A 144,179-nucleotide genomic window follows, 5' to 3' on the forward strand; every position below is an offset into this window, starting at 1 on the left:
CAGAATTATAATTTTTGCCCCCAATCTGAAATAAAAGTCTAGGGACACAGAAACACAAATTTCATGAACGGGATACTCATATCAATTCTCTCGTTGTTGTTGTTATTGTTGTTGTTGTTGTTACTTCTCTCTTTAAGGCCCCGGGTTCTAGGAAAAGGTTGCTGGTGCCAGCTGGGACCAGCAAGCTGCTGGGGGGTGGAGGGCGGGGAGGAAGTGGTCTATATACTTGCCCACCATGGGGGTTGTACCATGGCCCCGTCCCGGCAGGCACTCTCATGCAAAGCTCTTGTGTAAATTCTCTTAATAGGAAAGAACTTTAAAAATAAAAATGTATGCTCACAGAAAATGGTTTTCATTTTATTAGGTCTCTCTTTATATCCTCCCACCAGTATGGAGTTGGGATACCCTATCAGTTATAGCACCAAGAGATAAAAGAACAGTGAATACCCATGGGGAGTCCCTTAAATTGTCTATTATCTATAGCCAGCTTAGCCTATTTTCTGCCACAAACGCAGCACTCAAAAAATAGTAGTCATTATGATTATTTTAAGCTTTTCATGGAAGGTGAAATGTATGCTCTTTCTTCATGGTGTGTTTGATAAAAGATGATAAACATCTCTAGTTGTTAATATGCCGCAGTAAAATTAAGCAATGGCAGAGCAACTTCATACAATGGAAAGTGTTAAGTAGTTACAGTACATTTAACTGAAAAATTGATCAAAAGCTTGCTTTATTTCTACTTATTTTATTTAAGGTAAGTATAATATCAAAGGAACTAGAGGTCTCATTTAATTCCTTCTCTGCCTCTTCAACTGTACTTTCAAACATTGCAGAAAGCTCTGATCTGGGTGTGCATGACCAGAGATTTGACAGATGCTTGCCTTTTCCAAGGTGAATCGCTTTTATTAAAACATATTGTGAATGGCATTTTACCCTCAAAACATGGCATTTTAGAGGTCAGGATAGTACTTCTCCAGCTAAAATAATATTAGAAAATGATTCTTACCAAATAATAAACACCTGGCATTGTATATAAAGAAAAAGGAAGTGAAATACTTTTCATGTCAAAGATTCAATTCTCTTTTTCTGTTTTATGATCAAAATCACTAAGCACCTTACACGTCCAATAAATGGAACAATACTTCATTGTCATGCTTCAGATTGCAAACCTTGTATCATTCTATTTCAAATCATCCCAAGCAGTTGCTGAACACATCATTACTTTCCCTTCCCTAAAGGGACATTGGAAACATTTTCATAATGAAGTGCATATTTTGAAAGAAGGTTATTATTTAATAAAGATAAAAAATCATCAGTTTAGGCTAAGCAAAAGAAATATAAATACAAAAGAAATAATGACGAATGGGAGTGCCTGGCTGGCTCAGTCACAGAGCATGCAATTCTTGATCATGGGTCATGAGTTCAAGCCCCACATTGGGCGTAAAGCCTACTTAAAAAAAATGAATGACAAATGAAAAATAAAGAGCTTTAGGTTAGTGATTGCACCTAAAAGTATCATTCTTTTATATAAATTAATTTGGTGTCAAATAAATCATAATTATTCATTTCAGAAAGATTTTCCCATATAACAAATATATTTGTGCATAAAAAATAAAAATGATAATTTTTATATAAAATCATTATCTTTCCCATATGCATGTACACACACCAACCTTTATTTTGAGATGTGTCTAATTCTCCGAGGTTGGGTGAATTGAATGGTAAGTAAGGGGAAAGAAGAGAAGAAAAAAAAGTATGGGAAACAGAAGAAATATAGTTTCTTTGCTGTAATTACTTTGCTGTAATTACACTAAAAAGGGGGAAAATGAAGCTCAGTAACCATAGTTGCTGCGCAGCAAACTTGGTAATGAATGTACATTTTACTCATCTCCTGTATGAATTCCAGAAACATTTATTGAGCATCTACTGCATATAGGTTACTGTCCTTTACACGGGCAACACGGATGAATGAGTAACACATGGCTCTTGACATCAAATGTTCATGGTCCAAAAGGACAGATAGACTTGCAACCACATAAATGTATTAAAATATATTAGAATAAAAAAAATATATTAGAATCAGAATATAAAAGTGAACATGGATTAACACCTGGAAAGCACAGGAAAATTCACTATTATCTCACCACATGGAGGAAGGAAAGGGGCGTCATAGACGACTGGGAGGATGCACTGGGATTTGAAGGAAGACTATAAATATGCAGACAGGGAATCTGAGAAGGGCATGTAGACCAGAAAGCCTGTTCCAGGGAAGAGACCTGTGATGTCTTGCACTATTGCTGGAACATGGAGCGCAAAGGGGTGAATGGTAGCACATGAGTCTGCAGTAAACCAGAATACAGACAGTCCTTGCTTGGAATGCAAGACATCCTGGGCTTTAGTCTTGGTAACACAGAGTCTTTAATTTGGTGAGAAGCATGTATACAAAACCTAATGTTGAAAGAGAAAGCAGTTTTGCAGATAATGCAACTATAAGGGAAAGGAGGTTTAGAGATATATTGATAAGTTAGTGAATATTATTTACTGAATGTTATTCTTGTATTTGATAACATCTCCAAGTCAAGAGTCTGAAGACTGGACCACTCTTAATCCCAAAATATGCCTGAGGCCAAGACCAAAGTGAACTCTGACTCCAGTCTTCCTAAAAAGCCATTTTTATTTTCTTTTAATCAGTGAGAGCAACGTTAAACGGTATATCGCCAACTGACTTCTCTCTCAATAAATGCTTTAAATATTAAGATACAAATAAACTGCATTTTCTACTGGGAGTTAATCTATGTTTTAAAAAAATTGTTTGGAATTTTTTATTTAAACCTCATATAATTGGTTAACATAAACACTTGTTTTTATTTTTCTGCTGCTCTAGGACAATGACTTTTGATTTCATCTCGTGCATTTTTTTAAATAAAATAAAATGTGTATTTTTTTCCTTCTGTTTGTTTTTTCAAGGCATGAGAAGTTTGTGTAATATTTATGCCTCAATTCAAAAGATAGTTATTGTCTGATTAATGACCACCATTGTGTTCGGCATGGAATAGCCAAGACGCAAGTTTCCTTTTTCTTGTTTTTTTTTTAATAAGGTTCTTCCATTTTTTTAAATGTTTATTTATTTTTGAGAGAGAGAGAGAGAGAGAGAGAGAAAACCTGACTGGGGAAGGGGCAGAGAGGGAGACACAGAATCCAAAGCTGGCTCTACACTAACAGCGCAAGGGGCTCAAACTCACTACCCATGATATCATGACCTGAGTAGAAGTCAGACGCTCACCCAACTGATCTACCCAGGCTCACCAAGAAGCAAGTTTTCAAATGCCCTTGGGGGAGACATATTCTTTGTCTTGGAAAAGAAGATAATGATAAGTGGGGGGAAACAAAAAACAAAAAAACAAACCCTAGGGAATAAGTGTCACACTACCTGGTTGTGATTAGTTTAACACTAATGGAGAACAGCATAGCATTAGTAACAATTGGTGTCATTCACCTTAAAAGGGGACTCAAAATAGAGGTGGCGTGAAAAAAGAGAGGATTTTTCAGTTTAATTCTTAAAATGATACATTATATTCCTTTTAAACAGTTAGCAATGAAGTTTCATCTCCCATGCCAATTTTAAATCACTGGTAGAAGCTGTCTTTGAGATATGGGGTAGGGTTCAAAGGTCACATTCATTCTCAGAAGGAACTAATTTAATGCTGTAATAGCAATTCTTCTAGAATGTGGGATAAAGGAGAGGTACACATGTACCATATAATTACTATCCCTGACAAACATGTACAACAACATCTTGTATTTAAAACAAAAACAAAAACAAAAACAAACAAAAAAAACCCCAGAAGAATCACATGCAAAGATGGGAGGCATTCATGAATGTACTGTGCCAGAGCTAGAGGGATGTTTGATGAAGTAACATTCACAATAAAAAAAAAAAAGTCTGTGCTAGTAATTGTGAGAAAATGAGGTCTACTCTCTTCTCTAACCCACTGTTTGCCAACCAATATATGTACTGGTTAACCTTTGTCCTTTACTCCGGTGATTTTGGCGTTATCACATCTTAGTTTTATTTATTCCATCAATGTTTTTAAACTAAGGGTGCATCATAAAATTAGCACTTATGGAGTGAGAAAAAAGTACACCCACTTCATATAATATTCTGGTGCCAGAGAAGGCAAGTGACAAATGGCTGAGTGGACTGGGCTGAAAGGATTGCAACATCAGTGAAATCGGTTACAGGATTAATTTGATGACAAGTCACCATTACAATCTCATCTTTTAGGTCCCTTTACTCTGCCTTCCATAGACACCTTCAACTAGCTTTCGAAACCACCTGCGGTCTATGAAAGGCCCCTATTACCCCTAGGCTTTTCCCACACTCACATTCTGCCTGCAGTGATTCATTGCTTATTCTATACCTCACCGTCAGTCTCCCTAAATTTCTACTGCTATTATGATTATTGGATAATTTAATTCGATTGAGGTACCACATTTTTGCAGAGTTTCCTTATCCTAACCTAACTGAATCAGGTACCTGTCTGCTCCCTTAATATATCATGTATTATAGATTTCTCACAGTTTTTCTTTCTTTTTTTTTTTTTTACACTTCTTTGTCTCTCGATGTCTGGCTTCCCAGTAGTAGGTGAGCTTCTTTATAGCAATAGCATTCTCTTCTGTTCTCACTGCTTCTAACAATGCCTGGCAAGCAGATGGTGACTGATTAATACATATTTGCTCAAAGCATAAACAGTAAATAATTTTAAAATTAATCACCCTCTTATTTCATTTATTGAAGGAATTGTTCTTTCATTGAACAACAAAAAAACTCATCTGGCTTTTCAACTTCCCCTAATTTATGACTTAACTAGCTCTGTGATTATGTCTTTATAGTTCTATAAATTTTTTGCTCAAGCTACAAAGTTATAGCAAATAGTGCTTGAACACAATTTCTCTAAGTCCAAAGAATAAATGCCCTAAATAGACAATTTTGAAGAGAGCATATAATATTCATCAGTTTTCTTGTTGGTGTCTACATCCAGTGCTATTTTCTTTCCCATGTAAATTATCATTTTGATTAAATTATTCATGTTTAAGTACTTATAAAATTAATGGAATTTGCCATGTGTTTTAAAGATACAATTTATTAATTATAAAATTCAGAAAAGAATGATCATTTATGGATATTTAAGGGGAAATCATTTTAAAAAGTGAAACAATTGAATGACCTTCACTACATTTTATGTCATGACCTCATAGAAATAAGAGAGACTTTAAATTTAATACATATCCTCGATTTTCCACTCTATAGGTGAGGAAAACAAAGCTCTGAGAGTGTAATTTGCCCAACATGAGATGACCCTTAGTAATAAAATGAGCACAGGCCCCCTGACTACTGACCTAGTGGTCTTTCCAGTTTACAATGACGTTTCAAAGTTTTGGGGGTTGTGGCATTTTCTGCTTTACCAGGTATCTTTTCTGAATTTCTCTCATCTGACCAATAAATTGAAGGGCATTCCCTCCTTTGGAGGCAGCCCACTGCTAAAGAGTGAAGAATCCATCTAAACTGCTAATTTAAAAAGTAAATGATATACATGGAAGACGAGAGAGAGAGAGAGAGAGACAGAGAGACTGACTTAATTTTGTACCTTCTCTTCATATAACAAGATCTGGAGAGAGGGGAAGTGAATCAGAATTGAAGATAGGCAGAACATTTTCAGAAATAATATACTCTTTGATCATTAACTTCTCAGAATGCAGAAGACTGCAAAGAAAGAAAAAGGAGTGTTCCTTATGAAGTTTGTGGATATTGGCAAACAGGAGAGAGAAATTCTGCTTCTCAACTCTAGGTGGGTGTCGGCATTTAGCAGGCACCATCCATGCCACCAGGCTGGGCAGAACCGTTCAAATGGTGATACAGTCCCTTGTTGCGTGAAGATTACTCCCCGCCATTCCTGAAGTACACGTGTGGCAGGGAAGAAGATGTTTCCGATATCATATGGCCTCAACTTGGGGGAGGGGTGTCGAGAGTGGTGGTTGGCAGGTTGCCAGATTCTGCAGCATGAGATCGTCTATGCACATTACAGGAAGACATTGCACATTACCAACCGAGGGCTAAAACAGAGGGGCAGCTGACTCAGAGCTGTTAATCGGCACTAAGGGAAATGAAGATTAAGTATATGCTGGAAGCAGCCCTGGTGTCAGACAGGGTCAGCCCAAAAAAAAGACATGAAGGGCCATATATATGATTCAATTTCATAAATATGTAGTCATTCTTCCTCATATGTCTGCTTTCAGAGAATTTAAAGTGTGACAGAGATGCAGCAAAAATATTTAAGGGCAGAAATTTAACCTGTACTTGGATTAGCATAATTTATTATGAATTTCACAAAACAAACAGAAAAACATTAGTTTCAGCGAAATCTTTCCGTGAAAACTCATGATGAAATCATCTGCTAAAATGTATAAGAGCATCCTGTCCCTTCTGAAATACATATGCTTGTAAAAAAATACATCTTAGTATTCAATTATGCAAAGTATGAATTAAAGAGGATCCAGTCTATGAGTACTGAGTTGGCTCACTAAACATTGTATAAACCTAAAACTGGTAGCACAGCAAAGTCAAGCCTTGTAGAAAAAAACAAATAATTAGTCATTTCAAAATCACAGACCTCAATATTTTGGCCTCATAGTGAAAAACAATTAGCTTTTCTATAATATTTAATTAAGTATGTATTATTATAAAAAATTAAATACAATTTAATGAAAGTTTAATTTAAAAGTTCACATTGTCACAAATCCAGAATTTGTGTTATTTGTGAAAATTTGAAAATGTATTAAAATAGGTTTTATTCTTGCATAATTCTAAAAGTGTCTTAAGAAATCTAATGCTGTTACATGGAACATTCTCCAAGATAGATCGCATACTGGGTCACAAAACAGCCCTCAATAAATATAAAAGAATTGAGATCATACCATGCACAATTTCAGACCACAATGTTATGAAACTTGAAATCAACACGGGAAAAACTTTGGAGAACCTCCAAATGTGTGGAGTTAAAGAGCATCCTATTAAAGAATGAATGAGTCAACCAGGCAATTAAAGAAGAAATTAAAAAAGGTATGAAAACAAACGAAAATGAAAATACCACAAGCCAAAACCTTTGGGATGCAGCAAAGACAGTTTTCAGAGGAAAATACATTGCCATCCAGGCCTATCTCAAGAAACAAACAAACAAAAAAAAATCCCAAATACAAAATCTAACAGCACACCTAAAGGAACTAGAAGCAAAACAGCAGAGACACCCCAAACCCAGCAGAAGAAGAGAAATAATAAATATCAGAGCAGAAATAAACAATATAGAATCAAAACACACACACACACACACACACACACACACACACACACAAACAAAAACAGTAGAACAGATCAATGAAACCAAGAGTTTTTTTTTCTTTTAAAAAATAAACAAAATTGATAAACTTCTAGCCAGGCTTCTCAAAAAGAAAAGGGAGATGACCCAAATAGATAAAATCATGAATGAAAATGGAATTATTACAACCAATCCCTCAGAAATACAAGCGATTATTAGGGAATACTATAAAAAAATTATATGCCAACAAACTAGACAACCTGGAAGAAATGGACAAATTCCTAAGCACCCACACACTTCCAAAACTCAAACAGGAAGAAGCAGAAAACTTGAACAGACCCATAACCAGCAAAGAAATTGAATCAGTTATCAAAAATCTCCCAACAAATAAGAGTCCGGGACCAGATGGATTCCCTGGGGAATTCTACCAGACATTTAAAGCAGAGATAATACCTATCCTTCTCAAGCTATTCCAAAAAATAGAAAGGGAAGGAAGACTTCTAGACTCATTCTATGAAGCCAACATTACTTGGACTCCCAAACCAGACAAAGACTCAGCAAAAAAAAGAAAACTACAGGCCAATATCCCTGATGAATATGGATGTAAAAATTCTCAACAAGATACTAGCAAATCGAATTCAACAGCATATAAAAAGAATTATTCACCACAATCAAGTGGGATTCATTCCAGAGCTGCAGGGCTGGTTCAATATTTGCAAACCAATCAATGTGATACATCACATCAATAAAAGATAAGATAAGAAACATATGATCCTGTGAAAGATGCAGAAAAAAAAATATTTGACAAAATACAGCAGCCTTTCTTAATAAAAACCCTGAGAAAATCAGGATAGAAGGAACATAGTTAAACATCATAACAGCCATTTATGAAAAGCCTACAGCTAATATCATCCTCAATGGGGAAAAACTGAGAGCTTTCTCCCTGAGGTCAAGAATATGACACGGATGTCCACTCTCACCACTGCTGCTTAACACAATGTTGGAAGTCCTAGCATCAGTAATCAGACAACAAAATAAAATCAAAGGCATCAAAATTGGCAAAGATGAAGTCAAGCTTTCACTTTTTGCAGATGTCGTGATACTATACATGGAAAACCCGATAGACTCCACCAAAAGTCTGCTAGAACTGATACATGAATTCAGCAAAGTTGCAGGATACAAAATTAATGTACAGAAATCAGCTGCATTCTTACACACCAATAATGAAGCAACAGAAGGAGAAATAAAGAAACTGATTCCATTCAAAATTGCACCAAGAATCATAAAATACCTAGAAATAAACCTAACCAAAGGTGTAAAAGATCTGTATGCTGAAAACTATAGAAAGCTTTTGAAGGAAATTGAAGAAGATACAAATAAATGGAAAGACATTCCATGCTCATGGATTGGAAGAATAAATATTGTTAAAATGTCAGTAATACCCAAAGCAATCTACATATTCAATGCAATCCCAATCAAAATTGCACCAGTATTCTTCTCAAAGCTAGAACAAGCAATCTTAAAATTTGTATGGAACCACAAAAGATCCCAAATAGCCAAAGTAATATTGAAGAAGAAAACCAAAGTGGGAGGCAACACAATCTGAGACTTTAGCCTCTACTTCAAAGCTGTAATCATCAAGACAGCATGGTATTGGCACAAAAACAGACACATAGACCAATGGAATAGAATAGAGACTCCAGAATTGGACCCACAAATGTATGGCCAACTAATCTTTGACAAAGCAGGAAAGAATATCCAATGGAAAAAAAGACAGTCTCTTCAGCAAATGGTGCTGGGAAAACTGGACAGCAACATGGACATGAATGAAACTAGACCACTTTCTTACACCATTCACAAAAATAAACTCAAAATGGACAAAGGACCTGAATGTGAGACAGGAAACCATCAAAACCCTAGAGGAGAAAGCAGGAAAAAACGTCTTTGACCTCAGCTGCAGCAGTTTCTTACTCAACATATCTCCAAAGGCAAGGGAATTAAAAGCAAAAATGAACTATTGGGACCTCAACAAGATAAAAAGCATCTGCACTGCAAAGGAAACAGCAAAACTAAAAGGCAACCAACGGAATGGGAAAAAATATTTGCAAATGACATATTGGATAAAGGGCTAGTATGCAAAATCTATGAAGAACTCACCAAACTCCACACCACCCCCCCCAAAAAAAAAACAAATAATCCAGTGAAGAAATGGGCAGAAGACAGTAATAGACACTTTTCTAAAGAAGACATCCAGATGGCCAATAGACACATGAAAAGATGCTCAATGGCACTCCTTGTCAGGGAAATACAAATCAAAACTACACGGAGATACCAACTTACGCTGGTCAGAGTGGCTAAAATTAACAAATCAAGAGACTATAGATACTGGCGAGGATGTGGAGAAATAGGAACTCTCTTGCATTGTTGGTGGGAATGCAAACTGGTGCAGCTGCTCTGGAAAACAGTGTGGAGGTTCCTCAAAAAATTAAAAATAGATCTACCCTACGACCCAGTAATAGCACTGCTAGGAATTTACCCAAGGGATACAACAATGATGATGCATAGGGGCACTTGTACGCCGATGTTCATAGCAGCACTTTCAACAATAGCCAAATTATGGAAAGAGCCTAAATGTCCATCACCTGATGAATGGATAAAGAACATGTGGTTCATGTATACAATGGAATATTACTTGGCAATGAGAAAGAATGAAATCTGGTCATTTGCAGCAACATGGATGAAACTGGAGGGTATTATGCTAAGTGAAATAAGTCAGGAAGAGAAAGACAGATACCATATGTTTTCACTCGTATGTGGATCCTGAGAAACTTAACAGAAGACCATGGGGGAGGGGAAGGGGGAAAAAAAGTTACAGAGAGGAAGGGAGGCAAAACATAAGAGACTTTTAAATACTGAGAACAGACTAAGGGTTGGTGGGGAATGGGGGAGGGGAGAAAATGGGTGATGAGCATTGATTGAGGAGGGTACCTGTTGGGATGAGCACTGGGTGTGGTATGGAAACCAATTTGACAATAAATTATATTTAATATATAAAAAATAAAAAAATAAATAAAAATAAATTAAAAAATTAATGCTGTTATATATAAAGGATTATAAAAGGCATTATTATACACTTTAGAAAATGACATTATCACATATTTTTATTAGCAATCATAAATTTTATAATTAAGTCATTGATCAAAATGATATACATAGCTCTAACTGTATCTACATATATTTATTCATCTATTTTTGTAGGTTCAAAATTATTACACAACGCCAGTATCTTTTTCTTGTATCACCTTGTTCCTTTCCCACATTATCTTATATTTTCTTTCTTTTTTAAAATTTTTTTAACGTTTATTTATTTTTGAGAGACAGAGTGTGAGCAGGGGAGGAGCAGAGAGAGAGGGAGACACAGAATCTGAAGCAAGCTCTAGGCTCTGAGCTGTCAGCACAGAGCCCGATGCGGGGCTTGAACCCACAGACCATGAGATTATGACCTGAGCTAAAATCAGAAACTCAAATCAACTGAGCCGCCAAGGTACCCCTCTTATATCTTTTTTTTTTTAATTCTTTTTTTCAACGTTTTATTTATTTTTGGGACAGAGAGAGACAGAGCATGAACGGGGGAGGGGCAGAGAGAGAGGGAGACACAGAATCGGAAACAGGCTCCAGGCTCTGAGCCATCAGCCCAGAGCCTGACGCGGGGCTCGAACTCACGGACCGCGAGATCGTGACCTGGCTGAAGTCGGACGCTTAACCGACTGCGCCACCCAGGCGCCCCCCCTCTTATATCTTATTTTTGTGAGTGGCATCTCCATCCACCCAATTTCTGAATTTGAAAATTCTGTATTTGTCTTTGAGTTCTTATTCCTGTACACTCCAACCGTTCCACTGGCATTCATACCATACAGGTTTTTAATTCTAAATTATTTCTTGAATCTAGCTTTTCTTCTCTTGATTTAATGAAGCTTTTTCCTTTTCTTTCTTGCTCACCTGGGCTGTTATAACACCACTGCAACTAGTCCCTGCTACTTGGTTCTTCCCATTCCAGTGTATCTTCTAATGTTTTCACTTTCCTCACGATGATTCTTTTACTTTCTGATAAAAACCTCTACCAAATGACTGCAAGATGAAGTCCAAACTTACTAGATGGACAAAGTACTGACAAATCTGGCCCCAAATTACTTTAGGACCTCCAACCACCTCTTTAGTTTCTATCAGTAATTCACCCAAAGTTTCGCTTTTAGGATATACACTTTATTGATGCTCTACATGTGCGTACTACATTAAGTGAAATTTCTGCTCATTCTTTAAATTCAAAATTAAACGCAAAATTTTCCTCAGAAATGAAGAAAAATTTTCCCCAGAGATGGAGAGATGATACTCTCTCTCTCCCATTCCCTACTTTATTCATATTAGTGTTTTACTCACCACAGTGTAATATTAATTTAAAGCTGCCATTTTCACTAGATTACTCTAAGATTAATGTCTATAAAAAAACATTCTACTTTTTATTTATTGGCAGCATGTAGCAAAGATCCTGGAGTTCAGCAGAGGCTAAATAGATTTCGTGAAAGAATGAGAGGTTTGTTCAAGTTAGGTATCCAAGTGAACAAAACTTGGGATAACTATGCATATTATACACACTTGTCTTTAGAACCATAAATAAAATAAATGGCAAGAACAACATCAAAATCATGATTTAAATTATTTTTTAGCGTTTTCTTATCTCATTTCAGGTAATGTATTATTGCAACTAACAAGAGCTCTAAAAGTGTTCATGTGAGATATAAATGGGGATAAAATTAGTTGAATCAAATCTCTCTATTCAGAAAATTAAAAAAAAATAAAGCAATTTTATATATGCACAGCTTAAATCATAATATTTCCTTATATTATGATAAATGTCCAACTTCACTTCTTCAGGCTTACACATCTGCTTGGTTCTGACGAGATTGCTTAGATTTTCTATTGATAACTAAAAGTAGCAGTATTGCAAGGTGGTCCTGCCTATTATTTACTGAAGATTTACTTTCAGCAGGATGTAAAGACTTCTTTTATCCAAAGATACGTCAATAAATGGACTATTTTATTAAACATTATGATTTTTCATTCTTTTTACTTTATTGTTAGATAAGACTTTGATTTGAGGTTGTTAGTCATAAATCAATGGTTTTAAGAGGTAAGTATTTTAAATATTTTTTCCTAATCTTTAAAAGACATAAATGTAGAAGTCCCTAAGATGCACAGTGTTCAGAATACTTTATGTTATTGTAACATTTTTTTATAAATTTTATTTACGAAAGCACTTAACAATAAAGTCTCTAAATGCTTGATTTTTTTCTTAGCACTATGTTAAAAAATTGTAGTGGTGTTTCTTAATATATTTCAAATTATCATAGTTCAGTTTAGCTTTATGTAGGTGTTTTTGGGCTGAATTATGTCCTCTCAAACTTATGTATTGAAGCTTAACCCCAAGTACCTAATTATGACTGTATTTGGAGATAGTGCCTTTAAGAAGTGAAAACAGTAAAATGAAGCCATTAGAGTGGCCCCTAATCCAGTATGATGAGTATCTTTATACAAAAAGTTGATTAGGACTCACAGAGAGACACCAAGGGTGATGATGTTGAGAGGCGGAAAGAGGGTGACCATCTGCCTGCCAAGGAGAAAGATTTCAGGAAAAACCAAGCCTGCTGACACCCTGATCTTGAACTTTCAGCCTCCAGAACTGTGAGAAAATAAGTTTCTGATGTTTAAGCCAACCAGCCTGTGGTATTTTGTTATGGCAGCCCTGGTAAACTAACACAATAGGGGTTTTGTTTTGTTTTGTTTTGTTTTGTTTTGTTTGAACTATGAGTTAGTACTCTTTACTCAAAGAATTTGTTTTCTTTGGAGATGGCACATAACTGCATAGACTTTATATCCAAACCATTGTAGGTAAGAATCCCAGCTCAGCTACTTAACAGTTGCCTGATCTACTAAAACTCACTGACCTTCAATAATCCCATTCATAAATGGGAACAAATGCATCTATCTCATAAAAAATACCTGAAAATTAAATGAGTTTAGTTAGATATTATAAACTAACTGAAATCATTAATTTAAATGGCCATTTAAAAAATTAATGTTTATATATTTTTGAGAAGGGGGCGAGGGGCAGAGAGAAAGAGGGAGACACAGAATCTAAAACAGGCTCCAGGCTTTGAGCTGTCAGCGCAGAGCCCAATTCAGGGCTGGAACTCGGGAAGGGTGCCATCATGACCTAAGCTGAAGCCGGATGCTTAACTGACTGAGCCCCCCAGGTGCCCCTAAATGACCATTTTTTAAATGGGAAAGACTTTGCTTACTTTTGGAAAACTTCTATTCTCCTTAACTAAAACATTTACTTGTCATTGTTCAGTTTTTTTTAAGAGACTCACCCTCTTTGTTTTATTATCTCTTGCTAATCTTCTTGAATAGCTCTCATTTATTCAATGCTATCTGTTTAAAACACTATGTTCTTGATTAATAATAATGAAAACATCCCAAACCTCACAGTAGAACATCAACAAAAAGTGCAACAAAAAGTGCAATTATACTGAAAACTTATGGATATTTAACGTTTATTTTTCATTATTAATAGGACTCACAGAAATGCAAAAATGTTAATCCCTTCATTTTATACCTGTGCTGTCCTATTTAAATCTAATTTAATTATATTAACTTAAATATTTAGTTTCTCAGTCACACCGGCCATTATTCATGCGCTTAATTGCTACATATGGCTAGTAGCTACTGTATTGATCAGTGAAGATATGGAACATCTCTACCATCTCAGTAAGTTTTCTAAGATTGTGCAGCTAGTTATTAACTATGAAAACCATATAAGTTCAAATCATTGGGTAAGGAAAAAAAGACGTTTAAATCCCCTTACTACTGTCCTTCATGCCCTATAAAGGCCTGAAAGTATTCATACAACAATACCTATGCTTAATTATAAAAACACGAAATATACAGTTTCTATATCAATAAATATTACAAAGTGAAGTTTTCTTTTTTTACCATAAGACTGGGAATATGTCAGTTAACTTGGCTTTATTTCTTTTTTGATAATCATGGAAATAGATAATTAAATGATATTTATTAAAACTCCCTCTGGCACTCAATATTTCAAAACAATATGCTTCTTATTACTGGATATCAAAGAAGAAGAAAAGAAATAGTTGAAAGATCACTTAAATTACTTTATCCTATTAAAATGTCTATTCATGGATATCAGGTTTCATTATGTTCTGCAGACCATAGGATTACAAAGATATTATAAAAATATCTCACGTAGTTCAAAGAAAATGAGAATTTATACTCAATAATCTGGAAGAATCATTGTTAAAAAGAAATGCTTTGCAATGCATTTAGTTGTTAACTGAATTGTTAACTTTGTTGTTAACTGATACCTAAAAAGTAAAAATCAAGCAAGAAGTGTTATCATAACTTCTTCCAAGGACTATTTAGCTCAAAAAATGTTTAGAAATTTTATTAGTTAATGTTATTATGAGGTAGCATAAATTCACTTTTTGTGATCTATCAGATTTTTTTGACTAATAGATTTTATTTATTGAGCAGTTTTAGGTTTACAGAAAAACTGAGCAGAAAGTACAGACAGAGTTCCCATATCCCCATCACTCTTGCATCTGGGTTTCCATTACTATTAACAACTTGAAGTAATGTGGTACATCAGTTATAAGTGATAAGCCAGTATGGATACATGATTGCTAGCTAAAGTCCCTAGTTTACATTAAGGCTCTCTCTTTGTGTTGTACCTTCTGCGGGTTTTAACAAATGTGGAATGACATGTGTCCACCATTACAATATCATACAAAATAGTTCATTGTCCTAAAAGTCTCCTGTACTCCACCTACTCATCCCTCCATCCTTCAGCCTAAAACCCTTGCAGACACTGATCTTTTTACTGTACCCATAATTTTTCCTTTTCCAGAATGTCATAAAGTTGGTCACACACAGTAGGTAGAGTTTTCAGGCTGGCTTATTTTACTTAGCAATATGTAAATTGTTCAGAAAAACGTGTGCGTGTGTGTGTGTGTGTGTGTGTGTGTGTGCGCGCGCGCGCGCGCAAAACCATTTCTTCCCCAAGTCTTGTTCATATCAATTAATTACATCGTCAATTGTCTAATTGCTCAAACAGTAATAGAGTGTTCATTTTTTTTAGAGTGTTCATTCTTGATTTCTCTCTTCCCATCTGTTATTCATCTACTGACATACAGTAAATCACCAACTTCAGCTAGCAGAAATTCTATATATCTCAGTTCTGTTCTGCTATCTATCTGCACGACCACCTCCTCCCAATCCAAACTATCACTGTTCCTCATGTGGACTAGTGAAATACTTCCTTTCTTCCAATCTTGCCTGTGCTTTCCTTCTAAATTGAATCTTCTAATACTGAGCAATATCCTATTAAAAATATAAATCGATTAAATTACCACCTTGACTAAATGCATTATAGAGTCCTCACTAAACTGAATAAAATACTCATTCTTTCAATGACCTATAGGGATTATCTATAGGTTCCAGACCATTGCTACTGTCCACACTCAAGCTTCACAGCTTCTGATCATTTCTAGAACACATCACATTTTCCCAGCTTTAGAAGTATATATTTTAAAAAATGGGCCCTTGATCCAAATGTGTCCTGTTCAGATAAGCAAAACCCAAAACAAAACCTATATCTCATAATACACATAACATCCTTTAACTCAACGATATTTCCTACATGATAAAATTCAGCAATCGTTCACAGTAAAACATATTTTATTTTACCTTCCAAGTCATTTTCTAAGGTGTATTATTAAAGAAGTTTTTCAAGGAAGTTTAAAGAGGTAAAATCTTGGGAAAAACATAATTTATTTTATACTATCAGCCACTAATGATACTTTAGTCTGTCAATGAAATAAAATTGTCTCATTTATTCTGGTATAAATTTCAGATCTGAGTGTGAACAAAAATAACAATTTTCAATGTCAGACAAAGTCCATGGAAAACAGAATAAATTACCTTTTCTTATCATTATTCTTATCATATATTTTCTGAAATGATTTTAAGTTTTCTGGAGATATTGTAAGCAGTAATGAATAAACTTCTGGGTGTGGTTTAAATGTAACAAAATATGCTTAAAAGTATTTTTTTAAATACTCATGAATTCTATGTTTTTCTTTAAGAAAAAAGTACACTTATCCAAATAATAGTACTAACAAACATTGCCCATATGCAGTAAATTATTGCATTTACATGCTTTCTCAACTGCCTAATCTCCACATAAATAATATACATATTGAATGATTATCTAAAACTTAGTCCTGCATAGGATTCACTATGGATGCTAAAATATTTTAATTATTATGTGGTAATAGTTGGTTATTATTAGCTGTTTATACAGCAGTTGAACATAATTAAACTTGTTTTTATTACATAGGTTAGATCTATGAAAACATAATGAGGCTTAGAACCATAGCATAATTTTTACAGAGTTAAACTGAGAAGTCATGTTTTTAAAGTTAATGTAGTTAATATAAACAATAACACAGGGTGGGGAGACAGAAGACACAACTAGGTAAGTCTATTTAGGCATAAAAAATAAAGGGATTAAAAAAAGTTTTGATCCTTATTTGCTGTATGATCTTAGGAAAAATATTTATCATCTTTAAGCTTTGGTTTGGACATCAGAAAAATGGGAAAAAATCTATCTCACTGGATGCTTTTAGATATTAATGAAGTAAATGTATGTAAAATGATTCATATATTAGTGAAATATGTACTGAACTGTCAATAAATGGTAGATATGGCATTGTTGTGAATAAATCAATATCATCATTTATTCTGGTGAATCTCCTAAGGTAGACATGATATTTTGCCCTACAGAGCAAAGATTGGTCCAACAGATGTGGTTTGGGACAATGGGACATTTTTCTAAGTCCTGAAAGGTTAAAAAATGTACTTTAAGAGACTCATTCGTTGCAATATATTCCCTTTGAAAGATTTACACATTCACACGTTAATCAGAATAATAAATAACATAAAAACATAGCCCCAGGTATCCGTAAGGAAATATATCACCTCGCTTGTACTCTCCTGGCCACTACGAACATCCAATCTAGGGAAAATCCCAGGCCTAGCACAGCTACAAAGAAAGCAATATGCTGACAGCAAAGAAGAATGGAAGAACAATGTGAAGATTTAGGATAAGAGATCAAAGCAACAAGAAAACACGTTTAATTGTGTGAAACTAATAAACTGCAAAATGTGAAGATAAATTTTATTGCTATTTATCAAAAAATATTATTTACTGGATCAAAATACAGTGGGGTTTTTTGGCAGTGTTTGATAGCTATGGAAGCCTTAAAGGATTTCACATGAGTGTAGGGAAATGTCATCACCTATATAGACTAAATGAATAATGGCTTAGAATAATGTAATAAACTGATCCCATGAGTATTTAGAGTCTGAAGGTGTAATTACAAGAAAATTAAATCATAAAATATTTGTTAAAATGTTAACCACAAAAGAACAAAATTCAAAATTCATGTAAAATTGTTGTGTTGTACTGATTTTTGAATCTATGTGAAAGTAAGGTTAATAGAGGTTTTTTTTTTCTTTTTAAAATTGTCTTTATTATTTCCATTAGTAAATATAAATTAATACAATTCAGGATGAAGAAAAAGAGAAACAAGCTTGTATAAAATATCAAACTCTATATATTTCTTCTCTAACTTTCAGGAAATATTTTCACTATTCATTTAAAATAGAACAACCAACATAATAAAGAATGAGTTTACCAAACACTATAATACTCTGTTCTCTCTACTATGAAAGAGACTTTGCCCTTGAATAGTTCTGAACCTTATAAATACACAGAGGATATAATATAATGATAAACATGTGGCTTATGGATCTAGACTTCCTATATTTAAATCCTGGCTGCCACTTACTGTGTGATCTTAGGCAAGCTGATTAACACATATATAAAGTGAGTCTGTTAATAGAACCTACCTCATAGGCTTGGCCAGAAAGTAAATGAGTTAATGTGTATAAATCATTTAGTATCTTGAACATAAAAGTGCAAGAGGTATTGGCCATTATTTTAAGTGTTTTGATTATGTCAGTGATATAATATTAAAAAGGGCTTTAGACACATTTCAGCAGAAATATGGATTTCTAAGGGAGTATTAATATGAAAATAGAGATATAATGAATCTAAGTGAATGCATTTAGAGACAACAGCATTCATACTCACAGAGACTCAGTGTTTTTGTTTTTCTAGTTAAAGACCTTAAGTTGAGATGTGATTTAAAATTGATTTTTGTTTGGAAGGACGTCCCAATCTCTATATGCATATAGATAATTATCCCATTGGACTAAAAGAACATATTTGGCTCAAGAGCTTTTGAATTGAGTTACTTTCCTATGCCTACTAAACATCTCATTAAAGCTTAATGGACCAACACATCTTCCAGAAACCTCTGAAATTGCAGTGCCTTCAAAAACTATTAGATTGCTTAAATGTTGCTATTTTCATTCTTATAACAGTTGTGGAATACGAAGGTGACAATGTTCCTAATCACCATGATCAGTTCCAGGTCATCTTACATTATAAATGGATTATTCTACCTAGGGTAAAAAATATTTACCTAGAGAAATGTACTGCATTGGACATTGAGTGAAATACTTCCGGCACTTTTCAAGAATATTTGAATTCTCAGTATAATAAATATTGCCAATAGGTTTTGACATTTATGATGTAAAAGATATAAATCCTACTTTCTATGAGTGTGCTCTATAAAATATTTTTGAAAGTCGAAACTCTCTAATTCTTATAACAATTATTCTTTAGGATGTGACACTCTTATCAAAGAAGTTTCAAAAAAGAGTAAACTTTTTTTTTTTTTTACCAAGATGACCTTAACATTCCCTTCAGCTTGATTAAATTTTAGACAGATTCCTTCCTGATTGTAGGCTCCTGCCTCCTATTTTATTTTTTAGTGTATTTGCTTTACAAAAAGCTCAACTGTAAATTCTTTATCTTTCCCTTTGAGACAAAAGTCTCCTCTTAGCAACCCAGGAAAGTCTTCCTAAGGACCTGGGAGCCATCTCTTTGAAATGTAAACATCAAGAAAGATGGTGGGGTCCCATCTCCTAGTCTCTGTTGGAGGCTAGATTAAAGTCTAACTTCCATAAGCAACCATTAACAAACACAGATAGTCCTACTATATTGACCATCCTCCTCCCTAATGTCCTCCAATAATTTTCCACCAGGTCCTTCCAGCATACCAGCATATAAAGACCCACCAGCCTTTTACTTCAACAGAGTGGGGTTCAATCTTTCTTCCTTATTGCAATAGTCTTAAATAAAGTAACCTTTGCCTCTCTAACTTGTCTCATACAATTTTTGATAGTTTGTTTGTTTATTTGGATATTTATTTTAAGTAACAGTCACTGATATCAAAGGTAATCAAATCTCAATATTGAACTAAAAGGATGTAACTTCACTATATTTCACTGAATTTTATGATGCAATTCTTATTTTTATAAGTTAATGAAACTTATGAAAGATGTCACCTAGGTCAAATTTTTTAAAGGGACACAGCTTATGACATTCTCCTTGCACAAAATTTCTTTTATAATTCAAATGAAAAGCTGTACACTTTGTAACACAACCTCAGTTTAATACAGAATAACTTAATGTTTATTTGGAAAGTAGCCCCAGTAGGAAAAACTGTAATATTTGAAGACTACATATCTAACACTAGTTAAACTTCTACCAACTTTCTGTTGTTTTCAAGTAAGGATACTTGGTTTAGAGAACAGAGAAGAAAATGTATTATTAGAGCAAAGATCACATGCACACATACAAAAAAACTAGAATCTCACACTCTGCTGTAAATTGATTTCTTATGTGTTACCTTTCATTACAAAGGGGGAAAATATGAACACCATTTTATTTTAGTCAGAGTCCATTCAGAAATACTGTCTGTTGGGGCGCCTGGGTGGCGCAGTCGGTTAAGCATCCGACTTCAGCCAGGTCACGATCTCGCGGTCCATGAGTTCGAGCCCCGTGTCAGGCTCTGGGCTGATGGCTCTGAGCCTGGAGCCTGTTTCCGATTCTGTGTCTCCCTCTCTCTCTGCCCCTCCCCCGTTCATGCTCTGTCTCTCTCTGTCCCAAAAATAAATAAACGTTGAAAAAAAAATTAAAAAAAAAGAAATACTGTCTGTCAAAAATGATAGATGCTTAAGAGAAATAGAAAACTAAAGAGCAATTAAGGATAAATGACACCTCATTGTCTTTGAAAGACATCTTTTCTGAAGAGTTAAGGAGCACAATACCTTGAAATTTTTATGTGGAGTAAAGCCAAGACTTACATATGAAATGTGCAACACTTGGCTAACCTTCTAAATATTGCTAATTATGTTGAATAATTGCAAGACGAAAGGAACAGTTGGATTTGCATGAATAGAGCTTGGAGTAGAGAGCAGCCCATTTAGAGAACAGCATAAGGAAGTTCCACATAGCAATTTGAGGCAGGGAAGACAAAATATTCATTCTTATGTCTCTTATATTGACTTGTTTCACTCTAGATTTATGCCATATTTATCATAATTGCCCATATATGTTTCATAGATGCTATTGCCTGTATATAAAGAAACAATTCTCTTTCACATTAGTCCCTTAGATAGGCATTTAAAAAATTAATGGGAAGTCATGCTTTGATAAGCATTAGTGAGATAAAATAGTATCAATTAGTCTCAACAGTTGAGTAAAGCAGGCACTCCTTGGCATGATTTATAGGTTTCACAAACCCTCAGTGACCAGACACAGCTTTCTCTACAGAACCGCCATCTTGAAGTTGTTGCCCATTTCTGACTATTATACTCATCACCAGAACAAATATCCAAGTTAGGGAACAAATGAAAGTCTTAACTAATAAACACTAGTTTCAAAATCACATTTGTTGCTTGATTAAAATTCAAATAGCCTTTTCTAAGAGCACTGATTAATTAATCAAATAAAATTGTCATTATATTGGAAGAAATAGAAGCTATGTTTGGGTACTTATGTCAATATGTCATAATGGGGAATGGGCAATAATACTCTCAGAGAATGGTTATAGCAGTCCTTAGCAGTGATACAACTGTGGGAATGTCAGCCAGATTAAGAAAGTTGAGGGGAAATCTTTGAACAGATTGAGAAAGAAGAGAGTTTGGGATTAGGATGAATTGGCTAACAAAGCTAGTCCAGATTCAAAGTAAGAAAAATATCCTTGCTCATTCCATATTTTTTATTTTTATTTTTTTACATTTATTTCTTTTTGAGAGACAGAGACAGAGCACAAGTGGGGGAGGGGCAGAGAGAGAAAGAGAGAATCCCAAGCAGGCTCCAGGCTCCGAGCTGTCAGCCCAGAGCCCTATGCAGGGCTTGAACTCACAAACCACGGTATCACGACCTGAGCGGAAGTAAGACGCCCAACCGACTGAGCCACCCAGGCGCCCCACATTCCAATTTTAATCCAGGTATTTATTTTCCTTCGATGTTTCTTTATAGCTAATTTTGCATTCATTCTCTTTGGTTGTCCCTCTTTTTCTGACTTACAAAAGAGCTTGAGGGAAATAGAACTTGTGCAGGAGGATTTCTTGTTATGAAGAATTAAAAGCACTTAAGATCATCAGAAACTTCTCAGAACCAAATGCTGTTAAGATATTGAGCCAGTAACAGTTGCTTCAACAAATGTGCATAAAATTTAATTTTAAAATTCATATCAACTCTCCCGGGTCTGAAAGATGGCACAGTAGGAGGACCCTAAGCTCTGCCCCTCCCATGGATACAACTAGGTAACACTCACATCAGTGTAAATACCCCAGAAAACATCCTGAAGACTGGCAGAACAAACTCTACAACTAAAGGTAGAGAAGAGGTCATATCTAAGATGGCAGAAAGGATGGACATGCAATGGGGAGCTAAAATACCCAGGAGCTATCTCCAGGAGGGAGGGAGCCATGGGCACAGAGAGGGGAAAGAAGTATACTCTAACATCAGGGAATCTGAACAGGGAAATGAATCCCCTAACACTTGGCTTTGAAAACTAGAAAGGTCAAAAATTAGAGGGTCATAAATTCTTACAAGAGGAACTTACAATTCTTACAAGTGGAACTTAAAGCCTGCAATTTTAAAAACTCAGCAGGCTTGGTTCTGGGAGAGCGTAGAGGGTGATAGGAAGCTGAGTCTCCACCCTTAAAGAGAGAACACAACAAACAATCCAGGGAGATACAGCATAAAAACAGCAGTTTGAAAAACATGTGGGGCATATAGGAGGGAGAATTATTTGTGAATCTCAGAGCATATCCCAGAGGGGCAGGTTTCCCTGAGGGACTTCTCCAGAAACAAAGGAGCTTAAAGATGCCATTTCCCTCCACTGCCACTCAGCATAAACACACTGCCACTTTCAGGAACAGCAGAGTGCCAACACTCACTATCTAACTAGCTTATACCATGCCCCATGCCTCCATACTTTGGTAGATGATTCTTTCCAGTTATACTTGTTTCATATACTTGTTTCATTTCTGGTGTTGCAGGCCCCTACCCCAAACCTTCCAACACTGAGTCTCCTGACCTGCCTTAATTGTAAGGCCTCAATCCTGGAGATGGCAGTGGTGGTGGCGGGTCCCACAAAAGACTTATGAGGACCTTGCTAAAACTGCACGCCCTGCTCTGGCCAGCCCAGTGGCAGCAGCAGCAGCATGTCCCCTCCAATATGCTTTTGGCTAGAGCCCATTCAAACCAGGGCCACAAGCCTGGAAGTGTGCAAGCAGCCCCAACAGGGCCAGCCCACTCCTGCCCATGGGATAAGGGATAATTACCACACACACCCATAAGGGATAACGCAGGGAAGGCACCCAGAAGTTTGGTGCTATTGCATCTCTGAAAAATGCTTGTTCTGACTCAACTCAAGCCTAAGGTAGCCCAAGATGGGTCCACTAATACTCCAGGGACCAAACACTGCCCACAGAAGGCAAAGAGAGCTACTGCGGACAACTGGACCAGAGGAAAAAGTGGCCAGGACACAACAGCAGAGTGCATGCAACACATATAGTAGACATCCTTGAAGAGCCAGGTTCTGGTAAACAATGGACACTGCACTGCAGGGCACTACAGGACTTCTTCTTTGATAAGGTCACTATTTTCAAGAACAGGACATATAGCTGACATTCCTAACACAGAGAAGCAAATGCAGGGGGGTAGACAAATGAGGAGAGAGAGAAATAAGTCCCAAGTGAAAGAACAGGACTAAACCACAACAAGAGACCTAAGTGAAATGGATATAAGTAATATGCCTATTAGAAAATTTAAAATGATGATCATAAAGATATTCACTGGACTTGAGAAAAGAGTGAAGGACATCAATGAGACCCTTAATAAAAAATGATAAGAAATGAGGAACACAATTAATTAAATAAAAGATACACTAGATAGAATAATAGCAAGCTACAGGAAGCAGAAGAATGAAATAGCAACCTGGAGGGTAGAGGAATGGAAAGTAATCACGACGATCAGGTAAAAGAAAAAAATCTGCAAAATGAGAATACACTCAGGGAACTCAGCAACTCCATCAAGAGTAACATTTGTATCCTAGAAGAATTCCTAGAAAGAGAAAAGAGAGAAAAATGGATCAAAAAATTGATTTGAAGAAATAATAGCTGCAAACTTCCCTAATCTGGGGAAGAAAACAAGCATCCAGTTCCAGGAGGCACAGAGATCCCCCAACAAAACGAACCCAGGAGGTGTGCATCAAGACATATAACAATTCAAATGACAAAAAGTAGGGATAAAGAGAAAGTTTTAAAACAGCAAGAGAAAAGAACAGAGTTATACACAACGGAAACCCCATTAGGTTATCAACTGATTTTTCAGCAAAATCTTTGCAGCTCAAAGGGAGTGGCATGATATATTCAAAGTGCTAAAAGAAAAAAAAAAATCTGCAGCCAAAAATACTGTATCCAGCAGGGCTATCATGCAGAATAGAAGGAGATATAAAGAGTTGCCCAGACAAACGAAAGGTACAGGAGTTCATAACCACTAAACCAGCCCTACAAGAAATGTTAAAGGGGATTCTTTGAATAGAAAGGAAAGAACATAGGTGAAACTAAGATGAGTAGGAAGCACAAAAAGCAGTAGAAATAAATATATATGTAAAAATCAGTCAAGTGATTCACAAAATAAAATGATATAAAGTATAATACCATATACCTAAAATGTGGGAAGGACAGGAGTAAAGAATGGGTTCAAACTTAAGTGACCATCAACACTAATATAGACTGCTTCATGCAGAAAATGTTATATGCAATCCTAATAGTAACCACAAATCAAAAACCAGTAATAGATATGCAAATGATGGAGAAAGGAATCCCAGTATATCACTAAAGAAAGCCAGCAAACCATGAGAGAAGAGAGAAGAAAAGATCAGAGAAGAACTACAAAAACAACCAGAAAACAAATGAATGGCAATAAATACATACTTATCAATAATTACTTTGAATGTAAATGGACTAAGTGCTGCAATCAAAACACTAGGGTGAAGGAATGGATAGAAAAACAAGACAAAGGGGTGCCTGGGAGGCCAGATGGTTAAGTATCCAACTAGTGATTTTGGCTCAGGTCGAGATCTCAGGGTCATAGGATTGAGCCCCACTTCAGGCTCTGTGCTGACAACGCATAGCCTGCTTGGAATTCTCTTTCTCCCTCTCTCTCTCTGCCCCTCCCCCAGCTCATGCACTCTCTCTCAAAATAAATAAATAAACATAAAAAAAAAATTAAAGAAAGAAAAACAAGACCCACCTATATGCTGCTTATAAAAGACTCTTTTCAAACCTAAAATACAGATTGAAAGTTAAGGGATAGAGAAATATTTATCATGCAAATATATGTCCAAAGAAAGCCAGGGAAGCAATACTTCTATCAGACAAAATAGACTTTAAAACAAAGACTTTAACAAGAGACAAAGAAGGATACAATATACTCATAAAGAGGGGTATCCAACAAAAAGATATTACAAGTTTAAATATTTATTAACCCAACATGAGAGCTCCTAAATACATAAAACAGTTAATAACAAACATTTAAAAAACTGTTAACAGTACAATAATACCAGGGAATTTTATACCCCACTTTCATCAATAGAAAGATCATCTTAACAGAAAATCAACAAGAAAACTGGCTTTGAATGACACATTGGACCAACCTTAAACAGCAGAATACACATTCTTTTCAAGTGCACATGGAATATGCTTTGGAAGAGATCACATGTTAGGTCACCAAACAAGTCTCAACAGGTTCAAAAAGATTGAAGTCTTTTCTGAGCACAACACTATGAAAATCAGCTACAACAAAAATCTGTAATACATTGAAGTTAAATAACATACTACTAAGCAATGAATGGGTCAATCAAGAAATCAAAGAAGAAATCCAAAATTGCATGGAAAGAAATGAAAATGAAAACACAATGGCCCCAAATCTATTAGATACAGCAAAAGCAGTTCTAAGAGGGGATTTATAGCAATAGACGCCTACCTCAAGAAGCAAGAAAAATCTCAAATAAACAACCTAACCTTATACTTAAAGGAGCTAGAAAAAGAAGAACAAACAAGACCCAAAACTAGAAGAAGTAAGGAAATATTGGAGCAGAAATAAATAATACAGAAACTAAAAAACAAACAAAAAAACAACAAACAATAGAACAGATCAAGGAAAACCAGGAGCTGGTTCTTTAGAAAGATCAACAAAAAGGGATGCCTGAGTGTCTCAGTTAAGCGTCCGACTTCGGTTCATGTCGCAGTCTGTGTGAGTATGAGCCTTGTGTCAGGCTCTGTGCTGACAGTTCAGGGCCTGAAGCCTGCTTCACATTCCCCATCTGCTTCTCTCTCTGCCCCTCCCCTGCTCACGCTCTCTGTAACTCTCACAGTACACATAAAAAAAGATCAACAAAAGTGATAAACCATTAGCAAGATTTATTGAGAGAGAGAAAGATTTTGAGGAGAGATAAGATGCAGATAAATAAAATCAGAAAAGAAAGAGGAGAAGCAACAACCATCTCCACATAAATACAAAGGATTGAAGAGAATATTATGAAAAACTAATGCCAACAAATTGGACAACCTAGAAGAAATGAATAAATTACTAAAAATGTATAACCTACCCAAAATGAAGCAGGGAGAGATTGAAAATTTGAATAGACTGATTACCAGCAATGAAATTGAATTAGTAATCAAAAAATTCCCATCAAGGGCTGCCTGGTTGGCTTAGATGGTAAAGCATCTGACTCTTGATTTTGGTTCAGGTCATGATCTCACAGTTTGTGGGAATGAACCACGCATCAGGCTCTGTGCTGATAGCATGGAGCCTCCTTGGGATTCTCTCTCTCCTTTTCTCTCTGTCCTTCCCCTTCTCATAAGTGTCTCCCCCTCTCTCTTTCTCTTTTGCTCTCAAAATAAATAACTAAACTTAAAAAAAAAAACCTCACAGAAAACAAAAGTCCAAGGCCAGATGGTGTCACGGGTGAATTTTACAAAACATTTAAGGACTTAATACCTATTCTTCTCAAACTATTCCAAAAAATAGAAGAGGAATAAAAACTTCCAAATTCATTCTATGAATCCGGCATTAACTTGAGACTAAAATACAAAGATACCACTAAAAAAGAGAATTACATGCCGATATCTCTGATAAACATACATGTAAACATTCTCAACAAAATATTAGCAAACTGAATCTAACAACACACTAAAATATCATTCACTGTGACCAATTGGGATTTGTTCCCAGGATACAAGTGTGGTTCAATATTTTCAAATCAAACAACATGATAAATCACATCAATAAGAGAAAGGATAAAATCATAGAATCATTTCAATAGATGCATAAAAAAAGCATTTGGCAAAGCACAACATCCATTCAGGCAAATAAGCCTCAAAAAGTAGGTTTAGAGAGGAAGTACCCTTATATGAAAAACCCATAGCTAACAACATACCAATGGGGAAAAACTGACAGATTTTCCCCTAAGGTCAGGAGTAAGACAAGGATGTTCACTCTCACCACTTTTATTCCACAAAGTACTGGAAGTCCTAGTCACAGCAATCACACAAGAAAAAGAATTACAACGCATCCAAATTAGTAAAGGCGGATGTAAAACATTCACTATTTGCAGATGACATTACAGTATATGTAGAAAACCTAAAAACTCTATAAAAAACTACTAGTACTGATAGATGAATTCAGTTAATTTGCAGGATACAAAATCAATATACCGCTATCCATTGCATTTCTACATGTTAATAATGAAGCATCAGAAAAGGAAATTAATTCCATTTACAACTGTACCCAAAATAATAAGATACCTAGGCATAAGCTTAACTCAAGAAGTGAAAGAACTGCACTCTTAAAACTATAAAGCACTGATGAAAAAAATTGAAAATGACAAAAACAAATGGAAAGACATTCCATCCTCATGGATTGGAAGAAAAAATTTTGTTAAAATGTCTATACTACCCAATGCAATCTACTCATTTAATGCAATCTCAATCAAAGTACCGATAGCATTTTTCACAGAACTAGAACAAACAATCCAAAAATGTTTATGAATCTGCAAAAGACCCTGAATAACCAAAGCAATCTTGAAAAAAAAAAAACTGGAGGTATGACAGTTCTAGACCTCAAGTTACATTATAAAGCTCTAGCAAATAAAACAGTATGGTACTGTCACAACTATAGACACATAGATCAATGGAATAGAATAGAGAACCCAGAAATAAATCTATAATTTTATGGTCCACTAATCTTTGACAGAGTAGGCAAGAATATGCAATGGCAAAAAGACAGTCTTTTCAACAAATGGTGCTGGGAAAACTGGACAGCTACATGCAAAAAAAATGGAACTGGGCCAATTTCTTATACCACACACATAAATAAACTCAAAATTATTAAGAACTTAAATATGAGGTTTGAACCCATAAAAATCTTAGAAGAGAGCATAGGCAGTAATATCTCTGACATTGGCAGTAACAACATCTTTCTATATTATGTCTCTGATGCAAGGGAAATGAAAGCAAAAGTAAACTATTGGGACTACATCAAAATAAAAAGTTTCTGCTTTTTAAAAGACAACCTACAAAATGGGAGATGATATTTGTAAATGACATATCTGATAAAGACTTGGTTTCCAACATATATAAAGAACTTAAACAACTCAATACCAAAAAAAAAAAAAAAAAAAAAAAAACTACACACACATAAAACAAATAATCTAATTATAAATGGGCAGAAGGCACAAACAGCCATTTCTCTAAAGAAGACACCAGATGGCCAAGAGAAACATGAAAAGATGCTCAATATAACTCATCTTCAGGGAAATACAAATCAAAACCACAATGAAATACCACCTTATACCTGTCAGAATGCTAAAAACTAAAAACACAAGAAACAACAGATATTGTTGTGGAGGAGGTGGAGAAAAGGGAACCCTAGTGCATTCTTGGCGGAAATGCAAACTGTTGCAGCTGCTTGGGAAGACTCTATGAAGATTCCTTAAGAAACTTAAAATAATAGAACTGCCCTTTGATCCAGTAATTGCATTAGTGAGTATTTACTCAAAGAATACAAAAATGTAAATTCAAAGGGATATGTGCACCCCTATGTTTATTGCAGCATTATTTACAATAGCCAAGATATGGACACAAGTGTCCTTTGATACACGAATGGATAAAGATGATATGGAATCTACATATAATGGAATGTCATGCAGCCATAAAACGAGTGAAATCTTGCCATTTGTGACAACGTGGGCAGATCTAGAGTATAAAGCTAAGTTAAATGAGCCAGTCAGAGAAAAACAAATACCATATGATTTCATTCATACGTGGAGTTTAAGAAACAAAAGAAATGTTAAAAGGAAAAAAAAAAGGTAGACAAACCAAAAGAATAGACTCTTAAATATGCAGAACAAATTGTTACCACAGGGGAGGTCAGTGGGGGGGATGGGTTAAATAGGTGAAGAGGATTGGAGTACTCTTATCTTGATGAGCACTGAGTAATGAATAGAATTACTGAATCACTATTTTGTACACCTGAAACTAAGGTAACACTGTATGTTAACTACACTGGAATAAAAATTAAAAAAAAAATTCTATCAACTCATCACAATAAATACAGATAATATCATACTGGCAGGATGGGTCAGATACATTCACTAATTTACAAATCTCTATTCTTGTTTTTCATATATTTTTCTCTTCTCTTTACACATTCTCTTTTTCTCAACTTACATTTTAGGGTTATAAAAATGTAAAGATAAAACAATATCATCTATCATAACAGATGTCTGAAACTAGAACTCTGGACCAATTGGTGAGGGACAGCCAGTTGTAAATTGGCAAACCTTCAGGAAAAGCATAGAAATAAAAAGCTTTAGTAGGAAATTCAAAAACACTCTTCTATAATGCCCATCATCACATTTTCCTCCAGTCTTGTTCAGTAATACTGACAGTGTGACTAGTTTTGAATAAATTGTAAGAGGAAACTTAGCATAACTTTGAGCAGAGAGCCAACTTAAACCAAACGGTCCTTGTTGAAAATCTTCAGTAGCTACTTTATTCAGTTACTAAACTGACAGATAGTATCTCTGAGGTTACGACTGTCTGTCTTCAAGGGGAGATTTGAAAGATAGTAAAGGAAATCAAGTGAATTTAATATTAAAACTATTTAATGTGTATAACTGAATATGAAAAAATTGCCTGAATTCATAGATTGAAGGAACAACTGAAGGAAATGGTTAGGTCTAGACATAGAGATCTATTGATCTACATGTAAATGCACATATCAAGGGGGGATTTCTTAATAATTTCTATATATAAAGAGATATGTTAGCACAATATGCCATGGGGAATGAAGAGAGTGTCTAATATTGGTAATACATCTAGAGCATGGCAGTTTTTCCTCAAAGTCTTTTTCAAGGTTTTATAGAAAACATTTTATTATTAAAGTGACAAAAGACTGAATAAAAGACCTTTATAATATCCAAGTCAACATTTCATAATATTTCAAAGAGAAAGGTTTTTGACATTGCTCACGGAGATGGACACTCTATCCGTGGGATGGCTAGATCTATTGCCATGCCCCTTCCACTGGTTAGTCCACAGCCCCTACCTGAGAAAGTATCTCAAAGAAATATGTCCTTGCCCTTTGCCACAAATGATTGAATCAAGGCTCCATTATCTTATTCTTGTGTACCAAGCCATAGTCTGTGTAGTGGTTAATGGTGTAGAAAGAAATTTTCAATTAGTGGTTTAGAGTCTTTCCATCAATCATAAACTTTCAGGACTTAGAAGACATTTGGAGAGAATCATGTCACTTTGTTAACAGCAAGTAAATAGTACTGAATTAATTTATAGAAATTGGCCATCTGCCACCATACTTAGTGAGACACCTACATATATGAATAACCAAAAATGATGAATCACCAGAAACTTTGGGACAGAAACGTACCTACCTAAGAGGATGGTTGTTTATATTGTAATCACTTATAAATTAAAAAAAAATATATATATATATATATATATATGATGCTAATTCCCACCATCAGAGATAATAGGATTATTGACTTGGCCATTATGCTTTTTATAATCTCCTTAATTTATTCTTATGTGGAAGGCTTATTACTATCTAGAAAAATTTAGATCATACTCACATAGAATAACGTAAATGGATAAAAATGCCTCTATGATATTATTTTTGAAAGATGTTGTCCTTTTAGGGACTTAATAAGACTGTAATATATAACTTGACATCTTACTGGATGTATTCATTAGCCATAGACCAAATTTGTAATTGGTTTCATTGTGAATATTGTACAATGTCTCAGTTACCCTGCTTTTAAAAGCATGTGATGTTTATTTATTTTTGAGAGAGACAGAGACAGAGCTTGAGCTAAGGAGGGGCAGAGAGAGAGAGGGATACAGAATCTGAAGCAGGCTCCAGTCCCTGAGCTGTCAGCACAGAGTCCAACGTGGGGCTTGAACTCATAATACATGAGATCATGACCTGAGCTGAAGCTGGATACTTAACCGACTGAGCCACCCAGGCACCCCTCAATTACCCCAGTTTTTAAAAAACCATTCATTACGCTTCTCGAACTTAAAAAAAATTTACTAAGCAATTTAGATTAATTTCTAAAACATTTTTTTAAACGTTTATTTATTTTTGAGACAGAGAGAGACAGAGCATGAACGGGGGAGAGGCAGAGAGAGAGGGAGACACAGAACCAGAAGCAGGCTCCAGGCTCTGAGCCATCAGCCCAGAGCCTGACGCGGGGCTCGAACTCTCGGACCGCGAGATCGTGCCCTGAGCTGAAGTTGGACGCTTAACGACTGAGCCACCCAGGCGCCCCTAAAACATCTTTGATAGAAGTTACATTTTCATCAGTTTCTGACAACATAATTTTTAGGAGACAATTGAAAAAGAATAATTTATGTTGTATTTATTTTCTAATAGCAGGCACAAAGAGATGTTTACTAAACTACAGATAGAAAAAAAACATACTTTACTATTTTCAGTTATTATTGTATGATGATATTATTAAATAATGTAATATTATCAATATTAATTTTCACTGAAAAGAAATAACATGTATTTGAAGCTACTTTTATGATTAACAAATATTGTTGAACTCCGTCAGTACTAAGCCAAATGTTTAAACCTTCTTTATGATATGACATCTTTTTCCATTTTATTTTTTCAACCGGTTGTTTTAAAGTTTATAAATACCAGTTACTTTACATACAGTGCAATATTAGTTTCAGGTGTACAATATAGTGATTCAACACTTCAATACAACATCCGGTACTCAACACAACAAGTTTACTTCTTACATTTTACCACCTATTTAGCCCATCCCCCCACTCGCCTCCCCTCTGGTAACCATGGGTTTATTCTCTATAGTTAAGAGTCTATTGCTTGGTTTGCCTCTCTCTCTCTCTCCTCTCCCCCCTCCACGCCTTTACTCATTTGGTTTCTTAAATTCTACATGTGAGTGAAATCAGATGATATTTGTCTTTCTCTGACTTACTTTGCCTAGCATAATACTCTCCAGCTCCATCCATGTCATGAATGAAGGTCCTAATGGGAAGCAAAGTCATTCCTCCATGTTACAGATCAATCCAATTAACCCAAAGCATTTGTAAGTCTAGATAATTTTAAATAGAAATATTAGTAAGCGCTCTGGACACAACTAGATGAGCACCAAATATCTTGATCATTAATATCAAGAACAATAATATGGTAAGAAAAAAAATAGTATTTAACATTAACTTTGTGCACCCATGCAAAAAGTGATGTACATTCCTGAGAAATAATGAGGTGAAACAGTAGGAATTTTACAATACCTATTACAATAGATTGTCCAAAGTATGAACTCAATAAGTATTTATTAACTGGTTCAATAAATTAATAAAATATAGAAGAATATTAAATGATGTAAGGAAAATATGTGGCTTTAAAACACTTCTCTCAGGGAGCCTGGGTGGCTCATTCAGTTAAGCATCTGACTCTTGATATCAGCTCAGGTAATGATCTCACGGTTCTTGAGATGGAGCTCTGTGTCAGGCTCTGTGCTGACAGTGTGGGGCCTGCTTGGGATTCTCTCTCTCCCTCTCTCTCTATCCCTTCCCCTCTTGTGATCTCTCTCTCTCTCTTTCTCTTTCAAAATAAATAAACTTAAAGCCCCCAAAGCAAAACTACAAAAACAAAAGAAAACCACTTATCTGGAATATTATGTAAGTATCCATTCAATCTTTATTCAAAGCATCCAATATATTTTCTGAAATGATCATTCTCCTATACTTTAAAAAAAATCTAGATTGAAAACACATTTTCAGAAATATAATTTTCTATATGTCTTAGGTCGGGCTGCTATAACAAAGTAACACAGTCTTGGGGGTTGGAAACAACAGAAATATATTCCTCACATTTCTGGAGGCTGGTCCTGGAGTAGGGTGCCAGCATGGCCAAGTTCTGGTGAGGGTGTTCCTCTGGGGCACAGATTGCATTCTCCTGGTTAAATCCTCAGGTGGCAGAAAGAGGGTGAAAAAGTTCTCTGGGGCTCCTTTTTAAAGGGCACTAATCCTATTTATAATTTTTACTACCATTATTTCAAAGTTGTCATATATGCTAGAAAGAAAATAATTACTGTCTCACTTATAATTCTCACATTTATTTTGACAAAAGAAAAGTTGAAAGATACCCTATAGGACTAAATGAACAAGGAGAAATTTTGTTACATATGATAAATAATGTTTCCAACTTTTTGATAAATCAGAAAGTGTAATACAGCTTTTATTAGTTCCAAATAGGCATATTTAATAAATATTAAAATTTATTATTCTCTCATAAAAATAGTGTTACTCCTACAAAATTTAGAGGGGAATATTCTAGATAGAGAATAATTCTGACTTTAACTTCTCACCAGGGGCGGCACCTGAGATAAAAGATTCCAGGCAGCGGTTTATTTTAGGAAGTGATCCTAAGGAAGTGAAAGAGAGAGAAACGAGAGACTTGGAAAAGTGATAAAGAGGAGGCTAAAAAGCCAGTCTAAGCTTGTGCTGTTGGGCTGCTTACTTATGTGGTCCCCTGCACCTCAATTCTGTTGGCTACTCTCAGGGAGCATTGCAGAATGAATCGCGGACTTAGGTCCGTGAAACAGGGAAAGGTGACAATATACACTCAGACTCTTCATTCTCACTGATGAAGGGTGGTCTCAGGTTTTGTTAACCCCTGTTGCAGTTTGGTGCCCCAATCGAATGACTGAGCTGATTCCTAGAAGAGTCCCATTCATGGTCCCAGAGAAGCCCTGGGGCGGAAAACAAGAGATGTAGAGTTGAGACCAGGTGAAATGCACACAGATTACATCCAAGGCAGATGATTGCTACGCAGTGAGGAAGAACTAGGGTTAATTGAAGGCAAAGAGGATGTGTGACAGAGGGTAGATATATCTGCTACCGAATGTAAATATTTTTTTAGGCTATCGTAATCGTTTTTTTTTGTCTCTCCCACAGTTAAAAAAAATAACCAAAGTTTATGTATAATGTTATGTCTGATCAATTCTTTTGAAAATTTTGATTATTTTCACACGATTTTATGCACAAATGTATGTGAATTAAATTTTACTCTTTCATTTGAGGTTCAAAGTTTCATGAGACATGCTCCATTTTTCTTGGTTGGTGGGTTATGTTTTTACCAGATTTATCAACCATGGAAAACCTGAGGGTTTCTTTAAATACAAGAATACAAAGATCATTCTGAATTGTGTATTTGCAATTATGAGGTTCTTTTTTCCAGCTGTCATTTATATTTCTCTCTTCGTGGGTTGGATACATTTACACCTATTTGCGTTGTTCATGAAATGAGATTCACGAAGCTAAAATTTTGAATGGGTGGAATTATTTTGGGGTCATACCCCTCTACCTGAGACTGACAAAATGAAGGCCATCCTCCAGACTGAGGCAGTCTTCAGTTTCCCGGTTTCCAACCTGTACCATGGTTTTTGGTTACTTCCTGCTCAGTGTTTCATCATGTATCAAAGCTTAACAGAGCCAACTACTCAGCGATTTGTTCTCACCCAAAGATGTATGATTCTTTGCATAAACCTTGTTAATGTTCCATGACTGAAGTAGATCATGGATACTGTTTGTAATCTGTTGTTGTGTATTTGTTCCCTACAAGAGCCCCCTGTCTGTACTCCTTTCTACTTGCTAATGGTTTTAATGTTGATAATAATATTTGGCCTATTTCTTTCCATGCAGACTAATCCTGGTTGATGTCTTTATTTTACATGTATAGCAAACACAAAAGTATGATTTAAAACTGCCCTAACTAAGAAGAGGTGTGATCATTTAAACAAAGGAACCAGCCCTTATGCTATGGCTGGTACACCTGCTTGTCAGTAAAGATAAGCTCCAGCTGCAAGCTCAGCACACAATCAACATCCTCCAGGACTTTCTGTTTCTTTCTTTCTCTCTTTGTTTGTTACCACAATAGTCATCATAGAATAATAGCTTTGTGCCTCAACAATGCTGCAGAGAAACAAAATCAGAGGCTGCTCTTCTGTTCCTGTGACAGAATATGTATCAATCGTCTCGCTCACTGATGATTACAGTCAATTTTGTTTGTTTGTTTGTTTTTCTCAATTATATAGATATCACAGAGACAGAGCAATATAGTAGTTTAGATCATAGACCACTTTGGCTCAACAACACTTTCACTTTCTGGCTGTGTGACCACAGGCATGCTTTTGTAAAACTATGTTCCTTAGCTTGTCTTCTGTTAAATGTGCATAAAAGTTTTTCTTATGCATAGAATTCTGAAAAGTAAATTAATGCATGAAATATTCTTTAAAAAGTTACGCAAGTATTAAATGCAATATAAGAGTAATTATTGTTATTTGAAACTTGAAGTCTCTCTTCTAAATGTGTCCTCCTCCCAAACATGTAATTTTTCAGTGATCACTCTGAGCACAGGATGACAATCCAATCCACTTCTAAAATCTAGACAGAAAGAAGAACTAACTGTGAGTCATAGTTAGCATGGGGATAAAGAGTAAAAGTTACTGAGTATCCAAAATTAAAGGCATGGAGGAGAGGATACATCATTGCCATTTTCTTCTGAGATAACTTCCCCCAAACCTTTATCCTTTACTTAAAGTAAGTGATTATAGATGCTAATCACATCTACAAAATAACATCACAGCAGCATCTAGATTAGCGCATGACTGAAGAAATGGGAGTACGGCCTGGCCAGGTTGACACATAAGACAGACTATCACAAGTCTCTTAAGCATTATATATTTTAACAGATTTCATTTTATTGATACATATATCCTATTATTATGAAAACAATTATATATATATATATATGTCATATGCAAAGTCATTAGATTGAGAAAACAAGTATAGTAGTAAAGCATATAATTTAAGTAACTGATTAGGCAATATCATAAAGCTCATCTAAAATTTGATTTGTATTTCTCAGTGTAAATATCTTAGAGGCCTGAAAAATTTGCAAATGATGTAATGATATTGATGGAACTGCCCAGAAGCTTACTACCAAAAATTCAACATGTATGAAAACAAAAATTTTGAAATTGCATTAAATGTAAGTAAGCCTAAATGAGAAACAAAACTGCTTTATGAAATGTTGCAGTAATATTGGAATGAACATATATATATATACACACACACATATGTACATATATATGTGTATATGTATATATGTATGTGTATATGTATATATGTACATATATGTGTGTGTGTATATATATATATATAATTTTTAAATGTTTATTTTTGAGAGAGACAGACACAGAGCACAGAGAGAGAGGGAGACAGAATTCAAAGCAGGTTCCAGGCTTTGAGCTGTCAGCACAGAGCCTGACATGGGCCTCAAACTCATGAACTGTGAGATCACAACGTGAGTAGAAGACGGACACTCAGCTGACTGAGCCACTTAGGTGCCCCTGAACTTAGTATACTTTTAAAAGATTTCACAACAAATAGCCAAAGGAAGAATGCCTTACAAATTGGTAAGGCTAGGTTTAAGACCAAAAAGGTAAGGAGGTAAGGATAAGATTTTAAGCAATTGAGAGTAATTCAATTACGGATTAAGAATGATGAAGAAGATTGTTAAATAAAAAATGTTTACAACAGCTTGATAAATCTATAGATATTAGGGACTGTACTCAGTCAAGAACACAGACTAGATTCTCTGAAGTCAACTGCTTAGAAAACATTCTGTGAAGAAATGCCAAAATTGTGAGGGAAAAAAATGGTCAAATACCTACATAAATTCTTGGAAACAAATATGGTTTTATAGCAACACTTCATAAATGTATGTAGTAGTGAGTCCTAACTCTAATCCTAACCTTTGCACTAATTATTTCTAGGATACTGTTAAGAGAGGAAATTGTAAAGGATGTGTCAAGAGTTTGCTCTAAAAATAACAACATTCAAGTTATACTTTTTTTTTAATCACAGAAAGGCTCTTGTATGCGAATATTTTTCAATTGACCCAAATTCTGAGTATCAGTTTATCTGCATGGAAAATCTGTTAGCACTCTGATCTCTATAGTCCTGTTTGTTTGGGGTGTTTTAGGAGAAAATGGAGTCAGAGTGGCCCCTTAGGTCTTTTAATGACTCTTTGTTGCACAAAGTTTTCTTAAATAATTATGAACTAAAATAACAAAACTAAATTTATTTTTACACCTAATCCAATAATTTATAGCAGTATTGTACAGTATTTATGAGCTCCAAGAAGCACTTTTTTATGTAATTCAGTGGGTCACATTATTTTCATTGGGCATTCCTATATCAATGCACAAACTTAGTTCGTACCACCTGAAATTTAGTAACACTTCTTCATACTATTAGTAATCATTCTAACATTCCTTAGTGGCTTATAATACTCCTTTATTATAGGTACCATATTCTTACATATTTTAATCTACACTGGAATTTATTTGATAAATACAGTAAGTATACCCAATATCTATGGTTTCGCTTTCCACTGTTTCAGGCACTCTTGGTCAGCCATAGTCTGGAAGGACAAAATCTTCTTTCTGATGTATTGGTCAGGTCAACATTAGCCTATGGTATGTCACACTGGGGGTCTTAGAATATATCCCCCACAGATATGTGAGAGGTACTTACTATGTCACAAAATAAGTGATGGTAAAACTTTTCATCATATTTCATTACATTGTTTCAATATTTATAGTGACCTATATAAAGATCCCACCCAGTGACTGACCCACTGGCAATGCTCTGCTTCTCAACCTCTTTCCTTTTCATTAGTCTGGCATTATACTGATGATGAACTTGGCATCATTTAAAGTGTATGAGCCTCAAGGCTAATATTTATCTTAAAGGCTGTCTTCTACTTAAAAGGCTTTCATCTACTTTGAAACTGTAACAGCATCTCCTTAATTTCAATATGATAGTTCATGTAACCTGTGTCTATACCTCTTGAGAAGGGCCATTTGAAATCTTTGAAGAAAACACAATGCCTGACTTTTCTACAAAACAGTGAACACGAAACCACTTAGGAACTGTAACATTCTCACTTACCATTAATGCCTACTTTTTTTATTCTGAGGTTAGAAATGGTGGAAGTGTTTCCTCAAATGATGATAACTATAAACAATCTTCCGGACACAACGTGAAGATATTTAATAGCCTCTGAAGCTGTGCCAAGGTGAGTGAAAGTTATCATTACTACTCTCAACCTCTGTTTTCATGTATCTTCCCTTCCCAGGCATCCAGAACTCTTATTCATTCTTTGGAGTTCCTCTCTCAGATTAAAGGCTGATTTTTGCTTCATTAGGCTATCTCCTCCTCTAAAACATCTCCAATTCCCCTTCTCAAATCACACATGATATAGGGCTCATTCTCTTAGGATTTTCTGAAAAATTACTCCACATCAAATAAGTGGTTGATAATGATACAACATGCTGTTCCTTGGAGGAAGCATTTACTATCTAATCAAGGACTTCTGGAATGAGCATGATGAACTCAAAGGCATAGAATGTCAAGGATAGGACTGAGGATGCTGAGGCCAGCTGGCTTATTCTGCTTCTACATGAGAACTGCACCAAATCAGAGACTCTGATACCCAGGGATTGAACAACTTGAACATGAGCTATCTCATTTTGGAAAAACCAGAGAAAGGAGGAACACATTCTGAGACATCGATGGAGCACAATATTGGGATTGAAAAATGTCAGGGCATTTAGATGCAGGCACATCTCAGCCAACAAAGTAGATAGAGGTTTAATAATGGGTGAAATAAGAAGCAGAGATTGGATATAATTGGAACTTTCTTCTCATTAGTTATTCCTTACTTTCCCTCTCTCTCTAGCCCTCATACAAATGCTTCTTTGTAATCGGGGACACATATTATTAAGTTGAATGTCAGCAGAGGAAGTGTTAAGGGGTACATGTGTCAGTATGAAAATGTTAATAGCACCTCATGCCCTGGACTATTTGTGGTCTAAAGTACATGCGGTTCTATTAGAGAATAACTTGTATATGATTTGCGCTCTGAGTTCTTGTTCACAATTCAGTTCTAAACTAGGAATGGTATTTGAGGAGTCTTTTAAGAGAGAAGTTTTATGTTATTTCCACAGGAGTTTAGCATTTCAAATATTTTAGTTTTTCCATTGATTAGTATCTGAAAAAAATCAAATATACGTACAGTAGCTTTCAGACTGTTGTTTTGTGTTTTGCACATCTAGAGTCCTAGAGATCAAATTCATGTTAACTGACAACTTCCTGGGGAAAAATATATGCTATCGGCTTAACAATATCTACTCTAGAAACATTGTGTTATATGGTTTAACACCATCTACGTTAGAAACATTATGTTCTATATGCCTGGCAAAGAAGATTCAATGATTACTTAAAGAAATTAAGCACTGGATTATTTTTAAAATTGTGCTTGATAAAGCTCTGAATCTGTGTGGAGATATTTACGAGATTGAAAAACTAGCTGTTGAAGAAGATGAGCCATTAGGAGACTCGAGATGGCCACAGGAAACAATTTGGCAAGGAAGGAAATAGTGTTCCTCATTGGATTTTGGATTAACGGTCATTTAATTGATCCATTTGAAAAATATGCATCCTCTGTTACTACTGAAACTATTAATGTGTTTTGAAATGCATGTGGGAAGATAAGTTTCAGTAAGCCCTCATGGTAACTTATTCTACATAAAAAATATTTTTGTTTAAGAAAAAGTTGTATACAGGGAATGATGATTTTTTTTATTTCTCTTTGAATTCACTTATCTTACCCCAAACATCCCCCTTAGTAGACACACACACACACACACACACACACACACACACACACACGTTTATAGGGAGGGCATAGGCATTTGTGATATTTTTTGTAACCTATTTGGTAGCAATAGAAAATATTAGTGGCTTTTTGGGCCATGGAACCAAGGTAAAATAGCATGTATTCTGCATGATTAGAGGTGATCTTCTCTATAATTTGGGCTAAAGAAACAGCTAAATTGCTTGACAGAATATCAAGGGTTAACAAGCACACATATTTTCCTCCTTCTTTTCAGAATACAAGACCCCACTAGGAAAGAATTTCTCAAGTATTCTTTTTCACCCAATCACAAAGAAAAGTACATTTTTTGTTCTTTAGTTGTTTCATCTATTTCCTTGTTAAGGTTTTGTTTCTCTTGCATTTCAGCTATTACAGTCAGACTTTTTTTTTCAACAGGATAAGTAACACAGCATCATGCCTGTATTGATATGAACTATAAGAAAGCTGATCAGCATGACAAATATTTCATACCCATTTTGATGGCAAATAAAAAAATAGAAATCTCTTTTGATGTATTTTGCTGAGGGATTAATTTTGTGATCTTAGTCTGTGTGATGGCTTCCCAGAATTTTAAGCAGGATGGTGTACAAATGAAGTAATAGGTAGAGAGAATCATATAATTTGTCTTTTCAATAGGGACACTTTCAGTAATGAAAAGGGCACAAAAAATAATTATCAGGTGTCAACTGATCTATAAAAGGCAGGCACCCAGACCGCCTTGGAAGAATCAAGAGTAATGATAAAATACTATGTAGTAAGATTCACAGAATTCTCCCAGATTTCCTTAAGCACACTTCAAGATATTGAACAAACAGCAGTATAACCATTCAAAATCACTGAAAAATAAAGGTGGGATTATTTTATTTAAGAAGTCAAAATTATAATGAATATACATTATTAGCATACAAGTTGTCTAACTTACAATTACTAATGTGTTTTTTAGATTAATATATCAGATTGGAAAGGTGACACTTTTGAAAGCTCAAGAAATCTGCCTTCGAAGTCAAGTGTGAAATATGGGGGGGGGGGTTGCATGGCATTGGCGCATGGGAGATAGAGAACACATTATTCTCAAGTGATGGTGGAAGCTGGTTAACCCAGCTGCCTGGGTGACTGGGTTGGTTCTCAGACTCATGAATTCTTAAAAGGGAATGTATAACTTGGACAAAGAAACAGGCCCACACAAATATCCATCATCTCACAGATTTCAGAAGTAAAAGACAATAAGAATTTTAGAGTTGGAAAGGTTACTAGAGATAACTTACTTAAAATTGCTAATTTTGCAGATAAAGTTACTGAGACTTACTGAAAGTGAGAGATTTGGCCAAGGTTAAACAATTTTAAGAAGTTTTATTATTGTCTTCTTAGATGAAAAGGAATTTTAAAAAGTATTCCCCATTCAATTATGAGATAATAGGAGTATAATAGAAATGAGAACAAATATGAGTAAGAAAGAGTGTTCCTAAAGGATTTTTATAGCTTAATGAAAATTTGCAGATTTAGAAGAATAAGACACCCATTGATTACTTGTCATTTGAATTGTTAGGACAAGAATTAACTACTTTTATTATTTTTACCATTTTGATATTCAGAAGTAACAGAATTTAGTACCTAAAACATTCTTAGAAATTTAGTAGAGCTTTTTACAGCTTTGACCTTTCAATATTTCACATTAGGATTGGTTGGCAATTCTTTATATCCCCACAGGTTACCAAGGCCATAAAAAGAGAAGGGAATTGAATAACTAGTGAATTAGACACATTATATGAAAAGGCCAAAGAAGTCTATGGCTCTGTAATTTATAATATGCATAAGATATCAAAACATCTGGATAAGATATGTACTGTGTGGGAAGGTAGGGGAATGTTTCCAATCCTTGTTAATAACAGATTTCAAACTCCCAGAATTCAACCGCAAAATAGTAGGTTTATTCCTATAATCTAGTATTAGAACCCAAGGTGTGTGCTGCTCAGGGCATAGCTGTTAATAGTTCTATCTCTTAGGTTTCAGAGAAGACAGTTCTGATGAATGCTGCCTTGTAAAGACTGTTCAGTACCAGTGACAGAAGCTGACTTGAGGTGACATAAGGCAGGAGGGACTGTACTGGAGTATATGTTAACTCTGATTTATTCTGGTTAAAGGCAGTAATTTCTCACATATAACCCCCCGCCCAAAATAATAACTTACTATATTAATCATCTGCCCCTTCATTTATATCCCTGGCTCACTCTGTCAGAGTGAAAGGACAGTATGGAATATTTAAAAATTTTTGCTTATATGGAACTATTTCGCTAACTTCTTAGTAGGTGACTTGACGTTAAGGTATTCACATGGCTTAGGTATTTGAGTCATATTTGTAAAGCAAATGTTTACCTAAGAGCACAAAATAAAATAGAAATATCAATACAATATTTAGCTAATAAAATTGATATAGCTTTATATGTAACCCAATTTTTGCACTCTTTCTATGTTGAGAAAAACAGAAAACTACTAACCACTTTCAATTTTAAAACAGAAATTCTCTCTTAGATCATATATTCTGATAGTGGAAAGAATTATAACATAGTATAACATAGTACCTGTACAACTAGACATACAAATGTATTTGTAAAATATTCTCCAGATGAAAATATTAAGTTACTTGAGAGTAAAGTATAAAATATTAATTTATGCAATAATTATTCAATGATATACATATACTGACAGTCTACTTTTGAGGGTCAGCTATTAAAAATTGGGGTGCTATCTTAATACCAATGATAAGGCATTGGAAATTTTGTGTTAACAAATGCAATGCAAAGCTTTATGGATATATAACTGAATATGTATCCCACATATATAGAATATATACATCTATGAAAATCTGCATATCTATAAAATAGATATGGTATATTTATTGCACTATACATAATTATTAATGTCAAATATATGCTAAAGGATGTTGGCCTTATTCTCTTATGGACATTTAGGTTAAATAGCAAATTTGAAAGATTTTATACAATAAGTTATACATGTCATTTATGTTTGTTCTCAAGTGCATGATTGCATTAGATATTGACATAATTCCAATAAAAGCTGGCCTAGAAAATAATTTTATAATCTAAGGCATATTAGAAGAGTAATAGGAACAGTTATTTCTAAAACATATGAAAACATCATAGAGTGTTTTTATAAGGAAAATGAAGAAGTAGAGCCATCACACCCCCAGCCACACACACACACACACACACACACACACACACACACACACAGGGACACTCAGTGTATTATATACACTGCACGTGCTGGATTCATCACTCACATAACAAATAACTTTTATATGTAAATGTACCACTTAGTGCTGTCATTCTTTAAAGCTCTTGAAATACAGTTTTAGAACCATGCTTTTATTTTGTTGTGTGTTTATATATGGACACATGCATACACACACACACACACACACACACACACACACAATTGTCTCACTGAATTGAAATTCCCCACTTATACAGAAGTGTACTGTTAACTCCTCAAAGGCAGAAACTGTCTTTTGTCTCTGTATCCCTATCACCTAACACGGCTAACACAGCACATGCACACACAAGGAAACTGAATGTTGCAGATTTATAAATAATGAATTCATGACAGAAAACCTGATTTTTAAATGGGTTTTGTTTACCTCTGATTATAGAGCTTTTATTTCTCTTCATAATATTTCTCTAAACCTCACTGTTGAGGATTACAACTCTGAGTTCTTAGATTTTTCATCTCTGAGACATTTGTTCTTCAACAACAACAAAAAAACCCTAAAACTGTAATTTAAATGTTAAAAACCTCAAATATGACTTGATAAGTTTAATTTAGAAAAAAAAATGAAAGCAATGTCTGTTTCCTTCAATGTACATATCTGAATTAAGTTGCATTTAAATAAGTTTTCACATTCTAAAGAAAATATTCTATTTGTAGATTTTGAATGCAAAATATAAAAGACTTCACATCCAGAAAATAGGCCTTTGGGATCTAAACTCATTATCATCAAAGTGTGAAGTTCTAATTGTATTACCTTTAATAATATATCTTCTACATAGATATTACTCAATGTCTGCAAATTGAGGAAGTGGGAAATGGAGAGGTTATAATGCACGGGAGATTTATGCTAAGAAGATTCTGAGTTGTCACGATTAAAAATTTTCTACCCATTATGTGAATCCTATTGATCATTTCAGGAAGCAGAAAAGTGTGTTGTTCATTGATTTTCTTTGGCTACTGAATGCATTAGGCCTGACACATTTGATGGGTAGGCAAGTTTTCAAAGGAAGCTCAGTTAAGCTAATCTTAGTTCAGAGGAATATACACAATGGAATAAGAAACCTTGTAATTGCAAGAGCAAATAGAAGAGACAGAGGACTATATTATGAGCCATATCAGCATAAAAATTAGACATGAGCCTTCCCAAGAGACTACAGTAAAACACATCAAGGCTAGATGCTGTTTTTCACAAATGTAGCACTTACTGGATAAATTAGGTTTTAGCTTTTCACCCTTCAGCCAAGATAGAGAATGAAAAGCAATTAGTTGTTCTATCTTCTTAGCTTAGGGAGAGTATCAGAATTCCATCAAGTTTATAAAAATACAAAGGAGGACATTAGATAATTGCATCCCACAATGATATTGATAGCAATGCTACTGCCTACAAATTCAATATTTTGTTTCTAATGATCTATTACTGATTCCTTTTATTATTATACTGATTCTTTAAAATATATATTCACCCATGAGTTGTAACAGACTGCTAAACCGGAAAGAATAATAGCAAATGCAATCATAAAGACGGTTTGACCCCAGGAATTAATTCCCACTTAAAAAATAAAGCTAGAAAATTTGATCTTGAATCCCTGTTGGAAGCTGTCTAGTGACTTATTAACACAATGTCAGAGTACAATGTTACCTCTCAGTAGTACAGGATGGTGTCAAAATGCTATGTATATTTTTCCAGTACATTAAGTACCAGGACACTGTGTGTGCTTTAGGTGAGGATTAATTAAACTAGCATAAACCAAGTGGTCTTTTATGCCCACAAACAAACATTGTATATTTTGCAATTACCTTTCTAATTCTTTACAAGCCATTTAGCATTTAAGCATACAACTCAAATTTATAAGAATAAATGAAGACATATAAATTATTAATATCATGTCCTAATTTAATTAAATTTAAAAAAAGAAAGAACTCCTCCATTCCCTGGGTACACTAATTTGCCTTTGGATGTCTTTGGAAATTTGTCTCTCAATACAGAAAATTATTGTGAGTTATCAATCATGTGTGGAGTATCTAGATTTTCACAACTATTTTGCCTTTGGATATATTAACAATATGGTATAAAGTCAAGTATTTAAAAATATTACAATACTTATATGTTGGCCCCTGTACACAGAGGTCAAGAAGAGACTGAATAAGGAGGCAGTTCACTCTAGAGTGGTAGATGGTAGGTTTAATAAGCAAAGGAACTTACATATGAGGCTTGTCTTGAGAGCCTGCAAAGTGAGTAGATCTTCATACCTGCCCCCCCAGAATGTTAAACGTTTATACAGAGGCCATCACTGGATTTAATCTTATATACCACCCGGACTGTCTCAAAAACACCTTACTCTCTCAAGCCTTCTTTCTATCAATTCTAAAGGGTCTAGTGCTGTTGCTGTGGTATCTGCCTCAAATGCAGCCAGATAGCTGCCAAACGAGCCACCTCCATGCTAATAAAATCCTTTGCTAACCACTTAGGGCACGTTATGGAAGGGGGGTGCATATAAGATTATGAGAGCTGGTCACTAGTGGTGGAGTGTTGGAGGAAGTCATCAAGAGAATGTGACTACTGGTTGACCTGTGAGCTGGACCCCAACAATGGAAGGCTTTTCACCCTGTCCCCTCATCTTGAAATGTACCCTCTGTTCACCATTCCCACAGTGGGAGCTGTTTTTAAGGATGAAGCCTTGAGAGAGTAAGGTGTTGAGACTGTCTAGATGGTACACATGACTGAACCCAGTGAAAGACTCTATATAAACTTCTAAGATTCTGGTGGGCAGTGGTTGAGATCCCCCAGTCTGTTAAAAATATATAAAGTCTTTGGAAAGACCACCTCTCTTCTTCCAGCATTCTACCTGACTCTAAAAAAATAATTCCTGTGACATTTGATTTTGCTCCATGGTCCTTACATCTTTTGTTTTAGAGGGCCAGACTCCATTTTCCTGATAGTTTGCTTCAAAATAAACATTTAAAAAATTCTGCTAGAAATCGTGACATTATATAAATACAATTGTTGTAAGGAAATTTTAAAAATTTGTATAAAGGAATTTTCTCTGGGAATGTATGTTTTGTGAGAGAATGTATAATGCTGTACTGAACATGACCAAAAACTTACCAAGAAGTCAATATTATGTTGCACTACTACACGTGGAAACTTACTTTAACAAGTAATAATAAAACTTCATAGTGTATGCAAGTCTGGAAATTGGAGGTAATTTGCAGTTTTGTTTGGAGAACAAAGACCAAAGAGAATGTTGAAATTGGAAAAGAGAGTAAGCCAGAAGCTTAGATAGTTTTCATCAAATATTTGAGAGACTATCTCACAAAAGTGCCATCATTCTGATTTTACATATTTCCAAGGCATAGATATTGCAGCAATGGATAAAAGTTACAGAGAGATTTTTGTTACTCCCCCCCAAAAGGATAAAATTTTTATTTTAAGAGTTAGAGATTCATAAAGAGGGAATAATTTGACACTAACAATGGGGGCAGTAAAGCATTTAAGCACTCAAGGAAAGATCTTCCCCAATAAAGTGGCATATTATTTTCTTAGACTAATCATTTAAAACAAAAAGACGAAAACAGTATTTAAGATTTCTTCATGTCAATTTAATATAGGAGAAAAAAATGAGTGAAATCTAAAAATCGAAGCTTTGATGAAATTTTAACCAACTTCCAGTATTTCCTGAAGTTTCTACATACTTTAAAATAATTCCGACAAAAACTAGTTACAAAAATCGAAAGCTGCCTTTGCCATGTCAACTTAAAGTGGCACCTTTAGTAGAATTTATGCCTGTATCAGCCCCCCCAACACCCTTCTTTCCTTTTCTTTCTGTAGGTGTCAAAAGTCATTACAAGGCAATGATGGTGACAAGGACTAAGAGGGAGTGGTAGAAATTAGATAAAATGTAAATGAAAAAAGATGACTCTTAAGCAGTCTGGTGTAATCTAAATTCCCTCCTAATAGGCCTGTGAAGACATATAACAAGAGCCACATAACTACTGCTTTGAATTTTTTTTTTGTTTTGTTATGTTTTCTTAAATGTTGCTAAAACTTCAGAAGAAAATCCCTCAGAATACTATGCTACGGCTACCGATTTTTGCCTCTGTAAAATGTGAACGTATTTAGTGAGAGTGGCCATTGAAAGTATATACCACGATCTTTCTTTTTAAAAATACAGAAAAACACACTTAAGTTATTTTTTTCTCTATTGCACTACATAAGATATTTCATTATTCAGCAAACCAAATAGTTCATTTGCCATCATAACTTTTAGCAGGAGGATGCGACAGGTGTTAACCACTGTTTCATTTTTTTAACCGTTTTGTATGAATATGTGAACGTAGTGAATATGGTTAGAATATAGTAAATATGACTCCATGTCTGTCATAGAAGTCTTCTTCATTTATATCAATCATCTGGTATGTCTGAGACTTGTGTCCTTTAGAATGGATAAGGTTACTGCTTTAGTAATAAGTTAGTAAATGATGGAATAAAACAAATCATGAAATGAAGGTCCATTTCCGGTCAGATTACAATCCCCCCCAATAATCATCACCTAGCGGACCAATGGGAGTGAACTGTAGAATTTCTTTAGCAGGAATACGAGAAATAGCATCATTTTTGAAATATGAACTTCTACAATGTTTATACATGTCACATTGCTGTGATCTGGAATCTAAAGAGAAAAGTTAAAGACAACTTATACTTTCTATATGTGCCCCCAAGCAATAATATACATAAAACAATTGTAATTTCATTTTCTTAAACCAGAAAGATGCCTGTCAGATCAACTGATACAAAATGACTCTCTGGACTTGATGTCAGAATGCCTTATCTACTGTTCCCTACATATATGAAAGCATGCCAGAAGGGCTCTGGAGTATATATGAAATATATTTATTATGTACTATGGCTATTCTTTTCTTTTTTTCAAAATATATTTTTAAATGAACTATTTTTTCCAAATTTTGATACTAAAGCTTATCTTACTCCAAAGAAATGTTGATGCACTATGTGTATATATGGGCAAGAAAAGTACTTAAATGAATTAAACAAATGGACTCAAATAAGAGGATTTTGCTTAGCACAGAGCATTTAAGTTTTTGTGTATTAATATGTAAAAAATAATTTATATACAAATGTATATATATATATATATATATAAATAAGTATAAAGTATATATGCATATATGCTTAGTAAACATTAAGGGAGGAAAGCAAAGCACAGAAAATACTCTATTTAGATTTTATTACTATTCAGAAATTACATATGTATATATTTACATGAATATATATTGCAAAGAAGGTCCAGAAGAAAGTAGGGATAGGAAAGAAGAAACTGACATTTAACTTTATTTCCTCTTGTGTCTGAATTATTTCATGGCTGTACACCATTTTTACTGTGGCAAATAAAGAATTATAATAGTTATTAAGCTATGCTCTCTAAGATAATTCCTCATTAATATAAATTAAATGCAATTTACTCTGTCATCATAACTGTAGACAAATGTTTTTGCATCATTTTGGCCTACAGTAAAATGAAACAAAAACAAACACAAGAAACTCTGATTAGTAATTAACATTTTTATTTGTTTATCATCCTGAATCACCACAAGATGTAATAGGTGCAATGTATTCTTTCCAACGAAGCTTCTTGCCAATGTTTATTTGAAGACAGAAGACCTTGTTATTTGCTAGAACCTGACATAAATTTGGTTTTGCTCCAGTAAAAATAACTTTGTCTTGAAGTATATTACAAAAGGTTGTCACTGTTGTTGTTTTTCTACTCCAAGCAAAGAAAAACATGTATAATTGAAGATACTTATGTCAGAACACGTGGTATATACTTCAGAAATGGTCTAGTTGGTTGTTAACTTGGAACAGAACATAAACATCTGATACTACAATTTGGATAAATGATAGCAAACTACTGCAAAATGTCTGCCATTTCTTCTAACATTTTTAAGTTATGTATAAATTAATCAATAGATGGGGCACTTCCTTTCTACCTGCTGGCAAAGTCAGAGGACAATTCTAAAATTATGAATATATTTTTAAAACTAAAGATATTGCTGAAATTTTTGAAATGATGAAATGCCTTTGATAAATGAAGTTTCAATTTGAAAAATAAACCACCACTATTATTGTTAAATAGATCATCAGAAGTTCTTTTTTTAAAAATTTTTTTTCAATGTTTTTATTTATTTTTGGGACAGAGAGAGACAGAGCATGAATGGGGGAGGGGCAGAGAGAGAGGGAGACACAGAATCAGAAACAGGCTCCAGGCTCTGAGCCATCAGCCCAGAGCCTGACGCGGGGCTCGAACTCACGGACCGCGAGATCGTGACCTGGCTGAAGTCGGACGCTTAACCGACTGCGCCACCCAGGCGCCCCATCATCATCAGAAATTCTTATCAGCATGTCTAATTTCATTGCTTTATTAAAAAGAATTTTAGGGACACATGGGTGGTTCAGTCAGTTGAGCGTCTGACTCTGGATTTTGACTCAGGTTATGATCTCACAGTCATGAGATTGAGTCCCACACGCTGAGTGTGGAGGCTGCTTAAGATTCTCTCTCTCTCTCCCTCCGCCCCTCCCCCACTCGTATGCACATGGTCTCTCTCTCAAAATAAATTTCAAAAATGCGCAACAAAACATAAACAGAAGGAAAATATCTTAATATTATATACATGGATATATATGTGGCCATATATATATATATGGCCATACATTAAACACCTACAGCTAACATTGTACTCAGTGGTGAAAAACTGAACAAGGAACAAAGCAAGGAGGCCCATTCTCAACACTTCTATTCATGTAATACTGGAAATCCTAGCCAGAGGATTTAGGTAAGTAAAAGGAATGAAAAGTATCCCAATTGGAACGAAATAGAACTGTCCCTGTTTGCAGATGGCATGATCTTGTATATTAAAAATCCTAATGACACCAAAAAAAAAGTAAGGGCTAATAAATGAATTCCACTAATTTACAGGACATAAAATCAATACGCAAAACTCAAGTGTCTTTTTATACACTAACAAGGAACTATCTATAATGGAAATTTACGAAATATTCCCATTTACAATAGCATGAGGAAGAATAAAATACTTAGTAATAAACTTAACGATGGTGGGGAAGATTTATACACTGAAAACTATGAAACATTGCTGAAAGAAAGTAAAGCAAACACAAATAACCAAAACAATCTTGAGAAAGAAAAACACAGCTGCAAGTCTCACACTTCCTGATCCCAAAACGTGTTACAAAGCCACAGTAATAAACACATTATGCCCCAGTGTTAAGATATATACAGAGCAATGGAACAGACAGACAGCTCAGAAATAAATCTATATATGGTCAGAAGATCTGTAAAGAGGTGCCAAGGCTACTCAGCGGGAAAAGTATAATCTCTTGAACAAATGGTGTTGGTAAAATTGAATATCCACATGCAAAAGAGTCAGGTTGACCTTTACCTTACACCATATACAGAAATTAACTGAAAATAGATTAAAGAGCTAAACATAAGAACTGAAACCACAAAACTCCTAGGAGAAAAATTGGTGAAAAGCTTCATGAGTTTAGATTTTTTTTTTAACTATGACAGCAAATACAAAGGCAGCAAAAAGAAAAATAGATGAAACTACAACAAACTGAACAAACATCCACACAGCCAAGAAAACAATCAACAGAGGGTAAAGACAATCTATGAAATAGGAGTGAATATTTGCAAACTATCTATCAAATAAGGGGTTTATAGCTAGAACATATAAAGAACTCTTACATCTCAACATTGTTGATTAAAAAACTGGCAAAAGATCAGAGTAGACATTTTTTAAGATGATATACAAATGGTCAATTATATGAAAAGATGTTTAACATGACTAATCATCAAGAAAGTGAAATATCAAAACTACAATTAATTATCACCCTATACCCATAAAGATGGATACTATCAAGGAAGGAAGGAAGGAAGGAAGGAAGGAAGGAAGGAAGGAAGGAAGGAAGGAAGGAAGGAAGGAAGGAAGGGGAAGGAAAGGAAAAAAAAAGGAATAAAATGTTGGCAAGAATGTGGAGAAATGGGAACCCTTGTACAGTGCTATTGCTGTAGAAAATATTGAAGCTTCTCAAAAAATTAAAAATAGAATTACCATATGATCCTTCAACCCAACATCTTACCTTTGAACGATGCAACGGTTAGTGGTGCCAAGTCCCCGTGCAGTGAAAAATCTGAATATAACTTTGACTTACCCCAAACTTAACTACTAAAAGCCTACATTTGACCAGAAGCCTTGCCTATATTATAAACAGCTGAGTAACATATATTTTGTATATTTTATGTTTTATATGATTTTTTCTTAAAACATAGCAAATTAGAGAAAAGAAAATGAGACTGAGAAAATTAAAAAAAGAAACAATACATTTACAATATTGAACTGTATTTATAAAAACAAACAGAAAAACAAACCCATGTATAAGTTCACCCATGCAGTTGATATTTATATTGTTCAGTGATCCACTGTATCTCCAAAAGAACTGAAAATATGATCTCAAAAAGATATTGCATATTCATTAGAATATTATTCACAATAGCCATTGGGTGGAAGTCAACTACATATCCATCAATAGGTTAATTGATAAAGAAAATATTATAATATGTACAATGAAATATTATTCACCCCTTGAAAAGATGGAAATGCTATTCTTCCCTACAACATGGATGAAATTTGAGGAGATTATGTTAAGTGAATTAATTCAGGTGCAAAAAGAGAAATACTGCATTATTCCATTCATAAGAGTAACCTAAAGTAGTAGAATTCTTAGAAACAAAAAGTGGAATGGTGGTTGCCAGGGGCTAGCAGGGTGAAAAGGGGAATTGTCCAGGAATATAGAGTTTTAGTTTTACAAATGAAAATGTTTGGCTATCTGTTGCACAAAGTGTGTATATAGTTAATAATACTATACTATACTGTTAAAATAGTTAAGGTGGTAAATATTATTTTTTACCACAATAAAAAATTACCTCAAAATTACCTTAAGATCAAAGAGCCAAGTGTAAGGGATAAAACTATAAAACTTTTAGAAGAAAACATAGGGGGAAATCTCCATGACCTTGGATTTGGTAGTGATTTCTTAGAAATGACACTAAAAGCACAGCCTACAAAAGGAAAAAACTTGTATGTAAATTAGACTTAAAAATTAAAAGATCTATACATCAAAAGGCACTATCAACAGAGCAAAGGCAACTCACAGAATGGGAGAAAGTATTTGCAAATCATACATCTGATAAGGGATTCATATTCAGTGTGTATAAGTTACTCCTACAACTCAACATCAACATCAAAAACAACCTGGGGGTACCTGGGTGGCTCAGTCAGTTAAGCATCTGAATCTTGATTTGGGCTCAGGTCATGATCTCACATAGTTCCTGAGATCAAGCCCCACATCTGGCTCCACACTGCTCTGTCTCCCTCTCTCTGCCCCTCCCCAGGATGTGCAAGCACGCACTTGCACACACACTCTCTCACTCTCTCTTTCTCAAATGATAAATAAACTATAAAAATAAAATACAGTTTAAAACTGTAAAAATTCAGTTTTAAAGTGATTAAAAAGGGAGGGGGACCAAGAATACGGACACCTATTTCTTCGAAGATATGCAAATGGCCAATAAACATATGAAAAGATGTCCAACATTGGTAATCATTAGGGAACTGCAAATCAAAAGCACCAAGAGATACCACTTCATGTCCATGAGACTGGCTATCATTAAAACACACGCAGACGCACACACACACACACACACACACACACAGACACACACACACAAGAAACAAAAAACAGAAAAGTCAAAGAGTTGGCAGGAATGCATAGAAATTGGACCCCTTGTGTGTTATTGCTGGTGAATAAGTAGATAGTGTGGTGTGTGCTACTTCGAAAAACTGTATGGTAGAGTCTCAAAAAAAGTAAACATACAATACCGTACAATCCAGCATTTCTACTGTGGAGACAGAGCAAAATAACTGAAAGCAAGGTATTGATCACAAAAGACATTTGTCTACTTATACATTCATAACAACATTATGCATGATATTTGGAATATGCAAACAGCTACGTGTTCTTTTGTGGATGAATGTAAAAACAAAATGTGGTATATACAGAGAATGGAATCTTAGCCTTAAAAAAAATATTCTGAGACCTGCTGCACAATGGATGAACCTTGAAGACATTATAGTCAGTGAAATAAACCAGTCACAAGAGACAAGTGTTCTGTATGTTTACTTTTATGAGCTATCCAGAATAGTCAAGTTCATACACCAAGTAGAATGGTGGTTTCCAGGAGTTAACGAAAGGAGAAAATGGGGAATTATTGTTCAATGGGTAAGGAATTTCAGTTAGGGAAGATGAAAAAAATTCTGGAGTGGACAGTGGTGATAGTTGTACAAAAGTATGAAAGTACTTAATGCCACCCAACTATGCACTTAAAAGTGATTGAAATCACAAATTTTATATTACAAATATCAGACCACAATTAAAAACAAAACTCAGTTGGGTGACAAGAAGGTTTGTAATATATTCATATCAGAAACTAAGTTACCACGTGGGAGAGGCAGCATATGCAACCCAGACTTAACTTCAACTACCAAAAAAGTACAATCATCTGAAGGAAACTAAAGATAAAATACACTTTATTCCAGAGGATAAAATAATTAAGTGTATTAAAAAATAGTATAAACTACCATGGAAAAACAAAATGATGAGAAGAAAAGAAGAATCCGAAATGACAAAAGGAGAAAATCAATTTTTAAAGAAAAAATATAATTAAAATCAAACTTCAATGGATTAATTAGTATATGAGACATACAATTTCACAAGTAACAAGGAAATGGGAATATGTAAAAACACATAGTGAAAATGGATAATAGAAAAAAAGTTACAACTTAATTCAAACTTTGCAATAAAACTTAAAAAGAAAAAAACATTTTTAAACTATATTTATAAACATTTCAAGAGAAATTTGCTAATGCATTTTCAGAATTTAAGCATGATATGATTCCCCAGATTAATAACTGTATGGATCCCTAGGGACCCAGTGATTTCTGAGAATTATTAATGGAAATCAATTCAAAACCATATGATGAAACATCAACAATAAGGACAACCAAAATATGACAGTCAAAGTGAGAGGTGACTTTTCAGCAGCAAATTCATAGGTGGAGTAAAATAGAAAAAAATTCAGCTTTATTTCATATACAGTGCATTCCTAAACATGACATAACATAGTTGAAAATAAAGAAATAGAAATATATGCCATGATAATAACAAAATATATGAGTATGAATCTAAAAATTAGAAAAAAAAATGTCTCTAACAAACCAAAACAAAAATATTGGGATGAGCTGGTAAGACTGATGGAGAGAACCTAAAGCTGAAGCCCTATCTCTCAAAAATTATATCTTCAAAATACATGAATCCAAAATTTAGCATACTTTTCAGGAGAAATTTGAACAGAACTCTCTCAGAAACAAATTGAACCAAACATAAAACCACACACACAAAAAAATGAAACAAAAAAACCTAGTTCAAGATTGGTGTTAAATTTTAGTCATTAAAAAAATTATCTTCACTATTCTCAGAATTTACCAAATAATTCAGGACAGTTACATAATTGATGTGTCCTTATAATCAAAAATCATCTTAATTTTCCTTCTATTAAAAAAATATTGAGTTTCTTAAAATATTAAGGTTGTCAAAGTATGCATCTAAAGCACAGAGAGAAAAGCAACACATCAAAACAAAAGAACGTTCATATTTTTTTTCCAGTAAGGAAAAATATGGCAAAGAGTTTTGGCAGATTAAAGATGATTTTAAATATAAAAATCATTTTATGCTTTACTCTTTGAAAACCCAATTTATTATGAAATCAACAACTTCATAAACACATTCTTTTCTGAGGTTGATCTGCTCTAGAATGAGACACTGATACTGAACTTTAACGCAAGTAATTTCTTTGAGAGGTGATACTGGGATCTGCCTTGGGAGGAGTGAGCGAGACCAAGATTTATTGGAAAGAAGTATTAGTGCTCTGGGCTATTGGAGTTCAATCCCAGTGGGGACCCCTGGGACAAAGTGGAAATCCTACCTCGGAGATGTCTTCTGGAAAGCATGACAACCCTTTCATTTTTGGTCAAGTGTTGTTACTGGACTGGCAAATTCTAGCATTTAGGACCAGCTTGGGGTAAAGATAAAGCATGTTTTGGCCAGAGAAAACATTAAGCAAAGAGTTTTAGGTGCTCATAATCAGAAGCTGTGGTGTATGAAAGACCTATGAGTGGTGGCAGAAGAAGCCAGGGCGCTGACAGTATCTTCAACAGTTGTATCTTTTCCCAAAACTCGCATTTTTTTTAATATTTAGATGAATAATATTACATGCCACAAAGCATCCACAATTTGTTCAAAGAGTCAATACAATGACTTCAAAATAGTTAAACACACTGGCATTTTCTAATTCACTTGGAATTGACTAGCTTGTTACTACCGTCATTTATGTGTATATGCATTATTATTCATTCTTGTGTAAGACAATAAATGTTAAAATATAGAAACAAAATTTTCCAGTATGGTATAACCTTGGATTGCGAGTAACTTGTTCCGTGAGTGTTCTTCTGCAAGACTAGCAAACATTTCTTGTAAATTTTAACTTCATAAACAAGTGATGTCTTGCAGTACGAATGGTACGTGACACTAAATGTCACATCATCACAACCCAGCTGATGGTTCTTGAAATTCACTTTGATATACAAGCGCTTTGGATTACAAGCTTCTCTCCAGAACGAATTATGCCCACAAGCCAAGGTTTTATTATAATTATTTACACTCATGATTTTCGGCATAAATGGGCAAATGAAGTAATAAAAATGCATTTGGTATTTGTTGCTTTAGATATATTATCTGGCATGAACAGTTTGTTTCCCTATATTCCAAGGCTTTGGTCATTATCCCCACCTCAACTACTTTCCTCTCCATGTAATTTTGAAAAGGCTTTATTTCTTCATTAAAAAAAAAATTCTGTAGTTACAGATATGGAAGCATAAAAGGTAAAATACACATTTAAATATTATCTATAATATATTCTATCTCATGACAGTTATTGGGCATTTGTAAATGTTTACTTGAACAAAATAAACAAGTTTCAGTGAACACGTTTATTTCAGGTTGATTTTATGCTCTAAAAAGATATGTGTATTGGTTCAATAAATTAAAATCAATATAATCACATTTTAGTTTTAAAAAGCTACTTATTGGTTATGAGTATGTATTGCTTTTATTTATTTGGGCATGTATTGCTTTTATATGTGTAACTATAAAAGATATAATATAAATATTTTAGGATAAGCAAAGAAAAAGCTTGAAGAAAGCAAATCCAATATATATTGCTTATATAGCAGTTTTAAACTGATATGCCATCATAAAACATGCCAGAACCACACATTTCTAAATTTCATGAAACATCCTTGTGAATTCCTTATAATTATAAACTTTTATTTTGATGATTTCTTTCTGGATTAATGTTTCAACCTCCCGGCAGGGGGAAAAAAACTAAGTTTGTCTTTTGACTCTTTGTAATAGTCTGCTAAATGTAGTGAGGAAAAAATAATTTAAATTTCAAATTCATTTTAATTTCATTACTAAATACCCTTTAGGGAAAACATTTTTTCCTCTGTCAAGATAATTAATAATTTTAAAGGGTGTTTTCAATATGCATTTGCCTGTAAGAAAATATATAATACCAAGGCTTGGGAAAACAAAAATTATATATTTCTAGATATGCTATGCTCCATGTATCTACTGGGAGTGTGACTACATTAATATACAAAATTAAACATAAAAGAAACATACTCTTTCTGCAAAGTCAGTCTCTGAGATAATAGCCTATTAATATCAAAACTAAATAAAATATTTTGCTTCTATTTGCTTACCCAGGTTCTCATTTGTTTCTCAGAACTGTAGCAAGATAATTTCTGACACAAATGTTTTGCTTTGTGAGCCCTTTCTCTCATATCTCTTCTCATATCAAAATTCCGAAAATATATATTAAGTGACTGTTTTCTGGGATGAATTACTTTTTACCTCTGTTGGAAAACATTAAGTTTTTGTGGGAAGAAGGGAAAAAACCAGTGCTAAGTAAAATGCATGTTGAGTAAACTCAAGCACTGAGCATGTTATTATTATTTTTTTTTACAACCAAGAGCACAAGGTGAGTGGCAATTTTTTTTCTTGTTTGTTTTTACTTAATTGTGAAAGTTTTGTTCTCGAGTGATTAAAAGATTCATAGTTGTTACAAGGTGGTTGAATATACGATGGATGATGGGTAGAATGTGGCCAGCAGAGGCTTTGGTCCCAAACCAGCCAACAGGACTAATCCATCTGATAAAACAGAATGATTTAATCATGAAATATGATTTAGTGTTAGGTAGAAAGTAACCTTTTAATGAAAATATAAGGCCAATATCAGAATAAGACTGAGTTACCATGTGTAAAACTTTATAGACTATATTTAAAAAATGTGTTGAGAATCAACGTGGCATAATGAAGGGGGGGAAGGTTATCATGTTAGATCTAACTGGATTTGAACCTTGATTTTGCCTTGAAGAGGTGACTGAATTTACCTGAAATATTTAAATACCCTGCAATTCCTCTTCCTATATAAAATGTGTATACTAAACAATCTTCAATTATGTTCTAACAATTAAGATAAAAAATGCAAAGTTCAAATAAGTGAGCTCATCCATAGAAAGTGTTCCTTACCATTATTGCCTTCCTAATGTATATTTTAATAATAGTATATTTTAAATATAGTATTTCCCTTTTGCCTGTAAGAATACTTTGCAGGACCCCCAGTGGATGCCTGAAGTCACAGATAGTACTGAACCCTGTATATACTATGTCTTTCTTATGCATATATACCTATGATAAAGTTTAATTTATAAGTCAGGCACAGTAAAAGATTAACAATAAGTCATAATAAAATAGGACAATTAAAAGAATATACTGTGATAAATGATGTGAATGTGGTCTCTCCCCCTCTCAGGATAATCTTCTTGCACTGTACTCACTGTTCTTATGTAAAATGAGAGGAAAATGCCTATGTGATCAGATGAAATGAAGTGAATGTCGTAGGTGTTGAAGCTATTGTTGGAGTTCTGATGATACGTCAGAAGGATCATATACTTCTAGACTGCAGCTGGCTGTGGCTAAAAGAAACCTGAGAAAGTGAAATCATGGAAAGGAGGGGGACCTCAGTTACCTTGTTATACTAGGAAACTCTCCTTCGATATGTAGATACCAATGTGTGTCTACTGATAACCTTTAGGCTTTAGGCATGTAGTCCGTGACTAAAAGGTAGATGTAAGAAAAAATAACATGAGCATTATGGATGTACTTATAAAATTAAAGTTCTCTGAAGCCAAACTTTATAGTCCATTTGTTTTGATGTCTGTCAAAAGCCAATTGCAAAATGTCTGCAAGTTCAAGGTCCAACTACATATTTAGGTTCGATGCCCTTTGTACGTAAATGTTATGCTTTAATAACTGATAAGTTTTCTAAGTTTCTATTAGTTACACTAATACTGGGCACTGTTATATTGGCTTGGTTAAAGTGGCTCAGAAATTCTTGCCACCAAGTGAAACCTCCTGTTGGTTTGTTTTTAGAAAACTATTTAGGAAAGTAGATTGCTTACAATGACATAAAGCAGCAGAAATGGTTTTATGCTTTGTTGTAGTTTCATTGAATTCTATAACCTCGGGCAGGGCTTTAGTGGGAATACTACAGCAGATCCTGAAGTTGGAGCCTGTTGTCTGAGGCTCTCAGCTAACTGTACTTGTCACAGCTGAAAGTCAAATGAAATCTGAACAGTGTATCTCCACTGTTGGCACAGGATTATCCCAAGCAGTGAGTTATGAGAGTGGTGGATAATTGTCGGATAAAACACTTCAAATAATTAGTAATCTTCGTACCTTAAGATAGGAATAAACAAAGCCACCTCTTTGAGCATAATTATATTGCATTAACACACACTAATTAAATCTTATAATGATATTTGAATAGTCCCCAAATTTAAATGTATATCCCCCATAGCCCATTAGTTAATATGAACTCCCTTTTTGGAAAGTATTTTACCACATTCCCGCCTGACACTAACATCAAGGGTCATTAAGCAGTTGATAAAAATGTAAAGAATGAGTTCATGACAGAAAAATATGGCCGAAAGTCTTGTTTAAATCATATTCTAAATAGGCTGTACTATTTAAAAGACAAATACTGTTTATGAAAACATTTTCCCTTTCATATTTAGGTTTCCCAGTGCCAGGAGATTATTTGCTACTTTGGAGAAAATTAGTGAATGTTTGTTGAAATACTGATTTACTAATTTGTTTTTGTAAGTCAGTATCAAAAGTCATTAATTTATAGACTATTCCAGATGTAAAGGACATATATGAGTAAAACCAGTTTTCCCATAGAGCACAGGATCACTGGAATAAACGGCATTTGGGTTTGCCAGTGCATGGGTCAACATTTTATTAAAATATGTGACACATTATTTTGCAATTTATCCGTCCACCTCCTAGTTGTTCCATCTCCTCTTATGGTTACTGTTATTGGGAACATCTTTTAGTGTTTACACAGGGCAATTAATACTTGTTGAACAGAGAAACGCTGATGGGTAGAGTAAAACACAAGAATGTGCAAAGGGAAGGCTTACTCTTCTTTGGGCAAAGAGCTCACATGGATTACTGCAACATTTCTTCATCTGAAAGGAACACGTACCAAATGGTTTTCACTCTGTATTTGTTGAATACTCAGAATTGAAACATAGCGTTGGAGAAAATATCAGAGTAAAAATTCAGAATGAAATGTTACGGATTCAATAATTTTCAAGAATAATTTTGAAGGCTTTTCTAATCAGGGCATTAAAGTTCTGAGTATTTCATGAGTACTAATTTTAATATCTGTTTTCTGCAACAGCGAGTTTTTTCAGGAAGACCTCTGCTATTACTTTTATTTTCCTAGAAAAGAACTGGAAACAGTTAAGAGAAACATAAATCCCCAATACTTCATGCAGTGTTTTGAGACTCCTTATTTACTATTCTAGTGACCTCTGGCTAAACAGCATATTCCACCAGTGAGTTGAATAAATGGCATATTTCCTGCTTTCAGGATTTTATAATCTGTGTAGTAATTTACATTATTGTACTCACTAATTATCTCAGGCATAAACTCAGGCAGTAAGCTTGTGCCTCAGGTATATTCTCTACCAGAAACTCTGTTGTACAGAAGAAGTATTTTCCTCCATCTATAAAGCCCCTTTAAGTAATCGCTACTGCAGAAGCAACCAGTCTGATTTGCACTGATTTTCAGTAATATTTCCGGCAGGCATGCAAGATCCTAAATGCAGTTTCTCGCATCTAAAAATATGAGTTTATAGACACTAGTTTATTGGTAATTTCTGCTACTGGGGAGATATTATTGACTCATATTGGACATTCTTTTGTAACCCTGTCCCATTGAGGAAATCTGGACTAAGTGAAAATACACAATGGGACTTCCTTGATACACAATTTCCATTTTAAAGATGTTGAAATTGAAGCATACCTGGATGTTAAGTGTGGTAGATAAAATTAGATGTAGAATAAATATTACAAATTACAATTGAGCTCCACAAGAGTTTAAAAATCAAACAGCAATAAAACACGTATAGCTAGTTAAGTGAACTGCTTAAGTTCATACATGAGAAAAGAATTTATACAATGGGGAAAAGATGTCTTCAACAAATGGTTCTGGGAACACTGGACAGCTACATGCAAAAGAATGAACCCAGACCACTTTTTACACCATAACAAAAATAAACTCAAAATTAATTAAATACCTACATGTGAAACCTAAAACAGTAAAACTCCTGAAATAAAACATAGGCATTTCCTTGACATCGGCAATAAAAATATTTTTTAAATACATCTTCTCAGGCAAGAGAAATAAAAGAAAAATTAAAGTACTGGGACTACACCAAAGCAAAAAACTTTTGCACAGGAAAGAAGACCATCAAGAAAACAAAAAAGCAACTGATTGAATGGGAGAATATATTTGCAAATGATATAACTAATAATTTAATATCCAAAATATATAAAGAAGTTATGCAAGTCAACACCAAAACCAAATAATCTGATTAAAAAAGGGCAGAGGACCCAAATAGATATTTTTTTTTTCCTGAGAAGACATACAGATGGCCGACATAACACCTGAAAACATGCTCAATATCACTAGTCATCAGGGAAATACAAATCAAAACCACAATGAGATATCACCACACCTGTCAGAATGGCTAAAATCAAAAGTAAAAGAAATAACATATGTTGGTAAAGATGTGGAGAAGTAAATTTCATGTATTCTTGGTGGAGATTCCTCAAAAAATTAAAAATATAATTGCCATAGAATCCAGTAATCTCACTACTGGCTATTAACCAGTGTCATGCACGCACGCGCGTGCGCGCACACACACACACACACACACACACACACACACACACACTAATTCAAAAAGATATATGCAGCCCTATGTTTATTGAAGCATTATGGAAACAACCTAAGTGTCCATGGCTGGATTAATGGATAAAGATATATCCACACACGATGAAATAATACTCAGCCATACACAAGGGAAATCTCGCCATTTGTGGCAATGTGGTTAGATCATGAGAGTATCACCTAAGTGAAATAATTAGGACAGAGAAATATAAATATCTGTGATTTCACTTATGTGTGGAATATAAAAAAGACAAACAAATGAAACAAAACTTATAGATCTAGAGAACAGGTCAGTGGTTATCAGAAGGGAAGGGTTTTGAGGGCTGTGAAAAAGGTAAAGGGGTCAATTATATGGTTCCAAATGGTAATGACATATTGTGGTGACACTTTGTATATAATGTATGCAAATATCAAATTATTGTGTTGTGCCCTTGAAACTAATATAAAGTTATATGTTAATTTTGCCTTGAAAAGGAAATAAATAAAAGAGTTTAAAAGTTCTTTGTTTTCTTTTGCTGCTATTAGAAATTACCATGCAACTCAGGGGTGCCTGGGTGGCTCAGTCGGTTGAGCGACTGACTCCAGCTCAGGTCATGATCTCACAGTTCATGCGTTCAAGTCCCACGTCGGGCTCTGTGCTATCAGCACAGAGCCTGGAGCCTGCTTCAGATTCTGTGTCTCCTTCCCTCTCTGCCCCTCCCCTGCTCATGCTCTGTCTCTCTTTGTCTCAAAAATAAATAAAAACATTAAAAAAATAAATTAGAAATTACCATGCAACGCAAATGTGCTCTCTTACACTTCTGGAGTTCAGAAATCTTAAAGCAGTTTCACTGGGCTAATGCAAAGCTGTACTTGGATGTGAAAAATTTATATGGTGTAGGTCTAAAAGTATATTCAATTATTTTCTGCCAACTTGATTCTGGCTCTTCCTGTTATACTTCAAACTGTACTATTACTGGCAAAAAGTGTCAATAATGCAATGTCTGTTGCTTTCTCTAAGGAATATTTCTGAGACAGTCCTCAATGGAAATATTTTATCTTTATCTTTTTCAGTTGCTTCTAATTAAATCTTAGTGCTCATCCTTTTTCAGTTGAACATTTAACAACGATCTGAAATATTTACAAAGTCTGCCCTTTGAGGGGCACATAGATTGGTGTGTTTTATAGATAATATTCTAATTATTGCATGTTTGTGAGAGTTCCTTTGGTGTTAAAAGCAAATAAATATATAAAGGGGCATGTATGGATTACTTTTTTTTTAATTTTGTTAATGTTTATTTTTGAGAGAGAGAGAGAGAGACAGAGCACAAGTGGGGGAGGGGCAGAGATAGAAGGAGACACAGAATCCGAAGCAGGCTCCAGGTTCTGTGCTGATAGCACAGAGCCCGACATGGGACTTGAACGCATGAACTGTGAGATCATGACCTGAGCCAAAGTCAGACGCTTAACCCACTGAGCCACCCAGGCGCCCCTGGACTACTTCTATTAGCATGTTAAAAAAACAAAGATTAAGATCAATTTAGATTTGTCTACCAAGGTCCATAAGACATGACAAGGCGTATACTTTCCTTTTTACCTATTTTCCATGATATTGAGAATAGTAGCTAGAGCTGCAGCTAAAATCATTAATATTGAAGCTGCAGGATCCTTGCTTAAGCTGCACTGTTTTATTTATGAAACAGATGATTGTTTCAAAAATCCTGTTTCAGAAGAGTAGTCTAACCCTGTTTACAGTGACTACCACTCTGACTAGATAATTATAATTTATATTATAATTAAAATGTTCGGATTGGTTTTATTCTCTGCTAGATTGTAATGAAGCTTTACGGGTAGCTATAATTAACCTCCACTGATATTAATTATGCATATTTAGGGATCCTGAATTTGCTGATCATGCAGTTCTCTTAAAGATGCCTGGGGCAGCATGGAGTAAAGAGTATACACAGCAGGTTTGCAGCCATGGTATATGCGGTGAGCGAACATGGATGGTTGCTGGAAGTGGCATGCGGAGGTTATTCAGTTCATGTTCATTTTAAATTATTTCATTTTCCCCGTTAGGTACATGAAAGCCATATGTGGTGTCACACAATTTTCTCCAAACGAGCTCAGGCTGCCAGTGGTTCAGGCTATCCAACCACCTGTAAAAGGTGGACGACACTGTTCAATTTTCTACCAGCGATACTTACATCTTCTCCGAGGTTAGCCAAAGGGATCCTGCAAAATTCTGTTCCAGAACATAATGGGGACTAAATCTTTATACGGTGTCGTTACGTTTAAAATATCAGGGCAAATGACATCCACTGCTCATATCTCGTCCATTGCTCCCTTTGTTACATCCACTCCTCAAGTGCTTTCTCTCTATGGTTCTAATAAAGTATCTAATTTTGTGTTTACTAACGTCAAGAACAGAACCACAATAGGAAGCATGGATGTACAGTTTAGTAGAACTACCACTTAAAATACAGGAGTATTATGTTTTAGAACTGGCATAAGAACGCAGATTACCCACTTTCTTTGGAACAAGGACACTTAAAAGTCTTTGGCTTGCTTCCCTTCCTTGTCCTCCGCCCTCCCTCTTCTAACATTTATTTCACTCCGCTCATTTAGTCACCATAAGTGGGGTATAAACCACCACCTTCAGAAGTGGCACAGACACCAGAAAACAGCTATGGGAGGTATGAGTATACAAACATAACTGTGAAAAATTCAATTTCTTTTAGAGCACTCTCAACCTTAATCCCAACCATCTCAGCACAATTTGAAATCTCATGGTTTTCAAAATTAGCAACTCCAATAGCCAGAGGGCATTAATTCGTGCCAGATAATGGGTATTTTCCTATGGTCATGGGTCAAAAACTCATATTTATTTCCCTGCTTCTTCCAGTTGGCAATATGGTATTCTTTCTACATTTCAGGGCCTGCGTTTGTTTTCTTTCCTCAGGCTTTCTCAGTAGCTTAAAATCATTAATACTGAAGCTACATGACCCTTACTTAAGCTGCATCGTTTTATTTATGAAATAGATCATTGCTTCAAAAATCCTATTTCAGAATCCTAGTCCAACCTTATTTACAGTGACGACTAATCTGACTAGATTATTGACTAGATAAGATTACTGACTAGATTACCTACTAACAGGCAGGTCTGAAACTATACAGGATTTTAGGTATTACACTGTTAATATGATAGCCCGCTGCAATTTTACACACACACACACAATGCACACACACACACACTCATGCAGGTATACCCCACTTTTCAAAAGTGCACATTAGGACACATGTTTTTATGAAAGATCTACATTCATATGTGTTTTTGTTAACTAAAAAATAAAAAGCAAAAAGGATTTTTTCACTTTTACAGGAAAGGGGTAAAAAGCAAAAATAGCATTCAGCATTTGTTTTGCCACAAACCATTATAGAGTCAGTACTCACCCCTAGCAGTGACAGTGCCCCTGCCCCCTCTCCCCCGCCTCCCCCCAGCCAAGCTCCTTTTGCAGGAATGACATGCAGCATCTCAGTATCCCAAGCCACCATAACGTTTCAACTGTGTGTGTGAACATCGACTTTATCTCATTTATTTTGTGCATCCTTAGCAAGATGTGCCCTACGTTTTCAGAAAAGCCTAAAAGAAGTTGTTTTGGGGGTCTGGAAATGTTTGAAAAAAAATTTATATGAATTAATGATAATTGTTTCTTCACTTAACCTATTTCAGTTTCCAGAAGTTTTCATAGGCAAGCTCTACTCTCAGAAAGGACAACCCTGTATATACATATGTATACACACATATATATGCATCTACACAATATACATATATATGTATACATATATGTGCATATAAACATATATGTATTAATATATGATATGTATTTATATATGTACACAAATACAGAGTACATGTATGCCTATCTCTATAATAATCTGTGTATTATCATTCATACCAACATCTATCTATGTATATGAACAGAAACGCTGTATTTCTGGATCAGAAAACAGACTTTTTATTTATTCACAGAGCAATCTGAGCAGCTCTGATTCCCCGTACCCCAATCCCCCACAGGGCAATGCAATGAGAGCAGAATGTCACTACATGCAGTGGTTGCACCAGAGCAGATGGAATTATGAAACCTGGAGCTTGTGTAGGGCAGCTGGTACATCTGACCACTCTCCCTCTGCAGATAGAATAAAAAAGACCTTTGTTCTGGAATACAGACAAATCTTCTCTGCGGATTGATGGGGGCAGTAGAGAGGGGATCTCTAGATCTCTTTCTCTAGTCTGAAATGTAAAGAAATGATTCAGAATTTATTGTACTTAGAAGCTAAGCAAATGGATCCAGGAGAAAGGCTATTTTACATTCCCTTGGAGCAGTACAACGTCTAACTTCAAAGTCATGTTTACCATCTAATCCTCTTTAAATCCAATACCAGTGTTCTTTGTTCTGAAAGCTCTGACCGGGTGGACATATAAAATTATTCATGGAGAATTGTTTCCAAACACCAACATAGAGTGCTTCCATAGATATTTAGTAATCATGGGATCTAAAGTCCAAGAGATCACTCCCTTCTTCCTAACTAGTGCCCCTAAATTTATAGCATTCTCTTTCCTCCTATCATCCTGGATACCTAGGATAATTTTTTTCAGTAATGTTAAATATTTTTAACCCATGGTTTTTATTACTGAAGAACAACATTTGTGCATTACACAGCCTGCACAAGTTCGGATATGGAGATCCTTAAATGCTGGTCAAGGTGTTTAAAACCTATTCTCTCATTAAGGGAGACCATCAATATTTTTCAGCAGGAGTCTGTCCATAGTGTTATGATGATTATTTCAGTAGTATTTAGTTTGAAATATAAATGTGGAGAAACGGGAGACTGGGAAAATACATTAGAAAATCTCTACAGCAATCCAGGTATAAGATGATGTATTCATGAACAAGAGCAGCAATGAAAGTAATGACAAGGAGGCATTTAAAGTAGGAGACATTCAAAGGAAAGAACTGATAACCTGAATTTGGAAGTATGGTAGAGTGAAAATTCAAAATCACCACACATAAGTGGTCAGGAAAATGAAAATGTCTTTGGTTATAATTAGAGACAAAAGAGAATGTTAGATCTGGTGGGAATAGAGAGCTTTTAGAAATTTTATGTTTGAAATGCTAGATTAGACAAGTAGAAAGGCTTAATAGTCCACAGTGTCACTACCAGAATACTGGGCTGTATTGATCATGGGTATGGCAAATACAATTATATTTATGTTATTTCCATTAGAACAGCTAGTTTACCCCTGGTCTTATCCACTTAATGAAGCTATTCTTTCTGGTGGAAACTTAGTCTCATAGACAAGCATGACGTGCTCTTTTTATGAAGTCTACACATTTCTAGCCGTGTCATTATTTTCAGGAACATTAACTGTCACAGGTGATATCAAAACCTTAGAACATTTTGTCCTCTGAAATCTTCGTAATAGGTTGTGAGTGGATATCTCTTTCTGTTTAGAAACTAAGCTGCACACAATTCCATTTCACTTCATTAGGGATATTACATTACGGGTGTTTCCTACCTCTGTGACTTTGTTGTGTATTCAAGTGAAGGTGAATCAACAGAATTGTACTTCTAATGATTTCTCTTTTGCTGTGCAATATTAATGTATTTTATGAATGAATAGAAAATGTGCTTCTAATATTCATTAACAACCAATTGTTCTTTTTAAGTACTATTCCCAAAGATGTTTTCAGTAATCATTCTCTGTTTTTTGTTTTCTGTAACACATGGGTCACAACATGATGACAACAAAGATCTTTCTAGATTTTACCTCCTTTTGATACTATTTCATGTGAATTATCAGCACTAGAACTTTTAAAAAGTTTTCAAATGATCTAAACTGATATGACTAATAAGTGGTTATAATTCAAGAACAAAAATACACAAAACTAATTATCTAATTAGATATTATCTGATTTGTTTTGCAAAAATTAAAGCAATTAACTTAGGTCAATACATCAGCCTACCATTAGAACTCTCCTGGTACGTTAAGGTAAGCTGTGGTGCATATCTGCGTGTTATGTCTATAGCTTTACGCAGGAACACAGCCCTTAATTTCTTGTCTAGCTGCTCTATTTTACTGAATAAACAAATGTAACAAAGGTGAACACATAAGTGATATGTAGTAAATTTAATTTTTCAAAGAGAGTAATGCAACGGCTAAGCAGATAAAATAAACAAATTACCATATTTTCAAACTACAGACCACTTATACAAGATAAAATGCATGTTACACATGACTTAACCTGGGCACGCACATATTCTGCCATAAGTGGAAGGGGGTGAACACAATAACTCCATGTATCCAGATAAAATCACTCATATACCTCTGTCTTAATGATCTACTTTTGTGGCTTTTTTTGGTAGATTTAAATACGCAGTGGGGAAAAAAATTCTCTCAGGATAACACCCATTTAGTATGGCTTGTATTGAGATGAAAATATGCAACCATAAACTTCCATGGCTCAGATTTTGACAGATGCTAGTTTAAAGGAAAAGCATTTTATTTATTTTTTTTTAATTTTTTTTTCAACGTTTATTTATTTTTTGGGACAGAGAGAGACAGAGCATGAACGGGGGAGGGGCAGAGAGAGAGGGAGACACAGAATCGGAAACAGGCTTCAGGCTCTGAGCCATCAGCCCAGAGCCCGACGGGGGGCTCGAACTCACGGACCGCGAGATCGTGACCTGGCTGAAGTCGGACGCTTAACCGACTGTGCCACCCAGGCGCCCCATAAAGGAAAAGCATTTTAAAGGACATAGTCTTGATGTTGGAAATCGGCAAAGAAAGAGAACTGTGTCATAATGATGTATAAACTCGTAGTAGAATTAGTGCACGATCAGACCAACCTATATCCTTGAGATACAAAAAGTGCTTGATTAAATCAAGGTATATTTTTAAGGAATCTTTTACCATATATTTCAATCGTGTGCTCTTTCTCTACAAATGATAAACTGAATAAGCTAGGAGAGAATTAAATATCAATATACAAGTAGGAATACTTCCCACTTTTGAAGTGGTTTATTTGGGGAAATGACTTTAGGGGACTAATATGAAGAATGCCAGGGAAGCAACCTCATGATAAGTCATTTGTTTTTCTGTGATCTTCCTTATTGTTTATCTTGTTAAGAAACTTGTTGAGCGATTCTGCTGGATCTTCTGGCACCTGACAGAAGCATCATCAGTCACTGCACAAGCTTCGGCCTACAAACTCTTTTACGGGATTCAGGAGGGACATGGATTTAAATTTTAAACTGGTTTCTGTCAGCGTGACAAATGAGCACCAGAAAATTGTAGGACAATGGTAGAATGTTGAAATGCATGCCAGAAGTAAGGGGCCAATCTTCAAGTGGAATCGACAAAAATAGCCTTAAAGCATCTCCAGGTTATATCATTACTATCATTCTATGTCTAAGGCATAAGGACAGCCTATTCCTGAAGCTTTCAACTCCGCATTATTTACAAAGGTAACGTAATTTACCACCCAGAGTAATTAAACCCTTTAGAACGAAAAACTCTGTTCACAAAGCATTAAATCCTTAGCATCATTTTTTTTGAAGTGTCAAATAGACTTATCAAAGTCTGAAGATAATGACATCTAAAATTTTCTCCCAGTTTATTTTTCCCAAGTTCATTTGCGTTATTGCTTTCGTAGTCACACGTAATGATGACTCTCCGAAGTGTGTTATCTTAATCAGATTTTAAAAATATGTTTTTGCCAAAAAGAACTAGAAAAGTTTACTGTATTTGATGAAGTGCATTTTAATAGATGTAGGGACTCCTAACAAAAATAACGGAAGCAGTGACTAGGATGTTATCAGACAGAGCACAATGAGGCCTGCCTCATGATTTAGATTCTATACTTAGAAGTCAAAACTAGAAAAATGCTGGGCTTCTAAGTCTCCTGATTCCCCACAGCTTTCTTTGTATCCTTGTGAAGCAGCTTAGCTGTTCTCAAGAAAGGAAATCAACTCAAAAGTGGTTCAATGTTGATATGTTCATACAAGGAACTCCAGGATGCTGCTGGAAATATTTCATATGGAATCTTAATAAGATATTTATTTTATAAGATTTCTAAAGGAAATGCTTGTCAGAATTATTGTTACACAGTTGTGAAGAAGAAATATGAAAACGCCTATTCATAAATGTGGTTTAAACATTAATATAATTAAAGACTCATCAAATATTTGCCTCCACCTGAATGTTGAGAGTTTGGTAAAAACAGATTCTAATTTTTTTTAATGTTTATTTATTTTTGAGAGAGAGAGAGAGAGAGTATGAGCAGGGGAGAGGCAGAGAGAGAAAGAGACACAGAATCTGAGGCAGGTTCCGTGCTCCAAGCTATCAGCACAGAGCCCAATGCAGGACTCGAACCCACAAACCATGAGATCATGACCTAAGCTGAAATTGGACACTTAACCGACTGAGCCACCCAGGCATCCCTCTAATTGCTTTAAGTAAAGAAAAAATGTATGCCATTTCACTTTAAAACGTTGAGGTCATTTTTATGAATTCTTCATCATATGGTAAATTGCATTCATTTAAAATTATTAACATTAAGAGTTTAATTTTATAATGAGGTATCCTTTTCATTTTATAGATAATAAGGGATAAAATATAATGGAGACAAAAGTGTATTCGCTTTTATTAACGTTTTTAGCCATTAGAGTAATGAATACAGTAAATAAAAGTATGTATTTAAATTGTGATGGCACAATTTAATACTCTGCTGAAAATGCAAGGTTGTTTATATTCTTTTTCATTCTTTTTTAATATTTCTTTGTTTTTGAGAGAAAAAGAGACAGAGTGTGAGTGGAGGAGGGGCAGAGGAAGAGGGTGACCCAGACCAAAACAGGCTTCAGGCTCTGAGCTGTCAGCACAGAGCCCAATGCAGGGCCTGAACTCACGAAATGCGAGATCATGACCTGAGCTCAAGTCAGTTGCCCAACCAACTGAGCCACCCAGGCACCCCATGTTTTCTTGTTTATTATATAAAACTATATTTCTTATCTGAATGTTTCCTACCATAGAAAGTGTGCTTAATAAAAGAATACACTATCAACTATTTGATATCACATGCTGCTTTCATATATATAGATATATACATATATATATGTATATATTCTATAAATATGACAATATAGTATAGTAAGTGTCAAGTTGCTAAAGTATTTTATCATTATATTGATATCATTGATATTCCTGAACATGCCAAAATGAAAACTACTATAAGAACTAGTAAAGTAGATACTAATTTTAGCAATGTCACACATTTCTAGTTCGTTCAAATCTGTATGACCCACAGATCAACCTGATCCCCTGGGGGCTTGAGGGAACACCTCCCCTTTTTAATAATCATGGTAGCTTTAGAATATATTTATGTAGTAATGCTAAAATATCATAAGGGCTATAAATATATCACTAATCAATTTCATACAGAAATAATGATAATGGCAAATAGCCAAGGTGAACCTTATTCTGAGAATTGCACATGCTACAGAAGATTGTGTTAGCAGAGCTGTGAACTAAATACTGAACTAAATACATTTGAAATATGTTGTTTAAGTTTTCCTTAGAGGATGTGGACATACAAAAATGTGAAATGTAAACACATGAAAGAATAAGGGAAAAAGTTGGGGCAATGAGCAAAGTCAAATATTATGGAAAGTGGAATATAAAAGAAAGGAAGGTAATATAGCATGACTGTAAAAATTTCACCAGATATATACGCTCAAGTAAAACAAACAAATGAAGGTAATAAAGTGAAATGAAATGTGCTTTAATTTTCTTTCAACATCTCAGAGTTCTGAGCAGAATTACAGCACCTACCCTGTAAACTTGTTTAGCAAATATTCATTAAAATGAAATATAATGATGATGGTTGCCAAAAGTGAATAAAATTGCTCTTCTTTCTAACTGTTGTGGAGCTGATTATTTTGGAAGAGTCAGGACCTAAAGCCAAAATTTCTCTTGACAATCATACAGAAGCAAAATTGTCTTTGGCAATCCTAATCTAAAAACCAAGGTAGAAATCACTTAAACTCAAATTACCCTTCAAAGTTCTTTAGAAAGTTGCCATGTTGAAGACCTACACTCCTTTTTTTCTCATATGCTTGGCTATAACTCACCAAAGTTTTTCTCTAGCATTTGAAAGAAATAACTCTTTTGTTTTGTAACAGCTGAAGCAGTTGACTTACACTGGGGGGCTCTATATTAAATTTAAAAGCTCCCTTAAATATCTAGAATCACATTCAGCATTAGGAGAGATCTATCTAATTCTGGGCCAGGGGGTTCTGAACCTAAGGGAACAGGTAAATCTAATTATTTCAAGCTCACTGTTGGGTATAAGTTCAGTAAGCAGACTGATAATAAGAATTGCCCAGGCTATATAATCTGTTATTTTCTATCTTTGAAAAAATCCCACTTTGCTCTGTCTTTTTTTTGTAAGTCCCAATATGGATGATCAAGAATATTAAATATAGTCAAGTTGAATACATATATAATGTAATTCTACCATATAAGTCTTATTGTATTTTGTCGTTAGAATACCTTTCCTTTATTAAGCTTAGGAAAGTTATTTTATTGTTTTTATATTTACAGAAATATGGATATGTCTTTCCTCTCTAAATTGACCCTAATGATTGCTTTGAATAAGACTGAAAGTGAGTTGCTCATGTCTGTATCTGGTATTCTAATTAATCCCAACAAAATAAAGTGCTAGAAAAGATAAGGACTTTTTCAGGTGGATTATGGTTTTAGTTAGATGAGTAGAGATGTGTAAAAATAATTTCAGTCTCATTTGGGACAATGCAATTTACGTTATTTTCAAGATGCCAGGTGGATTTGTATGGATGAGGCAAAATATTTCTTATACTAAAGCATTGATTATAATTCTTGCTCTTTTATGCAACAGAATTCTGTTGTCATTTACAACAGAATTTTCTACCTTCTTTGTACTACTAAGTATTAAAAATTCATCATTTACAAACCTAAGATATTTTATTTCATTTTATGCAAAATAAGATGTATAAGAGATATATATGTGAAATCTCACTACATTTAAGTTAAAGACTACAGAAAAAATGATGAATAGTAGAGAGACAAACGGCAGCTTTGAAACATTTTAAATGTTGGAACCAGTTTTTCTCCAGCATTTCACAGATTATGATCTGACAATATTGAAGGGTTGGCTTAGGGACCATGACACAGGTCCTGCTTTGCTTTTTCTTCTAGTAAGACTCAAGCAATGCTGGTATGGAGGGGCTCTGGGGTCGTGTTGAGGAGCAAGGGCTTGGTACTGAAGAGATAAGTGGAGACTACTTGGAACAGAGGGTTCAGCATGAACTAAGCACTGGCGGGTGAGAAAAAGGAAAATATCAGAAGAGCTGGTGAGAAAGCATTCTGGTCGGAGGAACCAGGGCAGGAGAAGTTAGCCTCTGTGAAGAACACAAAAAGTTAGTTGATTAGAAAATCGCAACGAAGAGGGTAACGGAAAGAGAGGTTGAAAACATACGCAGAGTTTTGAAAGTTCTAGTCCTAGTAAGTAGTTTAGATTTCGTTTTAAAGACTAATCTGGGTGCCTTGTGGCTCAGTAGGTTGAGGATCTGACTTCCCCTCAGGTCGTGACCTTGCAGTTCTTAAATTCAAGCCCTGCATAGGGCTCTGGGCTGAGAGCTCAGAGCCTGGAGCCTGCTTCAGATTCTGTGTCTCCCTCTCCTTCTGCTCCTCCCACCCACACACTCTCTCTCTCTCTCTCAAAAATAAACAAACATAAAAAAATAAAAAAAAAATAAAGACTAATTCACTGTGGAGTCTATTTATAAATTGAGGATAATGCTATTATATTGCATAAGGATGTTATGTTAATAGCTAATAATCACACGATATGATGCTTAAAAGTGTGTTTATGGGCACCTGGGTGGCTCAGTCGGTTGAGCTTTGGACTCTTGGTTTCAGCTCAGGTCATGATCTCACAGTTATGAGATTGAGTCCTGGCTCCAGCTGGGCACTCACATCATGTGGAACCTGCTTGGAATTCTCTCTCTCTCTCTCTCTCTCTCTCTCTCTCTCTCTCTGCCCCTCCCAGCTTAACTTCCCTTTCTTTCTGTATCTCTCAAATCAACTTAAAAAAAGTGTGTTTAGTATTAAAATTTCTTTCGATATAGATATTATTGTCATCCCCATTTTATGGATGAAGATATTGAGGCAGAGAAAATTAAATTATATAAGTCATACACTTTGGACATGCATGCACTTCTTTTAAAAAAAATTTTTTTTCCACGTTTTTTATTTATTTTTGGGACAGAGCGAGACGGAGCATGAACAGGGGAGGGGCAGAGAGAGAGGGAGACACAGAATCAGAAACAGGCTCCAGGCTCTGGGCCATCAGCCCAGAGCCCGACGCGGGGCTCGAACCCACGGACCGTGAGATCGTGACCTGGCTGAAGTCGGACGCTTAACCGACTGCGCCACCCAGGCGCCCCTGCATGCACTTCTTAAATGTCAGAATCAAAATGTGTAGTGAAGACGTCTACTTCTGGCAGTTGTGCTCTTAACTACAGATACACTAGACTCTGTTATCAAAACTAAATGAGATTATATATATGATGAAAGAATTTCACCATTCTCATCCTTTTTGTGTTCTCTGCTCTAAAATTAAGACTTTTCCTGTCAAGTCTTAAATATTTTGAACCCTTGACAATAATCTTTCATAGTCCTGTTTCAAAAACTATAAACTCTTGTTTCATTTTCTCAGCCTCTATTACCGCTAATTCCTCATAGCTGTACCCATGGTTACCTTCCCCCAATTTTAACATCTTACCCCTTTTCTCTCATTTTAACATAAATAAAATAAAATAAAATAAAATAAAATATAAAATAAAATAAAATGTAACAAAAAATAAAATAAAATAGGAAATGTGAAATAACCTCAGCTTCCTAACTATTATGCTTAAAATTGTGTCTCTCACCTCCTATTGGGTGCCATTTCATAGTCTAAGGATGTTTAAATAATTCCTATGAGTAGATTTTCTGACCAGTTTGACTAATGCCCTTAACATTCAACACATTTTCTTACAGAAAGGTAGATTACTGGAGTTTCCAGAAAGTTAAAAATATATATATCAAAAATACATATATACCAAATGACTGTGACAATGGAGTAAAACATTGTGCATCATATGACAAATATTAAGAATGTACCTATATCCTTCAAATATTTGAAGGAATTATGTGTAGAGTTAAGCATTATTTAAAAAATAAAACAAAAATTAAGCCAATTTTTTTAAATCAAGTCAGAATGCAATTGTTTAAAAGTTTTTTCCTTTAGATCTAGTTCTAGGATGTAATCTTCTTGGCAATAGAGACTGGGATTTTTTTTTCTTTCTTGTTTCAGTTGTCCCCTTTAAGCTCTTTATTTCATTATTAGCAGCTTTAGTGGTTCAGAAGTATCTTTTTTTTTTTTTTTTTTTTTTTTTTTTGTAATATGAAATGATTTTCCCCTCTGGTGACAATGTTAGAGAAAAGTGCTTTGGGATTATTCTCAATACAGACACTAGAGTTCTTTCAGTCAAACAGTTTGAATTTAGATGTAAAGAAAATGTAGATTGCAAGACTAGATGAGCCATCCTATTCAAAACGGGCATGACTAGATAGTGGTTGACCAAATACACACCTGAAAATGATTTGAAGGTTACAGAAATCCAAGAAACTATAATGCAAAAATTCTCCCAAGATCATCATTGTGGTCAACTCAATTGATGTACAGATCGTCAGGCCTTTGGTTTTTATTGAAACACGCCAGAAAATGAACAACATGGACAATTCTGTGATGTTGAATTCCAATCTCGTTACTCATTCCATATTTGCTTCCAACTAGCATACATTACAGAAAGTTAGCTTTGATACTTTGTTTATATTGTCCTAATCCAAACAAGGATCCTGACTAAAACGAAACTACACTTTAGATCTATTCTACTGCTGAAGTCACAAATCCAAACACCCAACGTCCACAACCATCCTGACTTATCTGTGGTTTGTTAAGCCTTTTACTCCATTGAGACCCCTAAATCATTCCACTTGCAGAAAGCCTGCAGGCCTCTTTGCTTCCTTTCTTCCCAAGAGTGTGAAATCTCTGGCTTCTTTGTTTTTGGCCTCACAAATAAAGGAATCACGGAGACTGCCATTTCCTATTTACAATGGTACAGAGGAGACTTAGTGGACTGTGAAGACCTATGTACTTCACAACAGTTCTGAGAGCCTGAGCATTAGAGGGGGGCAGGAGATTAATTCTTGTAAATGAAAGATAGGCAGAAATAATATGCAGTTTCCAGCTTGAAGCTGTTAAGAGAATAGCCTTTCCTTTGTCTTCCTCTTTCTCTTCTTCTCTTCCCTCTGCCCTGCCATCTCCTTGTCTCTGTGTATATTTTCCTTTCTCACTGCACACACCCACCACTTTCCCCAACTGGCTATTGGAAGTAAAGGACCCTAAGATGTTGGATTTGCAAAAAGAAAGGAGCACCTGTGATTCCTGATTCACAATCAGGAGAAAATTACATGGGCCGGTAATATAAGATGATAAATACACTTTTTTTTCTTTCTTACATTGTACTCACTGAGTCCTATTGTATCTTTTTAAAGCTGATAAACCTTCTTTGGTCATATCACATAACTTTTAAAATATAATAGTTTCATTGTTCATAGTTTCATTCTAACTGTGGTATAATTTCCATTGTGATTTATTATTTAACGAGAGTTACTTGACATAGCATATTTAGTTTTCAAATATATTAAAGCATATTTTATTATATATTTCTAGTTTAGTAGAATTGTGGCTTGATAAAATGGTCTATGATACTGTGATCTTAGGAAATTTTCTTTTTGTGCTTAAAATTAATATATATTGCTGCCTTGCTGGAAAAGCTCTGTATACCTATTTCTGTGTCAGCCTGTGATATAGTACGTGTGGGACCCAAGGAATTTAACAAAAATCCCCTACCCCTGGACAAGCAGAGCAAGACTAACTCCATTTTGTGCTACACCCACCATCTCATGTATAACCCCCATATGACCTACTTACTGCTTAAGACACTCCCCCACCCTAGTCAAGCCGTTGAGCACACCCTTACTGGAAACCAGCTCATATAGGAATGCAGAACCCCTAGCCACCAAAGAATGTAAACCCTGCCTTTTGCCTGCCAAACTTGCGTGCCAATTCTGACCAGACTGATAGGCTAGTTCAAACAGTTACTATAGGGTAAATTGTAATTCAATTGGCTACCTGCGTGTGGCCTGACATGACTATGCAACTTTCTGTGTGTGTTACATTCTCATTGGCCACTGGTCCCTATAAAACTGCTACGCCTCTTAACCTAGGGGTCCAAGTCCCTGCTCCACTTTGTTGGGTATCCTTGGGCCCAAGCTCCAGCTTGCAAATAAACCCTCCTGCGTTTGCCTCGGTATCAGCTCCTTGGTGGTCCCTCAGATTCGAAATCAGGGGCATTACATTTGGGGGCTCGTCCGGGATTCGAGAGACCCCCAGGACCCCACCCAGAGGGTCCCACATCTGGTGAGTGCACTCAACTTCTTCTACCTTTCACGCGCATATTTTCTGAGAGCTCTATACTGTATCCCTACCTGTAGGAATTCCAAACTGTCTTTGGGTTGGCATTGGCTTAAGCGGACGCGCTGGCAAGCTGTCGACCAGGGGTCTTGGGAGACGTCTCTTGCCCCCCCCCAGGAGGACGAAGTCCTCATCTGTGAGGAGAGCCGGCTGCCATTACGGACAGCCAGCCCTTCGTTTTACTTTCTGTTTTGTCTCCGCGGCCGTGCTGGAACATTCGTCTGTGTTATTGTGTCCTTGTTAATCCTCATAACTGTTTGTGTCTTGGTGTGGAATGAAATGGGGCAGACCCAAACCACCCCCGTCTCTTATGCTCTCCCACGTCTCAGACGTTAAGGAAAGGGCTCATAATTTGAACAAAGACATAAGAAAAGGGAAATTTCAGACTTACTGCCTGTCAGAATGGCCAACCTTTGATGTGGGATGGCCCTGAGAAGGAACTTTCCACCTACCTATTATTTTGCAGGTCAAGGCCGTAATCTTCAAGGACAAACCAGACGGCCACCCTGACCAGGTGCCCTACATCCTGGTCTGGCAGGACATGATTGAAAACCCCCCTTCTTGGCTAAAACCATTCTTACCCCCCAAAGCAGGACCTACCAAGATTCTAGTCCTGTGGAAAGCCGAGAAGGAGACTGAAACAAAGGCCAAAACGCCCCTTTATCCGGTCTTGCAGGATTCTTCTCCGGAGGACCTGATTCATCTGCTGCCCTACCAGGCTCCCCCTCCCCCTTCCACCTCTCCATTGGAAGCACCAGGGGCTGCAGGAGTGGCACCACCCCTCCCTGATGAAGGAATTCCTGTGCGCGGGCCAGTAGCAGGGACACGTGGACAGACCCACCGGGCAGCCCCACCCTCAAATATGGGCCGGCCAACTCCACTGCCCTTCCCCTCCACGCCATGGGGCCAGACTCTGATGAGTCTGGAGAACAACCAATGTTATATTGGCCGTTCTCCACCAGTGATTTATATAATTGGAGAACTCAAAATGCAAAATTCTCCGATAACCCTAAAGATTTAATTGGGCTTTTAGATACTGTTCTCTTTACCCACCAGCCTACTTGGGATGACTGTCAGCAGCTCTTGCAGGTTCTCTTCACCACCGAAGAGAGAGAACAAATACAGGTGGAAGCTCGGAAGACTGTCCTGGGAGAGGACAGACAGCCGACTCAAAACCCAGACCTCATAAGCGCTGCCTTCCCCTTATCCCGCCCTACCTGGGACTACAACTCGGCTGAAGGTAAGGAGAGACTCCGGGTCTACCGCCAGACGCTAATGGCAGGTCTCAAGGCTGCCGCACGCAAGCCTACTAATCTGGCCAAGGTATATGATGTAAGACAAGGTAAGGATGAGAGTCCAGCAGCCTTCTTAGAATCACAGAGGCTTTTAGGCAGTACACCCCTATGAACCCAGAAGCCCCAGAAACAAAAGCAGCAATTATCATGGCTTTTGTTAATCAGGCTGCTCCAGACATCAAAAGGAAATTACAAAGAGTGGAGAGGCTAGGAGAGAGGAGCCTGCAGGACTTAATAATAGTAGCAGAAAGAGTTTACAATAATAGAGAAAGCCCGGAGGAGCAACAGACTAAACTAAGAGATGGGCAGACCCGAAATTTGGCTAAGATCCCACTGGCTACAACCATGGATGACCCACAGGAAAAACGGAGGCACCTCAAGAAGCTGACTTCAGGGACAGGTAAGGAGGATGGCCCTGGTCCCTGATGGGAGCACCCTAAACTAAACAAAAACCAATGTGCTTATTGCAAGAAAGAAGGCCACTGGGTGAAAGACTGCCCTAACAAAATATCTAAGGCCCCTGCCAAGATATTGGAGATGGAGGACCTGATGACTAGGGGAGTTGGGGTTCAGTACCCCTCCCCAAGCCCAGGGTAACTCTCAGAGTGGAGGGGCAACCAGTTGAATTTCTAGTGGACACTGGGGCACAACATTCGGTCTTATTACAACCCCAGGGGAAATTGGCGAGCAAGACCTCATGGGTTCAAGGGGCCACAGGGACCAAACAGTACTCATGGACTATCCGAAGAACTGTGGACCTCAGCATGGGCCGGGTATCCCACTCCTTCATGGTCATCCCTGAATGTCCCTACCCGTTGTTAGGTCGGGACTTGCTCACCAAGATGGGGGCACAAATTTGCTTCCACCCCAGAGGGGCAAAAATCCTAGACAAAGAAGGGCAACTGATTCAGGTGCTTGTCCTGAGTTTGGAAGATGAATATCGTCTCCACCAGATGCCCCCAGTCCCAATGACTGACATTGACTGTTGGCTACAGGAATTTCCTCAGGCATGGGCAGAAACTAGGGGAATTGAGCTGGCCCAACACCAACTGGCTATATACATAGAACTAAAACTAGGGGCAGACCCTGTCAGGGTCTGCCAATACCCCATGCCTCTCACGGAGCCAATGGGAATCACGCCCCACATACGGTGACTACTAGACTCAGGCATATTAAGGCTCTGCCAATCGTCATGGAACAGTCCCTTGCTGACAGTGCGAAAACTGCACTCTAACAATCACAGGCCAGTCCAGGACTTAAGGGAAGTCAACCGGCGAGTAATGGATGTGCAGCCCACGGTCCCAAAGCCATACACCCTCCTCTCTACGTTTCCTCCAGACAAAAATTGATATACAGTATTAGATTTAAAAGGTGCCTTTTTCAGCCTGCCTTTAGCACCCAAGAGCCAAGACCTTTTTGCCTTTGAATGGACAGACCCTGAGAAAGGCGTCAATGGCCAACTCACCTGGACTCGACTACCACAAGGATTCAAAAACTCACCAACCATCTTCGACGAGGCCTTACACGAAGACTTGGGTGAGTTCCATTCTGAGCACCCTCATTTGACCTTATTGCAATATGTAGATAATATCCTGCTGGTGGAGGAGGACCAGGACACTTGCCTGCCAGGCACCAAGGACTTACTCCAGACCATAGCGGCTCTAGGATACCAGGCCTCAGCCAAAAAGGCCCAAATCTGCAGAGCAGAGGTGAGCTACCTGGGGTACAGATTAAAGGATGGACAAAGATGGTTGACGGATGCGCGGAAGGAAACTGCCCTAAGGATCCCACAGCCGCAAACCAGGAATTCCCAGGTACGTGAATTCCTGGGGTCGGCAGGGTTCTGTTGATTATGGATTCCGGGTTTTGCCGAGATGGCCAGACCCCTCTGTGAGACCACCAGGCACCAACAAAATTTTGAATGGACAGAGGCCATGAACCAGGCCTTTAATGACCTTAAACAGGCCTTGCTGTCTGCCTCAGCTCTCGGGTTGCCTGACCTAACCAAGCCCTTCTACCTGTATGTAGACGAGAAAGACAGGGTGGCAAAAGGGGTCCTTGTCCAGTACATAGGTACCTGGAAAAGACCCATAGCTTATCTCTCTAAAAAGCTGGACATGGTGGCCGCTGGATGACCCCCATGCTTAAAAATTATTGCCGCGGTGGCCACTATGGTCAAGGATGCAGACAAGCTAGCCATGGGGCAAGAACTATATGTTACCACCCCACATGCTATTGAAGGGGTACTCAAACAGCCCCCAGACCGCTGGATCAGGAATGCTTGTCTGACCCATTATGAGAGCCTACTGCTAAACCCCACCAGAATTTTATTCAAGCCACCTACAACCCTGAATCCTGCAACGCTACTCCCTAACCCAGACTGGGACCCCCCTCTGCATAACTGTCATAAGATTTTGGCACAGGTGCACGGAATCAGGGCTGATCTCTGGGACCGGCCACTGCTGAACGCGGACGCCACCTGGTATACGGACAGTAGCGGTTTTGTCTGAGAAGGAATCAGATACGCGGGGGCAGCCGTAACCACAGAGACGGAGATCATCTGGGCAGAGCCATTGGCAGCCAGAACATTGGCTCAACGGGCAGAACTGATCGCCCTGGACAAGGCACTAACCATGGGAAGAAGGTAAACGAATAAACATTTACACCGACAGCAGGTACGCCTTTGCCACCGCTCATATCCACGGAGCCCTTTACAGAGAGAGAGGGCTTCTGACAACAGAGGGAAAGACTATTAAAAACAAAATAGAGATTCTTGAACTCCTAAGGGCCCTCTGGCTGCCCAAGGCACTAGCTATCATCCATTGTCCAGGACACCAAAAAGCAAACACACCAGTAGCCAGGGGAAACTGGCTAGCTGACTCAAAAGCAAAGGAGGCGGCCCTTTCGGTGACCCAGGTTTTAACAACCATGCTACCCGATCCGGGGGCACCGACCCTGCCGGACACCCGCACTATACTGGCACTGACTTACAACAGATTAAACGCTTGCCTATGACCCAATGCTTACACGGCTGGTGGAGGGCCACAGACTCCAGCATCATCCTGCCAGAGGAGCTAGGACGACGAGTCTTATCCAAAATGCATCGGAGTACTCATATGGGAACAAAAAAGATGGAAGACCTCATACGACATGCTAAGATCATTATTAAAGACTCTTGAGCAAAGATCCAGCAGATTGTGGCAAGCTGCCATGCATGCCAGGTAACCAACACCACCACCCATGGGTCTAACCCAGGAACCCGACTCAGGGGAGACCGCCCAGGAGCATACTGGGAAGTAGATTTCACTGAGGTAAGGCCTGGAAAGTATGGGTACAAGTACCTGCTAGTTTTCATAGATACCTTTTCAGGGTGGATGGAGGCATTCCCCACCAAGCACGAAACAGCGCAAATCGTGACCAAAAAGATGCTGGAGGACATTCTGCCAGGGTATGGATTTCCTGCCAGGATCAGATCCTACAATGGACTGGGGTTCATTTCTAAGGTAACACAGGGAGTAGCACAAATACTGGGAGCAGATTGGAAATTATATTGTGCTTACAGACCCCAGAGCTCAGGTCAGGTAGAGAGGATGAATAGGACATTAAAAGAGACCTTAACTAAATTAAATTAGCCTTGGAGACTGTCAGGGACTGGGTCACTCTCCTCCCCTTTGCCCTATATAGGGTGAGAAACTCACCATATAAGATGGGACTGACTCCCTACAAAATCATGTTTGGTATACCCCCACCTATCATTCCTGCCTTGAAACCCAAAGTGCTTGCTCAGTTCAATGACCAACAACTTCTCTTCTCCCTCCAAATGTTACAAAGAGCCCATGAGCAGGTGTGGCCTAAGCTGAGGGCCCTCTACGAGACCTGACCCCCATCGATATCCACCAGGCGATTGGGTGTACGTGCGGAGGCACCAACAGCAGACATTCTAACCTCAATGGAAAGGACCCTACATTGTAATCCTGACCACGCCCACCGCTCTCAAGGTCGACAGAATAATTCCCTGGGTCCACTACACCCACGTCCGGCCAGCTGATCCACATGCAGTCCTCAAGGACTTTGTTCCAGAATGGAAGAGTCAGCCCAACAAGGACAATCCCTTAAAGCTAAGGCTGCGTCGCTCCCACTTACCCTGCTAATATTACTTGTGCTGTATCCCCAACCGCACCCCCCACTAACCATTTAATCTAACCTGGCAAATCATCACCCCAAGCCCTAACCCATGATTGGGTCCTGCATAGGATCCTCTGGAAAAGGGGGGAACATGGGACCCAAGGAATTTAACAAAAATTCCCTGCCCCTGGACAAGCAGAGCAAGACTAACTCCATTTTGTGCTACACCCACCATCTCATGTATAACCCCCACGTGACCTACATATTGCTTAAGACACTCCCCCACCCTAGTCAAGCCGCTGAGCACACCCTTACTGGAAACCAGCTCATATAGGAATGCGGAACCCCTAACCGCCAAAGAATGTAAACCCCGCCTTTTGTCCGCCAAACTTGCGCACCAATTCTTAAACCCCGCCTTTTGCCTGCCAAACTTGCACGCCAATTCTGACCAGAGTGATAGGCTAGTTAAAACAGTTACTATAGGGTAAATTGTAATTCAATTGGCCACCTGCGTGTGGACTGACATGACTATGAAATTTCCTGTGTGTGTTACAATCTCATTGGCCACTGGTCCCTATAAAACTGCTATGCCTCTTAACCTAGGGGTCCAAGTCCCTGCTCCACTGTGTCGGGCATACTTGGGCCCAAGCTCGAGCTTGCAAATAAACCCTCGTGCGTTTGCATCTGTATCGGCTCCTTGGTGGTCTCTCAGATTTGAAATCGGGGGCATTACAGTATGCAGTGGAAATAAATAAATAAAATATCTTAGTTGTTTACAAGAAAAGCTTATCTATATCTTCATGTTATACAAGTCAAATACTTTTCTGCTCACATCTTCTTCATTTTAGTAACCAAGCTATTGAAACAACCTCTGAAATACACCATTGCCACTATTGTGATAGAAGATAGTAATGTTGGGTCCATGCAAACGCTATCAAATTTCATGCTTGAATATTGCCTATTGCACGTAGACTTAAGATTCTTTGAACAAAGCAAGTCACATGGTCAAGACTGATGTCACTCTGTACGAATTCACCTATTACAAAGAAAGGTAGCAAATATTTGGGAAAAAGAGTATAATTTTATAGTAACACTAATAGACCATAGTCCTACAAGAAAAGCCTGTTGGTCATATTTTCTCTACCAAATTTTTTTCTTCATTTGGTCTATAGATTTCTTATGGAGATATTGTACAACATACCTTATATTTGTGGTTTTGACAATACATTCTATTGATTCTGCCATTTTTAGTTACATTTTAAGGCTATATTTCTAGCCTTATTCCAGTTAATAATTGTTATATTCTGTAAGTAGAATTGTTCATTTCGTCAGCATAGAGACCTGTAATCTCTAGGGAAGATTTTGGCCATAGATTGTTTTGATATTAATTTGAAACTATATATTACTATCCAAGGTGGCATTTTTTTTAAATTTTATTTTGATATTTACTTGATGTCTTAGTTCAGGCTACTATAACAAAAATAGCATAGACTGAGTAGCTTCACCAGCAACACTATATATCACAGTTCTGAAGGTTAAAAAGTCCAAATCAAGGCACCTGCAGATTCCATGTCCAGTGAGGACCACTTCCTGGATTGAAGATGGTCTTCTCACTATATCCTCAGATGGCTGAGAAAAATCATCTTTCTGCTGTCTCTTTCTATAAGGAAACTATTAACCTCATGGCCTAATTATCTCCCAAAGGTCCCACTTCTAAAAACCATCATATCGGGGATTAGACTTCAACATGAATTTTGGGGGGAAGACATTCCATCCATAGCCCTTGGTATTTACTTTTACATGTTTTTAATTTTATTTAATTAATTTCACTGAATGACATTTAAAAACTAACGCCTTTTGTAAATAATATACAGCAGTATTATCTTAATCTGATACCTTTGGGGAGGCAATTATCCATGGTGTGTCTATTCAATTCAGATTCTCTTCAAGGGTATTTGCAGAGCAGCACAGTAGATAGTCTACAAAATTATAGTGTCTCCCTCTAAGTCAGAGGGTAGACTTATTTACATTCTAGAATAGTAAAGTCTCCCTCTTCACATAGGCAGTTTGCTTATATACAGGGCAATAGATATAATATCTACTTGGGAGAAAGAGGTGGGCAGATGTGACAACAGCCCTTTATAAAATTAGGATTTTCCAATGCCTGGTGTTCATCAGCTGTGATAGAGATCCACTTGGGCCCACTCTTAAATAATCCCCAGTCTTCCCATAGGAGATAAGAATAATTTATACCAATATGGATTTGTAGTGCCAGTGTACAAGACTCACAGCCACACTGTGGCTTAGAAATTACTTGATCATTTGAGATGGAAGGTTTTTTTTGCATCTCGCGTCCATGAAATACAGCTAGATCAACACTAAACCATCCCGCACACCTGGAAAACTGATTTGAGGATTGATATAACAATCTGACAACCTAAACCACAGAACTCAGCAGGTACGTGGAGTAGAGAGGTGAACTGAAGGAATGAGAAGCCGCAGAGGGCAGGGAGCTGCTTTTGCTTGCAGAGAGGGGATGGAGATGGTGGGGGTGGGGGGGTGGGGGGAGGGGAGAGTACGGGAAAAGCACCTCCCCAAAAGCACCTGGAGAGAAAGTAGAAAAGTGGAAACAGCTGCAGGGACTGAAATACAAAGGGAGAAAGGAGAGGGGTTAAATTCCATTAAGACTCTACTAACAGGGGTAGCACAGAGTCTGAAACTCTGCAGTTCAATACCTAGTGGTGCTCTGGTGAGAGGGGCAAATCCCAGGAGCAGATGGAGGTCCGGGGGTCCTCAAGCCACACAGGGAGAGATGATTCCCCTGCTGGGAGGACATTTGGTAGAGGCTGTGTGGCCACCCCACAGGCAAAGGTCCCAGGAGACCCCAAAGAACAACCACATTTGCTGGTGCTGGAACAAGGTCATTAAGGGTGAAGCCTGGCACCAGATATGTGCTGTGATTTTTCCATAATCCCTGAAACGCTGCTGCTACATGATCGCATGAACTTTTTCTAGAGTGGACTGGCACCCAGCCGCAGTCTCTGGGCATTGGCAGCAGTGTGGTCCCATGAGTGCTCTTGGGTGCAGCTAGCACCCACCCATTGATCGGTGAGACCCTGCCCCAGAAGGTCTGAGTGGGTCAAAGCCACAGTCCCTCAGAAGTGAGGGGTTGGGAAACAGCCACATCTGATATAAAACTCAGGAGGGAGGTGCCACCTGGCAACCTGACAGCTTGATCACAGACAGTGTTAAAGCGGGGAGTGGACGCAAGCCAGAAACAAAGGACAGTTGTGCAACAGCTAATCAGGGAGAACAGAGTTCTGATACTAGAGAATGGGTTGCTGGGTGACGCCATTTTCACCCTTCCCAAGCATGCACATACACATACACAGCTATAAGCAGCACAACTATCCATACCAATAAGCTAAGGAACACCATCTAGTGGGGAATGGAGCTGTTACACTAACCCCACCCAACTGGGCCAACCTTGCTCTTCAGAAACACCACAAGTCTCTCCACCTACTTAGTTTACAGACTATAAGTTGCTTCACAATTTGACTTCTAGGAGAAAACTATGTAAGTTGAATTGTATTTTAGTTTGTTCCCTGGTCCATCTATTCAATTTTCTTTTTTTTTTTCATTTATTTTCTTTTTCTTGATACAAAAAGAAAAAAATTTATTTTTATTTTCAATTTTTATTAAAAGTATTTTTATTTTTTTCTACTATATTTTTTACTTTTTTGTAAATTTCTCAAATTCTATTTTACTTCCATCATTTCATTTTATTCTATTTCATTATATTCATTTTTCAAATTTTCATTTTCCTTTTTTTCGTTTTTTTAATTTTTTCTTCCCCCTTTTTTCTCTAATCTGTCAAGCTCCTTTCAACAACCAGACCAAAATACACCTAGGATCCAGCATCATTTATTTCATTTGTGTGTGTGTGTGTGTGTATGTGTGTGTGTGTGTGTGTGTATGTCTTGTTTTTAATTTTAATTTTTTTTTACCTTATTAATTCCTTTTCTTCCTTCAAAATGACAAAATGAAAGAATCCATCCCAAAAGAAAGAACAGGAAGAAACGACAGCCAGGTACTTGATCAACACAGATACAAGCAAGATGTCAGAAATAGAATTTAGAATCACAATAATAAGAATATTAGCTGGGATCTAAATAGATTAGAATCCCTTTCTGTGGACATAAAAGAAGTAAAAGCTAGTCAGGATGAAATAAAAAATGTTGTAACTGAGCTGCAATCTCAAAATGATGCCACAGTGGCAAGGATGGATGAGTCTGAGCAGTGAATCAGCGATACAGAGGACAAACTTATGGAGAACAATGAAGCAGAAAAAAAGAGGGATACTAAGGCAAAAGAGAACGATTTAAGAATTAGAGAAATCAGTGACTCATTACAAAGGAATATCAAAATCATACAGATCCCAGGGATGAAGAGAGAGAAAAAGGGGTAGAAGGGTTAGGTGAGCAAATCATAGTGGAAAACTATCCTAACCTGGGGAAAGACACAGACATCAAAATCCAGGAAGCACAGAGGACTGCCATTAGATTCAACAAAAACCAACCATCAACGAGGCATATCATAGTCAAATTCACAAAATACTCAGGCAAGGAAAGAATGATGAAAGCAGTAAGGGGAAAAATGTCCTTAACCTACAAGGGAAGACAGATCAGGTTTGCAGCAGACCTATCCATAGAAACTTGGCAGGCCAGAAAGGAGTCACAGGATATATTCAATATGCTGAATCGGAAAAATATGCAGCCAAGAATTCTTTATCCAGCAAAGCCGTCATTCAAAATAGATAGAGAGATAAAAAGTTTCCCAGACAAAACTTAAAGGAGTTCATGACAACTAAACCAGCCCTGCAGGAAATTTTAAGGGGGACTCTCTAAGGGTAGAAAAGACAAAAAAAAAAAAAGACCAAAAGCAACAAAGACTAGAAAGGACCAGAGAACACCACCAGAAATTCCAAATCTACAAGAAACATAATGGCAATAATTCAAATCTTTCAGTACTCACTCTAAACGTCAATGGATTAAATGCTCCAATCAAAAGATATAGGGTAACAGAATGGATAAGAAAACAAGATCCATCTATATGCTATTTATAAGAGACCCATTTTAGACTTAAAGACAACTTCATATTGAAAGTAAGGGGATGGAGAACCATCTATCATGCTAATGGTCAACAAAAGAAAGCTGGAGGAGCCATGCTTATATCAGACAATCTAGATTTTAAACTAAAGAATGTAGCAAGAGATGAAGAAGGGCATTATGTCATAATTAAGGGGTCTATCCACCAAGAAGACCTAACAATTGTAAACATTTATGCTTCAAATATGAGAGCACCCAAATATATAAATCAGTTAATCACAAACATAAAGAAACTCATTGATAATAATACCATATTATTAGTGGACTTCAATACCCCACTTACAACAATGGACAGATCATCTAAATAGAAAATCAACAAGGAAACAATGGCTTTAAGTGACACACTGGACCAGATGGACTTAACAGATATATTCAGAACATTTCATCCTAAAGCAGAAGAATATACATTCTTCTCCAGTGCACATGGAACATTCTCCAGAATAGATCACATACTGTAACACAAATCAGCCCTAAACAAGTACATACAGATCAAGATCATACCTGAATATTTTCAGACCACAACTCTATGAAACTTGAAATCAACCACAAGAAAAAAATGTGGAAAGATAACAAATTCTTGGAGACTAAAGAATATCCTACTAAAGAATTAACGGGCTAACCAAGAAGTTAAAGAGGAAATTAAAAGTACATGAAAGCCAATGAAAATGATAACACCACACCCCAGAACCTCTGGGATGCAACAAAGGTGGTCATAAGAGGGAAGTATATAGCAATCCAGGCCTTCCTAAAGAAGGAAGAAAGGTCTCAGATATGCAACCTAACATTGCACATTAAAGATCCGGAATTAGAACAGCAAATAAAACCCAAAACCAGCAAAAGACAGGAAATAATAAAGATTAGAGAAAAAATCAATGCTATCAAAACCAAAAAAAAAACAAAAAAAAAAAAAAACAAAAACAACAGTAGAACAGATCAGTGAAACCAGAAGTTGTTTCTTTGAAAGAATTAACAAAATTGATAAACCACTAGCCATTTTGATCAAAAAGGAAAAGGAAATGACCCAAATAAATAAAATCAAGAATGAAAGAGGGGAGATCACAACCAATGCAGCAGAAATACAAACAACAATAAAAGAATATTATGAGCAATTATACACCAATAAAATGGGCAATTTAGAAGAAATGGACAAATTCCTAGAAACATATAAAATACCAAAACTGAAACAGGAAGAAAGAGATAATTTGAACAGACCCATAACCAGTAAGGAAATCGAATTAGTAATCAAAAATCTCCCAAAAAACTAGAGCCCAGGGCCAGATGGCTTTGCAGGGGAATTCTACCAAACATTTAAGGAAGAGTTAACACCTATTTTCTTGAAGCTGTTCCAAACAATAGAAATGGAACAAAAACTTCCAAACTCTTTCTATGAAGCTAGCATTACCTTGATTCCAAAACTAGACAAAGACCCCACTAAAAAAGGAGAATTATAGACCAATTTCCCTGATGAACATGGATGCAAAAATCTTCATTAAGATATTAACCAACTGGATCCAACAATACATTAAAAAAAATTATTCACCACAACCAAGGGGGATTTATACCTGGGATGCAGTCCTGGTTCAATATCTACAAAACAATTAACGTGATTCATCACATCAATAAAAGAAAGGACAAGAACCACATAATCCTCTCAATAAATGCAGAGAAAGCATTTGATAAAATATAACATCCTTTCTTGGTAAAAACTCTCAAGAAAGTAGGGATAGAAGGAGCATACCTCGAGATCATAAAAGCCATATATGAACCCACCACTAATATCATCCTCAATGGGGAAACACTGAGAGCTTTCCTCCTACGGTCAGGAACAAGACAGGGATGTCCACTCTCACCACTGTTATTCAACATAGTATTGGAAGTCTTAGCCTCAGCAATCAGACAACACAAAGAAATAAAAGGCATGCAAGTCGGCTAGGAGGAGATCAAACTTTCACTCTTCGCAGATGACATGATACTCTATATGGAAAACCCAAAAGATTCCACAAAAAACTGCTAGAACTGATCCATGAATTCAGCAATGTTCCAGGACATAAAATCAATGCACAGAAATTGGTTTCATTTCCATACACAATTAATGAAGTAACAGAAAGAGAAATCAAGGAATCAATCCCATTTACAATTACACAAAAAACTATAAAATACCTAGGAATAAATCTAACCAAAGAGGTGAAAATACATATACTGAAAACTATGGACAGCTAATGAAAGAAATTGAGGAAGAAAAAATATGGAAAACTATCCCATGCTCCTGGATAGGAAGAACAAATATTGTTAAGATGTCTATACTATCCAAGGCAATCTACATATTCAATGCAATACCTATTAAAATAACACCAGAATTCTTCACAGAGCTAGAACAAACAATCCTAGAATTTGTATGGAACCAGAAAAGACCCTAAATAGCCAAAGCAATCTTGAAAAAGAAAACCAAAGCAGGAGACATCACAATCCTGGACTTCAAGCTGTATTACAAAGCTGTAATCACCAAGACAGTATGGTACTGGCACAAAAATAGACACTCAGATCAATGGAACAGAATAGAGAACCCAGAAAAGGACCCACAAACATATAGCCAGCTAATATTTGACAAAGCAGGAAAGAATATCCAATGGAATAAAGACAGTGTCAGCAAGTTTTGCTGGGAAAACTGGACAGCAACAGGAAGAAAAATGAACCAGACCACTTTCTTACATCATACACAAAAATAAACTCAAAATTCTGAAAGACCTAAATGTAAGACAAGAAGACATCAAAATCCTCAAGGAGAAAGCAGGCAAAAACCTTTTTGACCTTGGCTGCAGTTACTTTTTACTCAACACGTCTCCGGAGGCAAGAGAAACAAAAGCACAAATGAACTATTGGGACCTCATCAACATTAAAACCTTCTGCACAGCAAAGGAAACAATCAGCAAAAGTAAAAGGCAACTGATGGAATGGGAGAAGATATTTGCAAGTGACATATCAGATAAAGTGTTAGTATCCAAGATCTATAAAGAACTTATCAAACTCAACACCCAAAATAATAATCCAGTGAAGAAATGGGTAAAAGACATGAATAGACACTTATCCAAAAAGACATGCAGTTGGCCAACTGACACATAAAAAAAAAATGCTCAACATCACTCATCACCAGGGAAATACAAATCAAAACCACAATGAGATACGATCTCACAGCTGTCAAAATGGCTAACATTAACAACTCAGGCAAAAACAAGTGTTGACAAGGATGCGGAGAAAGAGGATCTCCTTTGCACTGCTGGTGGGAATGCAAACTGGTGCAGCCACTCTGGAAAACAGTATGGAGGTTTCTCAAAAAATTAAAATTAGAACTACCCTACAACCCAACAATTGCACTACCAGTTATTTATCCAAGGGATACAGATATGCTGGTTCGAAGGGACACATGTACCCCAATGTTTATAGCAGCACTATCAACAATAGCCAACGTATGGAAAGAGCCCAAATGTCCATCGCTGGATGAATGGATAAAGAAGACGTGGTATATATACACACAGGAGTATTATTCGGCAATCAAACAGAATGATCTTGCCATTTGCAACTATGTGGATGGAACTTGAGGGCATTATGCTATGTGAAGTTAGTCAGAGAAAGACAAATATCATATGACTTCACTCATATGAGGACTTTAAGATACAAAACAGATGAACATAAGGGAAGGGAAGCAAAAATAATATAAAAACAGGGAGGGGGACAAAACATAAGAGACTCTTATAGAGAACAAACAGAAGGTTACTGGAAGGGTTGTGGGAGTGGGGATGGGCTAAATGGGTAAGGGTCATTACGGAATCTACTCCTGAAATCATTGTTGCACTACATGCTAACTTGGATGTAGATTTAAAAAAAAAAGAAAAGAAAAGAAAAGAGAAAAAAAGGAATTACTTGATCATTTTACAATACATTGTCTTTTAATAGATTATTATAATGTGTTTAAAAGTACTATGATTATGGACATATTTCAATTCTTTCTTTTACTTCTATTTTCTTTTTTAATTTCATTTTTTTCTGTGTGTTTATTTGTTGAATTTAATTGTGTCTTTTCCCAATATCTACTGATTAAAATTTTCCTTTTAAAGTCTTTTCATTCCTCTGATGGTTTGGATCATCTAAAATTTTTTTTTTTTTTTTTTTTTTTTTTTTTTTTTTTTTTTAGGGAGAAAGAGAGAGTGCTTGCATGCCTGCGCAAGTGCATGATCAGGGGAAAGATTAAGAATCTTTAGCAGGCTCTACGCCTAGCATGGAGCCCATTGCAGGGCTGATCTCACAACCCTGGGATCATGACCTGAGCCAAAATCAATAGTCTGGCACTTAACTGACTGAGGTACCCAGCACCCTATTTCTGAATCTTTGTAATGAATATTAAACATTAAGCAAATACAAACAGAATTTGTTTTTCATAATAAAGTATAAATTGTTCAGTAACTGTCATGTAGCTAATTTAGATATTAGCATGGTAAGATTAAAGATTTGTCAAATTTGTTGATCTTAAGAACCAACTATGGCTTCATTGATTTTCTCTATTTCTAGTTTTTTAAATTTCATTTATTCACATTCTAATTTTTATTATATATATATATAGATATATATATATGTACACACATATATATGTATCTGCTTCTTTTGAGTTTATTTTGCTCTTCTTTTTCCAGCTTCTTCAGATGTTCAACAAGGTAATTCATTTGAGATCTTTCTTCTTTTTTAGTATCAGCAATGGAAACTGTAAATTTCTTTTTTTTCTTTTCATTGGATTAATAAGTTTCTGTTTGTATTTTTTCTTTAAAATAAATCATTTAAATTTGTGCTTAAACTATTAGAATTATTGCTTACCTTCATTTTTTCTAAATCTCTGCTGTCACTATATCAATATCCTTTGATATCTTCAACTGTTCTTACTTTCATTGCAAAATGAATATAAGTGAAATTTCATCTTGAGATTGATTTTTTATATTTTTTCAAAGTTTATTTATTTATTTGGGCAGAGAGACAGAGAGAAAGAGAACAACCCAAGCAAGCTCCATTCTGCCAGCACAGAGCACAGCAGGAAGTGAGGCTTGAACTCACAAAACTGCAAGATCATGACCTGAGCCAAAACCAAGAATTAGACACTTAACTGACTGAGCCACGCAGGTACCCCAAGACTGAATACTTACTACTTATTTAGAAAATAGTATTTTTACTTATTTTATTACACTGTAGTTTTTCTTTACATACAACTAAGATTTTTTCTTCTAAATATCCTTCCAATTTCTTCCTAGGGGATCTATAAACAATCGTGAAAATATCTGTTTCACCACACAATGAAATTTCAATTTTCCTGTATATCAAGTGAAAATTTATTTTATTTCATCCATTTTAGATGTTGCATTTTTATTTGTATTTTTATTTTGTTTTTATTTTTTGGTATTCTTTATTTCTTTTTTATTTTAGATGTTGGGTTTTTACATTTTGATGTCTAATATCCAACATCAATTTATTCTGTCTCTTTACCTTTCCTTGAAACGTGATAAATATAAATGTCAATTTGTCATAGAACAGAGTGATACATGATGCATATTTTCTACTAAATACATTTAGAATTATTATTGAATGTATCTAACTTTCTCTTGGTTGAGAAATATTGTTTGTTTTCGTAATATTTAAAATCTTACCTACAAGTTTCCCTATTCTGAAAAAAAAAAACATTTCCTTTAATGTATGGAAGGTCTTTGATTTAAACCTACATAGTCTTTACTTGAGAGTAATAACAGAGGAGTGAGTTTGAGATTGTGAAGGTGGATGTGTTAGTATTTTTTTAAGCATCTGGCAAATATCACATTTAATCTTTGATGTAAGAAATCCTAGAATCAATTTTCTTTTCTTTACATTTTTTTAAATGTTTATTTCTGAGGGAGGGAGGGAGGGAGGGAGGGAGAGAGAGAGAGAGACAGTGTGTGAATGGGGAGGAGCAGAGAGAAAGACAAACACAGAGTCTGAAGCAGGCTCCAGGCTCTGAGCTTGTCAGCACAGAGCCCAACATGGGGCTCAAACCCATGGACTGTGACATCATGACCTGAGCCAAAGTCGGACGCTCAACCGTCTGAGGCACCCAGGTGCCCCCATTTTTCTTATTAGATGGCAAATGGAAAAAAAAAATCTTCCCCGGGATATATAGAACTAATGTTCTGTTATAATAAGAAAATGTTGTTTAGTCATTAATTTGCCTCTTGAATTATATTTCAATATCTTTTTTACTTGACTTATACATTACTTGTATTTCAACTATCATTTATGTGTGAAAGTATTTCCCCATACTAAATAAAAACAGCTTACAGATTTTAGGTGTTGATTCTATTTCTTCCATATTTCTACATTTTGGTCCTAATACTGTGCAACGGTTGGACAATACCATGTCATAAGTTTTATGTATACATAATTTATTAGACGGATAAATTCTGTATCTAATCATAGAAAATAACAACTATTTTAGAATTAGTGTTAAAACATGTAAATTCCCCCTTAAACCCTCTTTTTAATATCCCTAAAATTATGCTAATTTTAGAAATAGCTAACTTATCCATAATATTTATAATATTTCCATATGTATTTAAAAAAAACATTTCCAGAGTTTTGAAATTATTTATTATCTTAGGGTTACATAATCAAGAAGTCCTCTCTTTTCATTTAAATAATCTTAGTCTTTGGACTGAATAGAGTTCCATGGTTGGCAAAGTTCTTTTTGTCAATCTCAGGCAACTGCTTCTAGCATGCAATTTGTCATTTGAGAAGGAAGTGGAGCATGGCCCAGCTGTGAAGTGAACTGATGGAAAATTATGAATCAAGTTAGCAAGAAGGAGAATTCCAAGGTTGACTTGAAATATCAGGAAGACCTATGCTTCAGGAATCCTGAGCAGAATTATGGAAACAGTTCATGTAAGGCATTAATAAAAACGGTCCCAAAAATGACACAAAGTTATTATGCCAGTTTAAGGCTTGTAAAATAGGGCAGATATTGAGAAAACCTTCAAAGAGTAGAATTGATAGCAAAAAAGGAATGGTTTAGTCAGTCTTATTCAAAACATATTGTCTTTTTTCTAACTGCAAAGCAATATGTTCTATCCTGAGGATAAAAGTAATAAATAAAAAAAAAATAATAAGGTCCATATGCTTATAAACTTAGAATCAGTTAATGCCAAGATCAAGTCTATATTCTTTTATCTTGAGTATATACACTGGTCCCACTCCAACCGATACTCAACTCTACAGTCAGAGCAGAGAAACTTGAGATGGTCTAATTAGGTCTCAGGGAAGTCATAAATACATGCACTATAGCCGGAATTCACCAATCAAAAACATTAGGTATGGGATATGGTGCGGTTTGGGTTGCCTGCTTTAACTACATTGATTATTTTGATCAGAAAAGTCTTAAGTGTTATTTGAAAAATGTCATATAATAAGTAACAGTATAAAGAGTAAAACCCAAGTCATCTTCCATTATATCTACCACTGATAGCTCTGTTTTATGTATATCTGTTCAAAATTATTCCATTCATATAATACAAATTTAGATATGCTGCTTGCTTTTACTACTGTGAATTACTTTTAAAAACTTTTTATTGTTATGACCTTTTACTTTTGATCAAATCTAAAATCCTCAACAGGCTCCAAGTCCTTCTCTAGCCTCTGAAACTTGATTTTCCCTTTCCTAACCTGGACAACAGTCCAGACAAACTCCTCACAGTGACCCAGCATTGAGGTCGGTAGTAGATGTGCTTGATATGTTCTTGCAACATCCCAACTTTTACTAACCTAACACCTTCTTATTATGTGTATTTCATCTTAATTTTAATTTTCCTTGACTTCCTTAATCTCACAGACAAGGTGCACTCTGTAATTCTCTCTAATAATTAATACACTTGATAAAACTTATTTTAGGGTCTTCATTCTCACTAACTTCTTAAATACATTGTCGTATATTGTATGTTTATTGTTTACTGATATAGTTTCACAAGGTAAATGCTGACTGAAGCAATACCCTTTTTGTAAACTGTTAATTACAAATTTTAGACATACTTCTATATTAAGATATGCCCACATATTTTTAATAATAATATATTTAACTAAATGAATTAGCTGTATTTTATTTAGTTTTCCTCGAACATTGGTAATTACCACCTTGATAGAATTTTAAACAAAGTTTTAAAATATATATATGAGCAATTTATACAAATTCCCTATTTATTAATTTATTTACTAAAACATATGCTTTAGAGGTAGAATTTTTGGGTAAAGTTCACACACTTTTTCTTATTTTGATATGCATACACATAAAAACATATTGCCAAATGAGCTCCAGACTAGCAAAAAATACACCAAGTTACTTTTATATTAGTATATAAAGGACAATGGCCATAAGAAATAGCATCTGAAGGCTATTTTGTGAGTCTTACATCATGCTGCTCTTTTACTTTATTATGAAACAGCAGTTTTATATATTATTAACTTCATTTTGAGTTAAAATTTAACCCTTTGTTCACAAACATTCAAGGATACCTGTTTATAATAATGACAATAATGTTGTCGATAATGACAGTAATAGTAAGTAGCAACAATAGTATTAGAAGCAGAAGGAGCAGGAGTGACAGAAGTATCACCAGTAACATAAAACTCCTTCTGAATGTAAATAAGTATATCATTAGTTATTGCAAGCTCTTGGCAATCAGTGCTATTCTAGTGCAGCAGGAACCTTAAGGATTATTAAAGACTAAAATGGGTTGCTGAACATCTACTGAAATACAAGCAAAGAGTAATTAAATTATTTTATCAGAAAAGTATATGCAAAAGAAAATAGAAAGTCTCTATTAACTTCTCAATAATATTTGTGCTTAAATCTTCGACCATATTCTACTGCACTCCAAACACATGTATTACTTACTCATTACAGCAATTACAATGACCAAAGATTTCTTTTTACGATTATGATCTTCCTTTACTCTTCTTCAGTGTGCCTAAAATATGACAATCACCAAACAAATAGCAGTTACAGTGCTTTACAAATGGGAACTTCTTTTCAAGTTAAAAATGTATTACTAGATTATTTCAATTTTATTTTTCTTGTATGGTCAATATTTCTCTTTGCAATATTTGTAAGACATTTTTAAAATGTAAATAATTGCAATGAAGTAAAATGACAATTATGTTCTAATGTATGATTTTGTGGAGAAATCAAATAATTCAGTGATGCAAATAAAATGAGGGATATGTGGGAAAATTAATATATGTGCAAAGTCATATATACACACATATATTGTAAAACACATAAATTTGCTCAATATCTACTAAACAGAATTCAGAGTAGGTTATGAAATTAAAAAAAAGTAAGTAGGACCTATTAGTGGAGCATGGAATCCTGAATAATTCAGATTGATCTAGTAGAATTTCTGTTTGGTCATGCTTATACATCTTATACTATGACAAAACTTTTAATACTGCAATCAATTATTCAGTATTTCCCTCTTCCATAAATGTTTAGCATTTATATTTTCTGTTAAATACATATTAAAAATAATAAACACATGGTCTTATTATATTGTTGTATACATTTTTAAAACTTTGAAGTTCTCTGAAGAAGCAAAGTGTTGAGGCTTATTTCATTTTGATTCTTGTTATAGATGCTTTATACCATGATATTGACTTTGGTTGTGAGCTGTTCTCCTGGTAGAATTGATTTATGATACACTCCGTTGCTATCCAGACAGTTTCCAGTGAAGTGACAAAGAAATTCTGCTTCCATACCCATCTAATCAATGGAAAGTAAAGCAAGACCAGACAAAACAAAACCCTTTACACAAGGTGACTGGATACTAAATGTCATGTAGTGTGTGTGCTAGGTGTGAAAATAAATAGTGGACATATACACCTTGTTAATTGGCGTTGTTATGTGCTTCCTAAAAGACCAACTGGTACAGAGACTATAAGAACTGTTGCTGCATCAAATGGTTTATTAAAAAACAAATGTCCATAAATGTTATGTGAAATTTAACTCTTCTGCGTATAATCTTTCCTTTTTTTTCTTTGTGAGGACATATATATTCAAACATTTAAAGTATAAATAGCAATTGACTAAATGAGAAAGTATATATTCAGGTAGGAAAATGACTGAGATAACACTACTTTGTCAAATTGAAGATCGTGACACTTATTCTACATTATCTTTACCGTCGAACATACTAAATATTGCTGTGCATTGGTTAGAGCATAAAACCTTTGCAGAGAGGGAAAACAGATGACAAGTAGTGAAGGGAAGATACAGTGAGAGCAGATTTTAGTGAGTCTTGTATGCCATGATGGCCCCTAAGGATGATTTAATTAAGTAAAAAGAAAATTAAATGCTCTACTTGTACTTTGTTTTATAAATATATTTGTGTGCAGTGTATACAATGAAAGGGACTGGAAACAGGAAGTACTGAGGAAGACTATTGCTGTGGTACAAAGAATATTAGGAAAGTCTCTGGGAGAGACATATAATAGAGAATGAAGGAGAGGGAACAGATTTTGTGGTGTTTTGAATATAATTTTTGCAACCTGGTTACTGATAGAACATGGAGATGGGAGGGTGGGTGAGGGGTATTGAGGAGGGCACCTTTTGGGATGAGCACTGGGTGTTGTATGGAAACCAACTTGACAATAAATTTCATATATTGAAAAAAAAATTTTTTTAAAAGAACATGGAGAGTAAAATACAGAAATGAGAGGAGAACCTTTCTAAGATTTCTAGTCCAAGTAAATAAGTAGATTGAAACACCATCGATTAATCTATGGAATGAAAACAGAAAAACATTCGGAAAAAGGATGCAAGACTTAAGATGCATTCAATCACAGGTTTCTTGATTTCTAAATGAGTGCAGGTTATCTCTGTAAAAATTGCAAATAAATTCTCAGAATGGCACTATGCCCCATAGGGTATAATTTGGTGTCATAGCAGCAGATTGATGATCTTAGACCTTGTCTATTATGGCAGCAATTACCCTGACAGTGATAGACTTATATTTGGGGAGTAGATTTGCCTTCTCTGTCTATAACACTTCTGCCAGTACTGTCACTCACAGGTTTATAGACTATTGTGATGCTCACCAAGGTATTCCATAAAACACTTCCTACCAGGAAAGTTATGGCAAGGTAAATGTGGCAGTATATTCATCTGTGTGGAATTTTCTGGTCTTCTCACACATTCCATCAACCAGAACTGTCCGACTTGGGAGAGCTCCACAGTGACTTTCAGAGGGCTCAGTTAAGGGAATAGATGGCCAATATGAACATGTTGCATTGGGAAGTTGGCTTATAAGATGAGGCATTTTTCTAAAATCAGCAACCAACATATGAGGCAGTCTCCCCCATAGCCAGAAATATAAATAGTGAAACCAAGAGTAGAGATAGGAGTGGTTTCTCTTTTTACTACACCTAATAATCTGAAGGATGTTTGTTTCTGTTCCCATAACTTGTGCCCATAGTATCCAAGGGAAGTCTGCTTCGTTCAGAGAACCTACCAATGATTCCAATGAATTGGAAATTAAAATTGCCCCCCATCATTTGGCATTTCTCATTCAGATTAAATAACAAATCAATATGGAACCTGCAATGTTAATTTTTCTCCTGATTACTCGTGAAAATTATGTTGTTGATACCTAGCACAGAACAGGAGGACTGACTGGAAATCAGAATGAATTCAGCATAATTCTTCTTAGAACTATCTTTCCTTAAAATTTTGGTCAGTGGAAAGCTGATTTCTAACAAAAAAAAAAAATAGGCAGCGGTAGCTTATATTGTACAGGAATAACACTTTGAGTTATTTCCCCAGGTCAAGAACTCAATTTATCTGTGATGTAGAAGAGGGTAAAATATATATGGAATGATTAGTGCCTATCATTATTTAGACACATAAAGGTGTCTATTTTTACTAACTTATACTTCATGGGCTAGCTAGCAAGTCCAGGACAATAGCAGCTATATATTTCATATTATGTATTTTTTCCTCCACATTCCCACCACTTTATATGAAGAATGTCAGTGGCTACAAATTGATAGCACCCATGATGATACATTTACTAGCAGATGATTATGCTTTGTGTATGCCTGAGACAGAGACACAAACTTTTACCCAAATGAAGGATAAGAGTGAAAAACTTAGGGGGCAAAGTGATGGACTTTGCCAGATCTTCCATTTGTGGTTCTAAATCCTCTCTTTCTCCTCCTTCTCCTGCCCTCTGCCCTGGGAAGCTCAGCTCATTGGCTTCTAGTTCCATACATCCAATGCAGAGTCCTTGCCAGAAATCATAGGGAGGAATTATATTGATATAAATCTATTTACTCCAGTATGTTTGTCCCTGGGGGCTATTCGGTCTGTCTGTATCCCTTGGATGAAAGTCACTACTTCATTTAGGGCAACTTTCTTTACTTACTTCTCATTTTCCAGGTTCTGTGGGCCACTTGATCCCCAGGTCTCTTCATTCCTGAGATACTGAGAGTTGCTCTGTTTTCAGGTGAATAAAAGCACCTCCGCTGCTACTTATTGTGGATTCCTGCATTATTCTTTGTGGTTTTAGCCATCCTTACACCTTGTACATATTCTTATTGTTAAAAATACACAATGAGATTTCTTAATTTGAGTGTGCCATACATTTCCTTTTACGACCATGAAGTTTATGTGAGAACTTTCTAAGACAAGCCACATAGGAAGCCATGAAAGTGCTTCAGGGAAAATTAGAAATTTTGAGGTGACCATTGCAGGCCACCTCATAAATCTTCCATGTTATTTGTTGAGAGGCAACTGCTGTAAGCAAGAATAATTGACCAAAGCAGAATTGCTGGTAGAGGCAGGGAAAGTTGCTTTGAAATAATTTGGGATATCAAAGGCTGCAGATCTCATAGATCACCAATGAGATACAAGTCATAAAAATGAATAGAAGTCAGGACCGGCAAAAGCTAAAGAAAACACGAAGGTCTTATTTTTAAATCCTTTGTTAAAGCAACAATAAAACACAAAGAAATTTTTACAAGACCTTTATATATTTTAAAAATTACCTGATATTTCAAGATAAACTAATAAAAAGCTAATGAAGCAAACTGTAGCCTTGAAAGAACAACATAAAGAATGAACACACCTTTGGATTCTATGTCTCCTCCCTCCCTCCCTCCCTCCCTCCCTCTCTCTCTCTCTCTCTGCCTCTCCCCCTTTTGCACACTGTCTCTCTCTCTCTCTCTCTCAAAAATAAACATTAATTTTTTAAAATACACACACACATACACACACCATTAGAAAAAGACAAACAATAAAAGATGGCAGAAAACCAAATAATTTGCAAAGGAAATGATAAAAATTATGAAATAAATTTTAAGTGTAAATAACTCCAGTAAAGATAAATGATAGTCTGGGTATCTATTAAAAATACTACTACATCATGGGGCATCAGGGTGGCTCAGTCAGTTGAGCATCCAACTCTTGATCGTGACTCAGGTGATGATCCCAGGATCATGGGATCAAACCCCACATTGGGCTCCACACTGAGCAGGGAGCCTGCTTGTTATTCTCTCTCTCATTCTCCCTCTTCCTCTGCCCCTCTCCCCTGCTTGCGTGTGCTCTCTTTCTCTCTACATTAGATAGATAGATAGATAGATAGATAGATAGATAGATAGATAGATAGAAGATAGGTATACTAAATCAGGTTGAAATCATACTTCTGGAGGGCAGTATTCCTTATTAGCAGTTGCTAAATTGACAAGATACTTAAGGAAAGGTCATGGGAGGCAAGAATATTTTATCTAGCCAAGTTTTCCTTTGAGTAAAAGAACAAAGACAAATCTTTGAGTTTAGAACATTAGAACTTGAGTTGAGAAGTCTAGATAGATTACTCACAAACACTCTAGGGAACAAATTTCATTCAAACAATTGATGACCGGGAAAATGTGTAAAATGTCTGAGGTGAACACTGAGAACATTTAACTGTAACATTAAGAGTAAAACAAAGGAAGTGTAAGTGGTTCATAATCATAGAATGTAATTGGTAAAAATAAGGAAAAAAAAATCACAAAAATGGGGAAAGGATAAGAAAAAGTAGAAGTAGATTGATCTCCCTAATGTTCTCATGTGTAATAGCTGGGAATTAAGAGCTGACAAATCAATTAGTTGAAATTATTTTAAAAACACAGAGGTAAAGATTAGAAATGATAATATTGATGGCAATGATAGAAGGGTTAGGATAAAGGTATTACAAAATGACATACATATAAAGATGGCTATTAGAAGAAATAGAAGAATGTTTCCTTAAACATAAAAACTAGTATAAAAAAGAAAAAGTATTTAAGATATATACACACAAATGGTTAATATACCATAAAATATCACAGGAATAAAATCAAGCACATCTAGCACATGATTAAGGCAAATAGGTTTAACTCTCTAACAGAAAAAAAAAAAACTTACAAGCATAATTTTCTTTAGAAATTATCTTTTTTCATATTATATCATAAAATGGACATTTTCTCACATCGTTACATATTACTCTACAAAACTACTTCCTAAGGCTGTAATAATATGCCTGCCTTATTTAAATAAGTCCAATTTCTTGCTATTTTATATTGTTTCCAACTTACTATCCTATATGATGCTTAAAATCACTCAGTTACCTATAAGAAACTAAACATGGATTTGTGAAAACTCAGCATAAAGTCTTATCCATGAGATTTATGTGCCAAAATTATACATATTTAAGGAGTTTCAGGTATTTAATCAAATTGAAAAATATGTATAATAAAAATTTTCAATCTTAATGACAACATATAAGAATTCTCAATTCCTTATAGCTTTGAAAATGTGAACACTGAAGTTGTTTAAAATTTGACAATATAAATAAAATGCATGTTATTCATGCTTTAATTTTTTAATTTAATAGCAATGTTGAATATGTTTCAATGTTTGCCTGTTTGTCAAAATCTGACTTAAGACCAAAGTTCACTTAAAAATATTTCTTTTTAAAATTTTTATATCCAAGGAATCAACAAATCTTAAAAGATTTGCTCTAAGCATTTGTATTATTTGTCTTTTTTTTTGAAATTACATGAAATTCACACAAATAGGAATTTAATTAAAATGCTAACTCATTGCTTAAAATAATTCATCTCTTAAAACTCTTACTCAGACTACAATTTTTTAAACGCATTTGATCACTCTTTGAGTAGACAACGTTATTTATGGTTAAAAAATTTCTTCACTAGAAAAAAAAATCAATTCTGCATTTGACAACCTTTTTTTCTCTCTCTGCTGTTGGGAGAAGTATTATTTATTGTGGAAATAAAACAGTAAGAATAGTAAAATTCCATTTTTGTTTATTTCAAAATCAAGCAGACAATACTTCTAAGCATTACTTGGATATTTTGATGTTTCCTGTATTCCTCCTACTTCTTCCAGCTGCCAAAGACATCATGTCAGATATATGCCCTCCGAGCAGCAGCGTTGCTTTGGAGAAAAAGGAAGGGTTGCATTTTGTAACACAAGGTGCTGGTTAATCAATCCTTTTTTTTTGTTTGTTTCTCTAAATGAGCCACACACATAAATGGCTTTTTATAATTTGTATAACTGTTTTCATAAAAATATTTACAAGTATTAAGTTCTATTTTTTGAAGTACTTTACTACATTAAAATTTATTTTTAATATTTGTTTTCGAGAGAGAGACAGAGACAGAGACAGTGCGAGTGGGGGAGGGACAAAGAGAGAGGGGGACACAGGCTCTCTCTTCAAAACAGGCTCCAGGCTCTGAGCTGCCAACACAGAGCCCAACGCTGGGCCTGAACTCACAAACCATGAGATCACGACCTGAGCTGAAGTTGGATGCTTAACAGACTGAGACACCCAGGCACCCCTACTGCATTTTTAACTCCTTTTATTTTTATTTATTTTGACAGAGAGATACAGCAAGTGGGGGAGGGACAGAGAGAGAGGGAGAATCCCAAGCAGGCTCTGGGCCATCAACACAGAGTGGATGCGGGGCTCCAACTCACAAACGGGAGATCATGAGCTAAGCTGAAGTTAAGAGTTGGACGCTTAACCTGCTGAGCCATCCAGGCACTCCTTAAATACTTTACTACATTTTAATTTATGCTTATAGGCATATTATCCAATATTGTCTGGCTCTTATGTAAAAGAAAAACATATTATGTACATCTTTGTAACGTCCAATTGTTCAACAACCTAGCACTATATTCATGGAATGAGAAATAAAAAAAAATAATATTGATGTAAAATAACTACCTGATTTTCAAATATATCAGTTTTGCTATTAAGTTAAACATTAAAAAAGAGAACATATAAATTGAACTATTACCTCAAAAATGTATTAAAGTGCAACATATTTGATTAGTGGAAATGCCAACAGGAACTTGAATTAGTTCCCTATTTTTACATCTTGTTTTAGAAACAAGTTTATCAATATTATGAGATTTATTCTTTCTCATCTTATTTTTTTTTCCTGCCAGTTTTGGTATTGTTCAATATTTTGGGTGATTCTATTTTGTCTCATTTTATTGACTTAGTAGCTCACTCTATCTATCTATCTATCTATTTATCTATCTATCTATCTATCTGGAGGTTGCTCCAGTATTCAAAGATTCACGTTATTAACCTAAACTGGTCACATTACTTCACGTATTATTCCCATATCCGTGCATTATGAGAAGCTGATAGCGGTATTCTTACATCTCCCCTTTTCCAGGCTTGTGCCACTGTTCTCATACATTTTACTTCTATGTATATTATAAACCGTAAAACGCATTATTGCTATTTGTCCACTGGTCCTAGTTTGAAGTGTCAACCAAAAAGAAAACACATTTATTTAATCAAATTTATTTAATTCTATTTAATCAAGCATTTACCATTTCCAGTGTTGACTATTCACTTTTATAGACCCAAATATCTCATTAGCATCATTTCATTCTCCCTGATGGACTTCAACATTTTTGTAGTGCTAATCTGCTAATAATAGACTCTCTCCACTTTTATGACAAAAAAACTAAGTCTATATTTTGTCTTATGTAAAAGATATTTTCTCTTGGTATAGAATCCTAATTTACTGTCTGATGCTTTCTGCAAATTAATACATTTTTTTTCCTTTTCAGTACTTTGAAGATATAAGCTTATTCAATGAATAACTATGTTAAAAAAACTATGTGATATGTTTATACTGTGGAATAACTAAACATTCAATTGGAGTATTTTGCCCTAGGTTTTATAATACCCATGGTTTTGTATTGGAGGAAAGAGACAAAAACATAAACATAAAGGGAAAGGCTATAAAGGCAGGTAGGGATATATGTAAAAAAGGAAAGGTGGAGAAGGTGATGTAATGATGAGGGATCCATTCAGATAGAATGTTCAGAAAATATTTCTCTAAGTAGGTGAGTGTAAGGGAGTCAGCTGGAACATACCAGACAGCAAAACAATGTAAACCTAAACCTTGGAGTGAATGAATGCTTGAATTATTCCAGTTAATTTTCACAAGTCTGTTATACCTATAAATAGTAAGTTAAACTAAAAAATAAAGTTTGATTCATATGGCAAAAAGGTGAAGGAAGTGTATGAAGCATGCTAGTGTTCATTTGTGTTTTTATATGTTAACAAAAGTCCAATTTTAAAAGGTGAAATATTATATTTTTCTGTTCTATCTTAAGTTTTAACTGTACAGATTGTGAAGTCACAAATTCAACAGATATTTCTTATTACAAAGTATTTGATTAATCATATCCTCTTATTACAAATGATTACAAATCACTCTTCTTTAAAATTTGTAATTTAGAAACTTCTGGGAAGATGGCGGCGTAGGAGGACACTGGGCTCATTGCGCATCCTGCTGATCACTTAGATTCCACCTACACCTGCCTAAATAACCCAGAAAACCGCCAGAAATGAGCAGAACGGAGTCTCCGGAGCCAAGCACAGACGAGAGGCCCACGGAAGAGGGTAGGAAGGGCAGAGAGGCGGTGCGCATTCCACGGACTGGCGGGAGGGAGCCAGGGTAGAGGGGCAGCCCTCCAGCAAAGCAGAGCCCCGAGTCTGGCTTGCAAAAGCAGAGGGGCCAGACAGAGTGTGTTCTGACAAGAAGCGGGACTTAACATCTGGAAGGTTATAACTTAACAGCTCTGCTCGGAGAGCGGGAAGGCTGGAGGACAATGGGAGGGAGAGTTATTGAGCCCCAGACAACAGAACTCAGCTTGGCAGGGAACAAAAGCACTCACCAGCACCATCTTCCTCGCCCATCCCCCAGCTAAAATCCCAAAGGGAACCAGTTCCTGCCAGGGAACTTGCTTGCACCACGCAAACACCCAAAGCTGTGCTTCTGCAGATCCATCCCTCCTGCGGGTCTGACTCCCTCCTGGTGCCACAGGGCCCCTCCCGAAGCGGATCTCCGAAGGAAAAGCAAGCTGAGCCTGCCCCCTCCCGCCACTGTGCACCTTGCCTACCCACCCCAGCTAATACGCCAGGTCCCCAGCACCACAAGCCTGGCAGTGTGCAAGTAGCCCAGATGGGCCATGCCACCCCACAGTGAATCCCGCCCCTAGGAGAGGGGAAGAGAAGGTACACACCAGTCTGACTCTGGCCCCAGTGGTGGGCTGGGGGCAGACATCAGGTCTGACTGAGACCCTGCCCGCCAACACAAGTTATTCAAGACAGCACAGGGGAAGTGCCCTCCAGTTCCTCACCACTCCAGGGACTATCCAAAATGACAAAATGGAAGAATTCCCCTCAAAAAAACCTCCAGGAAATAACGACAGCTAACAAACTGATCAAAAACGATTTAAACAATATAACAGAAAGTGAATTTAGAATAATAGTCATAAAATTAATCGCTGGGCTTGAAAACAGTATAAAGGACAGCAGAGAATCTCTTGCTACAGAGATCAAGGGACTAAGGAACAGCCAGGAGGAGCTAAAAAATGCTATTAATGAGCTGCAAAATAAAATAGAGATGACCACAGCTCGGATGGAAGAGGCAGAAGAGAGAATAGGTGAACTAGAAGATAAAATTATGGAACAAGAAGAAGCTGAGAAAAAGAGAGATAAAAAAATCCAGGAGTATGAGGGGAAAATTAGAGAACTAAGTGATGCACTAAAGAGAAATAATCTACACATAATTGGTATCCCAGAGGAGGAAGAGAGAGGGAAAGGTGCTGAAGGGGTACTTGAAGAAATTATAGCTGAGAACTTCCCTGAACTGGGGAAGGAAAAAGGCATTGAAATCCAAGAGGCACAGAGAACTCCCTTCAGACGTAACTTGAATCGATATTCTGCACGACATATCATAGTGAAACTGGCAACATACAAGGATAAAGAGAAAATTCTGAAAGCAGCAAGGGGAAAACGTGCCCTCACATATAAAGGGAGATCTATAAGACTCATGACTGATCTCTTTTGAAACTTGGCAGGCCAGAAAGGATTGGCACGATATTTTCAGTGTGCTAAACAGGAAAAATATGCAGCCGAGAATCCTTTATCCAGCAAGTCTGTCATTTAGAATAGAAGGAGAGATAAAGGTCTTCCCAAACAAACAAAAACTGAAGGAATTCGTCACCACTAAACCAGCCCTAGGAGAGATCTAAGGGGGATCCTGTGAGACAAAGTACCAGAGACATCTCTACAAGCATGAATCCTATGGATATCACAATGAATCTAAACCCGTATCTTTCTATAATGACACTGAATGTAAATGGATGAAATGTGCCAACCAAAAGACATAGGGTATCAGAATGGATAAAAAAACAAGACCCATCTATTTGCTGTCTACAAGAGACTCATTTTAGACCTGAGGACACCTGCAGATTGAAAGTGAGGGGATGGAGAACTATTTATCATGTTACTGGAAGTCAAAAGAGAGCTGAAGTAGCCATACTTATATCAGACAAACTAGACTTTAAAGTAAAGACTGTAACAAGAGATAAAGAAGGGCATTATATAATATTTACAGGGTCTATCCATCAAGAAGAACTAATAATTATAAATGTCTATGCACCGAATACGGAGCCCCCAAATATATAAAACAATTACTCACAAACATAAGCAACCTTATTGACAATGATGTGGTAATTGCAGGGGACTTTAATACCCCACTTACAGAAATGGATAGATCATCTAGACACATGGTCAATAAAGAAGCAAGGGCCCTGAATGATACATTGGATCAGATGGACTTGACAGATACATTTAGAAATCTGCATCCCAAAGCAACAGAATATACTTTCTTCTCGAGTGCACATGGAACATTCTCCAAGATAGATCACATACTGGGTCACAAAGAGCCCTTCATAAGTATACAAGAATTGAGATCATACCATGCATACTTTCGGACCACAATGCGATGAAGCTTGAAATCAACCACAGGAAAAAGTCTGGAAACCTCCAAAAGCATGGAGGTTAAAGAACACCATCCATTAGGAATCAAAGTAATACTGGCTTCATAGAATGAGTCTGGAAGTTTTCCTTCCCTTTCTATTTCTTGGAATAGCTTGAGAAGGATAGGTATTATCTCTGCTTTAAACGTCTGGTAGAACTCCCCTGGGAAGCCATCTGGTCCTGGACTCTTATTTGTTGGGAGATTTTTGATAACCGATTCAATTTCTTCACTGGTTATCAGTCTGTTCAAGCTTTCTATTTCCTCCTGATTGAGTTTTGGAAGCGTGTGGGTGTTAAGGAATTTGTCCATTTCCTCCAGGTTGTCCAATTTGTTGGCATATAATTTTTCATAGTATTCCCTGATAATTGCATCTCTGAGGGATTGGTTGTAATAATTCCATTTGCATTCATGATTTTATCTATTTGGGTCATCTCACCTAACCCTAAACCAGACAGAGACCCAGCAAAAAAAGAGAACTACAGGCCAATATCCCTGATGAATATGGATGCAAAAATTCTCAACAAGATACTAGCAAATCAAATTCAACAGCATATAAAGAGAATTATTCACCATGATCAAGTGGGATTCATTCCTGGGATGCAGGGCTGGTTCAACATTCGCAAATCAATCAACGTGATACATCACATTAATAAAAGAAAAGATAAGAACCATATGATCCTGTCAATCGATGCAGAAAAAGCCTTTGACAAAATTCAGCACCCTTTCTTAATAAAAACCCTTGAGAAAGTCGGGATAGAAGGAACATACTTAAAGATCATAAAAGCCATTTATGAAAATCCCACAGCTAACATCATCCTCAATGGGGAAAAACTGAGAGATTTTTCCCTGAGATCAGGAACACGACAGGGATGCCCACTCTCACCGCTGTTGTTTAACATAGTGTTGGAAGGGCTAGCATCAGCAATCAGACAACAAAAGGAAATCAAAGGCATCAAAATTGGCAAAGATGAAGTCAAGCTTTCACTTTTTGCAGAAGACATGATACTATACATGGAAAATCCGATAGACTCCACCAAAAGTCTGCTAGAACTGATACATGAATTCAGCAAAGTTGCAGGATACAAAATCAAGGTACAGAAGTCAGTTGCATTCTTATACACTAACAATGAAGCAACAGAAAGACAAATAAAGAAACTGATCCCATTCACAATTGCACCAAGAAGCATAAAATACCTAGGAATAAACCTAACCAAAGATGTAACAGATCTGTATGCTGAAAACTATAGAAAGCTTATGAACGTAATTGAAGAAGATATAAACAAATGGAAAGACATTCCCTGCTCATGGATTGGAAGAAAAAATATTGTCAAAATGTCAATACTAGACAAAGCTATCTACACATTCAATGCAATCCCAATCAAAATTGCACCAGCATTCTTCTCAAAACTAGAACAAGCAATCCTAAAATTCATATGGAACCACAAAAGGCCCCGAATAGCCAAAGTAATTTTGAAGAAGAAGACCAAAGCAGGAGGCATCACAATTCCAGACTTTAGCCTCTACTACAAAGCTGTCATCATCAAGACAGCATGGTATTGGCACAAAAACAGACACATAGACCAATGGAATAGAATAGAAACCCCAGAACTAGACCCACAAACGTATGGCCAACTCATCTTTGACAAAGCAGGAAAGAACATGCAATGGAAAAATGACAGTCTCTTTAACAAATGGTGCTGGGGGAACTGGACGGCAACATGCAGAAGGTTGAAACTAGACCACTTTTCACAGCATTCACAAAAAGAAACTCAAGATGGATAAAGGACCTGAATGTGAGACAGGAAACCATCCAAACCCTAGAGGAGAAAGCAGGAAAAGACCTCTCTGACCTCAGCCGTAGCCATCTCTTACTCGACACATCCCCAAAGGCAAGGGAATTAATAGCAAAAATGAATTACTGGGACCTTATGAAGATAAAAAGCTTCTGCACAGCAAAGGAAACAATCAACACAACTAAAAGGCAACCAACAGAATGGGAAAAGATATTTGCAAATGACATATCAGACAGAGGGCTAGTATCCAAAATCTATAAAGAGCTCACCAAACTCCACACCCAAAAAACAAATAATCCAGTGAAGAAATGGGCAGAAAACATGAATAGACACTTCTCTAAAGAAGACATCCAGATGGCCAAGAAGCACATGAAAAGATGCTCAACGTCGCTCCTCATCAGGGGAATACAAATCAAAACCACACTCAGATATCACCTCACGCCAGTCAGAGTGGCCAAAATGAACAAATCAGGAGACTATAGATGCTGGCGAGGATGTGGAGAAACGGGAACCCTCTTGCACTCTTGGTGGGAATGCAAATTGGTGCAGCCACTCTGGAAAACAGTGTGGAGGTTCCTCAAAAAAATAAAAATAGACCTACCCTATGACCCAGTAATAGCACTGCTAGGAATTTACCCAAGGGATACAAGAGTGCTGATGCATAGGGGCACTTGTACCCCAATGTTTATAGCAGCACTCTCAACAATAGCCAAATGATGGAAAGAGCCTAAATGTCCATCAACTGATGAATGGATAAAGAAATTGTGGTTTATATACACAATGGAGTACTACGTGGCAATGAGAAAGAATGAAATATGGCTCTTTGTAGTAACATGGATGGAACTGGAGAGTGTGATGCTAAGTGAAATAAGCCATACAGAGAAAGACAGATACCATATGTTTTCACTCTTATGTGGATCCTGAGAAACTTAACAGAAACCCATGGGGGAGGGGAAGGAAAAAAAAAAGAGGTTAGAGTGGGAGAGAACCAAAGCATAAGAGACTCTTAAAAACTGAGAACAAACTGAGGGTTGATGGGGGGTGGGAGGGAGGGGAGGGTGGGTGATGGGTATTGAGGAGGGCACCTTTTAGGATGAGCACTGGGTGTTGTATGGAAACCAATTTGACAATAAATTTCATATATTAAAAAAAATTAAAATTAAAATAAAAAATAAAATTTGTAATTTAAAAAAAGATTTATTTTCTCCTTAACTTTTTAAATAACTACATGAATAAAACAAATTACATTTTGATTTAAGAATCATTATTAATTGTTAGTAAGAATGTTATGCTGATACTGGCCTAACTATATAATGAGGCCCTGGATGTGATTAGATACCTTACTGGAATCTAGTAAGAGTAAAATAATGGTGAATCAATCTATGACAAAAAAGGCAAGAATATACAATGGAGAAAAGACACTATCTTTTGGATAATGGTGTTTGGAAAACTGGACAACTAAATGCAAAAGAATGAAACTAGAGCACTTTCTTATACTATACACAAAAATAAACTCAAATAGATTAAATACATGAATGAGAAATGAAACCATAAAACTCCTAGAAAAAAACAAAGGCATCAGTCCTAGCAACGTATTTATGAATATGTCTCTTGGGCAAGGAAAACAAAAGCAAAAGTAAAGTTTCTGGACTACACCAAAATGAAAAGCTTTTATACATCAAAGGAAACCATCAACAAACAAAAGGGCAACGTACTAAGTGGGAAGAGGTTAATATGCAAAATACATCAATAATTCATACATGTCAACACCCACAAAAAATTAATCGTATCGTAAATGGGCAGAGGACTTGAATAGTTTTTTTAAAGACTACATACAGTGATTAACAAATATATAAAAGATGTTTAACATCACTAACCATCAGAGAAATGCAAATCAAAATCCAATGGAAAAAAATGAGATATCACTTCACACCTGTCAAAACGGCTAGTATCAAAAAGACATGAAATAAAAAGTGTTGGTGAGGAGGTGGAAAAAAGAGAACCCTTGTACATTGTTAGTGGGAATTTAAATTGGTGCAACAACTGTGGAAAACAGTATGAAGATTCCTCAAAAAATTAAAAAAAGAATTACCATATGATCCAGTATCTTCACTACTGTGTATTACCCAAAGAAAACAAAAGCTAATCAGAAAAGATATACATACACACCCCTATGTTTATTGCAGGATTATTTGCAATAGACAAGTTATGGAAGCAGCCCAAATGCCCATCCATAAATAAATGGATAAAGAAAATGTCACACACACGTACACACACACACACACACACACACACACACACGTACACAACGGAATGGGAATATTACTCAGCCACAAAAAGGAACAAGATCTCACCATTTGTGACAACAGAGATGAACCTAGGCGGGATTATGTAAAGTGAAATACACCAATCAGAGAAAAACAAATAACATGAATTCACTTGTACGTGGAATCAAAAAACAAAGCAAACAAAACAGAAACAGACTCATAAATACAGAGAAAAAAATGGTGGTTGCTAGAGGGTAAGAGGATGGCAAGATAGGTGAGGGACATTAAAAGGGGGTTACATGAGGGAGATTACATTTATAAAACAAGCAAGTCATGGAAATAAAAAGCACAGCAAAGGGAATATAGTCAATAATATTGTAATAACATTGTATGATGACAGATTATAACTATATTTATCATGACTAATGTTAGGTGATGTATAGAACTGTCAAATCACTATGCTGTGTACCTGAAACTAATATAACATTGTATGCCAACCAGACTTGAATATTTTTTTAAAAAATGCCAACTGAAACATACACCAAAACTTCTTTTTACACCCTTATTTTAATCTGTATTTAGAAAACAAAAAGAATATGTCTCTCCAGGACTAAGGCTGTGTATAATCATTTTTTTAAATTTCTATTATTGTTTTGCCAAAAAATAATAATCAACATGGTCAAATTATGCATAAACTTTCATAACCATGATAATTTTTTAGAATTTCAGCCTTTGTATCAGGTAGGAGACTGAAAAACTACTAATGATATGGCACCTTTAAAGAGAATGAAATGACATAGCCCTCCAGAAAATAATATTCATTCAAATTCAACAATTAAATATATACATACATATATAGATACAAAGTATACACATATCTATATATTGGTTAGTGTATGTATGCGTATATGTATATATGGGTGTATATCTGGTTATTATATGTGTATACATAGATTTATAAATATATGCATGTGTATATACACATATATATGCAATTTTACTGCTCAATTTATTGTTTCTTTTCCCAATGTATATAAATAAGCTGTAGAATGTCAAATATAAGCAAATTCTTAAATTAGAATGGATCCAGAGTCATTTCAACAAAATCAGTAGACTGGTAAAAGTTCAACTTAAAATATACTCTTTGGGAAAAGGACAAAAGTATATATTGAATTCTCCAAGTCTAGGTATGCCACACTTAATGAACCAGACTCTCTAGCATGCCTTCTGGAAAGAAAGAAAGCATTGTAACCCAGGTGTTCTTTTTGTTATGGTCAACTGTGTTAGTTTTCTATTGCTATGTATAATGTATTATCTCTTGTTTCCATAGAAGAGAAGTCCAAACATAGGCTAGTTAGGTCCTCTGTTCAGCATTCCATCAGGCTGAAATCTAAGTGTTATTCAGGCTTATGATCTCATCTGAGGCAAAACAGTATGCTAGTATATAACAAAGTAATTACCTTCAATTTCTTTGTCTAGGTAGAACACATTTAAAATACAAACATTTATAAGCTAAGGCCGGACTACTTCCAGATGAATAATATTCATCAAGAATTATAACTAGCTTTTAACTAACTAGGGAATTAAACATAATGGTAATGGTTACCTAGAGTATTATGTGAGGGAGTCTAACTATCCCCCAAATTAGAAACATACAGATTTTTTTTTAAAGTTTTGATTATCTAATTTTGAATAATATATAAAAAGTTAAAAAGAGACCTTAGGATTTTTTTTCCTCCCAAGTATTCAGGAAAAATTAATAAGATAATAGGTTCTATGTTGATATTGGTTCCAAAGACATCTTATTTTAACTTTTTATGTAATCATGCATGCTTATTAAAAGAAACACGCGTTAATTAAACAATAACAAAAAATAGGAAAGGCAAGAAAAACATTGTACAATACAAATATGAAAAATAGCCTATATAATTAAAATGTAAATATAAGCTGTGCCAAGTTTATGTCTAACGTATGTTTGATGTTTGTAGACAATGAAAATCCTTGTCATTTAAATATGTTTAGAGCATAATTCTAGGAAATTAAATAAAATTATATTCACATGTTTATAAACTATACATTTTGCAGAAAAGTTGCAATAAGCTAAAAAACCATAGTGGTATAAAACGTATTTGTTGACCAGTTTTATGAGTTTCCTAGGGTAAAAACAAATATACAGCAAATAATTATGCATAAATTTGCTGTATTTAAAAATTAACTGTCATTTGTAAATGCCCAGTGTTATTTATACTCTTGTTAGTGTGTGTGTATGTGTGTGTGTGCGTGTGTGCGCGCGCGTGCGCGCATGTGTGTGTGTATCTTTCACACTATTAAGTTTTATTTATTTTAATCTGGAAAAATATAGCCAGGTTTCCTATGTAAACTCTAAAATTAAAGTTGTTGCTTTTTTAATTAACATTTACTCGACAATATCTTTTTTTTTTAAGTTTATTCATTTTTGAGAGAAAAAGGAGGGGGGTGTGGGTAGAGAGAGGCGGACAGAGGATCCTAAGTGGACTCTGAGCTGACAGCAGTGTGCCCAATGCAGGACCTGAACTCACGAACTATGAGATCATGACCTGTACGAATGTCGGAAGCTTAAATGACCGAGCCATCCAGGTGCTCCAACTTGGTTTAATATCTTAAGTTACCTCTTCATTATATTGCACTCTTCCTGTATATTAACTGCCATTTTTTTAATCCATTGATATTCCATTATTATACAGCCAGCTTCTTTAATTCAGCTAAAATGATATTAAATTTGCTTATTCACATGACTTTATTTTTGTCATTTCAAGGTATTTTATTTTACTCTCTGTTATCTCCCTTTAGAGAACAAGTGGAATAGCTGTCTCCTGAATACCTTGGTTTTCTATAAAATGCCCAATCCTGAAAACTAACTTCTTTAAGCCTGTTTAAGCTATAATAGCAGCACTTTTTGACAGTTCTAGGTTAATGTAACCCTGGAGAGTTTGAGCAGAACAAGAGTTCAACTAGGAAGAAACTTTATTTCTTTTCTCTAATATTTGCTCCACTACAAGACCTAGCTAATTAAATTTACTTCATCTCTAATGAGACCATTCTGCTAACTCCCTCTCCTCAGCCAGCAATTTCTTTCTAGTATTAATCTGAAAACTTCATGTTTTTCCTCCCATTAAAGATACCTGAATGCAATATTTCTTATAAAAACAATAATTTATAGTAAGTATTTTCTTTCTAGAAACTAGGAATAGGCAGTACTAATAAATTTGTATAATTATGAAAATTAATTTTCCAGTTTGACTTAGGTAAGCTTTTAAGCAAATTATCTTGTTTATATATTTAAGTATAAAGTTAATAAAAAGTATAATGAATTATATATATATGTGTGTGTATATACACACACACACACACACACACACACTTCTTTATCTCGGATTTTGAGGAGATTTTCTTTGAAGTCATTTTCTACAGTTAAATGCCACATAGGATAGTGAAAAAGGTTTAATTTGCAGCTCAAGATGCTAGTACAAAATTACAGAACTAATTACATTAATTTTGGTGCCTCCCAAAATATTGGAACATAGTAAGCAAACAAAAAATGTGTGTTTTGATAAAGGAAAGCAAGTAAAATAGACACTTGCAACTGGGTTCTCAATAGGAGTTCCAGGCATCCCCCCTTCCCTGCAAGAACTTGAATTGGAAAATTGACCACCGTTCCAGACACCCAGGGTAGAGAAAAAGAGTCAAAGTCAATCCTGTTTCCATTTTCCTCCACGCTAACTGATTCAGAGGCTGACTGAAACAAGCCAGTTTCTCATGATAAGGAAACGTACTATTTAAAGAGAAAGCAACAAGAAACAAAACGAACTCTTTCCTCTCTTGTACTTGAAGTGAGTGATGAGTATTGCTATCCCTCCTGCTTTTTTAGTTGCCTTTCTATAACCACATAAGGAATTAGTGAAAGGCTGGAGCCAACACTGTAGATGACAGAACAGAGACAAGAAAGATTTTGGTTCCTGAAAGCGCTGTTGATCTCTTGGACCAATACGGAATATCTGTTATTTGTAGCTAAAATGCCTTCTCTTTGAAAAGAAAGAGAATACAATAGAATTGGAAGAAGAAAAAAATATGGTGGAATGGTAACACTGAAACCAAATATAATCATAAAATCCAAGTATATAACAAAAATAACAAATGCAACACAACTTTAAATAACTTATTCGGATAAAGGAGTAGATCAGAACAGAGAGAGTGTAAAGAGAAATATCTTTGCTTTGCTTATTGGCCTAAAGAATCATTTATTATTTTAAAGTCAAGGTTCCTTAGACTAAGAAGTATGTAGAGTTGTAGAATTATACTGAAGCCATTTTAATGGTTTATTTTGCTAAATTTTGTTTTTTTACAACGTTTATCTATTTTTGAGAAAGAAAGTGCAAGCAGGGGAGGGGCAGAGAAGGGGGGGGGACCGAGGATCTTAAGTGGGCTCTGTGCCAGCAGCAGCGAGCCCGATGTAGGGCTTGAACTCACAAACCGCAAGATCATGATCTGAGCTGAAGTCAGATGCTCAGTGGACTGAGCCACCCAGGTGCTCCTATTTTGCTAAATTTCTTAATCATCATAATAAGCAATGCTTAAGTAGATACGCAATCTTGATAGTGGCAATAAATTATTACTAACATTAAAAATACTCATCAACTTTATAAAGTTTGTAATTTTGTTGGGTAGTATGGATTTCAAAAAAAAAAATAGTGCCTATCAACAGTTATGGGGGAGTGCCTGGGTGGCTCAGTCAGTTAAGCATCTGACTCTTGAATTCAGGTCAGTTCATGATCCCAGGATCCTGGGATCAAGCCACAAGTCAGACTCTGTGCTGAACATGAAGCCTGCTTAAAATTCATTCTCTCTCTCTCTCCCCCTCTTTCTCTCTCTGTGTCTCCCCCTTTACCCCTTCCCTGTTTATGTTCTCCCTCTCTCTCTAAAATAAGAAAATAATAAATAAAAATTTTAAAAAGTTAAAAAAAACTGTTGCAAAAAATATTAGCCACACCAAGGATTAGTAAGTATAACTATATACACACAAAGACATTATATATTGACATTACTAAACTGGGAAGTTCATGTAAGGTGAAATAAGATAGAATTTATTGGTATGCTAATTATGGTGTACACGTAATAATTTGAAACTCTGAGAAACAGATTAATTTTTGTTAAATGTTCAACAGAACACTTTAGGCCAGATACAACTTTAATTATGTTAGCCATTTAAAAAATATGTTCTTATGCACACTAATTCTGTAAATTATGGCACATAAGTGTTCTATGTCAATTAAGTTTGAGAAATATTATGTATTTCATTCTCCTTTAAATCCTATTAAAGGTTTAATACTTATCAGTTCATTAAAGGTTATAACATTTTACTGTAGTAAAAAGCACAAAATAAAATACCTAACATTTTAACTTTAAAAAAATCTTAATTATTTTCTGAATAGTTAATTCATTCAAAAGGTACAGTTATGAGTAAAATAATTACTATTTTAGGTTCTCCAGTTTCCTGAAGCAACCACAGCTATCACGTTGGTTTATACACTAGTACAGAGTCATTCTTTTTTTATTTTTCTCTCTAATCAAGTATCAGAAAAATCTCATCTGAAGTAATACATAGGTTGGGATAATCGGACAAGAATTTTTTAAAAAGTTATGATAAAAATTATCCAACAAGCAATTATGGCTATTTGTGAAACAAATGAAAAAATAAAGTCTTACTCAACAAATAGAAAATGTAAAGAAGGATGAACATTTTAGAATTGAAAAATATAATAACTAATATAAAATACAAATTGTAGGGACTTAATACTAGAATGGAGATGATGAAGCCAAGAATCAGTCTCACTAGAGACAGATCAAGAGAAATTATCCAGTTTGAACAACAGAGTGAAAATAGATTTAAAAAAAATAAACTTGCATGAGGGGACTATTGAGAATGGGGGAGGCTATGCATGTGGAGGGACAATAAGTATATGGGACATCACTATATCTCAAATTTGCTATAAATTTAAAACTTTTAATAAAATGAAGTCTGTAAACTGTTTGTAATTTAAAAATATTTTTAAATGTTTATTTGTTTATTTTGAGAGAGAGAGTGTGTGAGAAGGGGAGGGCAGAAAGAGAGAGGGAAAGAGAATCCCAAGTAGACTCCATGCTTAACGCAGAGCTGGACAAGGGGCTCCAACTACTGTGAGATCATAACCTGAACCCAAATTAAGAGTCAGACACTTAACCTACTGGGCCACCCAAGTGCCTCTTAATAAAAAAAAAAAAAAAAAAATTAAATCAATCAATCTGTGGAATCTGTAGGCAATGAATAAAGTTCTAGTACTCATGCCATTGGGGTCAAAGAAGGAGAAAAGGTAAGAGTATGGTACTGAAAATGAAGGAAATGATAATGGTCAAATCTTTCTTAGTTCAGTGAAAGACTTAAACCTGTAGATTCAAGAAGTGGTTATAACCACACAAGATAAATCCAAAAAAACAAAACAAAACAAAACAAAACCCAGTTTAAGACATTATAACTAGATATCTGAAATTAAAGATAAAGGGAAAAAATTCCTGAAAGCTGCCAGAAACATTACACTTAGGAGAAAAAGATTTAAATAACGATGGATTTCCCACTAATCCATACATACCAATAGGCCAGTTAGAAATGGTACAATATCTTTGAAGTGATGAAAGAAAAAAAAAACTGCCATAAAAAATAGCATACCTATTTTAAAAATTATTTTTTTAATTTATTTATTATTTTGAGAGAGAGAGAGAGAGAGAGAGAAAGAACGCATGAGCAGGGGAGGGAAAGAAAGACAGGGAGAGAGAGAATCCCAAGAGTCAGATGCTTAACCAACTGAGCCACCCAGGTGCCCCTCTATTAAAAATATTCTTAAGGAGGTGTGCCTGGGTGGCTCAGTTGGTTGTGTCCGACTTTGGCTCAGATCATCATCTGGTTCATGAGTTTGAGCTCCTGCATCAGGCTCTGTGCTGACAGCTCGGAGCCTGGAACCTGCTTCAGATTCTGTGTCTCCCTCTCTCTCTCTACCCCTCCCCCACTTGCACTCTGTCTCTCTCTCTCTCTCTCTCTTTCAAAAATAAACATTTAAAAAACTATATTTTAAGGAAAAAAGATGAAATAAGACATTTCTAGATTAATGAAAACTAAGGTATTTGTTACCTGGAAAATGGAATTGCTAAAGGAAGCTCTTCAAACAAAGTAAAACAAAACAGACTTAAAATACCAATAGAGAAAGAGGGCAGAAAAGATACATCCTTGGGTAAAATAATAGACTATACTTCTCTTCTTGAGTTTTTAATATTATATCTGATGATTAAAAGTAAAAATTATAATATTATGTCATATAGATCTCATAATATGTAGAGAAAATATGACAGTGTATTTTTTGTTCTGTGTTTTTCTTTTTTTTTGAGAATGATATTATTGAAAGGATGAGTATAAAGGATCTAGGTGTTAGTCAGGTTTTTAGATTCTACCTGAAGTAGTAAAATGTCAATATTTTTTAAATTGTGGTATATTCCATACACGTTTTAATACCCAGAGCAACTACTACTTAAATTAAATAAAATTATAAAGAGACATCTTAAGTATCTTAAATTTCTGTAATTCATGTTTCAGTTAATTAAAATAGAGTCAGCACTAGAATATTAAACGGCTGTGAACATGACAATTTGTGTGTGGGAAAGGCTACGGTAGGAAATGCAGATCCTATTAAAGTGATATATGTGTATACAGAAAACTGAAAACAATATATACCAAAATGTACAAGTTGTGAGTGCACTTTCCTATCTGAAAGAGGCTTAGAAGATCTGCTGTCCAACTGGACAAATTTTGAAAGAGTGAAGTAGTCTGATAAAACTGCTACATTTAATTCTCATTAGTTACCACATATGTTTATGTAGATGAACACATATGTTGCTATGTGCTTCTGTTTTTATGAAAAATAGAATTCTGTTTTTATGAAAAAGAATTCTGTTATTTTACTGATATAGAGTTCTTGAGTGTCTTTCGGCGGGGGGTGGCTAGTGAGGTGACGCATACAAGCAAGCATTAAACAGTTTCAGTTATAAAATAGTCTACAGTGAAATAGGGGATTGGAATTAAGGGTACACTTAGTATGATGAGCACTGAGTCATGTATAGAATAGTTGAATCACTGTATCATACACCTGAAACCAATATAACACTGTCTGTTAACTATATTGAAGTTAAAATAAAAAACTTATTAAAGAATTTTTCAAAATTAGAAAATAGTCAATAAATCAAATCTTCTTTATGTAAATCTGTGTAAGGGGCAAAATGTACTCCTAGCACCAGGAAACTGGTGAATTATACCCTACACATTTCACCTTTTAACTATTCCTACATGTTTGTTTTCATTGCATGCATATGTATTATATGTTTTACTAAAATCCTAATAAGTAATTTTTGGTGGTTATTTCTTCAACTATTGATCTTAGAGTTTCTCAGACATTGCCCAAAAAAGTTATGAAAAAGTAATTTGTACTTCCCTCGAGTTTCCAATCAACCAATGTCCTTTTTTGAAAGCATCAGATTTTTGATGAAGACAATTAATGAACCAAGCAGTAGGGACAAAACTAATCAAAATAAAATATTACCTAATGCTATTAACATATATAAAAGATTTCCATAGACATCAATTTGCCATGTGGTAAGTGAGAATTGTGATCCAGCTATTTTCATTGTAACCTGATCAAAATAACTGATATATTTATAGGAAGTCTTGAAGTCTGTCATCCACATTTCTTATATGGCTAGTCCATGGAAACTACCCTAGCATTTACACACAGTTAAAGCTTATCCAGCTGTATTTTCAAAAAGAAATAGACGTGCATATGATATTTTTTTTTCTAATTGTAGCAGGTAAGAGCAAATGAACTCTGTTTTCTTAACTACTGCAGAAGAATTTTTGGAATTTTCTTTTACTTCTGCCAAAAAGTATATATTTTATTCTATTCAAATATATATATTCTATTCAAATATATATTTGATTATTCTTTTTTGTTGTTTTGTTTTTCAAGTATTTTACTCTGCATGCATGATATGTACAATAATTTCTGAAATATAAAACAGAACAAAATAAAAACTTACTAGAAGCATTTCACTATTTCCATCCTCCTTCCTTCTGTTCCATCAGATATGTCAGAATGTAATTACATTTTCTATCCTAACTATGAAGCATTATTTTTCTTTAATCTTGAGTACTTATTTATCCATTTAACAAATCCAGGTTTTTCTTTCTTTCACAATTACATGATGAATTGTATTCTGAATTGCACAGATGCTAAGGAATTCTAAATTAGCAAATAATTAAAATGACAAAGTTATAACTAGATAATCCATAATTTAACAGAAGGAGAAAAAATACAGCTAACTTAATTCATTATTTTGGTGTTATCAGTTACCTACACCAGATCATTAATGATGGTAGTAACTACAGTCATATGTAATGATCAAATCAAAAGTAATATATTTGTATTTATTGCTCTTGAAATTTCTTTTCTTTATGATTTTATTTCTTTTTAAAATGTTATTTATTAATATTTAGAGAGAGAGAGAGACAGAGACAGAGACAGAGAGAGAGCCAGTGTGAGTAGGGGAGAGACAGAGAGAGGGAGAGAGAGAATCCCAAGCAGGCTCCATGCTCAGTGCAGAGCCAGACATGGGACTCAATCTCACAACTGTGAGATCATGATCTGAGCCAAAATCAAGAGTAGAACACTTAACCAACAGAGCCACCCAGGCGCTTCTGCTCTTGAAACTTCTAATTCTATTGTCCAATGTGATTGGGCCTGGTAGAAGCAAAGTAGGATAACTACGTGGGAATGTCAGGTAAAACAGGACTATGTTCTATTGTTGATAGTTCAAGAAGAAAAAAAAAAAGGCTTGAGATATTGCCAGCAGGATTGAGAAATTAGGTTTTATGATGAATAAAGAAGAGAACAAGAGGAACAGCATATATGAGTGACAGCAAAGTTCAGGGAGAATATCAAATGTAATACAAAAGTGTAGTCTGGAATTACACATGAGGATAGGATATGATGAGAAACTGATGAGCACTGAAGCTTGTACGATTTAAGTTCTGAGTGGTTTCACTGGTCCACCCTTCCATGAGTGTCTAATATTCTGGAAGAGTCTGAGAAAAGAGCTTCCAAAGCCAAATGCCTCTCAATGTCTTTATTAGATATTCAAAGGATTCAGCTGTATTGCTTTATATCAATATGTTTTGATCATCAAATTCTTTCAGTATGAGATTCCAGAATTACCTTTGACATTTTGAGATTATTTGGATACCACAGGATGCAAAATTTAAATAAATAAATAAATAAATAAATAAATAAATAAATAAGCAAGCAAGCATCACATGTCCCATGCCCCATCTTGTAAAACAACTGGATCTATTTAGCTGATTCTCATCCAATCAAAATATATCTACTCAACAAAGAGCCTACAGCAAACACTTTAATTTGTACCATACCTTTTATAAAGTACCTTGTATAAAGTGAGCAAACAACAACAAAAATAAGTAAATAAAAATGATATCTTCAAAGCCAGGTCCATTCAAAGGAGCTAATTTGCAACTGACATATGAGCCATGTCACTATTCAGGATCTAAGGGTAGCTGATTAATTTATTCACCCCTCTTTTTACTGGTCAACATTATAAGATAACATCACTTGCTTTTGTGATTTTCTTTCTTCTTACATTAAAGTTATTTTGTTCATCTCTTCCTATTAGTACAGAATGAACAAAATATACTCACTCTACTGGCACAATAAAACACAAACGCTAACTCAGATATAAGAATAGGACAAATATGATGTGTTTTACTTTTTTATGTTACTAAATCACAATTACATTTGAAAACAGAGCTAGGATAGACTTACAAACAGTGCATAAGCCCTTGTTGTCAACATTGAGGTGGAACTAATGCTTACAGTGGCCAATAGATGATTATCTTTCTTTTTTATAAAGTTAGTAAAATAAATAAATAAAATAAAATAAAATAAAATAAAATAAAATAAAATAAAATAGACATGTGAGTCTGTGGGTAGGGGCTGCTTTATATTTCTAAATATAATGATATATCTTCTTTCATGGACATAAATAGCACAGCAAAATTATAAAGAAAAGTAAGAAGTATTTCACTTAATTGAGGATATGTATCAAAGCACTTTGAAATGTTACTTTCAAATGAAATACAAATATGAATTTCATTTTAAACATGATGTTGATTTTCAAAAATTTGTGGAAGGCCTAGCATTTTGTAATGTATAATGGTACATTTTTCTTTGTCTTGGCCAAGACACATGACAAGGAACAATATTGGAAAAAATACATAAAACCAGGAATAGAGTCATGAAAAATGTCTACCATCAGAAGCAATAGACTTGAGAATGAAACTTCTGCATCAGTATATGCTGGTAGGGCTTATATTCCTTTCTCGACTTATCCTCCTAACCTTACACTATAAAATTAAATGTTTATAAAACCAGAGCTCTAAAACTCTCCATTTTCCACTGTTCTTCCTTTCTCATTTTTATTCTTTGCATCTAAAATGATCTGTGAAAGAATAAAGTCATACTTCAGCTGCTGCTGTGTTTAATCTATCAGCATTCAGACATCTCTCCAATGACATTATTCACAGAGTCAAGAAATAAATGCAACTTCAAAGTATTAAATCTGGTCTCTCTTTTTAAATATGATAACATTTTCAAAGGTGAAAGAGGTCTTCCTCGAAACTAGCAACTGATTTCATGCTGTAAGTTCCTCATTTTATTTGAATTTGATATTAAATAGATGGGCACACAGCCATATCAAATATGACTGCCCTACTTTGTTAAAGTCAGACATATTAGAAAGTAAGAGACCTATGCAATCATTATTGATCAGAAGATGACAATGTGTCATAACATTTATTGAGCACCTATTTTTATTGTACATTATTGTCTAATATAATATCCATAATTTCTCAATATGAATAAAATTGTAGTATATGAAAAAAAAAGACAGGCCATGAATATGGAAAATTTCCTACTTTAATTCATGGCAGTTTCTGGTCAAATGATTTTAGGCAAACTACTTCATATATCTCTTTCATTCTTCTGACTTTTCAGATGAGGGTATTAATCTACTTCATAGTCTATGAGAATTCAAAGAGATAGTTATTTTATGATAATTTGCTGTAAACCATAAGATATTAAACAATTATAAATCATTTGTAAAGGTCCTATCATCAGACAGAAAAATTATAGAATTTCAAAAGGCATAGCTATTCTTCAAAGTAAAGTTGGTCAGATTTCCCTTTACCTAAAACAAATCTTTTTAATAGAATCATGAGTAGTGGTAACCAGATTGCCTGTGGCCCTACTTATTCATACAGCAGAGGTTTGAAGCCAAGAAGACCACAGCACCAGCCCCACTTGGTGCCACTCATTGAGCAAGAGTGGCACTCCAAGAAAGCAGCTTTAGTGCAGTGGCACAGGATATCACACAGGAAGAAAGCAGACCATAAAGATGCAAATTATTCAGCTCTGCCTGTAGGAACTGCCTACTTTGAAACAGAGAATGGGGAACTCTTCCTTACTGTATTATCTAAAACAATGGAGATCTTGGTGAGAACAGTTGAGAGAAGGCTGATAGCTCCATGATATAAAAAACATGACAGAATAGATAGAAGTTTAATAGAAAGATCCAGGAAAAGGAATAGCCAAGAGACCTTCTTGGGATCACAGTCAACCCTAGGGATCTGGAAGGCTCTGCAAATGTTCTACGTTTCACTCACTCAAGAGCAGTCAGGAAAAGATGGAGGGCAGACTTGAAAACACACAAAGAAAGCCAACAAGACAGACAAGAAGCCTCATTGGAACAAAGGGCTTAAAATAACTTTTGAGCAAACAGTGTCTGAATATTAAGTCGCTCTGACCCAGGGACTCCTTGGAAGGCAGGCTTTAGAATAAAATCATACAGAGCCCTGGCAGTCAGAAAGATTGTTCCAATGACCTAGGATGTATCCTTTGGATCCTAAGAGAGTGTTTCCAAGCTAAAAGTCCTTGGCTAAAGATGGGAACAAAAAGAAATATTTAAATAAAGTGCCTGGATTATGATGATAGCATAAAAGTTAATAAAAAGGGATGTGGGGGAACTGGAGAGGGAACCTCAGAGACGGCAACACTGTAATCAAAGTTGGCTTCACAGAATTAATTTGATCAAGTCACTTACCAAACAAATGACAAAGCAAACAAGAAAAACAACAATCCCTGAGCAGGATCGGGGACCAGAGTTACCATGTGACCCAGCAACTCAACTTCTAACTATGGAGATGCTGTAGGCTGGAGTTAGTTCATGGTCTAGAAGGGAAAGTAAACAGTCTCTGATATAATGTGGCAATAAAGGTATTTAAACCCATGGAGGTTGATGTACCCATGCCTGTAAAGATGAGAGACCCTGGAGGACTTAGTTACCAAAAGCAGAATATATAAACTATATAGGTATTAGGGGACTTAGAGAAATTACAGAAAGTAAAAGGTAAACTCAGGTTCAAGATGTAACCCATAGGATATATAAAATGAAGAACCATTGTATAATTCATTAGAGAAGTCTTTTCTGCAATACTCCCAAGTTTATGAGGAGAAAACAAAGCAAGAAAGTACCATCTCATCAAGATATACTAACCTAGAACTACAGACAGGTATTAAACCTCACACTGCACACAGTAATAGGTGCAGTACTAGTAAAAAATCTGGTTCTTAATAACTTCTAAATATGAGAGCCCCAGCAATTTAAAGTATTGTTGCTATAACTGAAAACAGAGATGATGTATATCGACAGTTTAGGTTTTGAAAATATACGTTGTCAGTGAAGTGAAATTTGTCTAGAAAAAAAGGCAGACTCATATCCTTAGAATTTGATAAGGGATAGAGATAAATGTTTTGAATTAAGAATATGTTATTTCAGGGTACCTAGGTCGCTCAGTTGGTTAAGCATCCCACTCTTGATTTTGGTTCAGGTCATGATTTCACAGTTCATGAGATTGAGCCCATTGTTGGACTTTGCACTGACAGCACAGAGCCTGCTTGGGATTCCCTCTCTCTCCCTCCCTCCCTCCCTCTCTTTTGTCCCTCTCTCTCTCTCTCCCTCTCTCTCTCTCTCTCTCTCTCTCTCTCTCTCTCTCTCTCTCACACACACACACACACACACACTAAATAAACTTAAAAAAAAAGAACATGTTATTTCAATATTCAATGACAAGTTTTGTTTTCTGTGTATTTGTCAAGAGTAGTGACATGTAACGAGACATTAAAGTAAAGCTTTGGCCTTGACTTTGATCTTCATCAAAGATCTACTTTTTGAGTGTTTTGGCACTTAATTCTTCAACATTTTAGACAAGGGCAAAGGCAAACCTATCTTCAAAGTCTCTAAGGGAATACAGTTCTTAGACAATAATCACAAAAGTAGTATGTATGGCCTGCTTATGAATCTTTGCAAAGATTTCCTTTGTGTATCAAGACATCAGAGAGAAGCAGAAAAATGTTGATATATAATAACAAAATATTATTTAAAAAATGGAAAATATGAGCTTTGAATGATAATTTACGGAATCTGTGCAATGTCAAAGAAACTCCCAAGGGTAATAGAAGATGAAAATAAACAAGCACTCTGTAACATAAAAATTCCTCATGAGATCCTATCATTAGTCAGATTATTACCAGCATTTGTCTTTTTCTCTTCATATCCAATAAAAAATTAACACTAACTTGGTTAATGTTTTACCTAGTAAGTTATAAAATAACAACTTATAATAATAGCAGAAGCTTTGTAAAATTTATTTGTGATGCTATATATTATGTATAGGCTCTGGAGACTTATAAACTTTGGTCCTTCGGAATTCTTTGTGAAAAAGAGCAGTGTTAGAGATTGAAGCACATAACACCGCCTGCACAGGATAGGGGTCTTTTTTTTAGCACATTTTGTCTAGTGTGATGACAGTTTTTAATTAGCTTCAAAGCTATATAGCTTTTTAACATATGAGAAAATTTTACAGCCAAATTAGTAATTCAAAATTCAAAGTAATAGTAAATTTTGGCTGAAACATTCTGTCTTAATTAATTTGTGTACATACACACACATTTTTCAAGTCTCATATTTTATCCAATAAATCGGTCATTTAAAATGGCATTTGGTTTCATTGGTTCATGAACACTTTAAGATTATACACAAAATCTTGTGTGCGTATGTGTATTTGTCTTCAGTTGTGATTTGTGTTTATTACATTCTCCAAATAGCCCTTAATTTGAGAAAGTTGAAAGAATCAGTACTCTAAATGTTGCTGAAAATGTAGGGCAAAAGGGGTACCTTGAGAAAATACTTTTTGAACTTTATCAATGTTGCAAAAATAAAATAATAAATAACCAAAAACAGAGAAAGAGGTTCCCTGTGTATTTTCTGTCTAAATGCCACATGCTCCAAATGTTAAATCTCTGAATGCAATTTATCACTGATGCTTTGACATTGCTATACTGATGATGGCCTTTAAAAATACTTTGCTTAACTAAATTCATCCTGTTAGAGAAACGCTTAGTCAAATTATAATGTCCTTGTGCACTGAGAAGAGACAGTCATAAATCATCTCTAGTAAAACAAACATTTCTCAGCAACCTTTCCATTTTAATTAATAATGAAGAAGATAATTCTGCTCAGAGGATAACATGATAACTTTGTCTCTAGAGACCATAGAAATCTTTTTTAACAAGGCTCTTTGGAAAAAAACTATCCATCTGTCCATCCATCCATTGATCCAGTGAACTTGTATTTTACTCATGTATATGTTGTTTAAGTCTCTATAATGATTTTGAAACAGTTTTGAGCTTTTGAATTGTGACAGCATTGGAGATTGAATGGTAAACAAAAAACCAAAAAACCCACATTATTCTTTTCCACCTGAAATCTACATTCTAATGAAAGAGGCAGATATTTACCCAAGAGTTAAACAGATATATAATTACAAATTGTCATAACACCCCTGAAAAAAGCACAGGATGCTCTAGGAGTATAAGAGGAGGACTTGACCTACTTTAGAGGCAGATTTTATGTCAGAATTTATAACTTATTTTATCAAATAAAGAAGAATCCATTGACAAAATTTACCCAAAAGAGTTATATAATAAAAAATTCACTGCTAAGGAAACTAGTTTCTTTTTGTGTACTTTCTCTGTGCTCTGCAACCTTATTTGTTTCACATGTGGTTGTTCTGGCAATAACAATAAGATTCATTTTTATTGAACTGGCTTAGGAAACCTGTAACTTCTGAGCTAATCATGGTAGGTAGGAGAATTACATATCCTCTTTGGCAATGGCGAACGAAGACAAGAAGTCTTCAAAGAAGACTCTAAAGATTCTTGTTCCTAAACCGTATTTCAGCACATGTCAACTTTCATTTACAAAAAAAAAAAAAGAAAAAAAAGAAATTAAAAAAGGAAACTCAACAAGGACAAAATATTACAAGGGTAGGAGGGTCATAGATTCAGTTTTTGAAATTTTGAGTATAAACAGCTAATCATAGTCCTGGATGAAGATTTTGAGTAGGCAGTTGTCTTTAGCTGCATGAGGTTCATTGGAGCAGAATCAGTAAGATATATTTGGGGTTCATAAATGTATGCATAAAACTATAAAGTGTGGGCATTATGAAATCATCTTAGTGAAAGTTGGAGCACAATCAGGGCCTAGCTCTGAGTCTTATGTCCAATATGTAAAAGCCAGGCAGAGGTGGTACCAAGAGATTAAAAGTACTGACAACGGAGGTATTAAAAATTTGGCTATATACTCCACTCAGGGTAAAGTGGGAGCCAAGACCAGAGGGGGTCATGAATACACAGAGTTAGAAAGATAAAACAGTGGAAGTTCTTTCAAGTTCCTAATTAGATTGAAGAAGAATGGCCCTGGTGAAAGTAGCTGGAGGAAAGTTAGGAGGCTGTAGTCAAAGGGATATGCCTTTGATGTTAAGATATGTGCATATGGCTTTTTATATGTAAATGCCCATATACACAGGGGTGATGGTCAAAATATTTAACAGCTGGTGCTACACTAGGGCAGAACAGGATCTTGAAGGCCACCTGCAGTGCAGGCATCTATACTTTAGTTGTTGGATTGAAGTGACCTTGAGGGTGGAGGACAAAGCAAGTCCTCACTAATAGATGGGAAAATATTTAAATATTTTAATAGTAAATCCACAAGATTTTAGCAATAGGCAAAACTGTACCCGTACACCCTTGTAAAATTTGTATATAATCAGAACTATTTTTATTATGAACATTATTAAAAACAACACTTTTGAAACAGGTTTTTAAATCTCACCTATGATACTTCTAAATGTATTAATAATGCCTGCTATGCCATAATGATATATTTATAAAATTTTATCATTATTCCCAACATATATTTATAAAATTTTATCATTATTCCCAACATATTTGTAATCTCTAATATATAATCAATAACCATTCAGGTCTTCAAGCATGGTCATGTTTTACTGCTTTCATCATTTTCATTTAGCAATCTCAAATCTTTTTTTTTTTTTTTTAACATGCTGGTGATTTAGGCACCAAGTGCTGGTCATAACCTTTTCTAGTTCAAATGTGTCCATTATTCTATGTAAATTAAATATGCACAAAACCATTCTTTCATCATAGGAATTTGATTCCTTTGTTTTAATTACCTTTTCTTTCATTCAACTTAAGCCACCCACATCTCTACATAAATTCTTGAAGTAGTATCTCACATATTATTTGACCTCTAAAATGTTAATGAAATCACGTTTTGACCAAATGTCTATTTAATCCTTTCGTTTAATTCCTTCCACTATATGTCTTCTCATACCTTTATTTATCTCTTACTTTCTACCTGACTCATTCTGATGTTCTGTTCTTAATTTCCCTAGATTTGTCATTTCATATTCAAGGACTCTCATCTTATCATTCATTTCCCATCTTCCACCCTATGTCCCTAGCCTCACCTGCCTGCAAAACTCCAACTCTATACAGAGGGATGTCTTGCCCATTCTTATACTTGTCATGCTGACTCCTCCATGAGAAAAGCGAAAGAAAATGCCACACTTGGAAGATACTGATATTGTTAAAAGGTCGTGGTCTTTTAACTCTTCACAATCTTTGCCCTCGCTTGGAAATTTTTTAGTAAATGTTTGAACTCTTGAAAATAAGAACTATTTTTCCTTCTTTTATATATATTGAAATCCACTTATAAAATATAAGAGATAAATATATGGTGCCACCAATATGGTAAAATAAAGACTACCTTTCTCCACAGAGCTTAAAAAATTGAACATTACTGGGGAACCTGGGTGGCGCAGTCGGTTAGGTATCCAACATCAGCTCAGGTCCTCATCTCATGGTTTGTAAGTTAGAGCCCCGCGTCTGGCTCTGTGCTGACAGCTCAGAGCCTGGAGCCTACTTCGGATTCTGTGTCTCCCTCGCTCTGTGCCCCTCCCCCACTCACACTGTCTCTCTCTCTCTCTCTGTCTCTCAAAAATAAAGATTAAAAAAAAAAATAAACATTACCGAAAATTAGATAGGTCCTTAGATGTACCTTCTGAATCGTATTTCCTTCCCTTACCCAGAAGTAGACAGTATTTCACATTTTGTATTAATGTTAACGTTTTATTTTTAGTTTTTCCTCGTATCTATGCATTGCTGGTTTGCATATTTTAATATTAAATAGAAATAATTGTATATATTTTCTTGTGTCTCAATATCCTCAATTCCATTATGTTTAAAGGTTTTTCTGTATATCAAGAGCTGTGAAAGGTCTGAAATTTTTAGCCTACTTGCTAACTGACAAGCTAGTCTGCTACAAGTTCAAAGATCTGGCAGAACACATATGACTCCTAGGTACAGACAAAGGAATCGATTACTCCCAGCACAGCGAGCAGCATGACCTTCATGCTCTCATGGGTGCACTTGCCCTGCAAGCCCCGCAGGGGTGATGTGGTGTCAAGGTAAGGTGGATTCTGCATACATAGTAAGTCTGTGTCGTAGTTGAGGCACCCAGAGCTTTTAAAGGAGGTTGCAGGCAAACCTGTTTAACATTTGCCCCAAATGGAGGCATTATCTTTATTATCTCAGACAGTAAATAAATCTATACTCTATTTTTCCAAGGCTGTTTGCTCTGTAAACAGCCTTGAAATGATAGCTGTATACGATATAGAGAAACCACATGGAGAATTGTCTCCCACACCTATATTCATGTATGCAGACGCCATTCACTAATTTGCATGGTGGTCCTTTGCATGAACAGAGAATATTTACTGAGTTGCTTTGAGGCTATCAATATCATAAAATTACCAATAAATGAATTTATTGCAAGGAAGAGTATGCTTATCTTCAAATCTAATTTCAAATTGCTTGAACCAACTTACATAATCAACAAGTAGTGCATTAGATTTCCAGTACTCTATATCCTCTTTTGGCGTTAGGTTTTATAAACTTTTGCAAAATGATGGTGGTGCAAGATCTCATTTTGACTTGGGCTTGCATTTCAATTATAATCTGTGAATTTTTTTTTTTTAATATTGATTGGCCACTTGTGTTTTCTCCAAGTCACTTCTTTATACCTCTTGAATATTCTACTCTGGTTGAAATTTTTAATGTGTTGGAATGACTTCAAGGGAATGACCTTGTGTGTACGCATTTATATATTTATTCATGTATACGATCATATTCCCAAGAGGTTATTAGATTTAGCATGGTACAATTATAAATCTAATATTTTAAAGATGTTTTTGTACCACAAAGATTTTAAAATATTATTTTATTTTTTTCCTATAAAAGTCTGGCCTTTCAGTTTTAAACTTTCAAGTTACCTGGAACTGATCATGGACAGAAGATCCAACTTTATTATTTTTTTACATTATTTCTAAATTGTTCTAACACATGTATTATAATATCTTTTTCCTACTTATTTCCATTGCTTCTTCATCATATATAAATTTTTCATGCATATATTGACCAATTTCTGAGTCTTCTGTTCTGTACCATTGACCAATATGTCTATCTGCATTTTTGTTACTATAGATTATAATACAACTATAGATATAGATTACTATAGATTATAATAGATTATAATTATTACTACAGATATCATAATTAGAATAACTAATATAGATATTTTTATAATAGCAGTGTGCAACCACTAGTGTCTTGGCTCAATTTTTCTTTTGAATATGTTTTTTTATTTTTAAATCTGGATTCCTTCCTAGTATTTGCGCCTGCGTCCACATAGCTTAATAACCATGCAATGATTGGGCAGAAGTTGTGCTCAAACAATGAAAGCCAGCATCTTGCTAATGGATCTATGTCAGGGTGAGAAAGTACATTAAAAATTTAGGGTTGGTCAGGGCTTGGCCCTCTCTGACCTCTCCTTTGTATGTACACAGTCTATGCTAGTAATATGTTGTTTCAACCATGATCATAATCTCAGTAGACCCAAACCCTTAACCCTCGCTTACCTGCTCCCGAAATATTTTTCACTTTGATAGGCAATGACATTGGGCATAAGTGTTGCCCAGTACTCCAAAGAAAAAGTATCCTTCTACCACAGCAGAAAAGATTGTGGTCCTCAGAACCTGCCCTAACCTGTGAGAAGTTCCCTTTCAATTTAACTAGGGGTGGGCAATTCAGGGGTGGGTAGTATGAGAGGGAGTAGCCCCAGGCCAGCATTTCACAAATTGCCATTATTTTTAATGGTACTCCAGCAAGTTCTCAAACCTAAAGTCTTCTTAGGTTGTTTCTTTAGTCATTTTCTAGAGTGCTATTTTATTTTATTAATTTATTTTAATTTTTTGTTGTGGTGATATGGTTGCTATTTTGTTCATATTGATAAGTGCCTTCTGGGCAAAAATTTTGGTCCTGCCTTGCCCCTTCCCTTGATATTTGCTCCAGGCTGTTAGGAAGAAAAATATGAATCTAATCAGAGATGCTTTTTAAAAGTAGGTTTTTAATACCATTTCTTTTTTTTCTTTTTACATAAGTACTGCTAGACTATTTTTCATAAGTACTGCTAAAACTACTAAAATAGTTTTAATTATAAAAGTGATAACAACTTTCATTCTATTTAGGAAATTTTACCACCACAGGTAAGCCTTCTCTATAGCCAGAACACTTCCTGGAGATATTTACATTTATGTATTTGTTGTAAAAAGTACAATTCATGTGAAACATATCATTCCTTTAAATGGAAATATTTTCTGAAATTGTTCAACTTACTAGGAAAAACTTACATAAGTAGACTTTTCTACTACTCCTTAGGTTATCATTCATTATTTTTTAAGTTTATTTATTTATTTTGAGACAGACAGAGAAAGCATGTGGGGGCAGGAAGGGTGGAGGGTTGCAGAGGGAGAGGGAGAATCCTGGGCGGGCTCTGCTTTGTCAGCACAGAGACTAAAGTGGAGCTTGAGCCCACAAAACTGAGGTCATGACCTGAGCTGAAATGAAGAGTTGGTTATACAGACTTATGTCCAAATCCAAATTTTCTGTCTGCTCTTTGATATCTGAAAATTATAACCTCCACAAAGTTTAATTTCTTTTGTAAAATTGGGCTAATACTTTGTACAGAGCTTACTATAAGACTTCAGTGAAATAATACATAGCATAAAGCACAACATAGAGATTCAACACAATTAGCTTTTATTGTTTGTACCACCAACTCTTTTCCTGAGGGCATTATCTATCCCAGGATACAATGTGCTATTGTCAACCCATCTCTCTCATCTGCTACATAAAGAATTGGAGCCACTGAATGGGGACCAACACTTGAGCAGTACACAGAATGATTTTCACACGATAGAAGAATCCAGCAGAAGTTAAATCAATACAATCCCTGGTCCATATTTTAGATATAGTGTGGCCTAGAAAGAGCCAACTCCCAATTATTAACTAGATGCTTGTGTAGTTCTGTATCAGGCAAGAGTCTCATTAACACTACAATATCTGAAAATATTCCACTCAGAATTATAATCCTTTGTTCGGAGTACTGTTGTAATATTTATCTTATTTTGTATTGTATTTAACCCATGGGGATGGGTTAAATAGATAATGGGCACATTTTATGAGCACTGGATGATATATGTAAGTAATGAGTCACTAAATTCTTCTACTCCTAAAGCTAATATTACACTATATGTTAACTAACTAGAATTTAAATAAAAACCTGAAACATTTGAAAAAAATGCTAAGCAAAACCTCAGTATGCCTGCCATTTTTTGTAACAAGTTCTTGTCACTTTGCTAGGAGCTGAGGATAGAAAAAATAAGTTGCAAATTCTTTTTCTTACATGAAATTACATTCTCAGTCAAAACAATGAATTTTGGATTTTGTCAGTATTGGGGAAAGCATAGCCAAGTGCCTTCCTTAAAAAGTGTTTATATTTAAGTTTCAAATTTTTAAGTTTTTTAATGTTTATTTATTTTTGAGAGGGAGACAGAGTGCAATTTGGGGAGAGGCAGAGAGAGATGGAGACACAGAATCCAATGCCGGCTCCAGGCTCTGAGCTGTCAGCACACAGCTGAACCCAGGGCTTGAACCCAAAAAACCATGAGATGATGACGTCAGCCGAAGTTGGACACTTAACCAACGCAGGTGTTCCCCTAAGCCACGCAGGTGTTCCCCTAAGTTTCAAATTACTATGAGATTACCAAACACAAGAATTTAAAAACAGAAAGTTGAAATATAGATGCACTGATGAATAATCATCTAGATACATCAAGGTTAAAACAAAAATATACAAAGGATAAACAAAAATATAGAGAGAATAAAACAGAAAAGCAACAACAATAACAACAAAAAACATAAAGCAACTACCAACGGGAAAAAAGTTAATACTAAAAAATATGCACATTTGTTTTATGTTTCTTATTTGCAAGAAAATCATATTCAAAGTAAAGCAAGGCTGAGAGGTATTAGTTGAATGGGAAAGTTTTAGCAAGGTTAAATGTATTCTCATGAAATGGAATGCTCTGTTATTCCAGATGTATTAAACAAGCCATGTTTTTAAAACTCTTGTGCCTGATATTTTTCCTTATCTATTAAAAATTGTCAAACGAATGGACCAATCTTCCCCATCAATTCACAAAAAACAGGCTAGGCAATAGTACAAGCTCAAGCAAGACAATTAAATGTTTTGGGCTTTGTTTTGTATTGTTTCCTTTTTTCAGGGACTGAAATAGAACCTGGTACAGTGAGAAGGTGGTGCTCTTTTCATTAAGGTTTGTGCTGTAAGCATGGTATAAACCTAACCATTTGAGAATTAAGCAGGGGAAAAATTACCTTCATGGGAAGAGATGTGGGTACATTATCCCATGAAAAAAACAGGAAAACATAGAGGCACATTCTTGATATCACTTGATTCCCTAGAACTATCTCTTGGATCTTCCAATTACATAAATCAATACATTCCCATGTTTGTTTAGCCATTTTGAATTGGGTTTATACCACTAGAATCTCAGATATTTTTAACTAATTAATAATTGTGTTTTCTCACAAAATAGGCAACATGTTCAGGAACAATTTTAAGGAAAACATTTGTGAAAAAGGATGTCTTTTGACCTGGAATAGATTTGTATGTTTAATGATCTGCACAGTGTTTTAAAATGTGCCAGTTTATTGAAGATAGGCTATCAAAAGTTCTCCCCTCTTAATTAGGTGATAGAAAACTTTGTGAACCATTAGTTTTGATTTTGCAAAAGCAGTTGCCAGGGGAACAGTCCAATTGTGTAATATTTATTTTAAAGCATTTCAAACCATTTTTAGATTCATCTGAATTCCATGTTGCAAAAATCAATGTTTTGGCAGCTCTTTTAAACCATACATTGCTTGTCTAAACATTGTGCCAAACAGCCTACATTGTGTTTCAAGTTTGGAGAATATGCAGGCAGGAACTTTAACAAGATTATTTCATAACTACTAGCCATTTGGGAAAACTGTAAAGATAAGCAAAAAACTAAAGCTGACTGTTGGAAAAAGGGGAGGACAAATAAATTGTACAACATTTTTATTGCTTACCATGTTAGTCTGACTTATTAACATGAGGAATTTCTTTTAAATTATAAATGAGGTAATATTTGAAACTATGTATGTGGAGAGGGTTGAAAATATGTATATTGCGTATATATGTAATATACTGATGAATTATAAAAACAACAAAAGCATTTGAATGATGGTTAATCCACATATGTATGCCTTACAGAATGCTTATTTTTGCTAGGAATAATGAAGCAAGATGGATTCCTTCCAAATTAAATTTCAAGGTCCCTGGATTTCATCCACGATATAGATGGACTGATCTTGTTTGGCCATGTTGATCATCTTTGAAAGGCATCTCCCAGGTGACTCTAAAACAGTAAAACCATTAGAAACATCTCCCCTAGAGCTGTCTGGTATTGATTTTTTTTGCTTCAACTGAGACATGAATCAATAACACTTCTTTGACAATCATCACCACTAAAGTGGGGTGACGTTGTATTCTAACACTTCCTAGTATAAGTTTAGAGATATCATTGTAAAAATGTGTCTCTTAACCCATCATAACATTTTTTTTTCAGGTAATAAGGACGACTGATATGTACAATACAGCATATTCCTTCAAAATGCAGCTTTTATTCAATCAAGGACTTTGACTGAAGGTCATCTAATTCCTTTTAGATTTACTGATATCCTGTAAAAAAATACAGACTAATACTCTGTATTACTATGTAGAGTAATTAATACATAGGAATAAAGGAATATATATATATATATGTAATTCTTACCTTATCTCTCTTGGTAAGTTACTCATTACGTTTTCTTCCACCATACTTCCTTTCTGATAGAATACAGTAATGGTAACTTTGTTGAGAGTATTAATAATTGTCATAGTGGGAGGTATACTTATTAGTTAAAAAGCCAAAAATTTGTGTTTTATTCATTTGTTGTTAAAAATAAGGTTTGTCTTTCTAAATTAAATTTTTACATATCAAAATTATGTGCTCCCAGGCATTTGAAAGTCTTTTGTAGGTTAGAGCAAAGACAGCTTTAGTTTCTCTACTATTAACTAAATTAACATATATTTTTACTACAATAGATGACATCAACTTGACACTCTTGTGTAGAAGTAAATTTTAAATGTTTTATTTTATGTGATTATAAACTGTTTCTAATAGTCTAAGGAATAGAAGAATTCACACAGACACATACAAAGAAATACATGTTCATGTAATAATAGTAACACATATTGTAGGTATTTTGGCTTAGACTTTCTGTTGGAAAGACCTCAAAAATTCTTAGTGAAGGGGTTCCTGGGTAGCTCAGTTGGTTAAGTGTCCTACCCTTGGTTTCAGCTCAGATCATGATCTCACGGTTCATGAGTTCAAGCCTGGCATCACGCTCCGTGCTGACAGTGTGGAGCCTGCTTGGGATTTCTCTCTCTCTCTCTCTCTCTCTCTCTCTGCCCCTTCCCCCATTCACATGTGGGCTAGCTCGTATGTTTTCTCCCTCTCAAAATAAATAAACGTAAAAAAAATAACATAAAAATATTAATAACGAAAAAAAATTTTAGTGAAATAAAAAGAAACATATATTCATATAAATATAGTGATTTTTGAAATTAATTGGTATGTTAATTGGTTAAATATTGTCTTAAATAGGTGAAATCATTTCCCCCTTTCTATGTAAACTTACACAAATGCCTTTTGAGATGACAGTTTTTGCTGTTCTACAAGTGTCTGTTAGAAATATAATAAAATAAATTTAATGGATAATTTGGGACAATATTAACATTCATATTTTGATATACACTTATTCATGTATTATACACCTATATAGTAAAATATAAATATTAAAAATAAATATAAATAAAATATATACATGTATTACATTTATGCATATAAAATAAAACATAGGGGCACCTGGGAGGCTCAGTAGGTTAAGTGGCAACTCTTGATTTCAGCTCAGATCATGATCTCATGGTTCGTGAGTTTGAGCCCTGCATCGGGTTCTGTAATGACAGTGTAGAGCCTGCTTGGGATTCTCTCTCTCTCTCTCTCTCTCTCTCTCTTTCTCTCCCTCTCTCTCTGCCTCACCCCTGCTCATGAGCTCTCTCTCTCTCTCTCTCAAAACAAACATAACTTAAAAAATAAAATAAAATAAAATATAAATCGTAATATATATTTATGTATACATGCTACACACACAAGCACACACACATGCATGCAAACACATACACATACATATATACTTTAAATTTGAGTAATACGAGCCATTTATAGTCCCAATTTTATGTGTGTGCGTATGCATGTATATTTGTAATTGTAATTATATTTATGTGGGATATATTTAGTTTTATTATTTATCAACAATGTTTTCTGTTAAAGTTCTAAAATGTATTTCAGATATTGTTTCAAACTTTATGCTTTCATATCCATACTTCACTCATACACATATACATGCGTATACATGACAATGTGTTAACTTATTCATAAAAGACATATTTGTTTGCATATTAAATATCATTTTCTTATTCTGTCTTCCCTCTAATAACTATGGATATTATATGAATAATAAATATTAAATAAAGTTGGTTAATTTAAGTAAAAAAGAACATTAGAAGTACACAAAATAACATAAATACATTTAGAAAAGATAGAATTTATTTCCGACCTAAAACCTCACCAGAACCCCAAATGGTCATAACGGCACTTCAGAAAGCATCATCTCATTTGTCTTATATAATTTAAATCAAAACGCACACAGCAAATTATAACTAAAAAGTAAGTCATAGAACAGAAACATCATCTATTCAGGTGTTCTCCATGAAGAAAAAAAAAGGTGCTATTATTTTACTGGTAGTCCCTCTCTATTAGTTTAGCCTAAAAATAGCCATTGACTTGTTTTTCATTATGTGCAATGTCAAAGTGAACTGCCGATTTTGCAGGTGAAATGAATAGCTGCTTTGCTCAAAAACACTCTGGCAATCAGCCACACATTCTGCCAAACCAGCATGCTGACCACCTACTTGGCTCCAGTCAGATGGCTATTTGGAAAGCTTTTAGTCGTTATCATTTATGTGATATAACTGCCCACTTTTCAACATGACTCATTTATCATTTTATGCCAAAGAACTGAATTATCTTGTATTTTTCTTGTTATCTTTCCGGAGAGTCTGACATGACTTTAATGTCAGTGTATTTCTTACTAGAAAAGAACATATGCGATATTTTGAAAACTGGCTGAACTTGACAGCATGTGGATTGACACTCAGAATATGTAATTTTCTAACACTGCCTTGTGGGATGTACGTGTGTTTACTTTTAGGGTCTGGAAATGTAAAGCTTTTGATATAACACCTCTGGTATTGTTTTTAATATTCTTCAAAATAAAACACAGAAAATATGTCTATCTGGAGCTATGGAGTATGGAAAAAACTTTGGTAAGCAGAGTTACTATAAGCTCTATAGGGGCGTATCCTTTGCAATCTTAAACTCCAATATTTAGTATTACTATCACATGGGAATTTGGAAACTGAAAGCCAGTTAACTTCAGGGAAATTGTAGCAAGAGCAGGATTAGGGTTCTATTATGGAAAGACAGAGTGCTGAGGTGACATACCATGATAATGTAGACTACTCACAGGTCGTTAGCACCTCCCACGACCACTCTATTAGGCCCTTACCCTTTCCTGCTGTCATTCTACTACTCTCTGTCCTAGCACTATCCTTCTCTGTTTTTAAACTACTACTCCTGTGCTAACTTAATTAACAAAGAAAAGACCTAAAATCTAACTCAAAGTGTTGTTCATTACTTCCTCACCAGCACCAGTGCAAAAATCACAGTGACAAGAGTGATACAGATGCAGGGACACACTGGTCAATGTGAAAGAAATACACCTGCTGATGTAAGTAATGTTTGAAGGAAAAAAAATTTTCTACAAGAAATATGGAGGGCAGAGAAAAAAAACAGCTTCAAGATCTATGTACCCGAGGACACAGAGAGTGAGTGTCCAAAAGCTCAGGCATTTTTTTTTTAAATCGACTGTAGATAAAGGATACTTTGAAATCAACATTAAGCCTATAACTTGATTTTTTTTTTTTACAGAAGTCACTGTGGGCTTAATTATCCTTCCTACAACCCCTATTTTGAAAGGCATTCAATGTCAAGAACATGGCATCTGATGTGGGAAGCCAGGAATGTCCGTATATTTGATGAGAAAGTGTATCAGAATGAAAGAGACTGCCTGCCTGGCTTCTCACCTTTGCTTTCTTTCTTTCGTGCCATAGGATTAGGTGAACAAATGATTTGGACAAATATTTTAGGATACATTTTTATTTCTGCTTTGGTAATCTAAAGATTGTAATGCCTAATTCATAGGGTTTTATAATGGTTAATGAGTTTATATATAGAGAGAGAGATGGATTATATATATATAGATTATATATATAGATAGATTATATAAAGATTATATATATAAGATTATATATATAGATTATATACAGATTATATATATAAAGATTATATATAAAGATATATATAAGATTATATATAAGATTATATATATAAGATTATATATATAAAGATTATATTTATAAAGATTATATTTATAAAGATTATATATATATATATATATATAAAGTGCTTAACGTTCGACCTCATAAGGAGTATTCATAAGGAATATTCAGTGAGTGATACATATTTAATTATTTAATAATAAAACTTCACCTATTTAGTTAATGATAATATTAACATCAATGTGGATACTGAATCTTTTTCTCCTAGTTTTCTAAGTTGTTTTGTTCACAGTATTCAAAATATTTTTGACTAACATGAATTTTCAGTGAAGGTTAATAAAAAGGTCTACAAACTCACAGAATTGTACCTTAACCCAAGATTTAACATGAAGGAATAAAAATCCCTATTTTAATAATTTGAAGAAACTTGAATAGGACAAATCTATAAATTCTTTGTAAATTTAAGTTGGTGATTATGGTGGAAGTGACTAAAGACTATATGTTGTAAATATTATTTATGGGTATAAAGTTTAAATTCAGTAGCTAGAATTTGTAGGAATGTGTGTAATCTAGTGACAAATAAGTGCTTTTTCAACAATATTAGATAATTTTTTGTAAAGGAGAAGAAAGCAAAAATTATAAATGCTATAGATATTCTTAAGGCTCAGGAGGTCCTATATTTATCAAACAGAATGTTGCCATGCACACAGTGTCCAATTTAAGGCAAAAAAAAAAAAAAAAGTTCCTTAAGCGATTTTCCAAAATACAGATTAATTATACTTATAACACCATATAGAAGAATTAAGATTATGAAAAAAATTAAGATTATGTCATAAAAATTAAATTAGAAAGGAGTAAGATTCCAGAAGGAATAGTGTACATGAGTTGGAGAAGAGTGTTGTCATGATGTGTACATTAGCAAATCAGATTTCTCTGGTATCACTCCTATTCATATCCTCAGTCCACAGGTGAGCATTCCTTCTGAGGAAATTTAGAGCTATTGGGGGAATCATATGCTGGTTTCATATCCTTGGATCCTCAGCTTCTGGATATATCTACAAAGTACGTACACACAGGCAAATAAAGATACACACATATATTTTAAAAAATCAAGTCTGGGAACCACTATACTCTGTATTTATATAAACATTGAGGTAAAATTATAAAAGAAAAGTAAATTTTGTAAATTCAAGTAGACAACATTTTAAAAAACTGTTTACTTCTATTTGTCAACTTTACTCCTTGGTAGTATCATAAATTAATGCAGAACTCAAAAGTCTTCCTTAATCTCTCTAATAGTATTGATACAATTGAGACATTTTCCAGAATGACAACAGAATATATTTTTTGTGTAAATTCTTCCATTATTCTATGTTGTTCCTCCCCACTTGTCAAGAAACAAACTTAGTCCAAACTGTATTTTCCAATATATTAGTAGGTGGCCAGGGAGCATTAAATTCCCATGAAGCCATTTCTATAATCATGGCATTGGCAAACTAGCTTCTAGAAACCATTAAACTCGTGTCATAAATCCGGTCATAGCAAATCTATATGGGAATTGATGGGACATAGAGAATGAATTATGCATCACAGAACTGCTGAATGGCGAAGGAAGAATGCACACTCGGACACATATTGTATAGAGGAAAAATACATATTTTTATGGTACCTGTGTATTCCCCACATTAAGTTACTGAAGTTGTCACAGAATCTGAATGGTTTATTCAATTCAAGAGAAGCATTAGTATTCATAATTGTAGAAGTAACTGCATTTTTGTTTCTGCAAAAAGCATACAGTAATTTTATAGGTATGTATTATTGAAAATATACAAAGTATAATAAAACTTGCATTGGATACAACTAATTAAAGCAATGATCATTGAAGTATCAAAAATAAACCTTGGTTTATAATTATGATGATCTCTGCTCAGCTAGTGAGTTTAGTTAGAAAAAAATGCATATTTAATTGCAGATGTGAACACATATTTAGAATATTAAAATTGTAATTGTCTCATAATGCAAACAAGGCTAATGATATCTTTTTAAAGGTTCAGAAAGTGTTTTAGAAGAAACACGTATCTACTTACTATAAAGAAATTTCCTAAACTGTATATTTCATATACAATGAATACAGGAATTACAGTTCCTGATTAAGGAATTAGCTTGGTGAACAAGCTGATCAAATTATAGAATGCCTTCAGACCTGTAAAATTAATCCTAATTATTCAATATGCTTTAATTGTATATATTTTAGAACATGCCAGGAGTCCATTTAAAGAGGCTTCATCCTTAAAGATAGAAAGGTTTGCCTATAAGATGCTGTTTGAGCTGAATCAGTAATTTCCAAGCTTCCATAAATAGTAGACCTTTTCTATTAATGAATTGATACATCCTTAGAGGAAGGGGAAAATCATTTGCTAGTCATTATAAATGAATTAATTCAGACTCTTAAGGTACTGTTGAGAAAGTGGACACACTCCTTCGACCATTACGACATAGAGAATGAGAAAAGGGTTATTTAGGAGGACGTTCAGTAACACATAGGAGATAAACTTTATCTAGTTAAATTGAGCCAGTCTCTATTTTGGGGAGAATAAAGGGGAGAA

This window comes from Acinonyx jubatus, chromosome C1 (genome assembly GCF_027475565.1).
Source record: "Acinonyx jubatus isolate Ajub_Pintada_27869175 chromosome C1, VMU_Ajub_asm_v1.0, whole genome shotgun sequence".
Lineage (NCBI taxonomy): Eukaryota > Metazoa > Chordata > Mammalia > Carnivora > Felidae > Acinonyx > Acinonyx jubatus.